Raw genomic sequence first — 144,179 nt, forward strand, 5'->3', positions numbered from 1 at the left:
ATGTCTTGAAACTAAGCAGTTGAACCCAAGAACTCAATCTTGGAATGGAATAGAAACCTACAATAGTGGTGGCAAGTGCCAATCTCTTCTTTGAGAAACTCAAGGTTGTTAAAGAACTATTCACTAGGTATAAGGATGTCTTTGTTTGGAACTATAATGATCATTGGGGAGCTCCTCCCAAGTTGTGTCAACATATAATAGCTCTAGTGCGAGGTGCTAAACCAATTTGGCAACAATGGTACAGGATGAATCCAAATTATACTAAGCAAGTACAAGTTGAGTTAGATGAAGTTCTTCATGCTGGATCATTTATGGTATTGACCCCAAGGATTGGTTATTCCCCACTATGGTGGTGCCAACCAAAAATGGTAAACTCTGAGTATGTGTGGACTACCAGAAGTTGATTGCACAAACTGTTCCTGATCAGAATTTTGGATCAAGTTATAGGACATGAGATGTATTCATTTATGGATGGTTAAGTGGCTACAATCAAATTATGTAGCAGCAAAAGAACAATTTAAAACTACCTTCGTTACAGAATGGGGTGCTTATACAACCCGAATAATGCCTTTTGGTTTGAGAAATGCACCATCAGCTTTTTGAAAGTTTATGGTAGAGACTTCTAGAGACAATCTAAATTCATTGCCATTTATCTAGATGATTTTGTGTGTATTCTATACACATCGATCATCTTGGCTTCCTTGAAAAAGTATTTTAGAGATGTAGGCAAGTTGGCATTTCCTTAGATCTCGCCAAGAGTGTGTTTTGTCTTTGAATTGGTATCTTGCTTGGGCATGCCATGTCACAAGATAGTATATGCACTGAGCCAATAAAGATTCATGCAATTTAGCAACTATCAGAGCCTAAGAATCCAACTCAATTGCGTTCTTTTGTGGGTTTCATTAATTTTTACAAGCATTTTATTAATGATTTTGCCAAGGTTGTAGCTCCATTATCTGAGCTAACTAAAAGGGATGCCAAGTTTGAGTGGACTACTTGGTAATCTATGGTCTTTCACAACTTGAAAAGCCGAGCTACAAATATACCCATTTTGAGGCAACTTAGATGGGATGTCATTTTCCATGTGCATCTTGATGCTTCTAGATATGCAGTAGGTGTTATATTGGCTCAACCAGATGGCCAGTTGGATAATCCAATGTACTATGCCAATCTCATATTGACTCCCACCGAGTCTAACTATAGTACCACTGAGTGAAAATCTTTGGACATGATATTCAATGTGCAAAAATTAAGGCATTATTTACTCAGTAACTCTTTTGTTTTCTATGTTGATCATCATGAGGCATTGCTTTATTTAATCAACAAAACTGTCATTCAAGGATGCCTTGTGCAATGGATGCTTCTTTTATACGACTTCAATTTTAAGATTATTCATAAGACTGGGAAGACTCATGTAGGAGCTGACTATTTTTCTCAACTACCTACCCTAAAAGATGCTCATGGAGTTGTTACTAAATGTCCAGATGTCGAGCTCTTTGCAGTTGATGACTATGAGCATGAGTATTCCAAGTTGATGGATTATTTATATAATGGCAAATTTCTTGATAGTATGTCGTGAGACAAGCATAGGCAATCAGCCTTGAAGGCTTGGAAATTACTTTAATTGGCGGACATCTCTACCAATAGTGTGCAAATGGTGTTCTTCATCTATGGGTTCTACCACATGAGCAAGCTATAGCTTTGCATGAAGCTCACTTAGGTCCACCTATGGACATTTTTAGGGAGAATTGATCACCAAGAAGGTCTTGCAATTAGGTTTATGGTGGGAAACTTTATTTAAGGATTCTTACACTAAGTGTATGCAGTTTGATATTGTGTGCCAACGTACTGTACATCTATTCAATCTATGCCATTATTCAAGCTTGCTAGATATACACATAATAATAAATATATTCTAGATACTACTGATTATGCTACTAAGTGGAAAAAAGCTAAGGCCTTCCGTGATAACTTGACTCCAAGCATTGCCAAGTTTGTCTTTGAAAATATCATTTGCAAATATGGATGCCCCATATAGCTTGTCAGTGATCAAGGTTCACATTTTTTGAATGAACTTATGCAGTTGCTAAAGATGAATTCAAGATTATGCATACAATTTCCACAACTCATTATGCTCATGGTAATGGTGAAGTTGAATCTACCAATAAAACATTAAAATTAATCTTGACTACTTTGTCACTTACTGTTACTCTCCCTTATTGCCTACTTGCCCTCTACATCTTCATTTCCAAGTGCTCTCTCATCAATTCCGTCTATTGCATCATGTAATGTGCCGATGATTATGGAGGAATGCAGGGTGTGCAATGATCAATAAAAAAGCACAGAGCACCTTCTCACTTCTCACCTCCACATCCCATCACGAACTTTGTAAACGAGATCATTATAGGAATTCTTAGGAGCAACAAGCTCCTGAAGTTTGCCAAGCTACCTTGGGAGCTATTTTGGAATGAAGCTTTGGTAGGAAAAATCATTGACTCTTACGATGTCAAAGATCATAATGTATGTGGTAATTCAAGATATTCATGTTCATTTGACCTCTGGTCTGTTGAAAGAGGTGTTTTGCATCAATACTTCAGCAGCTCCAGGTCCACTAGTAACCAATAAACATTGCGATGCCTACCTTAACAATGGCAACTACTTATCTTTGCAAGGGTACTTGATAAACAAAGCATTCTAAGGTCTCCGAGTGGTTTGTAGATTTCTCTTAGAGTTTGTGGGGCTAAAGAAGAGGGTTGGGTACGTGTAACTGCAATATGTGGCTTGGATGGTCACAACGGTGGAGGATAACTAGGAGGTAGACTAGTTCTCTACCTTTGAGAAGACTTTTGAGTCGTAGCTCAAAGCTATTAGCAAAGGCTAGATACATTGCAAGCTCATGCCACATTTGTATATGCTACACCATAGACTCACATCTCGTGAGGTATAGTGGCCCAATTCCATTCTCGAACCCATTGGAGGAGCAGGATATCGTCTAGAGCTAAGGAGCATAGCGGGCAGGTGTCTAACAAAGAATGGGGCTCCAAGGAGCAAAGTGACCATAGTGGCTAGAAGAACCTATAGGGGAATAAAGTCAAAGATAGACATTGGCAAGGAAACCATGGATGACATGGACACCTAGTAGCATGGGCAAGAGATGCTTGCAAGTGATAAGGCCACCACCAAGCAACCCCAAGAGATGCAACCAAGCAACAGAAGGAGCTAGAGTAGGTAGAGCAAAAAACTAGTGGAGTAGCTATGTTAACTTCAACAGCACAGCCACACTCCCTCTGCCTCCCACAACTCTTCGAAGACTACCCCCCTGTGAGCCATTTTTCAGGATGATCACTAGGATGACAAAAACGAAGAGGGGAGAGGAGAAGAGTGTGTTGGGATATCTCAAGGTGTATGCCTCAGGCACACCTTGTGTTTCTATGTGTGAGCGCTAGAGGCACAGTTAGGTGCCCACAAGCATAGTTAGGTGGTGGAGAGCCACATAGGATGATTGAGAGAATCTAGGAGCAGATTGAGGAGATGATTGTGGAGCTCTGAGGTCATCAGTGATGTCAATGAGCATGTATGAGGTGCCTACTTAAGGACCTCACTCTTCTTCATTCTACAACCAAGTAATGCAAGTATTCTGAGTTTGTGTCCATTCTTTGCTTTCCTTTCAGTTTCACCAACATGGTATCAGAGCCATTTGATCCCCCTTGAGCCCATTTCTGCCACATCATTTTCTTCTTCTTCATCTTCTTCTTCACCATCTCTCCCTCTTCTTCCCAAAATTTGCTTAAGCTTGTTCTCCTCCCTTTCTCTGCCATTCTCCACGCCCTTCTTGCTAGAGATCCACCTCAAAGGGGCGAACCCTTGGCTGAAAGGAATCAACGAATTGTCGCCTTTGCTTGTCACCATTTCATGCAGATCGTCGACCCTTCTTCCTGCGTTTTCTCTGAGAACACTCCATACTTCTCTAATTCCTTTCAAGGGGAGCTGGTCCATACCTAGAGCTATCCTGTGTAAAATCTGAGCAGCAATGGCTGCATATTCAAGGAGAAAACAAAGAAAAACTAGTCGACTTTGAAGAGGCAAGATAGGATGACCTGACACGTTTTTGCGCCTCTTCTTCCCAAAGGATCTTTTGTGGTATACCAGCTCTCTTTTGCCTCATAAACCCCTCTTTCCTTTGCTTTGAAGAGTGAGCTACAAGCCCTCCAAGTTCAGTCTTTAGTTTTGACAGTTTTGGACAAGTTTTTGAAGATGATGCTACATAAAATGCTACTCTAGCATTTCTTAGTTTTTGAAGTTTTCAATAGCATCAGTACAAGTGTGGCTTCAGTTTTGTTTTGAATTACTAGACCTGGTTTTGATTGGAAAGTATCTATTTCACCCACTTCTATGAAGCATGTAAGAAGAAGCATCATTGATTGAATATTGGTCACTAGTCTTTGCTACATCAAGTGCTCATATTTTGGAAGTCTTTCAGTTATTTTTGCCTTGTAAGAGAGATAGACACTGCCCAATATCTGGGTTAGACCCTCTCATGGCTACCCTATTTAATCTCGAGAAGTTCAATGGAAAGGTCTTCCACACATGGCAGATGAAGGTGAAATTTGCATTGATGAGGGAGAACTTATGGGGACTTGTCAAACCTACTCCTACCGCTACTTCTACGGCCTCCAATGCTGGAGAAACCTCAACTCTGACACGACCGGCAAGGGATCCAGCTAGAGAAGAAAAAGCATACGGTATCATTGCTCTTGCTTTGGGAGATGACTATATTCACCATATCTCTGACTTGGAGTCTCCTTCGGAAGCTTGGTAGAAGCTAGACATGATTTTTGGTGCTAGCTCTCACATCTCTAAACTATCACTTAAAATCTCTTTCTTTGAATTGAAGATGGCTAGTGGTACTACTTTAGCAGCTCATGTCAACTATATGCGGAGTCTTATGACTCAATTAACTTCTATCAACTCTCCTATTACTCCAGATGATGCTATGGCAGTGTTACTTAAGAGTATGCCTGAAGATTATGATCACATTGTTAGCACTTTGAAAAATCTTCCTAATCCTAATCTTGAAGGTATTATCTCTGCTCTCCAAGAAGAAGAAAGGCATATGGAGCTCAGGAAAGGTAATGACTCTGCTTATGCTGTAAAATTCCCGAAGAGCAAGTATACCCCTTGCAATCACTGTGGAAAGACAAATCACCTTTCAAAGGACTGCTTCAAAATTAATCCATGCAAGCATTGTGGCAAGAACAACCATAATGAGAAGTTTTGCAGAGCCAAAGAAAAGACAGAAAATGCACTTACAGTTAATGAGCCTCCACAAGATGAGGCATCCTTTGAAGATTATGCATTTTAAAACACATCTCTATGTATGCTCCAGATCTCTCTTTTTATGTCAAGGTACTCAGCCTGGATAGTCCTCCAAAATGAATGAAAATAAACTATTGTGTTTTGTGTGTTTTGTAAACACCTCTGGTCACCTTATGATGTAGGCCATGTGTATGTTTTGTTCCATGGTACCTCCTGCATACATTGTGTGCATGTACATGCACGGGAGATAACCATTGGAAGATCTTTTTGTCTCCCTTCTATTTACCTTACACCCAAGGGAACCCTTGCTAGCATGAGAACCTAGCCATAGATTTATCCTTGACCACCATGAGATGGCATGAGAAACTATGAGACTAGATGTATCCTTGGCATAGCCTGAGGCATTTCCTTGAGGGGGGGTTTGTTGGGATATCTCAAGGTGTATGCCTCAGGCACACCTTGTGTTTCTATGTGTGAGTGCTAGAGGCACAGTTAGGTGCCCACAAGCACAGTTAGGTGGTGGAGAGCCACATAGGATGATTGAGAGAATCTAGGAGCAGATTGAGGAGATGATTGTGGAGCTCTGAGGTCATCAGTGATGTCAATGAGCATGTATGAGGTGCCTACTTAAGGACCTCACTCTTCTTCATTCTACAACCAAGTAATGCAAGTATTCTGAGTTTCTGTCCATTCTTTGCTTTCCTTTCAGTTTCACCAACAGAGTGGAGATGAGGAGAGAGGGCATAAGGGTTTTGAATGGCTAAACAAATTCCAATGGTGGTGGGGCATTGAAGATACCACCATTTGTGTGTGACATTTATTATGGTGAAAAATAGTCCATGAGAAACTTCTTAGTTTACCCTCTTTGCTTAACCTACGGAAAACTTGAGGTAAATTGATAAAAATCACTTGGAAGCATAGGTAAATTCTTATTCTATATTGATGCTAATTTTTATATTTGGGGTTTTATATCAAGTAATATTGGCATTTAGGGTTTTTAATTTCAATTTTTTGGATGAAAACTATATTTTCTATGATAGATCATTATTGTTTTGCACATTTTACAATTAAGTTTTATGGGGGGAATCTGATGATAGTTGATATTATTGAGCACCTTGAATGTGGCATAGCAACACCAAAATCATTTCGATTGCCTACATGAGAAGATAGTATGTGAATGTGCATGATTTAAGGGTGCCACAATTAGACAACTTTGCATATCTAATAAGCATATTCGAGACTATGGGCATTTTGAATTGCAAGCATATGTGCAAAACAACGAGGAGGTATGAGCATGAGGATCCATCCTTGCCTAGATCATTAGCCTTGCATAAGATATGTGGATATTCTATTTCAAGTGGTGAAGGGGAACCTAATGAAAGGTGACATTTGTATTGCATTATCAAAATCAAAACTATGAACATTTTCTAAAAGAAGCACCGGGAAAGAGAGAAGAGACATGAGGGAATCCCAAGAGCATGAATATGTACCTAGAAAGAGCAATCATGAGAAAGATGATGCAATGCATGACATGAAACATGCATATTTTGATCTAGATCCAAGGAATGAGAATGAAAAATAGGATCTTTCAAGAGATGGAGAGTAGATTGCACTCCATCAATCTTGAGGAAGCTTGATTAAGAGATAAGGCAAATTTAATGTTGTACACTAGATCTAGTATATCTCGTCTCACATTGATTCTTCTCAAATTCAATCTATAGCAAAGTATGACATGAGTGCTACCTCTCTATTCTAGTAAGGGACCTTATTTTATTGCAATAAGAGATTTGTTTAAACATAGACCCAATTTGACATTTGCATTTTTGTGTAGGTTGCTTTGTACATTAGCATCCTAAGGTTAGCACAATCCCAAAGTCTAAGAAAAAGGCAAAGCAAGTCCTTATAGCATTGGCTATGGATGACAATTCCATCCATGCTTTCCAAATGATTTTATTCTTTACAAAATGCATACGAGCATGCCACAATTTGTCCAAAATGTGGATCACTATTTTTGGACAACTAGCCACAAGTTCCATGTACACCTCTCTTCTATGTTGCTAGCTCTTCTTCTTGTCTAATCAATCTTGTCTATCATTATCTCACTACATTTGCACATTTCCTTCCTCTTCCCTTTGGCCTGTCTTTTGGGTTTTATTCCCAAAGGTGAAGGATGACCTACAACTTAAGAGGGGGAAATGCACGTTATGTACAAGATCTCATAAGTTGTACTCATTGTACATGCTTCTGCTATGTAGTCACTGTGCTCACACATGCATATACTCTTTTGATTCCTTTTCAGTTTTATTTTTCAATTTTGGATGCTATCATATGCACCAAACAAAAATCCAAAAAGATCTTGTACATGCATCCTCTACTTACCCAGTGCAATTCAAGAGGGGGTGTTAAGGATGGTGTAAATTGCACCATACCTATAGGGCATCAAGGGAAAACCATAACCCCAAGGGATACTCATGTATGTATTAATGAACTTTATGTTCAATACAACACAGTGTACAAGTAGCTATATCATGCCCTCCCCTCTCTCTCTCTCTCTCTCTCTCTCTCTCTCTCTGTGACTCCCTAGTTTACATGCACACGCACGCACACACACACACGCACATGCACACGTGCATGCACACTCACCCCCTCCTCCCCCACATATATATATTTGTGCACTACAAGGAATACCTAAAAGGCATGCATTTAGGGACAACTCAGCCTATCATAGTAGCCAAAAAGGCTCCACCACAGCGAGCATGCCATCCTTGCTATGCAATGTTGGAGCCATTGACCTCCCTCTTCCTTTAATTCCTCACTGCGATTGTCATCCTCATCTCATAAGGATGAACATGGATCCTCCTCCAACTCATCCTCATTCTCGGCACTACCCCTTATAGTGTTGCACTCTGTGTCTTTGACCAATGTTGTTCACATATGTGAAGATCGACCTCAATTATGTATACATCAAAGACTTAAAAGGTATTTATTTAGAATATCTCCTATAACATGCATGCTTGCATAAATTATAGTTTGATAATTTCTTACATCAAAGAAGATATTCCAAAATCTCCATCTTACCCTCCAACCTTTAGGAGAGACCAATGGCACTATTATCATAGGCATATATATATATATATATATATATATATCACTTAGGGGTGCAATCTTAGCTTGTGGCATGCAAGTACACATGAAATATTAGATGGTATGACACATGACATAGATGCTTTTGTACCCCGTATTATAGCCTAGGGCTTATGAGTACCGCTAGTCCCTAGCCATTTAACAACACCATGACATAATACCATTAACTAATCAAGTCCGTTTAATGTCCCTTCATGCAAATACTATCTATCCCTCATGGCTTCTTGTGTTCTTAGTTTTATAATAGATATTATAGGATAAGATACCAAAGAAAGTTTTGCGACATATGCCTTCATACCTATGCTAAAAATAATGTTTCATTGTGCTTCATTGGCCCAACTTATAGATTGGCATGCTCACAAATCTCATGTTGAGAATCTTAGTTGATGGGAAAGCATGTCACCACATAAAAAGCGTGTGGCTAGATTTTGGATGCCAATCCACATCTATGTTTTCATGGCTACTGAAAGTTGTAAACTACAATATTCCTTCTTTTTTGGGGAATTTAAAAAAAACCGTGTCTTAAAGGACATAAGTAACCACTTGAAGTTTCATTTATAGCTAGTTCAACTAGTACATCGATTGTAGACTGAGGGTCTATTGGTTTTGCTTTGAAGTCCTTAGATCAATACCTTGCCATCTCAGTAGATAGCCCATTTTCCTTCTTTTTTTGTTGCTTTCGCCTGTGTAGTTGACTTTTAGTAAGTTCTACTACAATTTGAACTATAAGTCCTTTTTACTTGTTGGACTATGTAAGAATCTATGAGCTTTCCTCTCTTGTGTTAAAATTAAGAATTCTATTTACTCCTTCATGACCAATATCAAAATCAAAATCTTTTTGATCGATGCTTCATAAAGCTTTGCTAAGTTTTCCAAAGGTAATTTTTTGTTAGTCCTCCAATCCTTAGTGTTGAGCTACCTTTTATCTTATTCCTTCGCTTCCTTAAGGAATTTCCCACTTATGCAGTTGTTTTTGTTTTTATTGCTTATACTGATGTAGTGATGTTAGTAGTAGTTGGTTGCTATTACTTATGTTATTATAGTGCTAGTGCTAGTGCTTATGCTGGTGTTGCTAGGACTCCTATTGTGCTTATGTTGTGTTACTACTACTATTGCTTGTGCTAATGTTGCATTGCTACTACTATTAGTATTATTCCTTCTATTGACTCTTTTGTCCCATGTTCCTCCTTTATTAATCTATAAATATGTAAACATGTAAAAGGAAGGAACATCATGTGGGGCTAGCCTAAACTGATGTAGATATAAGCTTCTGGGCTTAGCCTTAAAAGGCTAGGTCATTATGGTAACTATGTCTATTGAGAGTTGTGTTGAGTCCTTTATATTGAATAGGTCCTCGAATTATGTGTTTTTAGAAGAACTTTAGGGATGTGTAGGAGTACAGATTGTTGGGATAAATGAAATCAACTATTTTTTAATCAATGAATAAATGACTTGTTACTTGGTTGATATTGTTGTTGTGGGATTAGGTGCTATGATGGACTTTGCTACTATTAGATGGTTATGTTGCACAATGTAATGTATTGGTTTTGTTGTTGCTAGTGCTATTGAATCAGTAAATGCCCTATTATTTCAATGATTCAACTGCTTGTACTCCTACTATGGTCTTGGTTGCTATTGGTTAGCACACTTGGTACATGCGATATTGTTGGTTTTACTATTTCCCGTCCTTGTCTTATTGTCACTGTTGCTAATAAGCAATGCCATTGGATTATCGGTGGATGTACCTACAATTGCATGCTACTATTGTCCCCTTTTCCAATAGTAGGTGTTTTAATTGTTTCTTGGTGCCTATTATATGTCCAGTACCCCATTGGTAGTAGGTATCTTTTGCTATCCCCTTTGCTAATAGCTGCTACCTTTGTTAAATTTAACTACTATATGTCTTAGTGGACGCCAGTGCAAGTGCTATAGCTATTGCCTCCACTACTACCTGGTACTAAATGTGTTGCTACTTCTTCCTCTACTATAAGTTGTAACAGCTGTTGATAGTTTTTCCTCCACTTTAAGGTGTTGTTATTTCTTACTCATTGAAAGGTAAGTGCTATAGCTATTGCCTTTACTGTTACCTACTACTATTTGTGTTGCAACTTACTTGATTGTGCTTGCTTGATGGATGCACTATTAGTTAACTGGCACTATGCAAGAGGTGAACATTGAGAAACAATGGGGACTACGTACTCTACACGTGAATTTTTTACACTCCTAGCTCTATAACATTGGATAGCTTACCAACATCGTGGTAAGGCTAATTGAGTTAAGATGAAGGGGTTGGAATTTTGATTGAAAACCATAGCAATACATGTCCACATTTAGAAGTGCCGTAGTATCCCATGAAGAGTTATGCCTTTCAAATTTATAACTTATTATGCAACTAGGTGAGAGTAGCCATTTGTGTGCGAAATCACATGTCTCCTCTATCCAAAATCCCTAGACACCCTTACCTTGGAACGAAGCCTTGAAGGAATCGATGACCATGTTGAACTAATTGATATGAAAGAAGGCTTTCTGGGGTTACCCACAACCAAGCTACCCCTCATAGCCATTTTCATATAGGCTATTAAAATTGGCGAGGGGGGGAGCTTGTTGGTAATGAGCTGCATGTCCATAAAGCAAACTTTGTAATGCCGTATCTCTCTTGTCATGTCTTGCATAATGTTGCATGACATGCTCCACACACTAGTGCTACTTATTTTTGCATATATGGCTTGAGGATAAATTCATATAGCCATATTTTGTATTTGTTAAATATGATTTATTTCTAAGACTAGGTGCCATTATCTAGCCCAAATTTGAAATTTCCAAGGTATAGTAGTGAGTAGTTTTCTTTATACGTGTTATTGAAGGAAGAACACATTCTTGTTAGATTTCTTCATGTTAAATGCTAGGATTGGACGTTCATGAGTATTAATTAAATAATCAAGCTGTAATGTTAAAGCTTGATCTCTACTAATATTTTTCAAGGCCTAGAAATCATCGTGCTCTAGGAGTTTATTTCCTAGAGCAATTTCTTTACAATACCAAGGGTGCAATTTAGAACACTAGATTTGTTGAATGATGTTCAACAAATTTTAAACCATATTTGATGTTTTGTACAAGAGGATGCATTTTTTATCGTTTGGAGTATTGCTTTCAATTTTGATGCAAAAGTATATTTAGATATGGGCCTATGCTAAATTCTATAGGTTGGTTAAAGTGGGATCTTACACATTGCATTTGTTAATCAATGGGTCTGCTTGAAATGGCAAGATCTTGGCAAGTTGCAAAGATTCAAAATGCCCATGCTTGAGAGATTCGACTTAGATTTTGAATCTTGAAAGTCAAAGAATGGCTTTGCTTAAAGGATATTTTTTATTGAAACCTTGGCATGACTTCAGAATTGTCTACCCCAATCAAATACATGTGAATATTTATGTCAAATGCTCTTTTTCATATTATTATAATTGTCACGGATTCTCTTGTAACATGTAAGATGTATTGACACTCTTTAAAGTTATACATAGGTAAAGCTTGCATGGAACTATAGCTCTAATCTAAACAAATAATATACATTATAGATATTTAATATGATATATTATCAATTAACAAAACTATCAACAATGTACTTTTGGTTGGTTAAACTAGAGGTAAGCATTGTATGTAAATGTTGGTCCTTTCATTATGTAGCCATTAGTTTATGGTGGTAAGATTATGATATGTAACTACAATGGCATCTTGTAAGTACATACCTTGGCAATTATGTGGCATCTTTAGGTAATATAATGTGAAATAGGCATATTATAAAGCTTGAGATATTACTTTCCATTTCAAATTTTCTATGGCACCATGGATAGCAATTAAATTATCATATTAGCGTCACTATGATATTTTAAGTTTTATCTTAGATGATCAAAGCATTACATAAGATTTGCTGAATCGGATAACCATGGAAGTAGTTGCTTTGGATATGTTGCTAGTCAAAATTCCTACTTAGGACATCTAAAATGCAATGTAACTCTTTCCTCCAATTTTACATGGCCAACATGAGATCTTTAGTACATATAGAATTATAAATAATAACATATTAGTTTTGAGAATGTACTAGATGGACACGATGGAAAGGATTGTGGATTTGATGATGCTGTTACAATAATGTTTACTCTTTTCTTTTGGCTAGTACATTGTTTATTATTTTCTTTCGAATAGTACATGGTTGTAGTAATTCTAAAATAAAAGTTAACTTATGAATCAGGTAAAATTATGTGTGTGTGTGTGTGTGTAAAACTCACACACACATTTTGAGTCGATCTTGGGGCACTTGCCCTAGCTCTAACCTACAAGCAAGAGGGCTTGAACGTTGGTCGCCACCCAGGTAGGCACGTAGCCCTACCACTGGGCTGCCTACTACTTTCGCTTAGATCCTCCAATATTAAGTTATATCATCTACACTAGCTACATACCTTCCTAAATTCATTGCTTCTCTTCACTTTAACCTCTAGTAGAATATGACTTTGTTGCCTAATTAAGTGGAGTTATTATTGAACAATATATGACATTTTATTTTGAAGGGTAAAAAATGAATGTGTGTGCGTGTGCGCGCGTGCACATATCTATGCATGTATTTGCTTTGAAACTTCTTCATGTCACAAGAGAAGACCTATACTTAACTTGATTTCATGTCACAAGAGAAGACCTACACTTAACCTTACTTCATGTCACACGAGAACTTTGCTAAATCTTATCTTTGAAATTGTTTGCACTACCTTACTTAGCAAATTTCAATTATGTGCAAACTGATGAAACATAATTGATGAAATCTACATAGTCATAATTGTTAAGATGGAATGCAATTAGGTTTTGTCTTTGATGATTTACAATTGGCTTCATTGTAGAGATAAATAAGAGGCATGGTGGGTTTGTTTTACATAGTGGTTAACTAAGGCCGCAAAGCTTCCACACACACATTGATGAGTAATACACCATTTCTTGGACATGCTCTCCCTGCCCTCTTTTGGTGCGCCATATAGATCATCCTCAATGGTGGTGTGTAAGCGATAGCAGATGTTGCTCATCTTCAGGCGTGCGCCGACAAGCTAGGTGGAGCTTGGGGGGGGGGAGGGGGGAAGGGGAGGAAGAGAGACGAGGCATTGATGGCGAGGAAAGGTCGTGAGGGAGAAGGGATGTAAGGAGGGGGAGATGAATGTAATGAATGTAATGAAGGGAGTACTAATGCATGAGCAATCACCATCACCACCACCACTCCGACTGCCACCACTACCACCATACACTCACTCGCTCACTCACTCACTGTAGCACTTCAACTTCCATGACCACGCCCCCTTCTTCTCTCATGCACGCCTGCATGCATACTGCACATTGCGCATTCAGCTCACCCCTGACCTCCCTCCCTCCCTGCTTTCAATCGCTTCTAATTCTTCCTCGCCACCTCGCATTTCCTGCTGCACTCCTCACTTACCTCCCTCTCTCTCTCTCTCTCTCTCTCTCTCTCTCTCGTCTCTCGTCTGCATCCTCTGGCTTCACCCTATGGAACCTCCTCCCCCTCCCCCCCCTCCCCGGCATCCCCCTCCTTCCCCTCTCCAACCTCCCACGTCCGCCGCTCCTTCCGCCCCCCCGGTCATTCCATCTGCGTCGTCAGCTGGCGAAGCGCACGGTAGAACATCCAAAGCAGCAGCTCCGGTTGTTCAAATGCGGAGACCTGGAATGGGGAGAAAGGGAAGGCCTATGGAGCTGCTTTGCAATCACTTCAGAGTTTCGTATTCGCCGTCGCAGGACGTTTACCAGTACAACGTAAGTCCTTTAAAATAACTTTTACGAAACTATAACCATCCAAACCTCTTCCCTTCAATATGGCTTTACCTGCGATGATGCAGGTGATTGTTACGCAACCTCAATCTCCAAGGAACGACGGCATTGCCAACAAAGGAATGTGTAGATTGATACTCGCAAAACTGCATCAAGTTTATGGATCGACGGAACTCCAGGGGAAACGATTCGCGTACGACGGGGAGAAGAATTTATTTACTGTTGGACCCTTACAAAGTCAATCCCAAGAGTTTTCAGTGATACTCGAGGACGAGAGGAGATCTCCTTCGAGGTAAGAAAAGGCGACGTAAAAGAAATATTAAAAAGATAAGTCTCGGACGATTGTGGAGGACTTTGCTAAATGTTCGTCGGTAAAAACGTCGTGAAGTACACCCCTAGAATCTCGTCTTGCCAATTGAATGAAGACTTTGGATCGCTTACGTTTAGTTTATGGCGTTTCCATGTGCAAGGTTGGAGCGGCAGATTGCCGGTGGTGGAGATGACGACTCAAGGAGAAAGAGGGGAGCATCCAGCGGTAGAGAGTTCAGTGTGAAAATAGAGTATGCCGCCAAAGTGAACATGAGAGCCATCGATGCGTTGCTGAAAGGGGAACGGTGCGAAGGAGCACAGGATGCAATACGAGTTCTTGATATAGTATTGCGTCAGCATGCAGCTGCAAGGTAACTCACCTCCGCCAGTGAAAGTGTAGGTAGGCAATGCGCTCCTCGGAATGAGTGGAAATGACGCTACGTTGCGGCAGCCGCCCAGCTTGACAGGTTTCCTACGTTTTTAGGAGTCGACATGTCGACATGAAAGCAGATAACTCGTCAGTCTCCTCGAAGGTCAATCTTTTATATAGGTAACCCGCAGACAGCCATACTCCCTTTAGTTGCAGCTAAGCTTCAACCACGTATATCTCATTCAAGTTCTCATTCAACCACGTATATCTCATCCAAAAGATTTTCAAATGTGCAACCGTAGTTTCAATCACAGCTAGCTCTAGCCATATTTATTTGCAGCCAAACCATGGCTAAGTCCACGTTTGCATTCAAATGATGCAGCCATTTTAGAGATGCGAAGCTACAGCTGTTTGATTCTAATAATCACATATCCTTTGTCTCCTTCCATAGTTGTACATACTCGTAACTCAAGTAAAAAGTATTGGAAATCCATCTGAAGTTTGTTCCATTTTCAAACATTTGAAGTTTGTTCTATTTGTTAAATCAGTTTATAGACTATCATGAAAGACAACTCACTTGAATCTTGGGAGTTCCAATTAGCAATGTGTCTGCTAGTATCTACATCTCGGGCCCCATGATCGCTTAGTCCAGTTTCTGCCCTCGAACTGCAGCTAAGCTTCAATCACCTATATCTCATCCAAGTTTTCTTCCAAAAGATTGTCAAATGTGCAACCATAGTTTCAATATCACAACTAGCTCTAGCGATATTATGTTGCATGACTAAGTCCACGTTGGAATTCAAATGATGCAGCCATGGTAGAGCTGCGAAGCTGCAGCTGTTTCGTTTACCTTCTATAGTTACTTGTGACTCAAGTACAAAGTCGGACATCCATCTGAAGTTTGTTCCATTTCAAACGTTTGAAATTTGTTCTATTTCAGACGTTTACGATTTGTCAAATGAATTTATACAAAACGAGAATTAGTGAAAGGTCTTAGGTGTATTCATATGTACATATGACCAGAGAACACATGAAGCTACATCAAATGCGAATCAACTCCTTCAAGACGAGCTGAATATGTTAGTATATAACAATAAGGTGATGATGTTGAGATTTGGCCCAACATATACATAATACAAAACAATGAGATGACTCATGTGCCAGTGCACACATGTTGGGAGATATGATAAGGATATAAGGACAAAAAAATATCACAGGCATGACCTTTAGAGTTTTAATACATAGAGGGCTTTGCTTGCGAGATATGAAGTTGCAGGCTTCTTAGCTGCTAGTCCAAAAGGAGAAACATCACTTCGGAATGGGAACAGTGCTTCATTTTACACATGCATATTGATATATCAACGCATGTAAAAGAAGTCAAATTTACAGCTCTAAGCTTTCAATTTCGGCTTTAGAATCGTGTAAATGATAGGAAACTATCTAGCAAGTTGACTCATCTCAAATTGAGGCTTGCAATGTTTTATGGCCATAATGGTTGTCATAAAATCCTTAAAGATTCTTGAAAGCATCATATTAACATACTTAGAGACAGACATAGTGAACCTACAAGTAAGAATACTAGTTTTTTGAGAGATATAAGTCAGCAAGTGTAAGCGGTCTCAATTCCATTCACTACTACAACCCAAAATCAACAAACTTGTAGCCTTCTCTCTCTTTTTGAATGCCATTCTCCTCTACCTCACCTTTGCTTGGTTGCATTGGCGATGACTTCTATCCTCATTGGTTCCCCTCTTATCTTCCTTAACACTAGTTTGGTAGCATAACAGGACATAAAAGTGTTCTTTTGAGGTTTTGGGAAAAAATTCACAACTTGTTGTAGATGTGTTTTTTTGGTGATTTTCTCTCTTGAGCTTAAGGTAGACTCATAGGACTATTATCTAAAAATATAAGGAGCACAAAAAACTATTACATGTGATTATAAAATGCTCACAAATGTATGGTAACATGGTCGTTCACCCAAACAGTATATAGATTTGAAACTTTATGTAGTAAGCCTAAAAATAAAATTGATTTCAAGGAGCTAGCATTTTTTACAAAGTGTTTATAAGTATATCAAACACCTAAGAGTAACAAAATTTTGTTTAAAAATCATTTTGGCAAGATTAATTTATTAATTAACAAGAGTGGTCAACCTAACAAGTTGCATTATATGTCGCATTTCATAAATAAACATCTTTTTACACTACACATAATAGCCACAAAGCGTCATATCTTAACTATAACAATATTATATCATAAGGTAAAGTTACCACATCACAATAAAGGCTAAAACTAAAAGAGATTAAGTGCTCCTAATATCAACTACCAAAACAGGTTTCACATCAAATCTCACTTTTATAGTTTTGAATTATCATGTATATAAGTTTTCTGCATATAACTTTTTTAAATTGGTATCACTCATTCATGATTAGAGGCACTCTATAAGTATAATTTTAAGCGTATTAAGGTTCTTTGATATCCTTTAACCCTTCTATCTTGAATTTAGTGTGAATTATAGCACAAGGAACAATCAATATACGATTTATATTTGGTGTTCTACATGACATTAGGTCCCTAAAAACTCACGCTACTCCATAATATCCTATTGAAGACATGTACTAAGTATGGTTGAGTTTGGAACTTGTTAGACATGTCAAAGAATTTGTAAAAGATCTAATTTTTCCTTGCCATCAGCATTCACTAAAATTACATTTAAGGCCATAGATAATAATGAATATGATTATCTAGCTCCGAGGAAATATAAACATATGTGTTATAATTATCCTTAGACTCTAGGACTTACAAACTCTAAGAAAACTCATTCTAAGTAAGAAGTATGGCTGTTTTATCTAAAACTTGAGAAAATAGCTTGAAACGTCGGTGTTAGGTTGACCTTAAAACTTTAGGTAGAACTCAAAGTAATAGGTGCAAGTTCTAATCCATAATAATTTTAAGTTTTTTTTAGCATATAAGCTATTATGAAAAATATTCAAAACCCCAAAATACCTTATCAATGCTTTTGAATAATTCTAGGAAGTTGCTAAATTGACAGGACATAAAAGTGTCCTCGGATATTTTTATGTCCTTCTACCAAACTAGTGTTAATCATTCGGTTGCTCAATCTCCTAAGAACTTTAAATATTCGATTGGATTGAAGCTCCATTATCCTCTATGGCATCATAACTCTTCCATGTGCACCTCTTGAGGTGGACCGTGGAGTGGCCTTCGGGTCAGATCACCTCAGTGATGAGATCAATCTGTTATGTCATGACTTGACTTCATTGACCTTCCATTCCTGTTGCATCATTGATGTGATGTCACTTTGGTCTAACAATTTCATGTCAATTAAACTTGTCTTGCTTCAATCTGTTAACCTCTCCAAGTGCAGTTGCCAATACTAGAAAATAATGCTATAAGGAGTAGCTATTAGAAGACCCTACGTTAAATGTACTTTAAAAAGCAAAGCTCAAGGAAGGTTCATTCGAACTTAACACAAGTCTCTTTTTTACCAAGAAATAAGTGCTTTAAAGAGATATTGAAAAAATCCACAGTTGTATATGAGCCTTAGCTTTCTTATTTATAGAGCTATTGATCTTAATAATGAGTGCATTAAGAAGTTCATTATGTATGTATTTTTGGTGAAATTTTATGCTTAGTTTGGATGCTAGGATTGAGTACATTACTCACTTGATTGCTTTACTTTTCCTTTCTTTAAATCTCATTCATGTTTTTTTTGGTTTTCAAAGGTGTTGAATGTGTTGTCTAAGCTCTTTGATTATTACCTAACCACTTGTTGCAAGAAATGTCTTTGATATGGGAGTATGACTTTTTTAAGAGCAAACTCTTCTTATTTTCAATCTAAAAATGATTGCAGGGGATATTTGCTCGTGAATGAAAACTACTTCAGCCCATCTTTTGGTGTGTCAGACATTGGAGAGGGAGTACAGACTTGTCAAGGGTTCCATGTCAGCTTTAGACCTTCATTACATGGACTCTCTCTAAACCTAGGTCTGTTTCAGTATTTTAATTAAACTTGGACGCCAATAGTAGTAATATTTATATGGAATGCTTATTAATACTTTTGATCAGCTACAATTCTGATATAATCGAAAGGGAAATGAGCTATAGCAGTGGATTTATGACACTTTGTTGCATGCATTTACATATTTGCCAAGGTTTGAATGTGCACTCGTGTACCTACTACCGTTTTGATCAGGATTTTTAAATTTATGTGGGCATGTAAGACTCTTCTCAAAAAGATGGTGCTTGAAGTAGACTCATCATTTCAGGAATTTTGGCAGAGATTACCATTTCAGGAATTTTAGCAGAGATCTAAATTCTATGTATTGTAGAATGATAAATCCTAAAAATGAAAATGAAATGAAAAACAGTCCATTAGGAGAACTGTGATGACCCTTTACTTTTTAGCCTCTCCACGAGCAAGTGAAGTTGTCATTGAGATGCTGATGATGATGTCGAACTGTCTACTCAATGACTATTGTTCTTTCGCTACTGTTCAACACAACGAAATGCGTGCCCTGTTTGCTCGTAGTGCTGGTGTTCTTGATACCTGGTTATATCCATGATCCGCGAAGCTGAACAGACCTTATTTCATGCATTTCTACTTCTGTTATGTAAGCAGTCCATTTAGTTTGCAGTCCGTCCTGTGAAACAGAGAACACAATGTTCCATCTGTTGTGGCGAGGTGCAACACAATGAACAATCTTCTATCTTCCTTACGTGGCGGCGGTGTCAACACAGCCTATCTTCGTCAGATTCAATGATCTTTGACGTTCAGCTGCTACTCGTAGCTCGTTTCCTGGCGTAGTGATTGCTGCGTGACTCTTCTGTTCGTTCGTGTTTGGTGCTTGGTGCGCTTGCAAGAAAACGGAAAGCTTCAACTCTCGGCGATTTCAAACTGGGAACTCACGCGGAAAGGATTGAGCAAGAGGGTATCAGACTTTGCTGTCTTCAATCTTACAACCACTTCTGAACTGCCTGTTGTGTGTGCAATCTTCTCTATTCTTCACAGCCTGTGATTCCCAAGTCTTCATCAGCTGCGGATGACCTCCAACATTGTAGTCTCTACTCTTAGTCACGACATCAGAGGTATCAGGCTTCCCCTCTCCTACTCGTGGGTCCTCCATTTTCGATGGCTCTCTCTTCTACCTCCTCTTTTCCATTCTCCATGACTGCATCGGAGAGATTCTCGGGGCCTGGTTTTCCAACTTGGCAAACCAAGATACAACTCATTCTGATGCAAGAAGGCCTATAGGATCTTGTTTCTGGTGATGAGGAGATACCTGATTCGGACTCATCAGATCTCAAAAGGTATACGCAATGCACTCAACGAGCAATTGCCATTATTGGCCTCGGTTTAGCTGATTCTTTCATTTATTATATTGATTTCACATCAACAGCTAAGCAAGTTTGGGGAACGCTCAAAAGCATCTTTGGTAGCAAGATTACCTACTCAAAGGTGTTTTTAAAACTTAGTTTTATGAGCTTAAGATGAATGACGGTGATAAACTAAGTGATCATTTGGCTGTCATGTATTCACTTATTAACCAGCTCATTGCCTCAAAAGTGTGCCAGATGATGAGGACAAAATGGCTGTCCTTATCAAAGTATGAAGGATGTCAATTGATTCCAGTCCTCTCCGGAAGTTCTTCGAGTTGCATCAACAACCTTCGAAGACATGGTAGCCCTGCTATTGGAGAAGGATCGTCGGAACCAGGAAGAACCCTCTATTCGAGAGGCATATAATGACACTGCCCTTGCATCTGCATTGAATTGGAAGGAAGGAACGAAGCTTCAATGCCGCTACTGCAAGCCTTTTGGCCACAAAGAAGCCTTTTGTTACAAGAAGGCAAAAGAGCAACGAGCACCATGCCAACCTTGTTGCAAAGGATAAAATAGAGGAGACCAACATCGACACATTTGAATCCAATGCTTGCATCCTTCAGGAACTTCATCTTCAAGATGAAGATTATGTTTTCTCAGTTATTGTGTGCTCTGTGAGAGTCAGTAAAGGTACTCTGCCTTGACTTGTCCCACTCACCACCTTCGCTCCGAGGGGGGGTTTGTTGGGGTATTTCGGAGCTTAGTTGTGGGAACTAGGCCTAGTGTGAGTATTTGAGTCATAGTATGCGTGTCCCTAAGTGTGTGGGTGTGCATGTGTCCTCAGGTGGTCACTTGCCCACTTGTGTGTAGACTAGAATAGATTCGATTGTCTGATATCACCCTTGTGACATCATGGAAGATAAGGCTGCCCAGCCTATAAATGAGGCACCCACGTACTTGCTTCTCATCAATCAAGTTCATCTTGCCTCCACACTGTCTTCGTCTCCTGCCTCTGCATTGTGTCCATCTTCCACCCACCTTCTCTCTCTCCACCATGTTCCAACAGAAACTGGCTACCATCTGTTGGCATGCATTCTCCCCACGGCGGAAGATACACTGACATAGAAATGCTAGTGCTACTCCAGAAACTACTGGGATGATGAGAAAACCATTGAAGCCAGGCAACCAAAACTAAAAACCTGGGAACTCCATGATACTCACATGCACTCCTGGAAAGCAGTGGAACTGCTGTCTGCATGACTGCATTGAGGGAAAGCTGGAATGAACCTGCCTCCTCTGCTGGCGTGATACCTACTGTGGGTAATAACTCTGCTACCCGCCTAGAATCTGGAACTGTGGATGGAAATGTCTCCCGAAGAACTTGCGTGATGCCGGGAGCTGTGGAAACTGTAGCTGTCTGTTGGAGAAAGTCCGAGAGAGATGGAACTGTGGCTGTCTCTCCAAGGAGCTGAGCGGCGACTGGCACTGCAGAGCACCCCTCCAAGGAGGAGACTGTATTGGATGCTCTCCAAAGGAACGGAGGATCTGCTGGGCACTCCTTTAATGACTCAGCTGAATAGGATGCTATCTGAAAGAACTTTGAGATGTCTAGAAATACTCGGGCTGCTCATAAAAGGGCATATTCTGCCCAAAGAGATGATCCTGCTCCCTAAACACGAGCTGCTCTACTGGACGGGTCCATGATGGAAGGCTGGAAGACCCATCAACTGCTGCAATAATGACTGCTAGAGGAAAAAAAAATCCCTCTTAGCCTTGCCCCGCAAGGTGTAAGCGCATATGGGTGAAGATGGGAGCCGATCCGATGCACGATAAAGGTTGGGAGGGAGAGGCTAATGGAGTATGGTGCTACCACTAGTCCTGGGTCGGGCCAAAATACAAAATTAGATATTATCCAAGACATGTTCCAGTTAGAATGTCCTGATTTGAGGGGACAAGGGGGCAGGAGACTATAGGGGGTTGGGGGGAAAACCAAAGGACCTCCCTGGCCTGGAACCCATGCACCAAGATGATATGGTGCAGCATTGGAGGCGCCTCCTGCAGCAGGCAATAGGCGGGGTATGCAGACTGCATTAGCAGCCCATGTGCTGGGCACATGGGGCTTTATATAGGCCTGGCCCAAGCTGGCCAGATCGGTCGGTGGTGGAGCCCTAGAGGTCGGTGCTGCAGCAGGGGGCTGACCCCTTGCTGGTCAGTTTTTTGAACCCAGCACTGGGCCTATAAATAGCCCCCCCATCCTCTTCATTTCTCATCACAAGCACTGAAGGCCTTGCACCCAGGCAAGCGTGCTAGGAGAGGAGAACACTCAGTCCTATTGTATCAGCATCTCTTTGCTGTTTTCTCTGCTCACCTTTTGAGCTTTTGTCAGCCCACAGATAGTGGAAGAGTACATTTGAGTTCTCTCTCTCTCTCTCTCTCTCTCTTTGAGAAAGGTTTTCTGTTGGAGTGTGATCATCTAGGTCAGTCCACTGAGTGTTGTATGAGCTGCAATCGGGAGAGAGAGGAGTGAGTGATTCTATCCTCTACTTTCCAACATGGTATCAGAGCAGGGTTTCCAGCTCTAGAACGGAGTTCCTTAGCAAGAAGGTGACAACAAGGGGAAGATACTCATTCCAATAGATGGAGAGGAGCTTGAAGGTTGGGAAGATAGAGATGCCCACTTCCTAGCATTAATCACACGGACCACGGCGGACTCTGTTCTTCCTCACATCCAGATGGCTGAGACGTCTGTAGAGGCGTTGGCCATTTTGAAGGATCTGTACGAAACATATAACACATCTCGAATCTTGCTTCTTCAACATCAACTATACAATGTGGATATGAATGCAGAGGTCAATGTTCATGACCATTTGACAAAAGTTAAGGTGGTAAGGGACCAGCTCGCATTAGTTGGTCAAAAGGTAGACTCAGGTCATCTTCGTTGCTGACGCTACACAAGCTACCTCGTAGTTTTCAGAGTTTCGTGACTACGGTCACTACAAGACAGAGGACCAAGCCTCTCACCTTTGAAGAGCTTGGCCCTTTACTATTGTAGGAAGAGGCTCGAGAAAAACTATTCACTCAATCGGACGAGAAGGCTCTCGTGGCAAGGGACAAGCTAGGCAAGGGCAAGTTCAAGGACTCCAAGAACAACAAGACTGAGGATGACGAGAAAAAGAGACAGATAAAATGCTTCTACTATGAAAATCTTGGTCATTCAGCTAAGGAATGCCACAAGAAGAAGGCGGACCTCAAGCGAAAGAAGGAGTACAAAGCCAAGGAGGAGCCAAAGACCGAATCAGCAAATGTCACTACCGGAGCTCTCTTTATCGTTATTGAGTACTGCTCAACCTACACAATTAGTGAAGGAGAGGAAGGCTGGTACGTGGACAGTGGAGCTTCAAAGCACATGTCCAACAAGAGTGGTTCAAATCCATGGAAGGTACACATCCCTATTCCAACGTCACTGTGGGGATAACCGGACATGCCCTGTGAACGGCGTTGGTAGTATTCCATTCATCACAACTGTAGGAAACGAGAAGCTGATTTTCGGTGTACTCTATGTACCGAATTTGTGCAAGAACCTTTTGTCAGTTAGTCAGATGGACAAGCACAACATGTTGGTCTTATTTCACAACGGTAAAGTCACTATCACATTCAAGGCAAATGGAAAGGTTGTGGCTCAAGGAGTCGAGGAGCATGGGCTATACGGCTCAACGCTCTATTGGTGCACAGGGACCATTGTAGATCCAAATTGTGGCATGAGAGGTTCGGTCACGTCAATTATGGCACTCTCGTCGAGTTGCAAAAGTCCAAGATGATGGATGGACTTCCGTTGATTGCAAGCAATGATCGTGTTTGCATGGCTTGCTTGGAGAGAAAGCAACATAGGGACAAGTTCCCATAGGAGGTCTCATCACATGCCAAGAAGCCGCTCGAGTTGGTTCATTGCGACATCTGTGGCCCGATGTCAACAAATTCATTCGCAGGTTCGCGATATCCTCTTTTATTTGTGGATGATTTCAATCGCATGACCTGGGTATTCTAGCTGGCCAAGAAGTCTCAGGCTTATGAGAAATTCAAAGACTAGAAAGCCCAGGTAGAGAAGGAGAGCGGGGAGGTGATCAAAGCCTTCCGCACAAACAGAGAAGGGGAATTCACTTCTACCGAGTTCAATGGATTTTGCAACAAGCACGGGATCAAGAGACAACTCTCTACAGTCGCACATCTCAGCAGCAGAATGGAGTTGTTGAGAGAAAGCACAGGACCATCACAAAACAAGTTTGACCATGTTGCGAGGGAGAAATATTACTGGGGTGAAGCCGTGAACACTGCCGTTCACATCCTCAATAGAACCAAGACCAAGGTTGTTGATGATAAGACTCCATATGAAGCTTACTATGGTAAGAAGCCAACAATATCTCATTTATGGATTTTCGATTCTAATGCATTTGTTCATGTGCATAAAGATGAGTAGACGAAGCTTAATTCCCATAGCCAAAGATGTATCTTTGTGGGATACAATGAAGAATCCAAGGCTTATCGCCTTTTCGATCCGGTAAAGAAGCATATTCTTATCAACAGGGACGTGATCTTTGAGGAGTCAGAGTCAGAGCTTTCTGAAGAGGTTCAAGAACTTCTGTCATTACTCCCACCCAAGGTAACCATCCAAGAGGTGGAGACGACTGAAGAACCCGAGGAGGAGGAGGATGAGGAGGAGCATGATGTTCCAGTACTGGTTCCAAAGGCACCTCTATCAGAGAAGAAGCTACCTCAGTGGTATTTGAAGAATTTAGTAGACTCACGGGTCACAGACATTCCTGATAGCAGTTCCGGAGTACGGCGGTCTCAACACAACCTGAAGACTCCCTCCGTGAACTATGCTGTGGTGGCTTAGCTTGAGGAGCCCCGTTCCTTCGATGAAGCGAAGGATATTCCAGAATGGTAGGAAGCCATGCAAGCAGAGATGGATGCTATTCTAAAAAATTACACCTGGGATTTGATAGCCAAGCCAACTGAGCGAAACGTAATTAGTACTAAATGGGTGTACAAGTTTAAGTTCAAGTTAGATGGGAGCTTGGACAAGTACAAAGCGAGATTGGTGGAGAAAGGCTATGCACAGTCAGAAGGACTTGACTTTGATGAGACCTTCGCCCCCACAGCCACGATGGTGACCATTCGGACAGTCATTGCCTTGGCTGCTCATCACAGTTGGCCTATTTTTCAGATGGACGTAAAGTCTGCATTTTTGAATGGAACCCTAGAGGAGGAGGTATATGTGGCACAGCCACCAGGATTTCAGATTCCAAGATCCCCATCAAAAGTATGCAAGCTGAAGAAAGGCCTTATATGGGCTGAAACAAGCCCCCAGAGCATGGTACTAGCGGATAGATGTTTTGTTTTAGAAAATCGGGCTTCAGCGGAGTTCATTATATGCAAATCTTTATCTCGACTCAGGGGGGGATTTGCGGCTGGTATTAAATGTATGTGGATGACCTCATCATTACAAGAGATCATACGAAGAAGATTGCTCAGGTCAAGAGACTTCTTATGGAGGAGTTTGAGATGACGGACTTGGGGATACTTCATTACTTTCTTGGGATTGAAGTGAAGCAGGGAAAGAGCTATATCTTTATCTCATAGGAGAAATATTGCAGGGAGCTACTGAAACGCTTTCAGATGGAAGATTGCAAAGCAGTAGTGACTCTCATGGAAGTTGGTCTGAAACTGAGTGTACATGATCCATCTCAGCCGGTTGATTCATCATTGTATTGACGCATGGTGGGGAGTTTACTTTACCTCACCAATACCAGACCGAATATTTCTCTCCCAGTTGGATTGCTCTTTCAATTCTCCGCCACACCCAAGAAGGCCCATTGGGATGTAGGTATGAGGGTGCTAAGGTACTTGAAAGGTACTTGCACCTATGGCATCACTTACACGAGAGACATTGAGTTAGGAGGTTTCTATGATAGTGATTGGGCAAATGATAGTGACACCCGGAGATGAACTTCTGGATACTGTTTCATACTCTCATAAGGAGAGTTGTCATTGCTGAGTAAGAAACAACCTATTGTTGCCCTTTCATCAACAGAGATAGAGTACAGGGCTGCTTGTACAGCGGCATGCGAGACATTGTGGCTCAGGTGGATCTTGGTGGACATGAACGTGGCCCAAGAAGATGTGACGGTGATCATGTGCGACAACCAGAGTTGCATACCAATCGCCAACAACCCCGTGTTTCATGCACGGACGAAGCACATCGAGGTCCACTACCACTTTGTTCGAGAACTCATCGACGAAGGTGTCAAGGAGTTGATGTACTGTCCGACCGACGACAGCATCTCAGATGTCTTCACGAAGGCGCTTCCTAGGGAGTAGATGGAATACCTCATTTGACGCATGGGGATCGTCCCACAGCAGTGTCATTGAGAGGGGGTGTTAGAATGTCACTGCCCCACCGGTGAGCCCCCGATTTGAGGGGACAAGGGGGCATGACAAAACCAGAGGACCTACCTGGCCTGGACCCATGCAGCAAGATGATATGGTGCAGCATTGGAGGCGCCTCCTGGAGCAGCATATAGGTGGGGTCTGCAGACAGCATCAGCAGCCCATGTGCTGGGCACATGGGCCTTTATATAGGCCTGGCCCAAGCCGGCCAGATCAGCCAGCAAGTGGCTGACCAGCCTGGTTGGTGGTGGAGTCCTAGAGGTTGGTGCTGCAGCAGGGGGCCGATCCCCTGCTGGTCAGTTTTCTGAGCCCAGCACTGGGTTTATAAAATAGTCCCCCCTATCCCCTTCATTTCTCATCAGAAGCACTGAAAACCTTGCACCCGGCCAAGCGTGCTAGGAGAGGAGAACACTCAGCCCTATTGTATCAGCATCTCTTTGCTGTTTTCTCTGCTCACCTTTTGAGCTTTTGTCAGCCCACAAATAGTGGAAGAATACATCTGAGTTTTCTCTCTCTCTCTCTCTCTCTCTCTCTCTCCCCCCTCACCGCTCAGCCCCCTCCCTCACCCGCTCAGCCTCCCCCTCCCTCACCCGCTCAGCCCCCCCTCTCCCCTCACCGCTCAGCCCCCTCTCCCCGCTCAGTCCCCCCTCCCTCACCCGCTCAGCCTCCCCCTCCCTCACCCGCTCAGCCTCAGCCCGCCCCTCATCCGCTCAGTCCCTCCCCCTCCGCCTCAGCCTCTCTCTCTCTCCGCCCCTCTGTCTCAGCCTTGTCCCCCCAGCCCGCACAGTCCACTCCCTCCCTGCGCAAGCCTCAGCCCCGCAAGCCCACTCCCTCCCTGCGCAAGCCTCTGTTGGAAGGGAAGGGGGTTTAAGGAAAGTCTTAAACTCCTCTCCCCCCCCCCCCCCCTTGTGAATAGACCTACAGCAAGTGTCCTTAAAGTGCAGGAAACAGAAAACAGAGTAAAAAGGGGCAAAAAGAGGCAGTTTTGAGAGCAGAGAATTCAGCAGCTCCACCATGGCCCTCAGAGGCAGTTTTGAGCAGAGAATTCAGCACTTTCAGGAGTAAGGAGATGCCGCAAACAAGGAGCTCCACCATGGCCCTCCAAGGAGCAAAAGTAGAGAAAGATAAAAGCATAGGCAGCAATACAAGAGCCGAAGAGGCAAGTTCTTCTTTACCCTTAACATCTCCTTCCCCACCACCTCCAACGACCTCCCTTGCCTCCACCCCAACCCTTTCCTACCCACCTACCTTACTCAATCCTCCTGTGGCTCCGACCCCATCTCCTTTACTTCCATCTCCCCCATCACTTCCGGTTACCTCCCTTGCCTCAATCCCAACCCTTTCCTACCCACCTCCTCTACTCAATCCTTCTTCTCCCCCTCCTTCAGTTTCACCTCCTCCTCTTGCTCCCGTTCATTCCTCCCTAGCCCTTTCCCTTGCTTATTCCTCCCCTCTCCTAGTCCCTACCCATCCTCTTCCTTCCTCTTCCTCCCCTCCCCTAGTCCCTACCCATCCTCTTCCTTCCTCTTCCTCCCCTCCCCTAGTCCCTACCCATCCTCTTTCTTCCTCTTCCTCCCCTTCCCTATTCCCTACCCAGCCTCTTCCCTTCTCTTCTTCCCCTCCCCTAGTCCCTACCCAGCTTCTTCCCACCTCTCCCCACCGACCCTCCCTTTCAGCCCCTTCCTCCCCTAGTGTAGGCTCTTCTTCGGTCCCTGACTCCCTACTTCCTTCTACCGGATCTCTCTCTTCAGGACCTCCATTTTCTGCACCCCTCCTTTACTCACCTTCTTACCCTCTTACCCCCTCATCCTTGTACCCCCTCTTCCCTTCACCCTCCACAGCGGAAGTAGTCTTGGCAGATAATCTGCGCTTGAGAGATTTAGTTATGCAGTGCATGGAGACTTGTAGACGTCAGGGCGCTGCGATTCAGTCTCTCACAGCACAGATACACACACTGACTGATCAGCTATCGACAGTTGAGAGTCATAGATCTGATCAGGACTCCCATATTCGCCAGCTTCATACCAGAGATATTGATCGGGACATCCAGTTACGGACACATGCTGAGCGCATAGTGCAGCTGGAGGCACGCATTCAGGAGCATGTTGTGGCATGCGATGATCGCCTCCAGCAGCTGCATGTAGCTCCTCCAGCTAGTGCAGCAGTTGAGGAGAGGTTGGCCACACTGCAGACAGAGGTACAGAAGACCTCAGAGTGGGTGGACGTTGTGCGTAGAGCCCCACAGGCCCAGCAGACCACAGTCTCTGAGACTATTGCCGAGAGTCAGCGGCGAGCTCAGAAGGCCCTCAACATCCGCATCCACGGAGTTGAGCGATCAGATACGAGATCAGCCATGGATCAGGCGACAGATTTCATATCTGGGACACTCGGAGTTCAGGATCATGGCATAGTAGCTGCATATCGAGTGGGCCGGGATCTAGCACGGCACCAGTCACTTATCATCAGATTCAGAGATACTGAGGCCCGTCTCGCAGTATTACGAAGGAGATCCAGATTGAGGGACCATCCACAGATTCACATGGATGAGGACCTTACAGCTCTTCAGTGGGAGGAGCATAGACGTCTCATTGCACAGAGGGATGTTGCCCGTCGTGAGGGCAAGTGGGCCGTGATCAGAGAGGGTAGACTTTTGATAGGAGCTATGAGATCTAGACCGGCTGGAGCCCACAGTTGACGACACGAGGCCTATGGGACACGTAGTCTGCCAGATAGCTTGAGTTTCGCAGTTTGGAACTGTAATGGTTCCCTCACAGCTCAGCCTGGCAACTTACGAGAGGCCTTTTTTGATCAGGACATTGTCTTCTTTACAGAGACCCATGAGAGCCCAGAGAGAGGCTTGCCGCAGGTGACAGGGTATGCCTGGGAGTCTGTCTTTCGACAGCAGACTAGACGATTAGGAGGAGTCAGAGGATCTAGCGGTGTGGCAGTTCTTTATAGAGAGCATCTCAGATCGATACTCATAGTCATGAGGAGAGACCATCGGGCCAGATATCTTTGGGTACGGATCAGGAGACCCCCCCTGAGAGACTTGTTTATTGCAGTATGCTACTTTCCCCCGAGACAGTCTCGTTATGCCTCAGATGGACCAGGACAGTCACCTTTTGAGGATTTGTCAGCCGATGTATTGGAGTACTCACGCCGTGGAGAGGTCATCCTTTTAGGAGAATTCAACGCGAGGACATCAGACAGACAGGCAGAGGTTTTGGACTTTGCTGAGGATCCAGTCTTAGTTCCAGCTGCCCCAGATGAGAGTTTTCCACGCTTATCTTCAAATAGAGGGGTAGAGGTGACAGATCAGGGACATCGCCTATTGGAGCTTCTCTCATCGCACGGCATGGTCATTTATAATGGACTTCGACAGTGGCCGCATTCATCCACAGCCACATGTTTTCCCTTCGCGGGTGGTGGTACGAGCGTCATTGATTACGTCTTGGGTCCCCTGACTTTAATCCCTTTTGTACATAACCTCACAGTCGACCCTTTTATGCCTTCAGCCGATCATGCACGTCTGCACTTTATTCTTACCCAGATTCCTCATGCCCCCCCTTCTAGACATCATGAGCGTCAGCCATACTATGAGGTTCATTTTGACCACCAGTTTGATGATATTTATAGCCAGCACCTGAGTGGTCTTCTCCGTCCGCACCTTCTCGATGCCCTATCCTCCACACAGGATCGGTGGGACCTTGTACATGCCTCCATCATCTCGGCAGCCCACAAGTCCTTCCCCGTCACTTGCCACACATCCAATCCTCCACCAGTCGGTCTTGTGCCTTGTAATGGATGGTATGATGAGGAGTGTAAAGAACTCCGCAGGAAGCTTTGCCTTGAGACACAGGAGAAGTCTCCCCTCCTCATTGAGACCAAGAAGAGTTACAAGCGTTTGGTGCGACGCAAAAAGTGCCAATTTCTAGCCCGGAATGAGGAGGAGCTGAGAAGTTTACTTTTCAGCTGTGATTCCAAGGAATTCTAGAAGAAATTCCTTAGCTTGAAATCTCAAACTCCTCTTACAGACCCGCAGGTTTGGCTTGCCTATACTTCCACTTTATATGATATTCTAGACCAGCCACAGATCGACTTATCCCATGTGCCTAGACCCACCTCCTCTGCCTTATTCTCATCCAATAGTGTCCGAGCAGCAGCTCATCGTTTGAAGACTGGGAGAGCTAAGGACCATGATGGATTGCAAGCGGAGTATGTAATCCATGGGATTGATGCCTTAGCTACAGGCCTCTCCCGTCTTTTTAACGAGTCCATTTGTACAGGTCTTCCACCTAGTTGGCTAGAAAATACTATAGTACCCATACACAATTCGGGGGATCCTTTGGAGGCGTCAAACTACAGGACCATTATGATTGGCCATGTCATGGCCAAGATTTATGCGACCATTCTAGAAGGACATATAAATGACCATGCCGAGGCGACAGGCATGAGAGCTAGAGGGCAGGCAGGATTTCGTGCAGAGCACTCGACTCTAGATCATATCTTCACACTCAGGGCTTTGATTGAGGAGGCGAAGTCACGTAAGCAACGGCTCTATTGTTGCTTCGTGGACTTCAGAAAGGCATTTGACACTGTGCCGCGTTTCAGACTCTTCCAGGGACTTCGTGACTTGGGATTCAATGGGGAGATTCAATGGGCGATCATGGCCTTGTATGAGAGAGTCACAGGTAGAGTCAGGACACGGGCGGGGATGTCGGGGGAAGTACGCAGTACGATAGGGGTGAAGCAGGGGTGTCCTTTGTCTCCAACACTCTTTGGTCTCTATATCGATGAGTTAGAGATGTACATACAGACGATGGGTGGTACAGGTTCTTTACTGGCAGGATCCACGATACCGATTCTCCTCTATGCAGATGACGTGGTTCTTATTTCTTCCTCCCAGCAGGGTTTACAGGCACAGCTTTTGTCAGGACAGAGGGTTGTCTGTAAACCTTGGGAAGACCAAAGTCATGGTCTTCAACACGTCATACCAGGTTTATAGGAGAGGCGAGCTCTCTTTCACATTTGATGGGAAGGAGGTGGAGCTAGTCAAGGAGTATACATATTTGGGTGCCACATTTAGAGGTCCAGTCTTCACCATGACGCATGTAGCACGAGATATGATCAGTAGAGGGTATGCCGCCTTGGCTCTTCTCGAGAGGCAGTGTGCACAGGCACATTTTCAGCATCCCGGCACGAAGTCCTTACTTTTCGATACGTTGGTGAGACCTGCAGTCATGTATGCTAGCCCCTTTTGGGCAGGAGATCTCAGTGTTGCAGATTGGAGACGAGTAGAGAGGTTACAGATCATCCTGTTCTCCAGATTGATTAGAGCGAAGCCCACGGTACCGCATCAGATTAGGTTCGCAGAGTTCGGAGCTACACCCCTAGCGCTAGATGCAACATTTCAGTCAGTTACATACTTGCATAGGATCAGGGCGCTCGGAGACTCAGCAGCAGGCAAAGCACGATTACCGTGGCTAGCACTGACATCCTCGCAGATGTTAGCGGAGAGAGGTCATACTTTTTGTTGGTACCACACACTCTCCACATGGCTCACCTCGCTGGGCTTGGATATGGATAGGTTGCCACCATTTCGATACAGCATAGATGCCCCTCGCCTCCCTCTCACTCGACATGAGCTCAGCCAGGTTATCAGGGCAGATTTGTTGCAGCTACACACGTTTCGCACTTGGGTTCATCCCACGGAGCTTCCTACGAAGATGGCCACATATCGTGACCATTTTCTCAGGATTTCAGAGGATGGCTTCATCATATCCCCAGGATATATCGGCGTTCATATGTTGCACTCACTCAGGATTGCCTTGGGCCAGCTCAGGGTATCTTCCCACAGATTAGACGTTGAGGCCGGCAGGATGCGTCGTACAGCTACCGGACATAGACCCAGGCGAGAGACTAGGATATGCCCTTGTTGCACTATGGGGGAGGTGGAGACTGAGGAGCACTTTGTTTGCAGATGCCCTTTATATTATGAGATCCGTGGCAGATTTCACTGTTTATTTGGGCACGGATTTGGACCTCTCTCTCGGATTATGGAGTATGAGGATCAGTATTGCTTAGTGTTGTTCATCAGGGAGATCACCAGATACAGAGAGAGATTCCTCAGAGAGCACCATCGCATCCCTGCCAGAGACCTGGTTATTCATGAGGAGCAGGACGAGGCGCAGGACCATGAGCACAGAGATAGCCCATCTTGCCAGAGAGCACCAATGGTTCCACCCCGAGGATGTACATATGACATGATCCGGCAGCACCGCAGGATGATCTTACACAGAGGTCGTACCCGTCGCTTTATTTCTAGACGACGGAGGATGATGGCAGATTTTCGGAGGAGATTGCTCCATGGAGACTTGGCACCGCCAGCAGCCCATTTGACACTTGCCCAGATCTTCACACTCATGGCAGGAGGCATGGTCGATGGCCATGACTTCCATCATTTCTTTGGATCACAGACCCCTTAGGGAAGACGATGTTCCTCATATTTCATATTTTACATTTTGTATCTAGGCATTTTTGGTACTTTATTTCATTTCATTTTGTATCTAGGATTTTTGTAGCCATTTTTGGCATCTTAGCGGTATTACGATGAGGCCACCTAGTTGGCGCATCGTTGATGATGTATTTTCCTTTCGGATGATTTTGTGTCCCATAGGCCATGTATGGCCTTCCGTGGACCTTTAATAAAATTTCTTTCTTTCTTTCTTTCTCTCTCTCTTTGAGAAAGCTTTTTTGTTCGAGTGTGATCATCTACGTCAGTCCACTGAGTGTGGTATGAGCTGCGATCCGGAGAGAGAGGAGTGAGTGATTCTATCCTCTACTTTCCAGCATCTCCTTCCTCTGCTAACTGAGTCCCCATAACTAAGCTTTGCTGCCAGGACTCCCTCCTACCTACCTCAGATCAGAAGGAACCATACTGCTCTGATACCAATGTAAAATGCGGAGACTTGCTGTGTGGAAAATAGATGAATATAAAAGGCTGAACTAAAGCATGAGAGACACGTGAGATTTACCTAACTATAGTACACTGCTTTATTTATACATGGTTGCCAAATTGGCATACAAAACTGTGCTGAGATCACTCCCCTAACTACGACATGTGGGAGATGAAACTATGCTGCAGAAATAGGACACCCAAACCTTGCACATATGCTGGCTGGAAGCACTGCTGGAGGCTGGGAGCTGAGTCCTGAACTGAGGAAGGCTGAGTGAGTGAAAAGGGGAGCTGAAGGTCCCTTATATAGGGATGGGAACCAGCCAACCTTGGGCCAGCACAACTGACTGGCTGGTCGGTTTTGGCAGACCAGGATGCTGGCCCTTGCCTATAAAACCAGGCCCTTTTGGACCATTTCAGGCAGGCTAGGCAGCCAGTTGTCACTGCCACTTGAGCTTGACCTTGGTGCATGTGACACCTAGAGGTGTCATTGAGGAGACCACGGCTTGGAGACATATGGCTTATTGTTGCTTCGTGGGATTTTCGAAAGCTTTCGACATAGTACCGAGAGTTCGCCTCATCCAAGCTTGTAATATATGGGGTATGGTCGAGATTTTTAGGCAGTCATGGCACTCTACGAGAGTCTCAAGTGTGGTTCGAATGGCTAGAGGGTGGACAAAGGAGATCAAGAGCATATCGAGACCAAGTAAAATTGTCCGGTATCGCCAACCGTGTTTGGCCTCTACATCAACAAGCTTGAGACCTTCATCGAGACGCGAGCGAGGACAAGCTGCTCTTTGGCCATCTTCTTGGTCCATATTCTCTTCTATGCAAGCGATGTGGTCTTGCTCTCCTCCTCAGCTGAGGGCCTCCAATGACACACTCCATAGCTTTTGCAAGACACGTGATCTTAAGGCTAATCTTGGTAAAACCTATGTGTATGTATGTATGTATGTGTGCATATATGTACATGTATGTGTATATATATACGTACGTACGTACGTACGTATGTATATATGTATATGTATGTACATATATTTATTTGTATGTATATGTATGTGTGTGTGTGTGTAGCCTTTGTTACCTCGATACACATTCCAACATAATGCTCTTTCTTCTTATCAGGCACGTCTGGATCGATGGTATAGTGTAGCTCCGCAACAAAATGGGGATTTTACATGCAAAATGTGGATTGACTATGCCTTTGTGCATTCAGATCATGCACCTCTATGGTTGCGGTTATCCTTTCATGATATGCCAGATGATAGATTGCCAAAGGCGCCATTTGATCGTGAACAATAGCTACTTGCAACATGCTGTGTTCAAGGCCATGGTTACTGAAGCATCTCACTCTCTGTCTTCTTGCAGCCATGTTCATATTGATGATGCCTGGGATTCTTTTGTTTCCAAAATGCAAGTTGTGATAAGAAGTTACGGCAAGTCTTACATGAAGACTCTGAGGGAAACTATTGCTCAGGCCAAACTGAAGCATCTCACTCTCTGTCTTCTTGCAGCCATGTTCATATTGCTGATGCCTGGGATTCTTTTGTTTCCAAAATGCAAGTTGTGATAAGAAGTTACGGCAAGTCTTACATGAAGACTCTGAGGGAAACTATTGCTCAGGCCAAACTTACTTGTCAGGACCTCACTGAACTCAGCCATCTTCGTTCGTTGTCCCTGCATGAGCAAACAACACTATGCCAGGCCAGACATTGTCTTCAACTCAATGATCACAGAAAACTAGTCAAATGGGAGACTAGAGCCAGACAAAGAGCCTTTACAGATAAAGTCTGCTCTTCCAAAGAATTTTTCAAAAGCTTGCATCAGAGAAGATTAAAAACAGAAATTTGCAGGGTGCTTATGCTTGATGGATCATGGACCACCTCAAGGTCACAGCTTGCTTCTATTTGTGTGCAACATTTTTCTTAGCAATTTGGTTCTGCAGTTCCTCGCTCACAGCAAGCTTTGGTTGCACGAAATTTGCTGTTACAACATGTTTCTCCTATTATTGCCACTACTCAAGCTTTGGAATTGGGGGAACCTTTTACTGAGAGGGAACTGTCAGATGCAATCAAATCCTGTGGAAGATGGAAGTCTCCAGGATGGGATGGTCTTTTGGTTGAGTTTTTTCTAGAATATTGGCCTCTTTTGAAGCATACATTGCTGCATATGGTGAATTTTGCATGGCAAAATCAGAAAATGCGAGACGCATGGAAGAGAGGTATTGTTAAACTTCTTCTAAAAAAAACAAATCTGTGAATCTTTGGCAGACTAGAGACCTATCACCCTTATGCAAAGTCACTACGAAAATGATTGTTGATCGGCTAAAGGGGTTTCTACATGATGGGTTGCATTCTGCCCAATATGGCTTTGTCCCGCGTAGGCATATCATAGATAACATTGCTAATGCCTATGTTGGAATTGAATATCCAAATACACGCAGCAAGATGTTTTATTATTGCAAGTTGATATTGCCAAAGCCTTTGACACGGTTAAATGGGATTTTATTTCATCAACTATGCACGCATTGGGATTTGGCACAAAAATACAGCAAGTTATCACTTGGCTATATCAAGATAGTAAAGCTGCCTGCATACTTTCAGGGGATATTTCTACATCCTGGACTCTTGGCTGTTCTGTTAGGCAAGGATGTCCCCTAAGTGCTTTACTTTTTGCAATAGCATATTCATACTTCTGCATATGGGCATTGGCAGCCCACTCCATGGGATTTCATATTTGGCTCTATCCAAGGCAAGATCAGAGGCTGCCCTTTTGTTTCTCGCCTGCTTCTTGATTGGAAACATATCTTATCCCACTTGGAATGGCATGGCCGAGACTCTTTGTCGGGAAACTCCTTGAGGGCTGAGAATATTTATTGGTCTAAAGTATCCCACCCTTCTTTGGCCATTCAAGAACCAAGACATTCTTACTTTCTCTCCTTCAAAGGCATCACTTTTGTGGCAGATGTACTTCAGGATGATGGCACACTTTTATCCTTTTCCATGGCTCCTAGCAAATACGGTTTGGGAGCTCATTATTGTCCTCTCTGGCATCGGATTTCAGCAATGCTTCAACCGTTTTTGCCAGTACCTCGCATGGAACTTCAGAACAGGCTTGAGGATTGGATTTTACGCTCTTCTTACTCTTCAGCCCGTCCCTTGAAGTTCTCACATATTACAGTGCCATCACTGTATAAAGTGTTATTACTTCCGCCTTGGATTTCTGACAGAGCAAATACTGTTTGTCATATGGATCGCCCACTAAAGTGGTGGAGCAAAAGGCTGCGTCTCCTTTGGCATTACAACGTCCCTCTTCGACAACAGCTTTTTCTTTGGCGAGTCCTGCTTGGGATTTTTCCATTTGGTTAGCTTCTTACATATAGACATATTGCTCCGGCTGTTTGTCACAGATGCTTACACCCCACTGAATATGTGTTATACATTTTTTGGTTCTGTCCACATACTTGCACTTTCATCGCTGTCATCCGACAGAGGCTTGGAGCGAGATTTCCTACTGCTACTTTTGGCAAGCTTTTCTGGTTATTTGGTTTTCATCCATCGAGACAGGGTTTTGATTTATTTTTTATATGGGTACGCTACTGGGCACTATGGACTTTATGGATGGATAGAAATCATAGAGTCTTTGGTGATCCCCTTTTTTCATCCTTTATCTTTTTCAAACGATCTCTGCAACAATCATTCTATGATTGTGTTCAGACTCGTTTGATTGATCAGGATGTGTATACAGCTTATACTGAGATCTTTAGTTGAGTAATAGTTACTTCAGTTTGGAAGTAACTATGAATGTAATTATTTTACAGCAATTAAATATTTCTTCACAAAAAAAAAGTGTGTGTGTGTGAATGTGCTTGCCCTTCTACTTCTAGGCCCATACCTCCTGCTCCTTCTTCAGCTGTCAAGGTTACTCTCCCTTCTCCTCCGGTTTCTGCTATGGCTTCTTTGTCGAAGCCCTCTACTGCTCTGAAGCACTACTGGAGGAAGATTGATAAATCACAGGAAAATCTTCCTCTTGCTGAAGAAGCTCAGGATTGCACCCTTGTTGAGCACCATTAGTTTTCTTCTACTCAGGATATGGATGTACCCCTTGCAGAGGCCAATTTACAGGATGACATGCATGCTCTCTCTCAGGATACCGTCCTTGCTCATATTCAGATTGATCCTCTGAATGAAACTCCGATGCTGCACCCTCCTTCATCAGATGCAGCTTTTTCATCGGAAGATATGGATGTTGATTTAGCTTCTCCGCCTTTGATGCCTGTGCTAGAGTCTTCTTCTGTCAGGGATGCAGAAGTATTCTTTTTATTGGAATCTTTTCATCCCATGTTACAACAGGTTTTTGACCCTCTGATTCAAAAATTTCGGGTACCAGCCTATATCAAGAAGAATCATAAGGGCAAAAAACAGCTGGTTTTTATTGATGGTGTGGTTTCATCACTGCATCAGTTTTTACAGCAGAACAATTTGAAGCTGGCGGATGCTGTGTTTGACCCTTCTCCAGCTTGATATGTAACATTTTATTTGGATACCTCATGACTTTTGCTCTGAGGTTTTACTTGTAAAACTTTTTTCTTGTACTTATTGGTGGGTTTTTACCTCTTTTGAGGTTTCCCACACAGAAATATAAAGATTTCACTTTAATAAAAATGTGTGTGTGTGTGCATATGCATATGCGTGTGTACATGTACATGTGTATATATATATGCATGCATGCAAGAGAGAGAGAGAGAGAGAGAGAGAGAGAGAGAGAGAGAGAGAGCACAAAGCTAGAAAGTGGACCCCATAGTCCCGCCATAGTATTCTTTTTCCCTCGTTAGCTAAAATACTTGCTAGTGCTAATCTCCTTGGTAAAGTACCTCAATTTCCCTCATGGTACAGCCATCCCATCTCAAATGTTTTCACACTAAGATATAGAAGTTGTGTATGGTCCTAGAAGAGGTCTTAAAACCATGGACAACAGAAGATGGGGTTACTCTCCCAAGTTGCAATCTAGTGTCTAAGTTTTTTATCTTTTGGTAGGCCCTTCCAATTGATTAGATACTCTCGAAGAACCCGATTTCTAAACTAAATGACCGATTTAGGGATATAGAGGAAGTGTCCTTCCTCATACATACATGGCAACTTAGAGAAACCTTGCAAGTCAAAACCAGAAAATAATATGTTCCATTCAAAACATAGTACCAGATTGCAATCATTACAACAAAGGTGGAGTGCTTTGCATCCCAAGCCTCCAAAGAAGACCCCAACAATAGAGGTGGAGAGAAAACTCAATTTGGATTATTGAGGTGGAGCTTCTATTTTAGTTGCAGTTTATAATTGAGCCTAGGGTGCTCGGAGGCTATTCACGTTAAGTAGAAAAGAGAGCATGGCTATATTGAGATTGATATTGGATTGAGGTGGAGCTTTTATTTTAGCTGTCGCTCATAATTCAAGCTAGGGTGCTAGGAGGCTATTCACATTAAGTAGAAAAGAGAGCATGGCCATTTAATATTGATATTGTATTGAGGTGGAGCTTCTATTATATGTGCTGCCCATATTTGGGCCTTCTTTGAGCTGCAACAGCAGCATGTCTATCTCACTCCCTTTGCTTGGCTAGAAAGAAGATGCATGAAGCCCAAACCAAAGAAAAGAAGCTTGGGAATGACCTCACATTTTAAAAAGATTGTTTGCGTTTGGGGCTCCAAAACGAACAAATATGGCTGCTCCTTGAAAGGTCCCCAAGTTGGGCCATTGGTATTATGGTCCCTACAAGTTTTATTTGGCAGTAGCATTTTAGTTGGAGCTACCACCTACCTCTAGAATGCACGATGTCTTCCATGTATCATTATAAGAATCATAACCAGATCAAAACCTACTAGCTTTCAATGTTTGCACTTTAACGAGTCCTTCGTCATGCCCTAGCCTTGCACCCTAACCTTGCCGCTCCTCACCATTCGAGATGTGGCAGTGTGGCGCCTCGTGCTCACAGCACCGCCCCCTCCCTTTTTTCCATGTTCTCATTTTGCCAAGCCCTACTCTCATGTTGTTTTGAAACAGCTCTTCTCGTCTCGCCAATCAGTCCCCTAGGCTACCTACAATGAAGGGTAGTTTCACTCGTGTCAATGCATTGAATCGGGGTCTTTTAGAGAGTGCTCCAATTGGAGCCAGCTCGCCTATAGCTCTCAGTGCCCGCCCAAACAAAAGGTTTCTCCCTCCAAGTGGTTTGAGCTTTCACTTCACAGTTTGGTTACTCGAATATAAACTCTGTGAAATTCTTATCAAGTAGGTTAGAGCATGCTCCTCCATCTCCACCTCCTATGTGTCGTCATGTGGTAGCAATCTCACGTTCCACCTCAAGCTGGAATCTACGGGGTGAAGCCACCATGGTGCGTGGATGAAGCGGTCCTCATTGAGATACATGAATGCTCTCTATAGAAGGCCATTTTTGTTGCATGTTGCGACATGGGAATATTTGTGTCCTATGGGTATATATACTTGTCATAGATGGTTTCTAATAACGTGATGAATCTCTTGTTGTGTCAAGGGCAGGAAGGGAGCATTAGTGAATATTGATATGGTGGTAAGTGGTCAATAGATATGTCTTGTAGTGTTTCTCACGTCCTCTGACAAACCCTGCTAATGCACATTGTACTTGTAACTCTCACATGTTAAGTGATGAATATCCATATATGATATAACATCATGTGCTATGTGCTATGCCCAAAGATCGGATTCGTGCGATGAGGCAAGCTTGTGGTATTGAATCAAAGGACTTTCGGAACTTCACCAGGGCTTTCTCTATGATGGCTCTGAGGTTGAAGATGTCCAATGTAGATTAGTCTCGCCTAAAACTTGCCCGCACGCTCACTTGCATGCCGGTGCTCTAAGTGTGTTCATTGATGTGTGTCTAAAGAGCTGACCCATACACCTCGGCCATCAAATGGAGAACCCTTATAGTCTGGTACTTACGTGTGTCCATGGGATCCTCTGTCTTGCAAATGGGTATGATATAGTGCTTGTAGTTGAGAATGTGGAAAAGCCTTTGCCTCATTGAACAGCTTGGCTAGAATTGGAGCAAGTACCTCCCACTCATGGATTTAGATTTTTTCTTCTTAGAGGCCCTCTGGATCCTTGGCTTTTTTGTTATGTAACTTTTGATCATGTCTTTCAGATGAGCTATGATAAGACAAATGACCTTGTTTGATACATGTGGATACGGCCCAAGATACCACAAACTTCATACATGCACATCGCAGCATGCTATGTTTCCCATAGACCTCTGACTATGCTATGACTACCGCCAGGAGGGCAGATCTCACAATTCTTGACATTGAATGAGAATATCAAAAGATATAGGCAATAGAGTGAGATTCTACTTATGAGGGGCTTCAATGCCAAGATTAATGATATGCAGATAGAGATCCTAGATTTCCAAGAGGATGGTATCGTACTCCCATGTACACTAGGAGAGCACTTTTCTTTCTCCCTATCTTTCCATGACCCTCTGTATGCGTATGTCTATCCTTCACGAGACAACACCCAGATCATGGAGCATGTTCTCCTTCATCTGAGGAACTCCTCCCATCGACCAAGGTCCTCCAGCCTCAATTGTAGAGATCCATCTCCACAAACCCGTCGCCCGTCACCTCGAGTTAGCCAAGAAACTTCTCCTACTGGTAGCTCGCCCCAGAGCTGCTTATACACAGTAGTGATGCCACATCCAAGAACCCGTCATCCTTCTACTTCACACCCAGGTTTAGCTTCCGACTCACACGCACTTCCCATCAATTGCAAACCTCACCTTCACGTGAGAATCTGAGCATCATGGCCTATTTTTTACACCGAGAGCTCAGGGAGTCTCTGTTGCCCAAGATACTTCTTGCTGCACAATCGCCTCCTCCCAATCTCTCAGTCCAGATCCTTTCCGAGAATTGCATCCACACTTCCTTCTCCCTCTCAGCTTGCGTGTCCATTCCCTATGTGCTCCTAAAAAACTTTCCCAATCCTCCTTCATGCCCAAGTTTCACGTACATGCTCCCTCTCTCTCCAGAAGCTCTCCTTCCTTCTTTACGTAGCATGCATGGCCTCCTTCTCTCAAAATTAGCCACGTCACCTTTCATAAGCCACCTCATGCTTACATTTTTACCACTCTCAAAAGTTCCCATAATACTTAGACCAAGGCACTTAAAGCACATATTCCAACCTTAGGCTCACATTTTCCCTTGCACATACACTTCCAGCAAAGCCTTTAAAGCTTGATTGCCACATATAACCACACATCCATGACGCCCACACTGAGTACATGAGTGCTCCCATGACTTCACCGCAATACGGAACATCACTCATGACCCTATGAACACTTGGCAAAGGACTACTATGATGGACATATGTCACCCACGATCAATACCGCCACTCTGGATACCATGAAGTACTCGAAAGCTGCTTACACAAAATCTGATTGAATGCCAACAAGCACACACACAAGTTGAACATCACACATGTACATATGTACAAGACGAGTTTGGGGTTTCCAAAAATCTTCACACACCGTTCAAGTGCACATATTTCAACAAGCTTGGTCACATGGAGGACAGGTGCTACCAGAAGCTTGCTCAACAACAATCGGAGGATCATGCCAGTTGGGTGGCATCCGCCACTAGTGATGATGGAGGCGAAGATGACCATCTGACACAGGATCATGCTCTCATTGTCTGTCTCCAACATCTAGACGATGATGGAGATGATGATTTTGCTTTCTGAGCATGATGTATTTGGGTACACTGCCCTAGGGGTGTTTCCAAAAAATGAATGCAATAAATCATGTGTGTTAAGTCAATAAAGGTACTCTGCCTTGGATAGTCCTCCTAAAATGATGTATTTCTTTTTTTTTTTTTTGTGTGTGGCTCCACGTTCCTCATTAACAGGTGGGGATGTATTGTGGGAGCCATATGTTTTGGCTTTGATAGGTCCATTTGTTGGTGTATAGGTCTCCTAGACCTTTGAGTTGATCATGCATCCATGCATGATGAGCCTCTGAGCCATGCTAGATGAGATTTCTATGTTATCCTCGCTAGCCTCTGATCCACGCTCACTTGCCTCTAAGATTGTGTGAGAACCATGTCTAGTTCTAGACCGGCATGCACAGTTTTTATGACTGTCATTATCATGACTTTGGTTCCATTCTTGTAGTCCCTCACCTTTCCTCCATGGGAGGGTGTTAGGAAATGGAGTTCATTTGAGTGACTTTTAGTGTGTTTCTATTGAGTTCTAGAGTAGTACTATACTACTTTATATCCTAGAGCGCCACGTATCACTATGGGACTTATCCCATATACACTTGACACTTGAGTGTGAGTGTGCCTGTCCTATTAAGGCATTGTACTTTCTCATGTCAAATTATGAAGCCTCAAGCCTTTCTTGATCATGTAAGTACTTTGCTTGGTTGTACATTTCTTTCTAGCATTCTTTCATTTTCCATTATGTTTGCCTAGTCTTGCTTTTCTACTTTCCTTTTCATTCCATGTCTTGCATCTTCAGTATGAATGCATTTGACTGCCTCATTCCATTTAGCCAATTTCGCCATCCTACTAGTGGAAAAGGAACACCCAGAAGTGCAAAAAGCAAGGGCAAAAACAAATCAAGTGTAACTCATACTTTTGTGTGAATCATGGTCAGATCAAGAAATTGAAATCAACACGAGAGTATGTTCCCATGGAGGGAGCTAGAAGTGCCAATTACCCCTCTAATAACTACTGGAAAAACAAAGAAACTCCGTGTCGGGAGTATTTCCTATTGTGTCATGTAGCATGTGTTGGTCACGAGTAGCCTTTGTTCTGCATGGGCCCATAGGGGTCCCATCAAGAATCTTGGTGCTTTTTTAACGTATCTGAGATCTACTGCAGCCATAACTACTCTTTGTACTGTTACTTATAGGCTGCGTGCGATCAAGAATCTCTCTGTTTTTGGAACATATCTGAGATCTACTGCCAGCCATAACCACTGTTTATAGGGTTACTTGTAGGCAGCATGAAATTGCCTATCGCCTAGATGTTGCAATGACAGTATCCGAAATGGGGCAAGTGCTTGCAAGGCTTGAGTCCAATCTCCTATTGGCCTGCTGTGTGAAAGTCAGGACTGCAATCCCGACCACTTCTCTTGTGAAGAAGCTTATGATCCTAGCTGTTTGGGGTCAGATCCCATGGTGGGTGACAGGTGTCATGAATGTGGACTTGAGTCAGGTAACCTCATGCACAAAGAGTGTGACGCATCTTGGGTCTGAGTAATCAATAACTCTTCTGCTCATACTTGTGCTTGAAAAGGCAATCATCTCTTGCCTGGATGTCATAGTATCTAGGGCATTGCATAATGACATGCTCCTCCTACCTCAATTTGGAATGTGTAGGATGCAGCTCTAAGTTGGCCCAAGGTGATCCCTACTATACGGGAAAGGTGTATCTGTAGGTATCCTGGTGGAGGAAATCATCTTTAGAGAAGGCCATATCATGTGGCTGTGGGGTGTGTCCTATGGATGTATACTTGCCATAAATCAGTTTGAATGATCTGATGAATCTTTTGTTGTGTCCAGCGCAATTCTGGGGCATCTATTGAATATTGATATGGCATAAGTGGTCGATAGACATGCCCTGCGATCGGATACCGTTTGGAGAACTAGTTATACCAGCACTACTTGTCTCCCCTGGCTGTAAGCTGTATAAATGATGAGAGGGCCTCCATGATAACCTTTTTTGATACACAGCTACCTTTCCTAACTGTCTGATTCGGTCTAGTTACGTAATGATCCTGGATGAGGCATCTATGTGCATGACTCTTGCTGCAAATTCTGCTCGGAGAATGTCGTGCTGTATATATATGTGTGTGTGTGTGTGTCTAAAGAGAGAATCTTATTGTTAATAATAGTTACTTGGAGCAAGATGCATACAAGGCAATGGTTTATGATGCTGTTCGGCCTCTTTCACATCAAAGCCATATACATGTTGATTATGCATGGGATGCTTTTGTTGTTAGAATGGAAGCAGTTATTCGTGACTATGACAAAAGTTACATGAAAAGCTTTGTTGCAGGCCAAAAACACTTGCCAAACATTGGCTGAGATTAGTCATTTTCGGCCTTTGTCTGTGGAAGAAAACACGTCCTTATGCCAAGCCAAATACTGTTTGCAATGCAATGATCGTAGAAAAATTACTAAATGGGACACGAGTAAGAGAGTTCTTCAAAAGCCTACACTACAAGAGGCAATCTGCAAGTATTTGTTGAGTTCTTATGCCTGGTGGTGTTCAGACTTCCTCTCGAGAACAATTTGCTGTAGTTTGTCACTCATTTTGCTCGACCGTTTGGACAGGCACTTCTCTCTTCGTAGGAAGCTCTCTGCTGGGCGACAGCTTTTGCAGCATGTCTTTCCTATTATTTCTCCTACACAGCCTTTGGAGCTAGAAGAACCTTTCACTAAAAGGGGATTATCTGATGCAGTGAAATCATGTGGCACATGGAAGCCTCCCAGATGGGATGGTCTCACTGTTGAATTTTTTATTGCATATTGGGATATCCTCAAGTCTCCTTTGCTGCATATGATTGATTGTGCTTGGTAACATCAACAAATGCCGGATTCTTGGAAGAAAGGGCTTGTAAATCTTCTTCCTGCAAGTTGACATTGTCGAGGCTTTGACACGGTACAATTGCAGACCATGCATGCTTTGGGATTTGGCCAAAAAATACAGGGGGTTATTTATTGGCTATACAGTGATAGTAAAGCTGCCTATATATTGTCTTGAGATATTTTTGATACTTGGACTCTACATTGTTTGGTTTGCCAAGGATATCCACTTAGTGCACTTTTGTATGTGATAGCTACGCATCCAATGCTTCAATACATGGATCATCTTGTAGCGACAGACATGTCGCATGCATTGGAGATTCATGGAAGTCGCACTATGGATGCTCAGGCATATGCCGATGATTCTTTTTTTACTCCACAAAATACGAAGGAAGATTTTTCTTCCCTTATGCATGCTCTATCCATATAGGGCCTTGCTGCTGGTCTTTATGTGAATTTTTAGAAGTCTAGGTTGTTGCCACTGCATTCTAAAGACTGGCATAGTTTTTTATGGCTGGGGGAAATTGTCCTGCCTAAGTTAATTCGCCATCTTGGTTATCCTTCGGGTTGGATGATTACTCATTGCCAACAAACTGACTGGGTACTTGCAAAACTGAAAAAAAATCTTGAATACTGGAAATTATTAACTTGGCCGTTGCATGTCCCGTTACAGATAGTCCAATATATTCTAGTGGCATACATTCAGTTTTATTTGCCTTTTATCATGTTTAGCAAGGGAGATCTGACATACTCTATGTTGACCATTATGGAAACTTTTTGGTGTTCAAAACATGGCTGAAAAAGTTTGAGATTGCTTTCAGTGCAACATCTTTGTTCGCCAAAGATGCACGGGGGTTTAAATATTCTCAACATTCATGTGCATATCCTTGCCCACAAGGGGAAAATGATGCTGCAATTTATGCAAGGAGATCAACCTTGGGCTGCTGTGATGCGCTACTTGCTTTTACAGATCACTACCCCTGCTTTTGGTCACTGGCAGCCCACTCGGTTGGATTTTCTTTTTGGTAGTATTGATGGTAGAATCAAAGGCTATCCTTTGGTCTCCAAAATGTTAATGGATTGGAAGCATATCCTCTCACATTTGGAATGGCATGGCCGTGACTCATTGCAAGGTAATTCCTTAAGAGCTGAAAGCATACATTGATCGAGAGGTTTTGACCCTCCTTTGGCTTTGCAAGAACCCATACGTTCATATTTCCTTAGTTTCAAAGGGATCCATTCAGTGGCTGATGTCATTCATGATGATGGTACCCCCATATCTTTTCCTTGGTCGGTAGACACTATGGATTAGGGATGCATTATTGGCCTCTATGGCAAAATATTCAAATGCTTCAGCCTTTTCTGCCGGTGCCACCACTGGAACTTGAGGATAGGCTTCAGGAGTGGACTCTCCATTCACGAGGGTCATCAGCCCATTCCTTGAGGCTGTCCCACATTGCAGTTCCTTCCTTGTATAAAGTTTTATTGCCCCCACCTTGGGCTTCAGATAAGGCAAATCAGCTCTGGCAAATGAAACACCCAGCAAAGTGGTGGCAGAAAATATGTAGCTTTGAAATTCCAAAGTTCCTCTTTGACAATAGTTTTTTTTTTTGTGGCGAGTGCTGCTACTTCCAGCACTCTACTTCCAGTGAAAGAAAATATTACAAACTTGGTATGTAGTGAGTACTTGACCATGTGCAGTGTTCCAAAACGTCTTTCAAGTAGCTTCCCATCTTTTTGTCTGGCTGCTCCAGCAGATTTTCCAGTTATTTCTGCTGTCCCCATAACCGTCAGTGATGTGTGGGTAGGCTCCACATTTTAGCAGTACATGCTTCTCGTTTTCTACCTCCCCTGTGGGGTAGATTTTGTAGGTCCTTTCATATTTGGGGATCTTGGGTGTTGCCTAGTGCCCCTTTCCACCTCAGATCATGTGAACTGGTTCTGATCTTGCAGATTAGATGCCCTTTAAATATTGATGTGTCTTCCCGGAGGTATTTCTGCATTCTATAGCTGTCTATTGAGTTAATTTGCTGTTTGTAGAACTGCATTTTGGTCCTTGGGTTTCACCATAGCTTCTGTAGCCATTTCGCATAACTATCCCCCTGATTTCACATGCATCTTCTGGTACATCAGCAGTTGTTATATCCCATGATTCCATCCGATTCATTCCCTACCTGTGCATCCCGTCAATTGCTTAGCTTCCACCACCTTATGTGGTATCCTACTAGTGTCCATCTTCTCAACTTTATTGATGGATGCCATGAATTGACATAATGCCTCTCCTTCTAGAGGAGTCATACCTGTTGCAGCCAGTAGGATGGGGTGCGATGTCTGTGCCTTAACTCCCTAACTCCCTAGTAGGAATAGTTTATGTAAAGTTTCTATTCTTTCCTAGTAGATTCTAGAGTGTCCGGGTGCCCAAGTTGGGCATTTGTAGAGGATTATTGTTTGCACAAGCTAGTGTACAGAAGCTTTCTCATTTCCCAATCCCACAGATGTGCCTTTCATCATTTATTTTGGAACCTATATAAAGCTTTCAAGCCTCCCATAATCCTCCTCTCCACAAATGCATTCCATTTGTAGTTCTTTGTGAATTGTAGTCTTGTATATTTATATGTGTTGACTATTTCCAAGGGCTCTCCTTCAAAGTTTAAATCAATCTGTTTACAATGTGTCCGAATAACGATTACTTTTGTCTTGTCTATATTGACCTGCATTCCAGGGTGTCTGTAGAGTTCTCTCAGTGCATCCAAATGTGCTTGCAAGTTCTCCTTGCTCTTTGCGAAGAATACCGCATCATCTGCGAGACAAGCGGTAGCAGAGCATATCTTGCAATTCGAACACCTTCTTGCTGTGTATTCTCATCCACTCTTCCAGATCATTGATAAAGAGGCAAAAAGAGTTGGTGAGAGGGGGCATCCTTGCTTAACCCCTATGTCACTGCTTATGATAACTTTCCCCTTGGATCATGATTCATCCACTAGGAGCTGTGCTAACTTTGCTAGAACTTCTCATAGAGTCTATATGTCGCCTCTTTGAGTTCTTGAGAGACTGAGGCTTTTCCAGTCTTTCCCAGTCTTTCCCACTGCCTCTTACATGGAACTGTATTAAAGGCTTTCTTGAAATCCACGAAGCAACAGTAGACAGCTTCTTTCCTATGCTTGCTCCCTCTGTTGCAGCCCTTATGGCAACCAAATGATTTGCTGTCGAGTGTTTGGGAGGAAACCCTGCTGGGAGGTGCCCTGACTCCCTATTCCTCCGCTCGTTTGCTGATTTTTTTCTCAAGGATAGTGCCCTATAGCTTTGCCGTTAGGCTCCTCACCATTATTGTACGATAATGCATTGCCATCTTGCTATCTCCTCCCTTGTCGATCGCTACAATCCTACTAAACTGCCATTCTGAGGGGAACCCTTCCTCTAGAGCCATATTCATAAGCCTGGTGAGCATTTTCTTTGTCTTCTCTCCTCCCACGTTAACATTTCCGCTACCAGCCCTTGTGTGTCTAGAGCCTTCCCATTAGCTAGCTTTCTCAGGCCTTTACCCAGGTCTTCCTCTGTTCTGATTCCATTTACTACCTTGACAGTATAGTCATCGTTGACTTTCTCTTCCCCGTCTCTTTTGTAAAGGATTTTGACGAACCGTATCATGTCTTCCTATTATGCTCTCCTCTCTTGAGGTTTGTTACCATGCGATTTCTGAATTTTTTTTTGGATTTTGTTTCAGCTCCTCAAAGCTCTCAGTCTGTTCGCTCTTGAGAAATATCCTTTTTTTGTTCCTTACCACCTGTTTATATGTTTGTGCTTTGTCCTCTCTCTCAGCTGTCTGCTATTTTCCAGGCTCTATTTGCATCCTTACAATCTTGGTCATTCCAGTGATTACATGGCATTCCCGCAATTCCCCCCTTGCTTTAGTGAAGCACTTTTGGGCTGTTGACAGAACCATATCTGTGATGTATTTGTTCATTTTGTGACGTGTAGAAGGCATCTGACCTTGTGCCATTGCCGCCTCTATTTCCCTCTCATAAATATGAACCTTTTTGTAGTCCATTCTCAACCTGGGAGGCATGGTAATTTTCTGTTTTTCACTGCATTACTTGTCCCCATTATGCCTAGACACATGCCTTGTGGTCAGACTGAAGCGACTCCTCAATCTTGATATATTCAATCATGCGCCTTGCATGCGGGCTTGTGATCACATAATCAACACAGAGAGAGAGAGAGAGAGAGAGAGAGAGAGAGAGAGAGAGAGAGTTCTGATGATATGTGCTTGACACAGATATAGCAACTACCACGGTAATCAAACCTTGCCCTCTGATGGAGTTCATACAAAGATATATGAACCCCAAAACTCAGAATGTTGATTGGGAAAAGGTAAGATCATGGGTGTTATTCAATGTATTTTTTCCCGTTACTTATTGCCCATTTTTCTCCTGTTTCTAATGCTTTCCAGATTTGAGACATTCCTGTAGACTGAGATTTGGAAAAATCAACAGGTTAAGAGGATTCTGAAGGGAATCAAGGTCCAAACTCCGCACACAAGTATGGTGCACAAAATTATTGGATTGAGCGAGTCTCCCTGCTCAGAGCAGAGGTGAAGCTTCAAAACATTCTCTTCCACTTTTATACATATTGGACATCATAACTCAAAGGCATGCAAAATCCTGACATATCATGTCTTAACACGTTTTCCCCCATGTGACAGATTCTTGAAAAAGAAAACTGATGATACAGGAAACATAATAGAGACGGAAATCACGGTTGAAGAGTACTATATGTTTCAGTACAATATCAGGCTGAATTCTCCCTACCTACCGTGCGTCACAGCAGGGAGACCCAAGAAGCCAACCTACTTGCCTTTCGAGGTTTGCTTAACTTTGTCAAGTTTTTTCTACAGCTGATAGATTTGCTTGAAATAAATTGCAGACTAACAACTCTTGTCCCTACAATTGGTGAAGATGTAGGTTGAGTGATGATTCTCTTTCAACCCTGATATATTCTGATTATAATGCGACAGCTTTGTCATATCGTCGAGGGACAAAGGTATAGGAGGGCCTTAAGTAGTACTCAACGGCAAATGATGATTGATCAGGCACGCCAGTCACCTGATCAACGGAAATCTGTGGTTCAAAAGGTACAAACAATAACATGTCTCCTTTGGGTAATGTACAGATTATATCTTCCTTCAAACAACTTCTATGTCTATGTCTCCTCAGGTTAATGTACATATTATATCCGCCTTCAAACAACTTCTATGTCTATTACCAGAATTAATTTATATTGGCAAAGTTATGCAAGTGGTTCAAGAAGGAATGAGCAGTGTATGTCGTTGGCTCTGGATATAACTTCCCATAACTGTAAATTTATGGAATTGACTTGGATCTTAAATTCAAAAGCCAACATGACACTCAACAGCTTATCACCGTACAATACTTTTGCACCTTCATTCGATTTGCAAGGTTGTGTAGTGATCACATGCTTGCATGCCTCTGTGTGTGTGTGTGAGAGAGAGAGAGAGAGAGAGAGAGAGAGAGAGAGAGAGTCTATTTATGTCTATGGGAGACCAACAGGTCTATGGGATAGCAAAAACAATTCAGGTAGTACACATCTGCGTAGAAATAGTTGAAACTCTTGCATGTTGACCTTTTCAGGCGGCATGATCAAATATGCTTCCACTTTCCATCTGCTGAACCATTGTCTTATGTCGGTTGCCCATCCTGTGCAGATGACCTTACTTTTGTAGTTCTTTTGAAGGTTTGTGCTGGCATTCCATGCTTTATGAGAGAGAGAGAGAGAGAGAGAGAGAGAGAGAGAGAGAGTATGGGTCAATTGAGACTGAAAATTTTGAAAAAACCAGATAAAATAGGAGCATTCACATCCAAGACCAATACAAACATAAACATAAACATTATATAGATACATATACATATACATATACATATGTATGTATGTATCTAGTATGTATGTATATATATTACATACATACATGCATACCTACATACCTACATACGACCTATTATTCGCGCTTATGGGAAGCATTATTTGCACGACTTGAGGAAACTAGTTCCATGTGCTAAAGTCAACTGTCAAAAGTTTACAGAACTCAACCATGTCAGGGATCTAACTCAGCCTGAGCTTGACTGTCTATGTCATGCTAAGCATTTACTACAGAGGAATGATCATAGGAAAATTGTCAAATGGAAAACCAGGGCCAAGCAAAAAGCTCTTTTGGATTAAGGTTGCACTTCTAAAGAGTTCTTCAAAAGATTAAATTATAAAAAGCAGGCTCAGAATAGTTGCAGGGTTTTGATTTCTGATGGTCTCTGGACTTCCTCACGGACACATTTGCTCGAGAGTACGTTGATCATTTTGTCCAACAATTTGGGAATCTGATGTCCTCTTCGGAAGAAGTTCTGTTGGCAAGACAAAGGTTATTGCAGCATGTTTCTCCCATTATTTCTTTTGCTTAGGCTCAGCAGCTTGAGTCACCTTTCACGGAAAGGGAGCTTCTTGATGCTCTAAAGTTGTGTAGTAAATGGAAGTCCCCGGTTGGGATGGTCTTACCGTGGAGTTCTTTCTGGCTTACTGGGATGCCCTTAAGCATGTTTTATTGCATATGATTAATAGTGCCTGGCAAAATCAGCAAAGGGCAGATGCTTGGAAGTTGATCCCCAAAAAGCATCTTTGTGAATCATTTGCTGATGGGAGGCCTATTACACTCATGCCAGGCATATATAAGATGGTTTCCAAAATGGTGGTTGATAGAATAAAAGGTTTTCTGCATGATGGTCTACATCCGACCCAATGTGGTTTTATCCCTCGCAGACACATCACTGATAATATTGCAAATGCCTATGTTGGGATAGAGTATGCAAAATATACTTAGCAGGATGTACTCTTGCTGCAAGTGGACAATGCCAAAGCTTTTGATACTGTGTAGTGTGATTTTATCTTGCAGACCATGCAACCCTTAGGATTTGGGCTTTGGATGCAACATCTTATCTACTGGCTCTACAGTGATAGTAAAGCTGCATGCATTTTATGAGATGTTTTTGATCAGGACTTTACATCGTTCAGTGAGACCAAGGATGTCCTCTTAGTGCTTTGCTTTATGCAATAGCTACTCATCTCATGCTTTGCTATATTTGATAATCTTGTGGCCACTGATGTCTTGCATGGTCTTGACTCTGGAGATACATGAAAGAAAGCCCATGATTGCGCAAGCTATGCTGATGATTCATCCTTCACTCCAATGAATACAAAAGCTGATCTTTCGCAAGTCATGCGTGCTTTATCTTTGCATGGAATAGCTGCTGGCTTGTAGGTAAAATTTCAAAAGTCAAAGCTTCTGCAGCCTGGGGAAATTGATTTACCCAATCAACTCATTCGTCACATCTAGGCTATCCATTGGGATGGAATATCACTTGTCGATAGAAGACAAATTGAGTACTTGCAAAGCTCAGGAAGAGCCTGGAATATTGGAAGTTAGCCAATTGGCCTCTTCATGTTCGACTCCGAATTGTGCAATCAATTTTAGTGGCTTATATTCAGTTTTTCTTGCCTTTGATGATGTTTGACAATCAAGACATTTCTTCTTTCATGTCCAGTATAATGGAGACTCTCTGGCTCTCAAAATATGGCCGTAAAGTATCAGATTACTCTCTATGGAGCATCTCTGTTCCCCGAAGATGCATGTTGGCTTAAGTATATTGAATATTCATCTCCATATTTTGGCTCACAAGGGAAAAATGATGCTGCAATTTATGGAGGATGATCAGCCTTGGGCTGCCATGATGTGTCATCTACTCTCACAGTTGACTACTGGTGCTTTTGGGCATTGGCATCCCACTCTGTGGGATTTCATTCTAGGTTATATTGATGGCACTATTAAAGGCTGTCCTTTTGTTTCCAAATGTTCTTGGCTTGGAAGGAGATTCTTTTCCATCTTAAATGGCATGGTCGTGATTCTCTGGATGGAAATTCCTTGCGAGCTAAGAACTTGCATTGGTCAAAGGCATTCGATCGACCCCTTGCCTTCCAAGACCCAAGCGCTTATATTTTATTTCATCAAAAGGAATTACCCTTGTTGATGATGTACTTTTTGATGACGGTACTTTATTGTCTTTTCCTTTGCCGGCTAGAACTTTTGGATTGGGGATGCATTATCGGCCCCTCTGACACCATCTTTCTAAGACTTTTTACTGGTACCGAGGTTGGAGCTTATGTATCGCCTTACTGACTGGACCTTACATCGCCAGGTTCTACTACTCACCCCTCGTGCCTGGTAGATATCTCGGTGGTTGGTTTGTATAGGGTTTTGATGCCCCCTCCTTGGATATTGCATCATGCGAATCAGCTTTGGTCTTTGCATCGTAGTGCCAAATGGTGGTGTCAAAGATTGCAGTAGCTCTGGTCTTGCAAACTTCCTCTTCATCAACAGGTTTTTCTAAGGCAAGTGATGCTTGGTGTTATTCCTTTTGGTCAACTCTTGGCATGCAGACATTTTGCTCCTTGCTTCATCATTTTTGGAATTGCCCTACCACTCATGACTTCCTGCTATTTCTTCGGCACCGCCTCCAGGCTCGCTTTCCCACTACTTGCTTTGGCAAGCTTTTCTGGATCTTTGGCATTCATCCACGGAGATCGTAATTTTATGTATTTTTCACTAGGGTTTGATACTAGGCACTTTGGTACACTGTAGTACTCATCCTCTTTATGAGCTCACATACCCAATACTGCATGTATACATGTGTGTGTGTGTGTCTCCTCTTTGGAGACTGCTTCTTGTAATATAAGCATATATGGATCTCACCAAAAAAAGAAGCATGCAGATGTATATGTATGCATGTACACACGCTTGCATGCACACACACCTACACACGCACATACCTACATACCTACATATATGTATGCATGCATGTATTCTCACATGCATGAGGGTCAAGCCTAGGTGGTAGTGACAATTGGCTGCCTAGTCAGCAAATTGCAGCATATCTAGCAAGCTTTGGGGGTTCCCAAGGGCAGCACACAGTGTGGAAAGAGGACAACAAGGGCACCTTGCATACACAGCCCCAAGGCCTTTTTGAAATGGCCCAAAAGCGCTTGGTTTTATAGGCAAGGGCCAGCAGCTTGATTGGCCAAAACCGACCAGCCAGTCGGTTGTGCTGCCCCAAGGTTGGCTGGCTCCCAGCTTACTCAGCCTTCCTCAGTTAAGGACTCAGCTCCCAGCCTCTAGCATGTAGGAACTAGAATGGAGATGGATTGTGAACACGAGAACAAGAAGTGAACACAAGTGAACTCCAATTGAAATGTTCAACCACATGAAGTACAAGTACTTGGTATATATAGTCCAAGTACTAGAACACACTAACTCTCGAAAATAGATCAAGTCCTAGTCTATCATTCACCACCATATCATTGTATATATTTCTACAAATCCTCCCTCAATGATATTGCTGAAGTACTTTGGAATGATCTAAGAAGTACCTAAAGTACCATGGTTGCACAAATTCATCCACATGTGGATATAGTAACCTATGGGAGTACAAAAGAAAACAATGTCATTTTACAACCCTCCTCGACATTGTTTGCCATGTCGATGTCGTGTGAAGAGAGGCGTTGACAGGCTTTTAGTGAAGATATCCGCCACATCGTCGTTAGTGGAACAATAAGTGAGATCAATGAATCTGTGATACAATCCCATACATAATGATAGTGGTTTTCAATGTGTTTCATGTGAGCATGAAAAACACGATTGTTCCCAATAGCAATGCAACTTTGGCTGTCATCATAGAAGATTGGAGTTGCGTTACCAACCATCCTGAGCATGATGCAAGTCATGCAGAAGCTTCCTTAACCACATACATTCCATAGTGGCTAAATTTGCAGCTTTGTATTCTGCTTCATTGGAGGAGAGAGACATGCAGTCTTCCTTCTTAATGAGCCACGAGATGCACCCTGAGCCCAATAAGAAGCAATAGCTGGAAGTGGACCTGCGATCATCGGTGTCCCATGAGTGCCCTGTACATATTTGAGAACCCTTTTCGCTGCATTCCAATGCGTGACTGTCGGACAATGCATGAACTGGCTAAGAAGCCCTGTGGCATAGGCAATGTCTGGCCATGTGGAGCATAAGTAGATCAAACTGCCAACCAACTGCCGGTACGATGTGCCATCAAACTTTTCAGCTGTATCATGCTTACTTAGCTTGATTGCCTTTCCCAATGAAGTGGCCACATGGTTACAGTTCTCCATCTTAAATTTCTGCAACAACCCCTTCGAATATGATGTTAGTGAGTATGATGTCATCGACATAAAGCTGAAGCATGACCAAATCTGATTTTTGTTGTAGAACATATAAATTTGGCTCTGTATGAGTGTTGACAAAGCCCCGGGGAGGCAAGAACGGATGTATCTTATGATATCATGCACGAGGTGCTTGCTTTAGCCCATACAAGGCTTTCCTGAGCTTGCATACCTTGTGCTCTTGTCCATGAACAACAAATACTTGGGGCTGATGCACATAGACCTCCTCCTTGAGATCCCATTAAGGAAGGCGGTCTTGACATCCATCTGGTACACAGACCAACCATAAAACACAGCAAGAGAGATGACAGAATGAATGGTAGTCATCTTGGCCACTAGAGCAAAGGTCTCCTCATAATCTATCCCCTCTTCTTGTGCATATCCCTTGGCAACTAATTGGTCTTCGTACTTCTCAACTCTACCATCTGCATAAAGCAGAAGCATGACCAAATCTGATTTTTGTTGTAGAACATATAAATTTGGCTCTGTATGAGTGTTGACAAAGCCCTGGGACAGCAAGAACTGATGTATCTTATGATACCATGCACGAGGTGCTTGCTTTAGCCCATACAAGGCTTTCCTGAGCTTGCATACCTTGTGCTCTTGTCCATGAACAACAAATACCTGGGGCTGATGCACATAGACCTCTTCCTTGAGATCCCATTAAGGAAGGCGGTCTTGACATTTATCTGGTACACACAGACCAACCATAAAATGCAGCAAGAGAGATGACAGAATGAATGGTAGTCATCTTGGCCACTAGAACAAAGGTCTCCTCATAATCTATCCCCTCTTCTTGTGCATATCCCTTGGCAACTAATCGGTCTTTGTACTTTTCAACTCTACCATCTGCATGATACTTTATCTTGTAGATCCATTTGGTGCCAACCACATTCTTGCCAATGAGTGCATCAAGTAAGTCCCATGTAGCATTCTTTTGAATGGATCTAATCTCAGCTTCCATGGCTTTTTGCCATGCCGGATGCCCTGAGCATCCTCAAAGCGCTCAGGCTCAGTTTCAGTTTCCATCACTTGGGTCATGAGAGCAAAATTTGTCTGCTTCTTAGCATTCTAAGTGCTGGCCCTGGTTCTCCCCAATATAGGCTAATCTTTAGCCTTCTGCAAGTGTCAATGTAGTCCATCTAGGAATTGAATTCTTAGCTGTCCCACTAGGAATAGTATTTGGAATTGCATCCTTTGCACGGCATTGGTACGCTTCCAAATATTGGGCTGTCCCTCCCCATGACCTGGCTGCAAATCTGAATTATTCGAGGGAAAAGAGCCCTCAACATGTGGCAACCCTGCTGGAGTTTGAGAGGTAGATGGAACATCAATTGGAGAACCCAAGTCAACTGACTGACGCAAATCAGCATCATCCTCAAATTGAATGATGTTTAGAGGTGTATCATCATATGGAGGCAACTCCTCACTGATGGTCTGCATGCTATCATGCTCTGCAAACAAAACATTCTTGCTTATGATTACTTTCCTTGTGGCTGGATTATAAAGCCTAAAGCCTCAGATTTTCGTTCTATACCCCTCAAAGATGCATTTAATGCTCTTATCATCAAGCTTGGATCGATTCTCAGCTAGTACCAAAGCATATGCAACAGACCCAACACTCTGAAATGATTCACCTTGGGCTTGTAGCCATAAAATGCCTCAAAAGGCATCCTGTCAACCAATGCTTGTGTAGGGCATCGATTTTGAATATATGTTGCTGTAACTATTGCTTCATCCCAAAATGCTTTTGATATTTTCTTAAATCTCAACATACACTATGTCATCTCCATGAGAGTCCTGTTCTTCCTCTCTGCAATCAGAGTATGTTGAGGCGTATATGGCACTGTTTTGTGATGCTTTATCCCATGCCCTTTCAAGTACCCCTCAAAAGCATGTGAAGTATACTCTCCCCCATCGTCAAAATTAAGTGTTTCAATTTTAGAATTGGTTTGGTTCTCGGTCAATTCTTTGAACTCGTTAAACCAATCGAACACTTCAGATTTGCTTTTCATGAGAAATAGCCAAGTGAACCTGGAGTAATCATCAATGAATGTGACAAAATATTGATACCCTCTATGAGTTGTGACATTCATTGGTCCGCAAACATCACTATGCACAATTTGCAAAACCCTTTGTGCTTTTATTGAACCTGGACAATCCTTTTGGAATGGTAGGCGATGCAACTTTCCAAGAGCACACGCTTCAGAGCGGGCTGTTGTAATTTTGGCAAACCCTCAACCATATTATGATTATGCAAATATGCCAAAGATCTGTGATGTGCATGACCAAACCTGGCATGCCATAAATCACCAGGAGTAGCATACGAGACAGCGGAAGCATGTTGACTATAGGGCTGAACATCAAGCTTGTAAAGACCCATGTTGGCCTCATAAGGGCTTGTGGTCACAATCTCATACCCTTTCTTTGGATCCTTGATTTTGCATTGATCATCATGAAATTCCACTAGTGTGTGCTGATTGTGAGGCGTGTGCATGTGCATGTGTGTGTGTGTGTGTGTGTGTGTGTGTATACACGAAGTCTGCCAAAAAGCCAAAAATGTTTCCCTGGTCCATTACTCTTTACTTTTGAACTGGGTCAGATATTGGGCTTTTTGGACCATATGGCAGGATCACAACATGCAATATTTTGGGAATCCGTTCTTGCAATCTTATGAATATTTCAGACTCTCCCTACGGCAATCTATCTATGATGCTTGCCATCAAGGAGATCTTCCTCAGTCATGCCTGGAAATAGTTTTTCTTTGCTTTTGATTTCCTGTTGAGGCTCTCTGCTTTTTTGAGACCCTCATGTAAATTTTGCTGATAATATAATCATGGATTTACCAAAAAAAAAAAAAAGTGTGTGTGTATACACATGCATGTTTCCTCTTGGGAGACTGCTTCTTGTAATATAAGCATATATGCATTTCACCAAAAACAAAGAAGTGTGCATGGAGATATATATGTATGCATGTACACACGCGCATGTAAACACACTTTTTTTCAAAAAGTGAAATCCATATAGCTTTATATTGCAAAAATATTGTCTCGAAAGCAAAGATCAGTCAATACAAAATCAAAAAATCTCAGTATAAGACAAGTAGACAGCATAGTCCAGACTCGTTGATTCTTGTATTTGCATATGGTCCAGAGTGCCCAATATCAGACCCATGCAAAGAAAAGTCGAACTTCGGTCGTTGCAGGTGAATCCCAAAGAGCCAAAAAAGCTTTCCAAATGTAGCAAAAGGAAAGTGTGCACGAAGTCATTGCTGAATCAACCAAAAGAAATCCTGAGTGACAGGACAAGTCGAGAAAAGATGAAGCAAAGATTCCCTGGGAGCCAAACATCTGTGGCATAATGCATGAGCAATGTGTCAACAAGCCAAGAGTGTGCCAAAGGGAAAGACACCAAGTAGCACTTGCCATTAAAAAACCTGTTGTCAAAGTGGTAGTTTGCAGGATCAGATTTGTTGCAATCTCTTACGCCACCGTTTGGCATTATGATTAAAAGACTACAGTTGGTTGGCATGCTGCGAAATCCAAGGAGAAGGTAGCAGAATATTGTATAAACCAGCCACTGAGATATCAGCTAGGCATAAAGGCTGTAAAGGAGAACCTTGGCGATGCTAAAACCAATCAGTAAGCCGATATGTGAGCTCCAATCTGGGAACCGGTAAGAAAGAAGCATCTGAGAGAGGGAACGCCAAAATGGCCTGTAATGCATTCCCAATCCATACTATCTGGCTGGCTGCCAATGGAAAAGGAAATAAAGTTCCATCGTCCTTAAGGACATCACCCAACAAGCAAAATACCTTTAAAAGAGAGGAAATAAGAAAGCTTGGGTTCTTGTAGAGCAAGTGGCGGATGAAATGCTTTCGACCAATGCGCGCGCACGCGCGCACACACACACACCTACATACCCACATATATGTATGTATGCATGCATGTATTATCAGATGCACGAGGGTCAAGCCCAGGTGGCAGTGACAACTGGCTGCCTAGTCAGCAAATTGTAGCGTATCTTGCAAGCTTTGGGGGTTCCCAAGGGCAGCACACAGTGTGGACGGAGGGCAATAGGGGCACCTTGCATATGCAGCCCCAAGGCCTTCTTGAAATGGCCCAAAAGGGCCTTGTTTTATAGGCAACAGCCATTAGCTTGGTCGGCCAAAACCGACTAGTCAGTCGGTTATGTTGGCGCAAGGTTGGTTGGTTCCCACCTCACTCAGCCTCCCTCAATTCAGGACCAGGTCCCAACCTCCAGGAGCGCTTCTAGCCTTCATCAGATCAAGGTTTGGGTGTCCTAGTTCCGCAGCATAGTTCCATCTCCCACATGTCATTAGTTAGGTGAGTGGTCTTAGCACAGTTTTGTTTGCCGATTTGGCAACCATGTATAAATAAAGCAGTGTACTATAGCTAGGTATATCTCTTGTATCTCTCATGCTTGAGTCCTCCTTGTATGTTCATCTATGTTTTCGCTCAACTAGTCCCTTCATGTTACATGTATACGTACATACGTACGTACATATGTATATGTATATGTACATACATACATGCATGCATGCATGTATGTATGTAAGTATGTGTATGCATGTATATATGTATGTATGTGTGTGTATGTATGTATGTATAGTGAGAGAGAGAGAGTGTGTCAAGAAGGAGCGATGGAGATCTTTGCTTCTGAGCAGCCAGCCCCGTCTTCATCCCTGCCTCTGTCCATATAGTTCCCGTTCGTACAATTCCCCGGTGTGCCCTTGTTGCCCGCCTCGTCTTCCGTATAGCTGCCGTCAGCTGTATGGACTTCCGTACCACCTTCCTTCACTCATTCTTTCATTTCGTCGCCCGTACAGTCTCCTTTGCAGCTTCCGTCCCTTCCAAACCCTTCTATACAGGCCTTCGTCAGTGCTGTACGGTCGTCCGTACAGCATGTACGGAAGACTGTACAGCCCATACAATCCCTTGCGCAGCCTCCTCCCTCTTTCATTTTCTCCGCTTCGGCACCTCCTTCTGCCCCTGCTCCTACTCGCGTGTTTCTTCGCCGAAAGCATGGTGGTCTGCCTACCTCTCCTCTCATCAAATCGGCAAAGCTGGATGGTTTTGATGGCCCTTCCTCTTCACTCCAGCTGGATCTTCTTCGCCAAGTGTGCTCCTCCTATGTCACAGAAGTTCCTTCATCGAGTTTCCCGCTTGTTTGCTCCTTGGATTCTGCCCTTCTGGTCTCTGGTCTTCGAAAGGCTCAACAATTTGGAGTCTGCCTCTACTTCATGGGCAGGGTTTTATCTTTAGTTCAGCTCCGTCTTTGGGCTGATGTCGTAGTGGGTCCGGATTCTATTTCTTCCTTTGTCTTTTTAGGCAAAGGATTTTACTATGCCCAGTGCTCTTCGACTGAGGTGGTAGAGTGCCTTATAAATGATGCTGGTGTTCGTGGAGCGGGTTTCTTTGCTTATGTTATGCCTTGGGATCCACTTTTTGATCCTTCTGCCACACTCCTGACTCACTATCCGGTTTGGATTACTCTCAAAGCGTTGCTTGTGCCTCTTCTTCAGCATCTTCCAACTCTTGTAGCTTTTTTGGGAAGGCCTCTCCATATTCCGAGTCAGGAGTCCTTGCAAGCCTCTCGTGATGTTCGTCTTTGCATTCTGTGGGACATGATGCAGCCCGTGCCATCTACTTTGGATCTTGATTTGAGATTTGCTCATTTAATGCGCATCAGGCTCCATTTTGCATCTTTTCCCACTGCATGTTATCGGTGCCGATAGGTTGGCCACTTTGCACGTGCTTGCCCTTCTATATCCAGGCCCATACCACCTGCTCCTTCTTCAGCTGTCAAGGATACTCTCCCTTCTCCTCCAGTTTCTGCTATGGCTTCTTTGGTGAAGTCATCTACTGCTCCGAAGCACTACTAGAGGAAGGTTGATAAATCATAGGCCAATCTTTTTCTTGCTGAAGAAGCTCAGGATTGCACTCTTGTTGAGCACCATCAGTTTCCTTCTCCTCACGATATGGATGTAACCCTTGTAGAGGGCAAATTACAGGATGCTATGCATGCTATCTCTCAGAATACTGCCCCTGCTCTTATTCAGATTGATCCTCCGAATGAAGCTCAAATGTAGAATCCTATTTCATCGGATATAGCTTCATCATCGGAAGATACGGATGTTGAGTGAGCTCCTACGCCTTTGATGCCTGTGCCAGAGTTTTCTTCTGTCAGGGATACAGAAGTACCTTTTTTACTGGAATCTTTCCATCCCATGTTACAACAGATTTTTGACCCTTTGATTCAAAAATTCCGGGTATCAGCCTATATCAAGAAGAATCATAAGGGCAAAAAATAGCTTGTTTTTATTGATGGTGTAGTTTCATCACTGCATCAGTTTTTACAGAGCAACAATCTGAAGCTGGAGGATGTTGTGTTTGATTCTGGCTACCTCATGACTTTTGCTATGAGGTTTTACTTGTAAAATTTTTTCCTTGTACTTATTGGTGGGTTTTTACCTCTTTTGAGGTTTTTACCTCTTTTGAGGTTTCTCACAAAGAAATATAAAGATTTCACTACACATACATATACATATACATATACATACGTATGTACGTACGTACCTACATACATATACACTTTGTTTTTGGGCGAAAAGGATTTTCTTTTATATTACAGAGTCACAATCCCAAAGCAAGATGTGCTCAAGTATATCAAGAGAAGATGTCAAGATATGACAAATATATATCATGATCAAAAGTCCCTGTTTGCAAGCAATCAAAAAAATATTGCTGCAAGGAGTGCCTGATGAAAGAGTATGGGGGAAAATGGGATCACCAAAGACTCTATGATTTCTATCTTTCTAGAGAGTCCATAGTGCCCAATACCGAACCCATAAGAAAACAAATCAAAACCCTATCTGTGTGGGTGAATCCCAAATAACCATAAAGATTTTCCAAAAGAAGCAATGGGAAATCTGGCGCAGCAATCCCAAAAAGTCATCGTGTGTAAGAGCAATGCCAAAGAAGATGAGGCACTGACTCTCGTGGAGCCAAGCATCTGTGACAAATAGATGGAGCAGCATGTCTGCGTGACAGAAACTGTCCAGATTGAAGAACTCCTGACAATATTCTTTAGAGAAAAACCTGTTGTTAAATTGGAGTTGTAGATTTTCAAATCCCTCGCAATCTTTGTTGCCACCATTGTGCGGGAAGATTCATATGTTAAAGGTTGTTTGACCGCTGCGAAACCCAAGGCAAGTGTTGAAGAACCTTATACAAAGAAGAAACTGTTATGTGAGACAGCTTCAAGGGACGACATGCGGATCCTGGCAAATGAAATGTCGAGTCTTGAAGCCGATCCTGAATTTCCAAAGGAGGTATTGGAATATAAGGCTGAAGCATATGAGTAATAAGATACCAAATAGGATGGTAATGCATGCCAAGACTGAATTTTGCAGTAGCGTGAGGAAAAGAAAGAGGGGTCCCATCATCATGAATCACATCTGCAACAGAATGGATCCCCTTAATACTCAGAAAATACGAACGTCGAGGCTCCTTAAAGCCAACGAAGGGGAAAATGCTCTTGAGCAATGTATGCTTTTAGAACGTAAAGAATTGCCCTGTAAAGAATCCGTGCCATTCCATTCCAAGTGAGATAGAATATGTTTCCAGTCCATCAACATGTTGGAGATCAGTGGGAAGCCTTTGATTTTCCTCAATAGAACCAGAGACATCAAGGTTCCAAGAGCCCTTTGTTGAACATGATCAAGGACAAATAAAACTGAATATATGCCATAAGAATGGATTGAACAATCCGTAGCCTGACATGCAAAGGCCATGTGGCAAGCTTCCAATATTCAAGTTTCTTCTTCAGTTTTGCCAAAACCCAATCAGATTGCTGTCAACGAGTAATCATCCAACCAAGACAATAATCGAAATGACGAACCGGTTGATTTGGTTGGACAATTTTACTAGACCATAAAAGAGAATGCCATTCCTTGGAATGCAAAGGTAACAATTTGGATTTCTGAAAATTAACATGAAGGCCAGTGGCCAAACCAAAAAGAGAGAGTATAAATCCTGTTGAGTAGTCCTTGGAGTAAAAAAGGAATCATCAGCATATGCTTGAGCAATCAGCATACCACTGCCAGGAATGTCCAAACCATGAAGCATATCTGTTGCTACCAGACGATCCATATACTGAAGCATGGGATGTGTAGCAATAGCATAAAGCAATTTACTAAGTGGACAGCCCTGTTGTTGGAATATGAAGCCAAATTGAGTAAAAAATGTGTGTTCTAGGTGGTGTTTTATAGTCTAGTGAGTCCTAGACGTGCCACGTGTCATATTGGAAGATGTCTATTACAACAGTCAACATCAAGCTATCAATACATTGTGAGTATTTTGGTTAATGCCTTGCAGTTGTACTTTCTTTCCTTTCCATTCTGCCTTTCATTATGCTTTCCATATTTCCATTCCGTTCCTAGCTAGCTTCCATGTCTCTTCATATGGTATCAGAGCTAGCTTTCCTCAAGGAATGAGGAGGCCTTGAAGCCCATCTCAGACCTATGGAGAGGCTAGCTCCTTCCACTCTAGTTCCACTCTCTTCTCCTCTCCTTCTTTGAAGCACTCCCTCTTCTTCATTTGCCTCTCCACCATGAGCTCCTCTTCTCCTACCCAAGCCTCATCATCGACTGCTCTTTAGCCTCAGCATCAGTGTACAACAGCCCATATCAGCCCGGACCTATGCCTCTCCGTTGACCAGCAAACAGGCCGTACAGCCGTATGGACTGTACGGACTGTTGCGTTGTACAAACACGCCTGCTGTCCGTACGCTTTTGTAGTACTGCCCATACAGCCAGCCTCGAAATGTGCGCCATCTTCTGCAAACAGTCTGTCTGAGATATTCTGCCCACTCTCCTGCTCACGCACCTCCTGCTCACGCTGCCCACGCTGATGCTCACGCACCTCTTGCTGCCCACGCACTTCACTTACTGCCCACGCAGCTGCGCCTGCTGCTCACACTTTTCCTGCTGCATATCTGCCCCAAAAGTATGCCACTTTCCTTCACTCTTCAGCAACCTGGTCACGATTGAGCAGCTCCTTTGTAGGATTCATGTGAAGCTGCCCTTACCCTTGGTCACTCTCTTCTACTTCGACACTTCTACTTCGACACTGGTGCATTACCTTGAGCTGGATGTAGACCACTCTCCATCAAAAAGTGATTTCTCCGACCTTGCTTCTCCGATTGGTGCCTGAGGTACTACACATTGATTGACTCCCGATAGCTCGTGGTACTTGAGGCCTCTACATCGATTTTTTGGTGACTCTCCATCTTCTATTTTGAGAGTCATGCCATGACTGCTCCATGTAGCTACCCCATGGACTTCACCGACACATATTTTGGGGCATCCATGCCTAGTGCTTCATTGACATCATCATCGACTCGCAGGGATGTGCACACATGTGCACTGGCTACTTGGAGGACATCTCTTACTCCTAAGAGATCTATTTTTATTATTCCTATAGCTTGATGTATTTTGGGATCCTCTGCCCTGGGTACTCCCCCTAAAATAATATGTAACTGAGTATTTGGTTGTCATTGAGTCTAAAGGTCCTCGGCCTTGGATAGTCCTTCTAAAAAGATGTATTGGTTTTCCTATTTTTCTTTTTTCCAGGAAAAAGACTTCCATTAAGTAAGAGAAAAAACCCGCGAGAGCAAGCTCAAAGCGGAATACATCATGAAATCATAAGAATAAATAAAAAAACCCCCTCAGAGTGAGGTGGAAAACAACCAAGGCTGAGGCTGAAAGTGCCACCTCAACCCTGTAGTAGTCTCAGAGAAGAAAGGAGAATCCTTCCATTCCCTGAAGAAAGAAGCCCTCCTAGCTGAGGTTGCACGGGAGTCTCCCTGCATACCCGTCCATACGGCCATCAAAGTATGTACGGTCTGTTCAGATACTAGCCAATGTGTGCGAGGGATGAACCTGAGTACCCTCCAAAGCCTTTGTGCATCTGGCTCTCCAGATATGCCAAGATGCTATGCTCGCTAGAATCTCCCAAGAAGTATCCACAGAGGCATGTACAGCTATAAAAGGAAGGTGTGGTACCACATCCAATGAATAGGACTTAGTCCGATGACATCGAACCGAAATGGCCCGAGAGGAGTTAACTCTCTCATAGAAAACCTGAGGTCCTGTAAGCGAAAGCCAAGCCACTGAGCCCCATGTCATAAAAAATGGGGAGTGGGCAAAGTGACTGAAAATCCTGGCTACCCCCATCCAAATCATCCTCGCTTGTCTGCAATCCCATAAGCAATGCTGAATAGTCTCCGAAGCAGAAAGGCATCGAGGGCAAGTAGGGTCGGCTCCGAACCTGGACCTCCAAAGGTTCATTGCAATCCCACCACGGATAGAAAGCCAAAAGAAGATAGTGATCTTTCTATTCTTGTGGGATTTCCAGAGTCTCCTCCAGAAGCACCTCTGCAGATCGGCAGTGATATCATAAGTCTCCCAATGAGGAACTTTGTAAGGTCTCCAACCTCTACTACTGAGCTGATATCTCCTGGCATTACTGACCGTGTAACAAAAGAAGGGAATGCTCTTCTCTCGATGCCCTGCGTCAATCCACTCCCACTCTCCGGGGTCCCACTGCAAATACCTGATGGAAACTTTCCCATAGAGCCAGAGCCTCCAAGACCCGGTGGAGAGTAGTCGGGGGTTTGGGTCTAGGAACCACTCTGAATCTGATCCCTGCACCAAAAGACCTACAACCCTGATAGGCTGAAAAGCAGACTCAAGCAAGATGTCCTCTGTAGACCTGAGTAATCTGCCACCATTCTGGACACTAAAAACCAAAGCATCCTCCTGTGCATCTCGAAAGGCCAAAACCTGAAGCGGAACACCGCCTCTCGAAAAAGTACCTGCCCAAGTGGAGGAAGTGAGTGGCATATTATCTGTGTCTACCCAAACCTTTGGAAGGGCTGCCTCAATTTGCAAGATCCTCCTTGCACTCCCTTTGAGATGTCCTGTCAACCTTGTTTTGGTCTCCTCTGGAAGCCCGCGGAAAGCTTTCCAAGACCCCCCAGAAGATGCAGGTCCCCTCTCCCACTTGGACCACTACATGTAGAGTGAGGCACCCAGTGGTCTGTCATGATCATCTAAAATAGTGTCATTCCACATGATGGGTTGCCTATCAATCCCTTCCCGAGAGGAAGGTTTCTGCAACCTCCTTTTGGGATAAGGTGGATGAGACCCTCTGTAAGTGACGTAGGCATCTCGCCAGAGTTCCAAATGGCCTGCAGGGCTGAAGTAATATAGTCTCCAATCATATCCCAAATGCAATGAAAAAAGACGGGGTGAGGCCATCCGAACCTGGGCACTTGCCACTATGAAGGGCTGAAAGTGCAGTCCTGAACTCTGTGTTGGTGAAAGGTGCATCGAGTAGAACATGCATGCCCGGATTCACTAACACAGGGATGCTCTGCCAAATAGCCTGTCTAGCATCCTCTCTATCATGTGTCTCAGGATCAGCAGTAAGAAGGGTGGCATAGAACTCTGAAGCTATGCGTAAGACATCATCAGGCTCTGTCTGTAAAACCCCATGTGAGTCAATAAGCTGGGATACACCCTCTCTACTATGTCTAGGGCCAAGAGTAGAGAAGAAGTGTTTATTGACTCTAGCACCCATCTGAATCCAGAAGTACTCCCGTGCATGAAAGGCATACTTTGCTCTCTGATCAAGCAATAACTGCTGATGAGCCCTTGCTGCAGCAAGGTGCTCCTGAATCCAAGCATCTGAAGGCCGTTTCTGCTCTTCCCTGTGCAAAGTTGCTAACTGTTGGCGAACACCAATCTCACGTCTGAGAATATCTCGTCTCCTGGTACAAGCAACTGAGCGGTAGAAGTCGCTAATACCAGAAAGGGCAGCGGCTACATGTGATGGATATGGCTGCCCACCCTGGACATGAGAAACCCATATCTGCAGGGCTGCCTCTGTAAGGTCCTCCTTTGTGTAAAAGGCATCTGGAATCCTGATGCTGGCAGACCGGCCTCTCAAGTGAGGCTCTGAGATAGCCAACACAACAGGAAAGTGGTCTGAAGTGGAAACCCCACCAGCACTGCATACCGATCCACCTCTGTCTAGTGCCCAGTCATCTACATAGAGTCTGTTAATTCGTGCATGGGGCATCTGCTGCCTCCTATTCGACCAAGAGAACAGGAGGGACTGTGGCTGAATAAGAAAGGCATAATCACACCAAGTATCTTTGCCACAGAAGTGAAAAAGAAAGGCATCCCAAGCTACTCTCTCCAAAGAGTGAAGTCCGCCTTCTCTACCCCCTTTTTTGTCTGACGGTAACTGGACCATGTTAAAGTCACCTCCAATCACCCATGAATCCACAATGGGGGCCCAGGAGAGCAAAGTCTTCCACATAAGGACACGTTCCCCTCTAACGTTGGAGGCATACAGGTTAAGGAAACCAACCTTAGGCCCTCCAATCAAAAGAATAATCCACTGAGCTCTAGAGGGAATAATGACTCCGTGTCCAACAACTAAGGGGAGAACCGACTGCGAAACTGAAATAGAAGTGCCCCCCTGGTGCCCAAGGCAGGCGACCAAAAAGTATGGCTAGAAAGCAACTTGCCTGACTTGGCACAATCTCTAGAATCCAGCTTGTGCTCTTGAATAAATAAGATATCAATGGAACCCCCAGTAACACCTGGATGAAGTTGATCTCGGATCAGCTGTCTACAGCGGCGATGTGGGACACCACCTAGGCCCTGTATGTTCCAACTAATAATCCTCATCGACGGGAGGATGTAGAGTGAAACACCTTACCCGACCTAGTGGCGGAAACAAACCCCTCAACAGGGGAAGACCTCCTGCTCGAGGAGGGAGGGATGGAACCAAGTGGCGGAAAATCAACAGGGGAAAGAACCCTGCCACCTGAAGAAGAAGCCCTGTCAACAGGAAACCCAATCACTGGCTCCCCAAAAGTAGTGGGCACAAACTCCTCCTCTGGGAAATCTGAACCATCTGCCAGGGCTGAAAACGAGTTCCTGTGAAGCAAGATAGACACCGGAGTGCGAAGGATCCCTTCTGAGGGAAGAGGATAAAAAGTGTAAACCATCCCCTTCCCCCTATCGAAGGGAGGAAGTGAGGACTGCTCTCTATCTTGTGTTTGCCCAGCTGTGGAGACCTCTCTTGCCTCAAGAAGAGCGCTTGGCACCGCTGGATCTAGGGAAGAAGCTGTAATCGGGGAGGAGGTCGAAGCTTCAGTGTCTCGGACTGTGTAAGGTTAGACTGGAGGGACAGCTCGAGGTGAAGCAGAGTCCACTAATATACCCTCGTGAATTGAAGGAGGGATCTGTACACGTGCCGGAACCCACTGGAGAGCGTCGCGTGTCCCTGATGGGGTCGAGGAGTAGGTGATGGACTTGTACCACCCCCCTGTCGAGGCCGAGGAGCAGGTGCTGGACTTGTACCACCACCATCCTGAGGAGGACCGCCATGCGAAGGTCGAGGAGCAGGTGCTAGACCTGTACCACCCCTCTGTCGAGGCCGAGGAGCAAGTGCTGGACCTATACCACCCCCCTGTCCCCCTTGTCGAGGCCATGGGGCGGTAGCTGTACCAGAGGGCTTCTTGGGACTTTTCTTCTTCCTGGGGCAATCCCTGGCAAAGTGTCCAATGGTCCTGCATATCCTGCACTGGTCCTGTCTGCCTGAAATCTCTACCCTCTGGCGAAAAAAGGAACCATCCGGGCGCTGGATCATAACATGATCCATCTTGAGGTTAGGATCCTTACAGAGGACCCTAACTCTAGGTACCCCATCAACCTTGGTTTCCTCTGCTGCAGTCAATGGCAAGCCAGGGAGGGGTGGGATCTCAGCAACTGCGCCAAAATGCTCCCCAATAACAGAAAGAAGTCGATGGTAAACCTGGGGAAGCTCGAGGAATCTGATGAAAAGCAAAAAGATTTCCTTATCTACCTCCACTGAGTTGAAACCAATATGAAAGGCTTCAAAGAAGATCTTCCTGTGTCCCAGGTGTAAAAACTCAGCCTTGAGCACAGTGCTCGCAGCCTCTGGAGTGTCAAAAACAACTTGGAAAAAACCTCTTCCCAGAAGACGAACATCAATCGTGGAGTGAGGTCTGGGAGGAGAGCCGCAAGCATCCAGTCTCTGGCTTGGGATCTGGAGGGGTGAGACCCGAAGATGCATGCTAGCAACCTGGTAGAGCATTCAATCTCTACATCCTTCTTGAGCTGCTGCAACTCATCTTTAGAAAAGGTAATAGTTTTCGCGGCCGGTGGAGGTGGAATAGGATTGGCTGACGGAGTATCCATCGCCAATCGAGGTGAGGAGGCCGACTCTAACAATTTGGAGGCTCCTTCCGCTCCAAAAAAAGCTGCAGGAGGAAGGGGGTAGAAAACAGGGAAAGGAGGCGAGGAGGGAGCGGGGGGAAGGGGAGAGGAGGGGAGGGGTAAAGGGGAGAGGCTGAAGGGGAGGGGGGCAGGCTGAGAGGGAGGGAGGGGGCAGGCTAGGAAGAGAAAAGGGAGAGGAAGGAGAGGCAGGGAGGGGGCGGGCTGAGAGGGAGAGGAAGGAGAGGGAGGGGCAGGGAGGAGGCGAGGAGCAAGCTGAGGGGGAGGAGAGGGAGCGGGGAGTGAAGGGAAGGGGTAGCAGAGGGGGAGGAGGGGGCGGGCTGAGAGGCAGAGAGGGGGCGGAGAGGCAGGGAGGGGTGGGGGAGCGGGAGGGGACGGAGAGGCAGGGAGGGGACGGGGGAGCAGGCAGGGAGGGGACAAAGAGGCAGGGAGGGGGCGGGGAGGCAGAGAGGAGGCGGGGGAGCAGGCAGGGAGGCGGAGGGGGCGCAGAGGCACGGAGGGGGAGAGGGAGCAGAGGGGGAGGAGAGGAAGCGGGATGGAAGGGGGCGGGCTGAAGGGGAGGAGGGGAAGGGAGGGAGAGGCTGAGGGAGAGGGAGGGGCCGAGGGCAAGGGAGAGAGGGAGGGACAGGCTGAGGGAGAGGGTGCAGCAAGGGAGCGGGGAGGAGCAGCAGCTCAAGCCTGATTCTTCGCTCTTTGATTTCAAGATTTTATGTCTCGCATTCTGGTTTTCCTATTTTGGTGTGTGGCTTCCTAACATATCTTGTTATGAATCCAAGGGGGGATGTACTGTGGGAGCCATGTATTGGCATTGATAGGTCTGTTTGTTTATTAGGATTGGCTTGAGAGTTCCAAGATGTTGGTGCATTGGTCTCCTAGACCTCTGAGTTGATCATGCATCCATGCATGATGAGCCTCTGAGCCATGCTAGATGAGCTTTCTATGTTATGCTCACTAGCCTCTGAGCCATGCTCACTTGCCTTTGAGATTGTGTAGGAGCCATGTCTAGTTCTAGATCGGCATGCACAAGTTTGATGACTGTCATTGTCATGTTCTGTTATTGGTTCCATTCTAGTAGTCTCTCACCTTGCCTTCATGGGAGGGTGTTGGAATATGAAGCCAAAGTGAGTAAAAAAATGTGTGTTCTAGGTTGTGTTTTATAGTCTAGTGAGTCTTAGACGTGCCACGTGTCATATTGGAAGATATCCCATAGACATTGTGACTTTCTAGAGTCTAGTGTCACACTATATAGTGTTGTACTTATCTATTGTCTATTACAATAGTCAACATCAAGCTATCAATACATTGTGAGTATTTTGGTTATTGCCTTGCACTTGCACTTTCTTTCCTTTCCATTCTGCCTTTCATTATGCTTTCCATATTTCCATTCCGTTCCTGGCTAGCTTCCATGTCTCTTCACCTGTCGAACTGAGCACCGGAGAGTCCATGGTTCATAAATATCTCTTGAGAGTATGCAAGCAGTCTTACTGTCACTATAATGCCAATAAATAATATTCTGCAAGTTTTGACGCCAGTCATTAATATTCTGTAATTTTTGACCAAAACCCAATACACGCATAGTATGTGAAATGAAATCCCATTGGATTGTGTCAAAAGCTTTAGCAATTGTATGAAGGAGGGAGGGGTTCTTAACCCTTCCGGAGTTGTTACCGGAGGCCAAAGGCCACTGGTGTAAGAAGCATGAGTGTTGTAAGCTCTAATGCAATGGATCGCGTGGAGTGGACCGTGTAGTGGTGTGTGGGCGTTAGAGGTTGTACTACAGTGAATCGCGCCGTATGAGTGCACTATGCTATATGACAGTCATATGAGAGCTCTACAACATGAGCACAAGAAGAGATAGTCATCATGCACTCGTGAATAATCTCCATATCCGAAAGAAACAGAAAGAATGAGAAAGTGACCAAGTTGGCCGAAGTACATATCACTGGAACAGCACCCACAAGTCACAAGTCACAAGAACACACAGGTCTATCCCCATAGTGGACAGAGAGGTATAACATGCGAGCTCATAGCTCAAGTCCCTATCTTCTCCACACTCTCCTCTCGGTGACCTCGTAGCTCCAGCCTCTCTCTCTCTCTCTCTCCCTAATGCAAAACGCCGAATGCTCAATGTTGAATGCTCCCTCCTCAATACTCTCCCTTCTCCTTCATTCTCATCCCTCTGTCTTGGAGGGTTTCCCCCTTCGCTAAGAATCTCCCTCCTTTCTCCGGATTGGTGATCCTGCTATCTCCTTAGCTGTTGAGGATAGCTGTTGTGCCGCTGGCTCTCTTGATGGCTCTGGCAACTTCCTGACTCGCCAGCCTCTTCGAGTTAGGGTGGTGTAAATACTCCGTGTGCATGTGAACTGGATCACCGCACCACTCACTAAACCACTGTACACGTCTTCACGATGTGCAACTTTAAATACTCCTAACTGCTCCATGTGTGAAGCTCACCCTCCATGTGTGTAGCTCTCAATGAGATCACCTTGGACATGGTACTCATAGTTGACCTGTGGTTGACATGTGTCGACGCATGGTCGCCTTGGGAATGGTACTCTTGGATGAACCTGTGATTGACACATGTCACGCATGATTGACATGTTGTCAACGCTTGATGTCATGTGATTGACATGTGTTGACACATGGTCAACATGTGGTCAATGCATGTCGACATGTGCTCAATGCCTATCGACATGTGGTCAATGCCTGATGACAGCAACTGCTTGGGGTGTCTCTGTTATAGTAGTTTCCCTTGCCACTATCATTCACCGTCCCGGCGAATAGAAAATGGAGAGGAGAACCTGTGACAAAGAAAAAGAAAATACAAGCCATTTATATGGCCATACAGTAGAAAAAAAAGGAAAATTACAAACCATGTGTCTGGCTGTGCAGGTAAGACCAGCAATTTTATAAAAATGAAGCTTTGTAAAATAAAATGCTTCGTACTTGAGTTACAGTAGTGAAAATTAAACAAAATAGAGGACATCATGAGGAGATCACACCGTGATATTTACAATGATAGCAAATCAGCTTGTCAAAGATCTAAAAGTGGTATGAAACCAAAAAAGACATATGTATTCATAGATCACTGAGGGAGGTCATGAGTAGCCTTCTCCTTTGCCACAGTCGTATCCATCTCAGGTTTGTTGTTTTTCTCCTCGGCCTCAATTGTATTTATCACATTTCTCAGATCTTGGTACTTTGTGTTATAATGGTGGTATCGCATGTAGTAATGATCATGTTGTGATTGCAAAGTGGAATGGGAAGTCTGAATGGTGGTAAGCTGTGTACGAAGCTCTGTAAACTCATCGTCCATGGCTGAAATCTTTGCTTTCAATTCAGCTATCCGAGAATCTGATTTTTCTTTGGTAGTCAGAGATTAAGTCCTACAACAACTGAGTGAGCTCCTATTGGAATTTGGATACGTCTGTTGCATGCTGGCTAGGCGAAGTTGCCATGTCTGCTTCCCACTCCTGCTTGTGAATGAGGTGGCGATCTTTGAGGGCAGCCTGCTCAATATTCCACGCGATGTCGCGCTCATGGATAGTTGATCCTTGCTGTTTTTTCTAGCCCTCTTCATGCTGCCGAAGTGTCATCTCTGAGGTGCGTCGTTGTGCTGCTTGGGCTTTCTCAAACTCTAGCTTCAAGTGTTGATGATGAAGGAAGTCGACCTACTACAATGGATGGGGGGTTAGCTTTTCACTGATACAACAAGAAAGTGAGGTGTGGCTCACAAGTACATGTATATGTCCCGACGCTTGCAGACGGTGTTGCAAAAAGCAGAGTAGAACAAAGAAGCGAAGTCGTATGGAGTGATGGAGAGAATGGAGTCGAGTGCAGAATGGATTGACTTAGTGATAAAGAAGTGTCCCGGGGCAGAGTAAAGTGGGTAAACAAGTATCGTGCTAAGACCGCCTCTGTGCTATTGTCCTCCAGAACTTTTTTACACTCATGTCAGTGGTGATGAGGCTTGCAATTCGATAAGAAGGACATGAATGTGCGTGACTTTGTGTGAGGTGGCAAAAAAGAGAGGGTGAGAAGACGGAGGTAAGTGGACACGAGACTGGGAGTGAACATATGACGGGAATTTAAGAAGCCAAAGGTGTTTGTAGCAAAGTCATAGGAGTGAATAAAAGCAATATACATTTGGATGTCCACAGGGGGAAGCGTCACTCCATCAAACTGTGTGTGGGACATGCGAGCTATCTCAACATAAGATAAAGTCGTAGATAGCTTGAGCTTAGGATCCAAGAAGACAACCCGAAGCATCGATGAAGATGAAGTAGGAGCAGGGAGGTCACTAGCTGTACTTTGTTGGGCCAGATCACCACCAGATTCTTTTGATGTTGCATTTAGAGTACCTGTGGGGGCCAGATAATCAGAGCCTTCATGATCCAAAGAATCAGAGGAACTAGAACTAGGGGATAGCTTCTCATCAGAAATGATTGTGATACTATTGGAGGGCGGTGAATCTGTAGCTGCTCTAGGTCATTTGGAAGGGCCTTATGATGTAGACCCAGCACCTTGGTCATCTGTTGTCCGTTTGCCTGGTGACGCCATTGATGGTGGTTCTTTGGCTGCCCTTGATGAATGAAAGTCCGTGAAGAGAGTGTCTCTAGGTAATTTGGGCTTGTACTTGTGGCGAGGGGCAAGCATGAATGATGGAGCCAAACAAGAGGATGAAGAGGCAAAGAGCAAGGAGGGGGTGTTGATGTCGAGGTTAACAAGAGGGGCACTAGCGTGCAAGAGTTGTACCACCCAGGAGCCACTAATGAAGGCCTAGTTGTCGGAAGGGGCACGAGCGAGGGGTGGGATGAAAAGGGCATGCGATCAAGAGATCCTGTAGTAGTGCGATGATGAACATGGCGATGAGGATTTGGAAGGGGGGTGATGAGGATGTCGGGAGAGTTGGGAGGGGGGCTACGTAGAGGTAGAGGGAGCGAGCCTGAGGATGCGCAGAGGGTAGGGAGGGAGGTGGGTAGTGGGAGGGGGATGCACTGTAGGTAGCAGGGGGAGAAGGCGTGTGAGGGGTTATGGACGTACGGGGGAGGGGGGGTGCGTAGAGGGTGGCACGGGTAGGCTGGTAGGAGGAGGGGGGTGCGCAGGTAGAAGGAGCGGAAAGGGTAGAGGGAGCAGGAGGAGGTAGAAGGTAGATGGAGCAGGAGGGAGCAGAAGGGGACGCGGGTAGAAGGAAAGCAGAGGGCGGGTAGAGGGAGGGGGAGAGGGAGGTGTGATGAGATGCGGGGGAAGCGTTGAGGGAGGAGGGAGAGGGAGGGAGGCTAGTGAGGGAGGAGGAGCTGCGTGGAGAGGACTGGCGCGGAGAAGCGACAAGGAGGGGGTAGCTGTCGGAAGGAGGCTTGGAGAAGCTCACCGTAAGGAGAGGATAGCTGTCGGGGAGAGGCGCCAGAAGGAAAAAGGGAGGTGCTAGGAGAGTGTTGCCAGAGAGGGAGGAGGCCGCACCTAGGGAGTCGTTCAGTGTGAACAAGATCTTTGACTGTAGAGACTAGTTGTGGGGTAGGGGGGGAATCCTTACAAGATTTTACACCCTCATCAATTACTGCCTGCTTACCAGGCCCTTTCAGAATGTGAAGTTGGGCCTTTACTTTTGCCAGGTCCAATCGTAGCTCTCTTACTGCCTGCTGCAGATAAAAAATCTGATCCTGTTGCTCGAGGATGGGTCGTTTTGAGCCTTCTTCTTGGTAACTCGGTGCATATGGAGAGGGTGTCATGGCTGCAACAACTATAGAGTACCGAGTCCTGATGGATGTTGAAGGAGTTGAGGGGGACTTGGAGGAGAGGGTAGGCCAGTCCATAATTGACTGTATGTTGAACCCCCTAGCTTAACCTAACCCCTGGGTTGGGTTGGGGGTTTAGGCCAACTCGGGGTCAGGGAGGTCTAGGACTAGGTATGGACGGGAGGTATGGAGAGGTGTTGACAGGGGGAGGTACGGAGGTATAACTCCGAGCTGTGGTACGGACGACGAAGGACGAAGGTACGGATGAAGTGTTGTGGTACGGAGGTACGGACGGGTTGTACGGTACAAACGGAGGAGGTACGGATGGATGGCTCTACGAAGGAGTTGTACGAGCAGAGAGCTACAGGAGAGATTGTGTGGACGGAGAGCTACAGAGGTACGGACGGGCTGTACGGTTCGGACGGGCGGCTACAGAGAAAGTGACAACCGTATGGAAAGAGAAGGTTCCATCAAGAGAGAGAAGGTGAGCTAGGAAAAAGAAAGTCCTCATCTAGAGAGAGAAGGTGACATCGGGGTGAAAAGGGGAGTCCTCACTTAGAGAGATAAAGTGACACCGGGGTGGAAAAGAGAGTCCTCAATTAGAGAGAGAAAGTGACATCCGGTGTCAAGAGGAGGTGGTATTTAGAGAGAGAAAGTGGCAACCGGGTAGAGAGAGAATATTACACCGGGTGGAAGGAGAAGGCAATAGTGTATATACAAGGGCAAGGAGGGTGTTTCCTCATTGAACATGGTACCTCGTGACTCGTGACCCATTCATTGGTGCAGGTAGGAGTCTCCCTTGCAAAGTGGCCAAGTAAACGCCTCCACTTGGGATAAGCTTGGCTATGAAAAATTGTCCTGTCTAACCACTTACAAACTTAGGCTTGTGTTTGAGAAACGTACTCAAACCAAATCACCACCTTTGAACTTCCTCTTCTCGAGGTTTTAGTCATGCCATGCTTTTTGGCATTTTTGCCAGACTTCTTGAGCGAAGATTGCTTTACGTCGATGCTCTGCCAATGCCTCTAGATCCCACAAGCGTTCCATTGTATAAGCTTCGAAGTTGTCATCCTTGTCTAGAAGCACCCGGTGGGTATCAAGATGAAATTCATAAGGCATGACGGCCTCTAGGCCATAGACAACTCAAAGGGCAAATACCCAGTACTCGCCTTGTACATTGTTCGGTAGGCAAATAAAGCAGCTAGAAGTATGTCATCCCAATCTGCTATACAACTGAGGCAACGACGATGCATGATCCTTCTTAGCTAGACCATTGGCACGTGGGTAGTAGGGAGATGAAAATTTGTGACCTATTTGTAACATGTTGACCAGGGCAGCAATGGTGTTGTTTAGGAAACGAGATTCTCGATCACTCATCAATTCGACAGGATAGCCAACCCTAGGGATGATCTGGTCATATAAAAATGTGGCTACAACTTGGGCTGTGCAGTTTTTGACTGCTTTGGCTTCTACCCATTTGGTTCCATGGTCAGTGGCAAGTAGAGCATACTGTTCCCTCGGTGTGTGGTAGGAGAGATGGGCCCTATGAAATTCAACCCCCAACGATAGAGGGGGACACTGGAGTGAATGATTTAAGAGAAAGGTACTCGCGCCTTGTAGGCTTGGGGCTTGCCCGCCATTGACATGAGTCACATTGGGTCACATCAGCATGGTAGTTGTGGAAGAGCTTGGGCCACTAGAACCCAGTACGCATGATCTTTCGAGTAGTAGCATCCGAGACCATATGCCCTCCACCTATGCTAGCCTGTGTCTCATTAAGAATGGATTGTCTCGTGAGGATGCACACTGTCTCAAGATGTGATCCTTCTCGAGTTTGTACAATTGAACTGCAATCAACTTGAAAGGAGCGGCTTGAAGGATCCTCTTCCGTTTCTCTAATGGAGTTAGATCTGGAGGGAAGCCACTTGTAGACAACAGTTGTACTATGTTGGCATACCATGGTGGAAAGCAGTCCACGGCAAACAAGCATCCATTAGGTAGTGCCATCACTCCAAAAAGGCCCACGTCGGGTAACTCATCTATAATATCAGTGGCTGGTTCCTCAGAACTCAACCTGGACAAGTGGCCTGCAGGTTGATGCAGTCTGCCAGCCCTCACCATAATGTTAAATTCAAATTCTTGAAAAAGAAGAATCCATTTCCTTAACCGGCCACTAAGAGTAGGATTATTCAGTAAATTATTTAAGAGCTTGATGATCAGTGATGATTGCAAACTTATTTCCCAAGAGGTAGTCACGATACCTGGTCATGGCATAAACCATGCCGAGACCCTCCCTTTCTGTGGTATTGTAATTGCATTTTGCTCCATTGAGTTGTCAGCTGGCGAAGTAGATTGGCAAATCAATCTTGTTATCTGGTTAGGTCGAGCCAGTATAGCACCTATTGCCCATCCCATTAGCATCCACATGAACATGAAAAATGACATCCCAATCTGGCTGCTTGAGAATTGGAGCCTTCACGAGGCGATCCTTCAGATTATCGAAGGCTAGTTGTTGCGGGGTGGCCCAAACAAAAGATCGGTCTTGATGTAGGATTTCTGTCAGTCCAACAACGATGTTGACATAGATATGTATGCATCTCTTGGAATATCCACATGCCCTAAGAAAGACTTCATCTGTTTGGGTGTACGAGGAATAGGGAGTGAGATGATCTGGTAGTCATCCCCTCAGCAGAAACAATATGACCAAGTAATCATGTTCCCAAACCCTAGTGGCTACCTTCAAATGCCGAGGTTGGTCCTCAATCCCAATATTGAGGTAGCGCCAGTTCTGTGCCTCATGGATGGGGGCAATGCATTAGGATGTGGAGGTACTTGGCTCACCCATGCCCAGTCGTGTATGTGTTGGAGTATTTTGAAGGGGAGAGTTCCCCTCCACTTCTCTCAACCAAGATAGGGGATAAGTAACTGATGCGTTCTCTTGCATTGGCTGAGATGTAGAATCGATAGGTGTTGTGTTTCTTCGACGCCTCGGTGTTTGTCTGGGCATGCCTCGGTAAGGTCAGCCTTCCATCTCATAAGTGGTCCCAGGAAGGTCTTCAATGGAGGGGTGGTCAGCTTTTGCTAAGTAAAGGTCAAGTAGAGTAAGGTCAGCCATGTCCTCATCTCCATATCTGGTGTGCATCCTGTGTCTCCCCAAGACATCAAGCTCTTGGTGTTGATTCCGCTCAAGTTCAGCAATGTCTCTGTCAGTGTCTTCTAAATCACCATCACCATCAATTTCTTCTCCACTAGTGCTACTGTCTTTTGTATGACCATCATTGTACTCCAAAGTACCATCATTGTACATTCGTCTATCTCCCCAAGACATCAAGTTGTAGGTGTTGTGTTCCTTTGACACCTCGGTGCTTGTATGAGCATTTCCCTATAAGGTAAGCCTTCCTCCTCATAAGTGGTTGCAGGAAGGTCTTCAATGGAGGGGTGGTCGGCTTCTGATAATTAAAGGTCAAGTAGAGTAAGGTCAACCATGTCCTCATCTCCCTATCTGGTGTGCATCCTGTGTTTGCCCAAGACATCAAGCTTTCGGTGTTGATCCCGCTCACGATCAGCAATGTCTGTGTCTGTGTCTTCTAAAGCACTATCACCTTGAAATTCCTCTCCACCAGTGCTATTGTCTTTTGAACTACCATTATTGGACTTTAGAGTACCATCATTGTACATTGGAGTACCATTAGTGTCCTGGCGGCATCGTATACAGTAGTACCATCATTGTATGAGAGTACCATAAGCATCAGCTTGACCAATGTCGTCAATATCGGGCACTGTATTATCATCAATGTTCATTGTAGTACCATCATTGGCCTCGGTACGATCATTGGTGTCCACTGTAGTACCCTTTGCCCCCGGTCTCAGAGACATATTCCGTCCCTCTTTACTACCTTGTGCCGTACCCCTAGTCACCATTCTCTGATACATGTGTGGACTATTGCAAAGAGCAAAAGGCATCCTTTCGTAAACTAGTTCAGCTAGACCATGTGCACATGCTTCTTGGTTGACTTCCGATACCCTACTTGAAGTGCTAAGGTGTTCCTCGGGATCTTATTGTTGGCATAGTTCCACCAAGTTGAGTGCTAAGGAGCCTAGGGCTCCCATCCAATCTAAAATGAGAGCTTCCTCCTTTTCTTGATCAGCTCGATCCAACAATTAGGTCAATCTTTCGAAGCCTTATGCCATTGTCTCCTCGCGGTTATCTTGCTCACCACCCATGGGCTAGTCCCCACAAGCCCAATGCTCCTCTTTGACTCCTGCTTGTTCTTCAAAATCCTCTTCTCCCAGTTCTATTGGGATATGCCGTGCTTGTCTGGTGACCATATCTATTTAGAGAGATGTGGAGTCCCAAGGGCAATTGTACTTCATCATTCGACTAATCTTGAATGGCCTTTGCGGACTGCAACCATGGTGTACCAAGAAGTAGAGCATAAGTTTGTTCATTTTCGGTCATATCGAGGACAATAAAATTGGATAGAAAATTTACTCCTCCCATCTTCATGTGAACATCACTTGTCAACTTCAAACCACTTTTTTGGAGTGCATCTTTCGGCATGATGTTCACGGCTGCCCCACCATCTAGAAGGTCGTCCTTCAGCTCCACTCCATGAATATCCACTGTGAGCTTGGGACTTTGTTCACAAGTAAGGACAGCGTAGGCAGCAATGTGCTGGTGTAGACCCATGCTGAGTTGGCAGTGTCTCTGGTGTAGGCACACTCTGAGTGGATCCCTTATGTCGACCTCTTGGCAGGCGGTTGAGCAATGTAACGGTCTGATGCTTGATTTGGGGGGACAACAAACCAAGTTGTCATAGAGTGATGTTGGGTATGAAATCCATAAGATCTTCAAACAAGGAGTAGTGCTGAACCCTAGTGGTAGCCTTGTGTGGCCTCATCCTCCTAGCTTCTGGCCGAGGGTCGAAGCTTACGCGAGAATGAGGGTGTACTTGTGAACTGTGAGTCATTGTCTCTTGTGGTGTCTCTTCTATCACCCCTTTCCCCTTTTCTTGGGCACGACTAGGTCTTACTCCCATCTCCTTTTATTTGTTGAGTGCGCTTGGGGAAAAAGTGGAAGGATCTACTCGTGCCTCATTTTCCTTGTGCTATCTGAGGGTTGTCACTTCCGTTGCAAACCTCATAGTTTTGGACTTGTGGGACGGAAAGTGAGGTGTGCTACCTTCATCCTCAGAATTGGATTGAAGATCTCTTGTGACACGCTTAACCACCTCTTGAAACCTTAAAGGCATAGAGTGATCATCCGAAGATGAGGCATTTTCGGAGTTAGTGGTAAGACCTTGATGTCTGTGTGCCCTTCGAGATTGTTTCTGAATCACTATCAGGAGCAAGCAAGGGTGGTTTATTCCTCAGCATACTGTGTACCTTGGAGGGAGAGAATGACCTTGGGGGAACACTTGTCGAACTGGTCGGTGATGAGGTCTCCGGTGTTGACTTTGAGTTTGTCCTTATGTTTGTCACCTTCTATTTGTGACCATGTCATAGGTCCCAACACTGCGCTGATTAAATGGGGGTTGTTGCCCTGTCCCGCCACTACTACATCAACCATATTCACTTGGAATGCGGGTTTCACTCTGCCATTGGGACAATCTCTGGTGTAGTGGTCGTTTGTGTTGCACTGTGTACAAAAGGGTCCCCCGAATGGCTATGTACAATCATCTTGGTAGTGGCCGTACTTGCCACATCTGTAACACATGATGAGTCTTCGAAAGTTGGTACCTCTGTCTGCACCTCCACATCCACCTCGGAAACCACCCCATCATAAGGGAGTCCATAGCCACCTCCTGACATAGGTGGTTGGTACCGTGCATAGTAAGGCTGAGGATAGAAATAAGAGGCACCAACCAGATTGGGTGCAGGAGCTTGGAGCAAAGGGGGAGTCGGAAGTAATGGAGGCGGAATTATAGGAGGAGAAGGTGGCTTAGATGCTTTTGCAAGAATAGGAGCAGGAGGTACGGGTGCCGGACTAGAAGCTATTGGTGCCGCTCTATTGACTGCAGGAACTAGAGGTTTCTCAGAAGTATAGCTCGAAAGAAGCTTCCTTAATCCTTTGAGGTACCTGTGAGAGTTGGGGAGAGAGAGCAAGAGAGTGAGTTGAGAGCTGGAAAGCTTGAGAGCTTAGTTGCAATAGAAGAGTGTGAAAGTGATTACAACTCAAAGAGTAAGATAAGGTTTTGTCCTAGTGACAAAACCTTAGTAGTCACTAACCATAGTTAGTGGACTAACTGCGGTTAGGGGGAAAAACCTCTTAAAGAGGGAAAAGTTTCCCTAACTAGCTTATTAAATTACATTGGTCACTGCTGAATTATATCTATAATTCTAACACCCCCCTACAGTGCCAATGTCATGTACAAGCATGATTAATCACCAAACGGATATAAGTTCAGGGCACTGCGAAATGCCTCAAACTTTTCACGTGGAAGTGCTTTGGTGAAAATATCTGCAACATTGTCATGTGTGGACACAAAGATCATACTGATCTCTCCTGCATGCAACTTCTCTCTGATGTAATGATAGTGAACCTCAATGTGCTTCGTGCGAGCATGAAACATTGGATTCTTTGCCAGTGCAATGGCACTCTGACTATCAGTGAGAATTGGAGAAGGACCCTCCAATGACAGAGGAAGATCAGCAAATAGACGATGCAGCCAGACACATTCAATTGTTGCTGTGAAAGCTGCCTTGTACTCAGCTTCACATAATGAGGTAGCCACTGTAGATTGTTTCTTGCTCAGCCAAGAAATGCAAGTTTTGCCCAAAAAGAAACGATTGCCACTAGTGGACTGCCTAGTGTCATAATCACCAGCCCAATCTGAATCACTGTAGGCATGCATCTGCAAGTCACCCCCCCGGGAAATAACAAGCCAAAAGACTTCGTGCCCTGCAAATAACGGAAGATGCGCTTAACTGCCTGCCAATGCATAGTTTTTGGGCTGTGCATATACCTGCTCACCTGAGATATTGTAAACTGAATATCAGGTCTAGTGTTGTAGAGATAAATGAGGCATCCAACAGCCTGACTGTAAAATGTGGCATCAGATTCTCCTGCATCATGCATTGTGAGTTTCAGCCCCGGCTCCATGGGAGTGGCTATGGGCTTACAATCATGCATGTTAAATCTGTCCAAGAGTTTCTGCACATACTTGGACTGAGACATAACAGTGCCTCTCTTGAGAGAACTGGATCCCCAAATAAAAGTGAAGCAGCCCCAAATTTGACATGTCAAAGTTGGTCTGCAAATCAGCTTTGAAATCTGCAATATTATCTTAATTGGACCCTGTGGGCAGTAAGTTATCGACATAAAGAATGATGACTAAAATTTCCCCCCCATCCTTCTTGATGTAGAGGGTGCTCTCAGTAGGACTATTGTGCAGCCCCTTGCTGGTCAAAAAGGCATGAATCTTGGCTACCATGCACGAGGGGCCTGTTTCAGCCCATACAAAGCTTTATTTAGCTTGCATACCTGAAGTGCATTTGCTGTAATTTCAAATCCTGGAGGTTGTTTGACATAAACCTCTTCCAACAAGTCTACATTTAGGAAGGCTGTTTTAATGTCCAACTGATGAACATTCCACTCAAAATGTGCAGCCATTGCAATAACAGATCGGATGGTGGTCATCCGGGATGTAGGAGCAAAAGTCTCCTCATAATCTATGCCCTTTTTCTGAGCATAGCCTTTGGCAACCAGCCTTGCCTTGTATATGTCAATGGAGCCATCTGGCTTCCGTTTCACCTTGAAAACCCGTCGTGTACCAATGGCATGTTTACCTGGTGGCAAGTCTACGACATCCCAAGTCTGATTTTTCTGAATGGACTGCAATTCATTGTGCATGGCATTCATCCAATGCACATTGTCCTTTGCTTCTTCGAATGTTGCAAGCTCCTCCTCATCGAGAAGAGTACCTGCATATGTTGATTCCATTGAATTAGCACCTTCCCTGTGCCTTACTGCACTGCGAGTCCTGCCAGGTAATGGAGCATCAATCTTACTCTCCCTAAGAGTCTGTAACAGCCAGTTTGGGACTGTTTTTGCTGCATGTATGTCTACAATTTCTTGCTGAACCACGTGTTCCACTGCCTGTGGAGGTGGCAAGACATCTTGTGGCTGAACTGGAGCATCGGGAGGTGGCTGTAAATTCTGATTTGCATCAGAAATATCAGCAGGGGAACCCAAGGCAATGGGTAGCAACCCCTCGAAAACATCCTCGGAAGAAGAAGGCATATGAAATTCAGCCTGAGTGTGAGCTGAATTTTCTGCAAAAATCACATCTCTATTGACAATGATCTTGCATGTAGCAAGATTGTAGAGATGGTACCCCTTGCTTTCTGTACTGTACCCAACAAATATGCACTTAATTGCCTTATCTGACAACTTATGCCGAAATTCAGCTGGCACATGAGCATATGCAAGGCATCCAAAGACACGGAAATGATCCACTGAAGGCTTTCTCCCATTCCAGACTTCATAGGGAGCTTTTGTTTTCAAAGCCTTAGTGGGAGACATATTGAAGATGTGGTTGGCACACATTAGACCTTCAAGCCAGAATTTGTGAGGCATGTGTTTGCTTTTCAGCATACATCTGTCCATCTCCATAAGAGTTCTATTTTTCCTCTCAGCTTTGCCATTTTGCTGAGGGGTTAGCCTCACTGTGAGCTGATGCACAATACCCTTGCCTTTCAGAAAAGCATCAAAATTTGTAGACAAGTATTCCCCACCTCTATCTGTGCGCAATGTCTATATCTTGAGTCTAGTTCCATTTTCAACCATGGCTGAAAAGTGTTTAAACACCATGAACACTTCTGATTTGCGCTTCAGCCCAAAGACCCAAGTGAAATTGGAGTAATCATCAATAAAAGTAACAAAGTAGAGATGACCACCCAATGATGGAGTCCTCATGGGACCACAGACATCACTGTGTATAAGTTGTAATTTGCGTACAGCTTTAACTGAACCATCCTTTTTGAAGGGGAATGTGTACATCTTGCCTAAAATGCACCCTTCACAGGCATGTGGAGGAGGTATTTCAAGAGGTGGCAATGCATCAACCATAGAGTGGTTATGAAGTGTCATCAAGCTGTTGTAATGCATGTGGCCATATCTGGCATGCCATAACTCTGCATTCTGCATGGCAGCAGTAGGAGTAGAAACTGCAAGAGCATGGGTCATATGAGCATGGCAGTTGTTGCAAAGAGCTTGGGCCACCAGAACCCAGCACGCATGATATTTTGAGCAGTAGCATTCGGAGTCATATGCCCTCCGCCTATGCCAGCGTGTGCCTCTTCAAGAATGGATTGTGTCTCGTGGGGAAGCAGACACCGTCTCAAGATGTGGTCCTTCCCGAGTTTGTACAATTGGCCTGCAATCAACTTGAAAGGAGCGGCTTGAAAGATCCTCTTCCGTTTCTCTATTGGAGTCAGACCTGGAGGGAAACCACTTGTAGACAACAACTGTACTATGTTGGCATACCATGGTGGAAAGCAGTCCATGACAAATATGCATTCATCAGGTAGTGCCGTCACCCAAAAACGCTCGCATCGGGTAATTCATCTATAATTCCATTGGCTGGTTCCTCGGAACTTAACCTGGACGAGTGGTTTGCAAGTTAATGCAGTTTGTTAGCCCTCACCACAATGTCAAGTTGAAATTCTTGGAAAAGAAGAATCCATCTGCTTAACCGGCCACCAAGAGTAGGCTTATTCTGTAAATATTTAAGAGCTTGATGATCAGTGATGATCACAAACTTGTTTCCCAAGAGGTAGTGAGACGATACTTGGTTATAGCATAAACCATGCCGAGACCCTCTCTTTCTGTGGTAGTGTAATTGCATTTTGCTACATTAAGTTGTCGGCTGGCGAAGTGGATTGGCAAATCGATCTTGTTATCTTGGTTAGGTTGGGCCAGTATAGCACCCACTAAACATCCACTAGCATCCACATGAACGTGAAAAATGACATTGCAATCTGGCTGCATGAGAATGGGGGCCTTCACGAGACGATCGTTCAGATCATCGAAGGCTAGTTGTTCCTAGGTGGCCCAAACAAAAGATCTGTCTTGATGTAGGAGTTCTATTAGTGCAACAGCAATGTCGGCATAGAAACATATGAACCGCCTGTAATATCCCACATGCCCTAGGAAAGACTTCACTCTTTGGGTGTACGAGGAATAGGCAATGAGATGATCCGATCTTGGCAAGATCGGTAGTCATCCCCTCAGCGAAAACAATATGACCAAGGAGAACACCTTGGAGTTCAAGAAAGAAGCATTTGTCAAGCTTCAATTACACATCTTAACTTGTCTAGATGATAATTTTGTATGTCCGGATCAAGATGGGAGGTGGCTTGTCGCTTTACCATTAAAAACATAGAAGTCATCTAGAAATACTTCAAGAAACTTGCCGATATTCTTGTGAAAAGAGTTTGGTGACAAGTTGGTGAAATGTTGCGGGGGCATCACATAATCCAAAGGGCATCATTCGGTAGGCGTGCATTCCCCACTGAGTGAAAAATGTAGCCTTGGGCTGATCTCTTGCTCTCACTCGAACTTGGTTGTACCTGCTATATCCGTCCAGATTATAAAGCATGACCTGCCACTATCTCCAATACACTATCTGTGAAGGAAGGGGAAACCTATCACGTCATGTCGCAGCATTCAAACTTCAATAGTCAACACATACTCTGAGTTTGCCAGTCTCTATTTTGGGTACAATGACAATTCTGCTGACCCAATCTAAGTAATCCACTGGGTAGATTAATCCCGCTTGCTCCATTTTTTGTATATCTGTATGGACTACCTTCCCGTAGTTGGGATTCATGCGGTATGGACCTTTAATCACAGGGTCTGCATCCGGGTATAAGTCGACGCGATGCTCCATGAAATCAGTTGGCACCCCCTTCAGATCCTTGTAGGACCAGGCAATGACATCCATAAATTCTTTAAAAGGATCTGTCATTGCTGCTAGAAGATAATCATGCTCCCAAACCCAAGTGGCTACCTTCAAATGCTTAGGTTGGTCCTCCATCCCAATGTTGAGGTAGAGCCAGTTCCGTGCCTTATCAATGGGGGCATTGCATTGGGATGTGAAGGTACTTGGCTCACCCGTGCTCAGTCTTGTATGTGCTGGAGTATCCTCAAGGGGAAAGTCCTCCTCCACTTCTCTTAACCAAGATGGGGGATAAGTAATTGGTGCGTTCTGTTGCACTTGGATAGGCTGAGATGTAGAGTCAGTAGGTGTTGTGTTCCTTAGATGCCTCGGTGCCTGTCTGGGCATGCCCCAATAAGGTAAGCCTTCCACCTCATAAGTGGTTCCGGGAAGGTCTTCAATGGAGGGGTGGTCAGCTTCTGCTAAGTAAAGGTCAAGTAGAGTAAGGTCAGCCATGTCCTAATCTCCATGTCTGGTGTTTATCTTGTGTGTCAACTAGCCTTATAGTAATGGTAGGGGTTAATGCTTTCAAAAACCACCCCTTCATGACAGCCTCATTAGGTGGCATAGACATCTTTGCCGCCAAGAGCCTCATCCTTGTGTACATCTCAGAGATGCTTTTCCTAGGCTTCATGGTGTTAGTGGACAACTCTACGACAATCATATGTTCATACTTCTCCAATTTGAAAGTTTGTAAAAACTCCTCCCTTAGAGCTGTCCAAGTTTGAAATAGTCAGTCGGAAATTGGCTATACCATACATCGGCTGCATCCTCCAATGACGAAGGAAAGATGTGTAGAAAGGCATGCTCATTCTCCACACCTTCGGCTTTGCATGCGGTGAGAGATTTCCTCACATGAGCTTTCGCATCGTCATGTAGATGACCTTTGAACTTTTGAGTCTTCACATGGACTTTGTTGAGTAATTCAAGAAGTCTGGCTTTTTCTCTAGCACTGAGAACCACCGTAGTCACCCTGGAAGCTGAAGCAGGAGTAAGAGCTGAAGCTCCTCCCGACGGAGTAGTACTCAATGTGGGTGTCATGGAGACATATGGTGGAGTGGCTGATGAGACAACACCTCGTGCATGAGACCACACTGGTGCAGTTACTAGTGATGTAGCTATAGTGAAGATAGATGGTACAGCATATGCTGCAGGCACTACGGTTGTGAAAGTAGATGGTGAAGACATAGGGAACGTGGGGGTCAATGAGGATGCAGAGGCAATTGGGAAGGAGAAGGAAGGGGTCGAAGCCATGTAGGATGGATAAGTAGTAGTAGGGAAGGGTAGAGATAATGGCAACGGTAGGGACATGACCGAAGCAAAAGGTGAACCCACGAGTGTCACGGATGTAGAAACTAGACTCGAAGGACCTGGGTTATGCATGGCAGACGAAATGGTAGCTTGACCACTGGATGTCAAGTCTGATGCTGAAGTGGGTATTACTCTCGTTGAAGTGGCTGCTAATGAAGACATCGTTGCAACAAGAGATAAGGGGCTGTCTTGACCTTGATGCGCATCTAAGGAGCCCTCGTCCTTAGTACTTTCCTCTTTCACTTTTGTACTACTTCTTCGGACTCGGGATCTGACTATCACCAATCTTGTTGGTCCAAATCGATGAGAGTCTCGATGAAGTTACTTGCTCTGCTACAGCTCCAATAGGTTCACTTTGTGCTCGCCCTGAGGACTTTGCGAACTTCCGTCTCACGTAATGCTTTTTGTATCGAGTTCGGTCGGCCGAAAGTCTCCTCTCCATTTTGCTTAAGTATCTCCTAGTTCTCTCACTAGCTCCTTCAAGGGTATCAGTACTGCTCGGCATAAGAACTCTCTCTTCTAGGAGGTCCTAGAGCCCCACTTCCCTCTTGCTACTCAACACCAGCAGTGTCCCACCGTGATTGCCATAAATTGTTTGTCGGGTGGAGGGATTCCTATCTCTTCCGGAGGTGATACCAGAGGCCAAAGGCCACTGGTGTGAATGTAGTGGATCACACGGAGTGCACCGTGCAGTGGTGTGCGGGTGTCGGAGGCTGTACAACAGTGAATCGCGCCATTGTATGAGTGCACTATGCTAAATGACGGTCATATGAGAACTTCACAACACGAGCACAAGAGAAGACAATCATCATGCACTACTGAACAATTCCCATATCGGAAAGAAACAGAAAGAATGAGAAAGTGACCAAGTTGGCCGAAGTACATACCAGTGGAACAGCACCCACAAGTCACAAGTCACAAGACACAAGAACACATAGGTCTATCCCCATAGTGGACAGAGAGGTACAACATGCGAGCTCATAGCTGAAGCCCCTGTCTTCTCCACACTCTCCGTCCGTATAGCCTTATCGTAGCCTCTCCCTCTGTCCATACAGCCTCTCCCGTAGCTCTCCGTCTGTACAACCTCTCCATACAGCTCCAGCCTCTCCTCTCTGTACAGCCTCTCCTCGTATAGCCCCTTCTCCCCGTACCGTACAGCCTGTACCTTCATCCGTCGTCGTCCGTACCACAGCTTGGAGTCGTACATCCGTATCTCCCCTGTTCACACCTCTCCATACCTCCCGTCCGCACCTAGTCCTAGTTCTCCCTAACCCGGAGTTGGGCTAAACCCCCAATCCAACCTGGGGGCTAGGTTAAGCTAGGGGGTTCAACATATAGTCAATTATGGACTGGCCTACCCTCTCCTCCAAGTCCCCCTCTAACTCCCTCAACTCCTTCAACATCCATAAGGACTCGGTACTCTACAGTTGCAGCCATGACACCCTCTCCATATGCACGGAATTACCAACAAGAAGGCTCAAAACGACCCATCCTCGGGCAACATGATCAGATTTTTTATCTGCAGTAGGCAGTGAGAGAGCTACAATTGGAGCTCTCAGAAGTAAAGGCCCGACTTCACATTCTCGAAGGGCCTGGTAAGCAGGTAGTAATTAATGAGGCTGTAAAATCTTATAAGGATTCCCCCCCTACCCCGTAGCCAGTCTCTACAGTCAAAGATCTTGTTCACATTGAAGTACAAACTGCTAAAAAGGAAGTGATTGTGGAAGTGGACAACAAAGCAAGTAAGTTTGATATTCAAGCAGAGATTAAGGAACACGAAGTTAGATGTGATAATGCACTGAAGATTAGAATAGGGGGACTCCCAGAAGATTGGTACAAAGAGGAGGACACATATAGTGAAATATTGACAAAGATCAAAGCAAGCTTGCCCAACATTGAATGGGTGAATGATGATGAGCAGGATGATGACTCCTCCAGGCCAGATTCTATTTTGCACTATAAACGTCATGCAATCCTTACACTGAAGTCAAAAGACATGCGGGTCAAGCTAATTCGACAATCTTACAAGCTGAAGGCAAGCTCAACCCAAGATTAAGGCAACTGAATTAGCTAAAGTTAGGGCTGCCAGAAAGGATGGAAAATGGTCAGTTTACCGTGAAGGCGGAGCACTTATCAGAGAGTTTAAATCAAAACCAAAAGACTCTCAATCTTAAACTGATGTATGGCTATTTACTCTTCTAGAATATCATGTAGGTACTTTAAAAGTAATATGGGTTGCTTTCTGCACTCCTTGGGAGCTGCCATGTGCCCTCCCTAAAGCAGATGTACTAGAGGCTTTCTTGCTGTCCCATAGACCTTTTGATCTCGAGTGGACGTTAATAGACTTTCTTTCTTTCTTTCTTCCCTCGGCGAGGTCATAGCTCCAGCTTCTATCTCTCCTCAGACTTTCCTCTCTCTCTCTCTCTCTCTCTCTCCCTCTCTCCAATGCAGAATGTTTAATGCTCAATGCTGAATGCCCCCTTACTCAATACTCTCCCTTCTCCTTCATCCTCATCCCTCTGCCTTGGAGGGTCCTTCCTTCGCTAAGAATCTCCCTCCTTTCTTTGGATTGGTGATCCTCCTATCTCCTTAGCTATTGAGGATAGCCGTTGCGCCGCTGGCTCTCTTGATGGCTCCAGCGACTTCCTGACTTGCTAGCCTCTTCGAGTCAGGGTGGTGTAAATACTCCATGTCCATGTGAGCTAGATCACTGCACCACTGAACCAGTGTACACGTCTTCATGATGTGCAACTATAAATACTCCAAACTGCTCCATGTGTGGAGCTCACCCTCCATGTACAGCTCTCGATGAGATCACCTTGGACATGGTACTTATGGTTGATTCGACCTGTGGTTGACATGTATCAATGCATGGTCGCCTTGGGTATGGTACTCCTAGATGAACCTTTGGTTGACACGTGTCACACATGATTGACATGTGGTCAATGCTTGATGTCATGTGGTTGACATGTGTTGACACATGGTCAACACACAGTCAATGCCTGACGACAACAACTATTTGGGGTGTTTCTATTGTAATAGCAATGTCAACGTGCAATAGTAAAACATCCCGCTGTTTATATTTGGCATATTCTATACCCACATATGCATTAGCAATATCATCAATAATATGCCGTCGAGGAACAAAACCATTTTGCACAGGATGAAGGCCATCATGCAGATACCCTTTAATGCGATCAACTACCATCTTGGTGATGATCTTGTAAACAATAGGCATAAGGGTAATTGGCCTCTAATCAGCCAGGGATTCACATATATTCTTTTTGGAATGAGCTTGACAAATAGATGCTGATTTTCCCAAGCAGATTTATGATGCATAAAAGAGGCAGGTTAACAATATCCCAGTATGCAAGAAAGAACTCAACTGTGAGACCATCCCATCCTGGAGATTTCCATCTGCCACAGGATTTTAAAGAATCAGTCAACTCTGTTTTAGTAAAAGACATTTCCAGCTCAGTAGCCTGCATATGAGAAACAATGGGAGAAACATACTTAAGGAAAGTATTCCTGGCTTGAAGAACATCTTGTGAAGGGAGATCTACCATCCCAAACTAGCGCGAAAAATGATCAACACATGCTGCAGCAAGTTGTGCTCTTGAAGAAGTCCAAACCCCATCATGCATAAGAGCACGACAAATATTTGAAGATTGTCTCTTGCAATGCAAACTTTAAAAAAATTGTTTAGACGAGCATCCTTTGTCCAAGAAGGCTTTTTGTCTTGATCTTGTCTCCCACTTAGAGATTTTCCTGTGATCACTACTTTGGAGACAATGTCGAGCCTGACATAAAGAAGTGCTTTCATTCATGGAGAGAGGCCGAAAATGGCTGAGCTTAGTTAAAGATTGGCAAGTCTGTTTTGCTTGAGCTACATTTTCCCAAAGAGTCTAAATGTAATTCTTATCATAGGTCCTGATGACAGATTGCATGCGAGCAACGAAAGCATCCCAAGCATAATCTATATTAACAAGACTTTGATGGAAAAGAGGCTGACATGTATCATAAACCATGTCTTTGTAGGCATTATGCTGCAAGTAACTGTTGTTAACAATGAGAAGCCTTCTATGAAATAATCGATCATCTGGTATATCATGCAAAGATATTCTCAGCTAGATAGGAGCATGATCCGAATGCACAAAGGTATAATCTACCCACTTTTTTGAAGTAAGATTGCCATAATTCTGTGGATTAACCCTGTACCAACAATCCAGGCGTGCCTGATAGGAGGAAATTGCAAGTGTGAGGAGGTAGAGGTCTCCAGGCTGCAACAGTTTTTAATAGAGTCTGCCAGACTTCTTGCAAAGTCTTCTCTTTTCCTTTTAATTGAGAAGTAGAGAGGAGTGAAGCAGTAGCATTTGCATTTGAAACAGCTGGTGCTTAAGCAACATATACCTGTCGAGTACCTTTGTTCTTAATTGTAGGAGTGCCAACAAAATCCTTATTTTGCATCTGAACATGCATAAAGTTCTATGGCATTGTGGGGCCGGAACAAGTCAAGTGAGGCGTAGCAGAAGAACTGAGATGAAAGGTGAAATATCGTCGCTGGGGAGGTGGAGCAGCGCAGAATTGAGGCAAAATAATGTCGCAGGTGTCGGAGACTATATCTTCTATATTTTTGGCCCTGAATCCCGGGCTAATGTTTGATGCATACAAACAGAAGCCACTCCCACCCTTACTTCATAGCTATCGTGTCTGCTCCCATCTTTACCTGTGGGGTTTACCTCCTTGAGAGGAGGAGTTGGGCTGAAGGTGAAGCTGAAGCATGAGGGGAGGCAAGTAGGAGCAAGAAATCCTGCTTTGATACCACTGTTGGGTGCGGGGTGCAATGGAATGTAGATGGAATGCAAGGGACAGACAACAAGCTGAACGAACCGGTAGTACTCGCAAATGGATAATGAAGAAAGTACAAGAGTGGCCAATATATGGCCCCAAATTCAATTGCTTCATCAAAGTCAATTGGCTGACTAGGACCGCTCAGGCTCATCAGCCTCGTAGCAGCCTCAATCAATAGCCAGCTTCAGCAGCCTCAACAGCACCAGGCTCCCCAGCAGCAACCTCAACAGCAGCAGCTCCAACAGCACTTTGTGACAGGTCCAGCAGCAACCAGCAGGAGGTAGGGTTGTGAAAGGAAGGAAGTTTGCAATGGGAGAGCTGCGGGGGGGGGGGGGGCGCTAGGGAGAGATGTGATGGGAGGGATGGTGAGAGGCACGATGGGAGGGATGGTGAGAGGTACGATGGGAGAGGGAGGGCTCAGGAGGGGGTTCCGAGGGGCTGGGGATAGACAGGACTGCAGTGGGAGGGGCTGCATGCCGGCAGGGGGGGGGGCTGGCAGGGAGACGGGGTGCAGGGGGTTGCTGCGAGTGGGTGGGGAGGGGCCCAGAGTGAGGGAGAGGGGGAGAGAGAAATGAATGAAAGGATTATTAATGTCTCTAAAAGGCCAAAAAAGCCTGCGAGACCAAAACGCTAAAGTCAGTGTGAAAGTGCACCTTCCCTCTCTAAAAGGCCAAAAAAGCCTGCGAGACCAAAATGCTAAAGTCAGCGTGAAAGTGCACCTTCATGGGAGAAACTGGAGGTGTCTTACCTACCTCCAGAAACAAACAATTGGGGAAGCTAGGGATGAAAGAAAAACTCTCCATGTTACTTTTGGTCATGTCGTAAGATGTATCGTGAATTAAGTGTTGGTTATGGGTGGTTTGAGCTCCATGTGGGCCTGGAGAGAGAGAGAGAGAGAGAGCTCTAAGAGATTTGAGCTTTCAGGCGATGGATATCAGCAACTACAATTCTGACGATCACATACGAGATTTCAATATAAAGATAGATGAGCGTATGACAAGGATTCCAGGCCGCCTTTTGGAAGCTCCAATGGTAAAACCTTAGCTCAAATAAAAATTCAAAGGTTCTATGGTGTTGTCAAATTAATTAAATAAATCAATGCTTGTGGGACACGTCCCGCTATAGGATTATATTTCTATTTAGAATAAAATTTAAGCAACAATGTGCCTTTTTGTAGCTGAAATTTTGTAACAATGAAGAGATACCCCAACGTGGAAAGTGGAATTTCAATAACAAGGTAAAGTTTTTCTCACCTGCAATAAGGTAAAGTAGACAGGGATTCTTTCATGTGAGTACTTATATGGGGATATTTTTGTGCATATGAATCTTGGTGGAGCATGATAGTCTTACTCGAATCATCCAGTCTTCCTGAGAACAGAAACACACCTTCTATTTGACATGGTCACTTATGTTTTATTTCCTCTGGCACAAAAAAAAACCAGATCATGGCAGTAGGTGCTCAAATACACTCGTGGGTGGTCCTAAACTTTGACTCCCGACTCCCGTACCAAAGCGTTGTACGCATTGCTCAAGATGTGCAGCGCGTTTGTCAGACCAAAGGAATGGTAAGACAACTTCAGTTTATGTTTATAATTATGAAGGTATCTTCCCCCAATCCTATAGCTTTAATGTTCAGGTTTTCGTTTTGAAAAAGTTCATGTAATTTAAAAAAAAGGCAATATGCTCATAAGGATTTCATGTGGCAGGCCATTGGTCCTACTTCCAATTTTTTTGCAGAACCTAACAGTCACCAAGGTCGGCCTGCTTTTGAAAGGGTTAATTTAATGATCGAAAAGGTTCAGCAAGAGCTGGAAAAAAAACCGGACTTTATGCTCTGCATACTTCCCATACGAAAGACTTGCGACTTATATGGTATATATGGTTCAAACCTCCGACTGCTCAAATCCACGTCTTTTACATTACAATTTAATTGTCTTCATGCCATTTCTTAAGGCCTGAACAACTAAGCCAACTGGTGCTTCTGCATTGGGCTTGATTTGTGTACAGGGCCACTAAAAAAACTGATGCAAACAAAGGTGGGTGTAATCACCCAATGCATTGCTCCACCAAGACCACCCCTTAAAGATCAATACTTGACAAATGTTGCTTTGAAGATAAATGTAAAGGTCAGTATGTAGTGTCATCCTCAAGGGGATTTTGGACTGATGGAGTAATCTCAGCGGACATTTGACAAATCGAGTTGTATTTTGGTGATAACTGTAGATAGAGGTTTATTGTGAGCAAAATGTTAATAAACAGAACTATTGAAAACTTGGAAGGATGCAGTGTATACCTTAAAGGATGACAATACTTCTTATTGTGTTTCAGACTGGAGGCTATAACTCGTGGTTGTCACAGGAGTATCAGGTGAAACTTCCAAAGGTGTCCCAAGTGCCAACTATTATTTTCGGCATGGATGTTTCACACGGGTCTCCTGGATATTCTGAATCACCCTCCATTGCTGCAGTATATCTCTCTCCTTCTCTCCCTCATGCCTTCCCCCCTTTTTATGTGTGTGTGCGCACATGCTTGAGTGTGTAGATGCTAGGTGCATTTTCTATATTTTAATCTTGCACAGGTTGGTTTTCTATCTGTAAGAAGATAGGGAGATTCTTTAGAAGGTCTTCACTAATTACTATCAAGCATTCGAAAGACTTGCCACTTCTGTGCCAGCACCCATGTTTCAATGTTTGCTGAATCAAAGACACCTCAATGTTTGCTGAATCAAAAACCACTTGAAAGTCTAAAAGCAGTTATTATAAAAAAATTCAAACTGGGCCTTAGAAAGGTCTCCAAAGAAATGAGCATCCTATAGAGATATTCGAACACCCCCCTATGAAGGCAAGGTGAGAGACTACTGGAATGGAACCAAGAACTGAACATGACAATGACAGTCATCAAACTGTGCACCCTATGTAACTCAGAGGCTAAATTCTGAGTGTGTTTAGAGGTTGATCCAAGCACTCTCATGGCTTGAGACTCAATATGCTCAGAGGCTCACGTTATAGCATGGCTACATGACCAACTCATAGGTCTAAAAATACACCAACATCCTGGAACTCGGCCAGGCTTGATAAACAAATAGACCTATCAAAGCCAATACATATGGCTCCCACAGTACATCCCCACTTGGCTTCATAACAGGACATGTTAAGAATCCACACACCAAAAAAGGAAAACCAATACATCTTTTTAGGAGGACTATCCAAGGCAGAGGACCTTTAGACTCAATGAAAACGAAATAGTCAATAAATATCATTTTAGGGGGACTACCTAGGGCAGAAGACCCCAAAATAACATCAAGCATGTAGTAATAAAAAATATATCTCTTATGATAAGAGACGTCCTCCAAATAGCCACTGCACATCCTTGCGAGACGATGACAATGTTGATGAAGCTCTAGGCAGGAATGCCCCAAAAAATGTGACGGTGAAGTCCATGGGGTAGCTACATGGAGCAATCACATGATGACTCTCAAAATGCCAGAAGGAGAGTCACCAATGTCGAAGTAGAAGCCTCAGGTACCACGATCAATCGGGAAGTCAATCAATGCGAAGTACCTCAGGCACCGATCGAATAAGGATGTTGAAGAAGTCACTTGTTGATGTAGAGTGGTCTACATCAAGCTTGAGGTAATGCACTAATCAGAGAGATCACTGTAGTGGAGTGTGTTGGAGTAGTATCAAAGAACTCACATCTAGCTCAAGAAGTCTTCACCAATGTTGGAGTAGTCACGTGAAGGAGTCACCGCAATGTAATGTCCAGAGCTCACATCAAGTTCGGAGCAGCTTCACATGAATACTGGACAGGAAAGTGGCGCATTTTTGGAGAGAAGATTGACGCAGCTCTTGGGCAAGTTATGTGAGGAAAGCTAATTCTGATACCATATGAAGAGACATGGAGGTGGGAGAATGCCAAGCTAACTAGGAACGGAATGGAAATATGGAAAGTATAATGGAAAGGCAAAATGGAAAGCAAATGAGAGAACAAGCGCTAGGAAATGATAACCAATATACTCACATGATATAAAGCTTGATGTTGATTGATGTAATAGACAATAGACAAGTACAACACTATATAGTGTGTCACTAGACTCTAGAAAGTCACAATGTCTATGGGATATCTCCCAATATGACTTGTGGCATGTCTAGGACTTACTAGACTATAAAACCACACCTAGACTACCTAGAACACTCATTTAGACTCACTTTGGCTTCGTATTCCAACAGAAATGATCATACTCCAGGATAGAAGTATATCTTCCAAACAATCAAAACTGCTTCCCAAAGGAGTGGATGGAAAACACACGCGCGTGTGCTCACACACACACATACACACACACACACACACACACATAGAGAGAGATGCACAAGCACGGCACACACCATTTCATATTTCAGACTTATGAGCTTGATCTCTCTCTTCCAATCATGTATTCACTCAATAGCTTAGACGAAAAAATGTGACAACCACTCATAAAGATCCTACACATGTCTTTTATCAAAAGACGAGTTGCAACAACTACAAAAGCTTTGCTTGTATTCATGAATCCCACCCTTCACAAAGTCGGGACGCTCTTTGCCTTACCTCCTGACCTCTCCAAGCACTTATCTGATGTCAAACCAAAAAAAATAAAAAGTGTGTATGGAAGGACTGCAACCATTGGGTCTTTGGTGATCCCCTCTGGCTCAATATCAGTTCTGCCATGCCTCTTTATGGCAATCATTTTATGATTGTCTGTGCAGGCAAATCTGTGCAGGCACGGGACATAGACTATCCTGCCATCTTGTCATATAATGATGTCTTCTTAGGTTTGTAGGTCTTAGTTCCTTTCTTTGGGACAATTTTTTGTAATATATTGACAGATGGATTTCACCCCCCAAAAAATGTGTGTGTGTGTGTGTGTGTGTGTGTACATTTCGAGATGGAGCCTACTACTCCTTTTTTTGTTTGTACAACTACTTCCTATGTTTCTTCTCCTCAGGCGTCCAAACTTTCGTTTGTTTAGCCTGGTGCTTCATCTCCCTAGGTGTCCAATGTTTTGTTGCAACCTCATGCCCCTTCTAAGTTTCACGTTGTTGGAGTAGCTTCTCTATCGTCGCTGCAGCCCTCCCTTGACTCACACGTTGCTTCTACTCTACGCTCGGTTTCTTCTTAGACTCTACAGGCATTGCAGTGTCTGTTGGACTCCAAGGCTCTTTCTCCTTCTTCACTATAGGTTTTGTTGGACTCTCTTGGAGCAGCTTCTCGTTCCTCGTTGCAGGCCTCCCTTGTTCAATCTAATCCCCATGTCCCTTTTACATTTCAGCCGGCGTCGGCTGCACCTTTGAAAGGTTATGGCAAAAGAAAAAGGGCAATTCACTACTCGACCTCCACTCAGCCTGATAAGACGACCAAATACGATTTTTTGAGTTCCTCTTCGTCTCAGCAGTTATGGCTTCTTCGACGTCTCTGTGAGGAATCTGTGTTGGAAGCTCAGGATTTAACTTTGTTGACATCTAGATTTCTTCCTCCTGAGCTCCTCCTTCATAGTATTTGCGAGGCACAACAACATAGAGTGTGCCTCTACTTCATGGGGAGAATAATGAGCATATCTATGTTGAGAGCTTGGTCAAGTGCAGCAGTTGTTAATGATAAAATTGAATCTTTTGTCTTTCTAGGCAAGGGTTTTTACTATGCTCATTGCACTGTTGTGGACACAGTGTATCAGTTGGTTAGTATGGCAGGGGTACATGGTGCTGGTTATTTTGCTTGTGCTATGCCTTGGGATTCGCTTTTCGACTTAGCCAAGAATCTCATGAGATTTTACCCTGTTTGTGTCACCTTGAAGGCTTTGCCGATACCTCTTCTCCCACATATTTCCTCCCTTGCAGTACTTTTAGAGAGTCTTTCATCTTCCCAAGTGGGATTTCTTGGTAATGAGTAGGGACATCCGAATCTGCATCCGAATGTGTGTGGCACTTTGCCTATTCCTCATGCTTCTACTCCTCTCCAGTCTAATAAAGTTAGAGAAGGTGTTGAAGCACCGGAGGAAGAAACATCAAGAGGAGTTGTCCTGGTCACCATTGGTTGAGGTTCAGGCACAATGGTTGAGGTTCAGGCATAAGATTATCTTGGAAAGAGAGAGCCTGGAACGGATTTGACAAAGGAACTAGATGTGATAATGTGTCTGAAGCTTTGCCATGAGATTGCACTCGTCTCCATACTTTTTTTATGCTTTTTGCCTCCTTGGATATTGCATCATGTGAATCAGCTTTGGTCTTTGCATTGTAATGCAAATTGTGACGTAAAAGATTGCAGCAACTCTAGTCCTGCAAACTTCTGCTTCGTTAACATGTCTTTTATGGCGAGTGATGCTTGGTGTTATTCCTTTTGGCCAACTCTTGGCACGTAGACATATTGCTCTTGCTCTATGTCACAAATGTTTGGCTCCGTTTTTTGGAATTGCTTTGTCGCCCGTGACTTCTTCGGTAGTGCCTCTAGGCCTGCTTTCCTTCTGCTTGCTTTGGCAAGCTTTTTGGATCTTTGGCATTCAACCCCGGAGAGCGGAACTTGATTTATTTTTCACATGGACTTGATACTGGGTACTTTTTTTTATATACAAAAAGATTACTTCATTAAGCATGAATGAAAACCGCAAACCGCAAGCGCAAGCTCTAATGCGGGAGGTTACATCATGCCATGCATGAGATGCATGAGAAAAAAACCAGCTCAAAAAGAGCTAACAAAAATCCAAGGTGGAGGCTGAAAGTGCCACCTCAACCCTGAAGGGCACTCAGAGAAGAAAGGAGATCCTCTCCATACTCTGAAAAAAGTACCTCTCTTGGCTGTAGCTGCTTTGGAGGATCCATGCATGCTCGCCCAAATGGCCACCAATGTGTGTATAGTATCAGTCATATACTAGCCATAGACTGGGAAGGGTTGGGAACCCTCCATTTTCTCCGTACATCTGGCCCTCCAAATATGCCAAGCTGCAATGCTAGCGAAAATCTCCCATGATGTGTCCACCGAGGCATGAGCAGCTTTGAAAGGAGTGAAGGGAACATCCTAGAGAGAACAAGACTCCACAGAGTAGATACTGGGCACTTTGGACGTTATGGAGAGATAAGAACCACCGAGTCTTTCAAGATCCTACTTCCATGTTCTACTATTTCCGGATGTCACTCATGCAATCCTTTTATGATTGCATGTTTGTTCCTCAGATAGATTATACTGTCTACTTGTCTTACAATGAAGTTTTCTGAGCTTGTATTTGCTGATCTCCACTTTGGGGACAGCTTCTTGTAATATAAATATACATGGATTTCACCAAAAAATTGTGCGCGTGTATTGCTCCTGCTTTATGTCACAGATGTGATGCTTCTAGGGAATCCGTGCTCTATCTTTTCCGGCTTTGCCCTATCACCCGTGACTTCCTATTATTTCTTCAATACCACCTCGAGGCCCGCTTTCCTACTGCTTGCTTTGGCAAGCTTTTTTGGGCTCTTCGGCATTTCTTTGCCTTTGCATGGGTTCGATATTGGACACTCTGGATTGTGTGGAAAGACAGGAACCATAGAGTCCTTGAAAAGCCTGCTTCTTCCATGTTGGACTATTTTCGCATGTCGCTCAGGAATCTTTTTATGATTGTCTATCTGTTTGTTAGATAGATTGCACTGTTTACTTGTCATACAATGAAATCTTTTGATATTCTAATTGCTGGTCTCCACTTTGGGACTACCTCTTGTAGTATTAAAAACATGGATTTCACCCCAAATAAAAGAAGTGTGTGGATTTTTCATGCAACGTATCTTGAAAATTCAGGTGGTTGCATCGAGGGAATGGCCGATGATATCTAAATATGGAGTAAGGATAAAGGCTCAACCCCGCAAGGTGGAAATGATCTCAGGACTTTTCGAAGAGACAAAAAGTGGAGGAATGGTTGGGTAACCTCCTGATCTTGCCTCTTCCTATGCACACAAACATAACATCTTTCATTATTCCAAAAGTACTCTTTCTGAAAGACAATACACTTCTATAGACAAACTACTGTATTCCTGAATGGAAATACATTCTAATTGCATGCTTGCTTGTCATGGCTAGCATTGTGAAATTTCTTTGTTCAATGTAACAGCACATCTTTATTTTTGCAGGGAGTTGCTTCGAGATTTCTATCAAACTTGCAAGCAGCAACCTGGAAACCCAGACCGCCGCCCAAAACAAATCATTATATTCAGGTTACATAGGGAATGAATTTATCCTATACATTCTGCAATGGAATGCTTCAAATCAGTGCTTCAACTGGGTTGATACAATTTACATTTTGCCTTGGTATTCTGTTTTATTAGGAAGTGTTTTAGAAGAGACTAATTGCTCTTGTTGAATCAGGGGAACTGCTTTTAATTGGCTATATAGAATATGACCGCTATTCTTTGAATGTGGAATCGCTCAATTCAGAAATCATCAACTTTGACTTAAATTAAGTCAACATTGTATTTCCAGTCATACCAAAACTGGAAGAAGATAATTACTTGCATCAGCAAGGGATATATACAAATCCTTCTGCTAACCATCTCGCTTTTAACCTAGCATTCTGTAGAATTGAATACTATGGTTTTGGCAGCTATGGCTGGATAATGTGAAATGCATAAAGGGTTCACAAAAAGTTTTGTCAGCAAAAACCTCATGTCCTGTAGTTGCAAGATTTAATCGCCTAAGTCTCTGCATTTGTTCACCCTGATAAAATAAGTATCACATGGTATATGACTTTTTAGATGGTCCTTAAAGAAGAATCCTGTGTTTGATGTTTTCAATGCTTATAACAAGGAATTTTGGTGTAGTTGTGTTTTAGGGATGGCGTCAGTGAGTCACAGTTTGAACAGGTTCTTACCGAGGAGTTTCAGGCTTTCAAAAAAGTTTGTATTGTTCTACTTTGAGACCGCATTTTTTAAAACAAAATAAACAACAAAATACACTTACTTCCCACAAATCTCATAGCTTATCATTTTGCAGGCAGTGTTGCATATAGATAAAAGCGGAAACTACCAGCCCAAAATCACATTTATTATAGTTCAAAAGCGACATCATACACGATTTTTCCCAGCAACGGGCTCTGGGAATGTTGCCGCTGGTAGAATTCTGCTGTGATATCCACCTTTATGCATTGCAGATAATGTGTCCTGTATAAGTTTTGATGATTTGAAGATTTCAGAAAAGAAGCCTGTACAGAATTTCAAAAGATATTTCTAATTTCAATTATCTCTGAAGCACAGTTGCATGTTGGAATTCAGGAACGATTGTAGATGGTGGTATTTGCCATCCTCGAGATTATGATTTTTATTTGTGTGCTCATGCGGGCTTAATCGTAAGTTAATCTTACCAACTTCTATGCTCAGGCTCACTACTTCAGCACATGTATTCTTTAATGTGATTGAGAGCTCACATAGGTTGCAAAGTGTTTCGACAGTCTGGGAGTGTGAATTCATGTGTCAATCTGGTCTTTTATTCCTGAAAAATAACCAAATGAACATTCCAAAGAAAACACACCGTAGTAGAAAAGAAGGAAAGATTTGATTTTCCTAATACTGGTTAAGGAAGGTCTGGCCCAGGAAACGAGTTCTTTGGGGATGATAATCAAAGTAAGTATGTGCTCGCTGCTGCTCCTGCCCACTCCATGCTGCTCCCTCCCCCTCTCTACGCCTCAGCCCTCCTCTCCCTCTCCCTCAGCCCCTCCCTTCCCCTCCCTCTCCGCCTACCCCCTCCCTCCCTGGAGATGGGGATGTGCCTATGGGAGAGGGGCTAGCATCACTACTTGGTAGATTTGGAGGGCTAGATGCATAGAGGCCTTAAGGCTTAGATACAAGAAAGGAGAACTCGTCGGCTCCTACAAAGCTAAAAATTATCATTAGTCACTAGTCCTATGGAACGGCCTACGGAGCATTCCCTAGGATCTTTCCCTGTCCATTTTATATACCTAATGTCTCCTAAGTATAGCTCAGCCATGCCTTGTCTTTAGTGGGCTTGCTCTATCCGCAGGATCTAGACCTCGCTTTTGTTGGCTCTGGTCTCAACCCTAGGTTATCCCTAACCCCAGGTTAGACCACATTCTAACCTTATATCTATTCCTAGATTCCAGGTTAGTCAGGCCTAGGCTGTGATAAGCCTATACCCTAGTTAGTCCAGTTGTGGACGTAACACTCTCCTTCCCTTAAAATAAGATTTATGGAACGAAGATATTTACCACGCATGGTAAAGGGAGGGGTATCAGTTCTAGAATCTTGTGAGTAAATTCATAAATTAATTCTGAATTTACTACTCAACTCTCACCGAGATTTGAGTATAGTTGAACGTATTGATTCTGACTTATTTCAGAACCTATTGTAGTACTGTAAATATGCAGAAAAGTACTCAACTTTGAAAAGTAATGAGTAAATTACATTCAATACTCAATTGAATGTTCAGATTCTAATTCTGCCCAGAATCAGAATTAGTGAAGAAATCATACACTGCCATGCACAAGTAAACCAATTCTTCTTTCGGATTTTGGATTCAATATAGTATCTGTTGGGTAGTATCTATTACTGTAATCCTACAGAATTCCTGCAGGAAATTTCAAAGAATTGAGTGTACTTGGCAAATGATGAAATCAGTTTACAGCAATATAAAAATTTCCTAACATAAGTTCGAATTTGACTCACTTACCAAAAATCATTCAGTAAGTTACCAGTCACCTTACCCAACATCATTTGGATAATAGCAGCTCATTGGGTATGAATTTTCAGTTACACTAGCCAATGAAGAAAGCAAGATACTACAATGTGTCAAGCTATATAAGCTCTCAGCTAGAACTTGTTAAATTGATCCGTTTTAGCAGTACCAACCATATTTTGAATCTTACACCAAATATTAAATCAAGGTGCCATTGGTAAAGATTCTGAATTCCCTGCCACCTAGGAATTCTGCATCCACAACAGTATCTGTAGTGTCCCATACCACTATAGAACACCCCTCAGGATGACCTGTCTGGATCAGCAACTGTAGATCTTTGTAGGATCCAAGTTCAAATCAAGGTCTACTGGAATCCTTTTCAGGATCTTTGAATCTACTGCTAGATTCTAGAAAATCATTACAGAATTTCTGTTCTCTCCCTCTCTTGAAGATAAACATAAGGGATCCTAGACTCATATCACAATACCATGGCCATGAGGGAAAGCTATTGGTGGAATTTGAGTGAAGTATGCAACTCGACTCTTTCATGTCCATTAGACATGAGTGATTTTGTCCCTAAGGTTTACTCTTGCTAGAGTTAATTTTTTGCTACCCAAAGGGATTCTTAGCCAAGCAATCCACTTCTTAACCTACCTCAACAATAGGAAAGTATACCATAATGTCACAGTAGACGGGTTACTTAATCCTTTGTGTAGCAGGAATTCCAGGTATCCTCCATCTTGAATCCTGGCAAAAGATACAAGAATTTATAATCAAATAGTACTCAGTGTTCTCGTCCTGTGCTTAGTCGAACACACTGGTCATGCTGAGGTTAAGAAGCTCCCTTTCCAATGCAGCTGTCCTTTGAGTGAGTCCTCACTCTAGGATAACTTAGCTGATTAAATGATGAAAACTTGAATGACATAGCCATGTCAACAGGTAGAGGTCACTAGTCTTCCTATACTCAACTGAATGATATCCCATGGATTTCATGAACAGAGGTTTAGCTAACCACGCATTGCTCGCATCACCATCGCTAAAGCGATGTGATAGGCCATTAACATGGCCGATTAGTCAAAGCATGATTAATCATTCACACTCTTATTCTTAAAAATTTTTTTTTTTGGGGCAAAAAAGAGACTTCTTATTCTTAATTTTTGCATCCCATACCATGGAAATCCACCCAACCGGTGATAGGACAAGATGCAAATACCAAGGGATATACCAACAATTGGGTAATCAAGACTTGTCCAAAAATAAAATGTTAATGTTTAAAACTCCTTAATTTCAGCATAGAACATAAATTACTTTTGAAAGTCTTTCCAAACATAAAAAAGAAAACATTATATGGTAGCATACAACATACAGGACAGCCAGCAGTAATAATCTTTAGAGTGGCACAAGTTGATAACTGCATGCACATCGCTCCACCCAAAAAGACAAAATGGTGGTACTATTACAATAAATACTCGTTGGCTTGGGTTTAACTAATTTCTTTGCCAGACGAAAGTCATGTAGTGGACTAGGAGGTTTTATGAAATACTGAGCCAAACACCATCTCCCCTATTTTCGTTAGTTAAACCTGTAATAGCTAGTGGAGCAACTATTCAAGCAATTCTCCAAACACACCATTGTTTTGACTGGCTATCCTAAACTCGTTGACCCTTTAAGGTGCTGCACATAGCTTCAGATGTCTAGGGGGTAACTATGCCAATTGATTGCAGTCCATTATGCGCAGACTTAAAAGCTTCTCAGCTGTCCCAAACATTCTGGGTTTGCAGCAGTCAATCAGCTCAATATAAGTGGCTCCACAACATGCTGCTGGGTGGAGACTACCCTATTGTTGTATGATGATATTTAAGGGTCGAAGGACAGCGACAAAATGCTAAAACCTTCACACAACAGTTTTCTATGACGTTTGCTCTCCTCAGGGCCGGCCATCAAGGTTCAAATGACAACCAAGGTAGGCAGGAGATGGTGGGTCATTAGGCAAAGTTTGCTGTAGATGGCAGTAGGAGAAAAGAGAGATGTAGATGATTTGCTTGAGATTGGCGAGGAGCAAGAAGGTAGAGCTGTAGCTGATTCAAGACAGAACTCCCTCTATTTGCTGTGATTTCTCTCCCTGCTTGTTTCTCAAGCTGTTGCAACCCTCACAACGGCTAACAACTTGCATGCACAGCTTCAGGGAGCAAAAACGAAATTTCAAACAGAAAAAATGAAATTTTAAACAGCTCGTATTCTATCTTACAGCCATATCTCAGCAAAGATTACACAAAAAATATGAATCTCAACCGCATGAATTCTCTTCTCCTTCCTCTACAAGGGACATGTGCATCCTTTACCACTCCCAAGGGAGTTTAAGCTTTCCCTCACAACATCAGGACTCTACAGAGCTCGAAGCTGGCTCTGATACCAAATGAAACAACTCCATCCAAGGCTGGTAAGCCCCAGACCATGGTAAGGTAGAACTTCAAGCTAGAGTCCTGATGTTGTGAGGGAAGAGCTCGAAGCTGGCTCTGATACCATGGTAAGGTAGAACTGCAAGCTAGAGTCCTATAAGGGTTGGAGCTAGCATCTCACCCCCCAGCCGTCGTAGGCTTTGTACATCGAGCCACCCCCGAGGTAGAGGTCTAGACCACCATAGAGAGCCAACCAGCCTCGAAGTCTAGACATGCATCCCATACCACATGCCCTTTCCTCTAGCTGCTGCTCCCAGGTCAGCAGGTCAATGTTCGAAGGAGAGCATTCCTCGGACTCTTGATAATGAGCCCCTTGCTTATACTTATAGATCAGGCCCCGACTATCTTTAGCTGTGAGCCTATATTTTAGCATGAATAAAGTAATTGCTTTACTTTGTGGCTATCCTTTGCCAAGTATAGCTTAGCCATGCCTTGCCTCTAGCAAGCTAGCTCTATCCACAGGATCTAGACTTGACTTTTGCTAGCTTTGGTCTTAACCCTAGGTTATTCCTACCCTTGGGTTAGACCACATTCTAACCTTAGACCTATTCCTAGATCCCAGGTTAGTCAGGCCTAGGCTTGATAAGCCTATACCCCAATTAGTCCAGTAGTGGACGTAACATTGTTGCCTAGTGTCTTGATGAATTTCTCAAGCACACCTATATAGAGACCGAACAGGGTTGGTGACAAAGGGAAACCTTGTTTAATCCTAATCGTGCTCCTAAACTCCTTAGTCATTGTCCAACCCTTGCATTATACCCTCTCATAAAGTGTCAAGATGGCCCAAAGTATCTCATGACCGTATCCTAGATTCTATAGGCGTCTGATGAGGTGGGTATGTGACACACTGTCAAAAGCCTTGCAAAAATCCTTAAAGCAGCAGTAAACCGTACCCTAGCCTCCTCAATGAGACCTCATAGTGTATGGATGTGACCCAAGGTCATGTGATCCGTATGAAAGTGTTCCTATCCAGCAGCTCTGAGTCCCTTATGCTCCACAAACTTGTCAAATATTGCAGTGTAACTCTTGGACAAATCATGATGGTCTTCTAGTTTTTTGTGGCCTACCTCCTACCTTGTTGATCAGGATGGTATTAAGGGTCTAGGTGTGGGGGAAAACGGTGAGGATCGCTTCTTTAAAAAGCTTTGCCAAGATTAGAGCTAGGGTACTTAGTCCATACGCAATGCATTCGGTACATACATTAATGTCTATGAGAGACCAACAAGTCTATGGGGCAGCAAAAAAACCAGCTAGCACATCCATTTAGGTAGGGCACAAGGCAGCTCCGAGGAAGTGCAAGAGGAACTCCGATATATTTAGAATACCTACATTGTAGTCTGAAAATGAAAAACAAATCGGCCATGCATTAGTTTAAGACTAAGAGTCTTTTGATTTGGATCTAGACTCCTTGATGAGGGCTGCGTCCTCATGGAATATTGCCCATTTCCCAACCTTTCTAGCAGCCTTCTTGAAAGATATCCTTAATTTTTGTTCAAATTCAATTGCCACTTTGCCCAATTTGGGCAAAGTGCCTATTTATAGATAGATGGATAGATAGACCCTCTCTCTCTCTCTCTCTAAGAGAGAGAGAGAGAGAGAAAGAAAGAAAGAAAGTGTACTATTGTCCACTAAAGGCCAAAATGGGCCCATGGGACATCAAGAACTCTGCATACAAGATAGCACAAAATCAACGTGCCACAAAGAAGAGGCATCGTCGAATATCATCTAAGTGCTACGCAATACAATGCAAGTGAAAGTACATAATGTCAAATCTGAGCCTAAATACAAAGTAAACTAGATGCAAGGAAACCGCCCCTGGGTGCAAAATGGGGGGATGAGTACAATATGCCAATGCAAAGATACAAGTCCAGGTGTCACGGAGTCTGAGAACCAAAATAATACTGGAAATCTTGTCCATCGACTCTGCCTCCTGCTATGAGAGTACAAATCTGAGCAAAGGTGAGGTGGGCGGTTGGTGGGGCGAGATCTCCATGAGTAAGTCTCCATGAGAGAGAGAGAGAGAGAGAGGGAGAGAGAGAGAGAGAGGGTTTATCAGTGTCTACGAAAGACCAAAGGGTCTATGAGACTGCAAAGAAAACAATACAATGAAACTAAGGGTGGGGGCCACTAAAATGGGCTCCCCTACCAAGGTTGACACTTGTGACGATACAACAATACATACATACATACATACATACATACATACATACATATACATATATAATACATACATACATACATACATACATACATACATATATACATACATATACATATATATATATATATATACATACATATACACACACACTTTTTTTTTAGTGAAATCTTTATATTTCTGTGTGGGAAACCTCAAAAGAGGTAAGAACCACCAATAAGTACAAGGAGAAAGTTTTACAAGTAAAACCTCAGAGCAAAAGTCATGAGGTAGCCAAGTAAAAAGTTACATATCAAGCTGGAGGAGAATCAAACACAGCATCCTCCAGCTTCAAATTGTTGCTTTGTAAAAACTGATGCAGTGATGAAACCACACCATCAATAAAAACAAGCTGTTTTTTGCCCTTGTGATTCTTCTTGATATAGGCTGGTACCCGAAATTTTTGAATCAGAGGGTCAAAAACCTGTTGTAACATGGGATGAAAAGATTCTAGTAAAAAAGGTACTTCTGCATCCCTAATAGAAGAAAACTCTAGCACAGACATCAAAGGTGGAGAAGCTAAATCAACATCCGTATCTTCCGAGGAAAAAGCTGCATTTGATGAAGTAGGATTCAGCATTTGAGCTTCATTCGGAGGATCAGTCTAAGTAAGAGCAGGGGCAGTATTCTGAGAGAGAGCATACATATCATCCTGTAAATTGCCCTCTGTAAGGAGTACATCCATATCTTGAGTAGAAGGAGACTGATGGTGCTCAACAAGGTTGCAATCCTGAGCTTCTTTAGCAAGAGGGGGATTTGTCTGTGATTTATCAACTTTCCTCCAGTAGTGCTTCGGAGCAGTAGAGGGCTTCGCCAAAGAAACCATAGTAGAAACCGGAGGAAAAGGGAGAGTAACCTTGACGGCTGAAGAAAGAGCATGTGGTATGGGCCTGGATAGAGAAGGGCAAGCACATGCAAAGTGACCAACCTGTCGACACCGATATCATGCAGTGGGAAAAGATGCAAAATGGAGCCTGATGCGCATCGGATGAGCAAATCCCAAATCAAGATCCAAAGTAGATGGCACGGGCTGCGTCAGATCCCACAGAATGCAAAGACGAACATCACGGGAGGCTTGCAAGAACTCTTGTTTCGGAACATGGAGAGGCCTTCCCAAAAAAGCTGCAAGGGTTGGAAGATGCTAAAGAAGAGGCACATGCAGCGCTTTGAGAGTAATCCAAACTGGACAATGACTTAGAAGTGTTGCAGAAGGATCGAAAAGTGGATCCCTGGGCATAACATATGCGAAGAAACCAGCTCTAGGAACACCAGCATCATTAACAAGGCGCTCTACCACCTCAGTCGAAGAGCAGTGGGCATAGTAAAATCCTTTACCTAAAAGGACAAAGGAAGAAATACAGTCCAGACGCACTGCAACATCAGCCCAATGATGGAGCTGAGGTGAAGATAAAATCCTGCCCATGAAATAGAGGCAGACTCCAAATTTCTGAGCCTGTCGAAGACCAGAAACCAAAAGGGCAGAATCCAAGGAACGAACAAGCGGGAAACTCGATGAAGGAACTTCTGTGCTAGAGGCAGAGCAAAATTGGTGAAGAAGATCCAGCTGGAGGGAAGTAGAAGGGCCATCAAAATCATCCAGCTTTGCCGATTTGATGAAAGGGGAAACAGGCAGACCACCATGCTTTCGCCGGAGAAAAACGCGAGTAGGAGCAGAGGCAGCAGGAGGTGCTGAGGCAGAGAAAACAAAGGGGGAAGGAGGCTGCTCAGGCTGTACGGTCGACCGTACAGGCTGTACGGAAGGCCGTACAGCAGGGACGAAGGGCTGTACAGGGAGCGTCACAGAGCATGGGAAACATACGGGAGGCTGCAGGGAAGGCTGTACGGGCTGTATGGGATGCAGTACGAGATGCTGTACAGGCTGTACGAAGGGCTGTACGGGAGGCTGCAGGGGAAGCTGTACGGGCGTCAGGAAACTGCACGGAAGGGGTATGGAGGGCCATACAGCTGACGACAGCTGTACGGAGGAACGGGTAGGCAGCAAGGTTGTGGAGGGGGGCTGTACGGACGGAAACAGAGAGGGAGACGAAGCTGGCTGCGCAGAGGAAGAGAGCTCCATCGCCGCTCCACACCTCACTCACTCGTGCGTGCACACACACACACACACACACACACACACACACAGATGATATGATATGATATGATCGTATTAAAGTCCACTATGAGACCTTGGGACTGGCGATCACTATCAATTAATAGTGGTCCCTTACAACTAGTGAAATAAAATATAACAAACTTGTCGGGCTAGCTTGTGTCCTAGACCTAGTACCTTGTTTCGATGTTCCAATACCTCTTTCAAGTAGCTTCCTAGCTTTTTGGCTGGCTGTACCAACAGATTTTTCGAATTGTCTCTGCTGCCCTCATATCTTTCTCTGATGTGAGCGTAAGCTCTACATCTTAGGAGTACGTGCTGCTCATTTTCTACCTCTACTGTGGGGCAGATTTTACAGGTCCTTTCCTCTTTGGGGATCTTGGGTCTTGCCCACCTACCCCTCTCCACCTTGAGATCGTGTGAACCAGTTCTAATTTTGCAGATTAAATGTATTTAAATATTGATGTCTTCCCCGAGGCATTTCTTAATTCCATAGGTGTCCATTGAGTTGATTTCCTGTTTGTAAAACTGCATTTCTGTCCCTGGGTCTTGGTATAGCTTTTGTATCATTGCCTGCATCACTATTTCCCCATCTTGTGGTATATCAGCAACTGTTATACCGCATGATTCCATCCACTTCATTCCCTCTTTGTACCACCCTGTGATTTGCGTAGCTTCCATCGCCTTGTGTGGTATCCTAGTGGCATCCCATCTTCTCAACTTTGCTGAGGTAAGCCATGAATTGACATAGTGCTTCCCCTTCTAGAGATATCATTTCTGTTTCAGCCAATAGGATGGGGTATGGTGTCTGTGCCTTTACCCCTAACTCCCCTATCAGGAAACGTTTGTGTATAGAGTTTCTATCCTTTCACAATACATCCTAGAGAGTCTGGGTACCCAAGCTGGGCATTCGTAAAGTATTACTGTGTGTACAAGCATGGTGTATAGAAACTTTCTCATCTCCCAATTCCGTAAATGAGTCTGACTGCATTTGTTTTGGAAGCTATATAAGGCTTTCAAGCCCCCCAGAATCCTCCTTTCCATGCATGCGTTCCACTTGTGTCGGTAAAATGTAGTCCTAGATATTTATAGGTGTTTATTGTTTCCAGGGGCTCCCCTTCAAAGGTGATCCAGGTGTGCGTGCAAATTCTCCTTGCTCCTTGCGAAGAATACCACATCGTCAGCATAGATAAGCATCAGTAAAGTGTATCTTGCAATCTGAACACCTTCCTTGTGTATTCTCGTCCACCCTTCCAAATCCTTGATAAAGAGACCAAAAAGCATTGGTGAGAGGGGGCAGCCTTGTTTAACCCCTATGCATTGCTTATTACAGCTTTTCTTGTGGAGCATGATCCATCTACTAGCGGTTGCGATAGTTTTGCTAAAGCCTTCTCATAGAGAGAGAGAGAGAGAGAGAGAGAGAGAGAGAGAGAGAGAGAGAGAAAGAAAGTGTATTATTGTCCACTAAAGACCAACCATGGGACATCAAGAACTCTGCATACAAGATAGGACAAAATCAACGTGCCACAAAGAAGAGGCATCATCGAATATCATCTAAGTGCTATGCAATACAATGCAAGTGAAAGTACATAATGTCAAATCTGAGCCTAAATACAAAGTAAACTAGATGCAAGGAAACCGCCCCTGGGTGCAAAATGGGGGGATGAGTACAATATGCCAATGCAAAGATACAAGTCCAGGTGTCACGGAGTTTGAGAACCAAAATAATACTGGAAATCCTGTCCATCGACTCTGCCTCCTGCTATGAGAGTACAAATCTGAGCAAAGGTGAGGTGAGCGGCTGGTGGGGCGAGATCTCCATGAGTAAGTCTCCTCCAAAAAGCTGCCATCATCCTGGATCGTCTGGAGATGAAGCGGCGAGTACGTCCTCTATGTAACAAGATCTTGTGGCGTCTACAAACCATCTCATATGTACATCCACAGGGTGGAGGCATGTGTCCTGTGTGAGCTCTAACCTCCTCGTGCTTCTCCTGGTCTCTGTCCTCTGGTATAGCGTGTGCCTGAGCTCTATCAAGCTGGGCTCTATCACGCTCCGGTCTGTGCTGATGGTCTTTGAGGTAGTCTCGTCGAAGCATAGTGGCCTCCTTGACATAAAAAGAGCTAGGCAATGCTGATCCTCGTAGTCCATCACTCGTGAGAGAGGTCCAAAGCCATCCGTGAAGAGACAGTGGAATCTACCTCTGAGCTCATAATATAGCGGGCATCTGCAAATGAAGTGCTCCTCTGGGTCCACCTCTCCCATGGTTGCAACAAGGGAAGATTCTGTTCTCTCGGCTTGGTCGCCGTCCATCCTCCATGCGTCGCATCCTACCAGTCTCTATCTCGAGCTGATGCGAAGAGACTCTAAGCTGGCCAAGGGCAATCCTCAGTGAGTGGGACATGTGGATACCTCATAGCCTGGTGGAATGACAAATCCATCCTCTGAGATCCGAAGGAAGTGGTCATGATATGTGGCCATCTTCATCAGAAGCTGCGTGGGATAAATCCAAGTGCGATACGTATGAAGCTGCAGCAAGTCTGCTCTCGTGACCTGGCTAAGCTCGTGGCGAGTCAACTCGAGATGAGGGGCATCTATGCTGTATCGGAAGGGAGGCAGTCTATCCATGTCTAGTCCAAGAGATGTGAGCCACTTAGTGAGTCTGAAGTACCAGCAGTATCGGGCCCCAGATCGTGCCAACTCCATAGAAGATGCAACATAGAAGATGCAAGTGCTAACCATGGCAACCGAGCTCTGCCTGTTGCTGAGTCTCCAAACTCCCTAACCCTGTGCAAATACATGACCGACTGAAACACTGCATCCAATGCAAGGGGAGTGGCTCCAAACTCTGCTAGTATGATCTCATGCGGAACTGTAGCCTTGGCCCTAATGAGCCGAGAGAACATGATGATCTGTAACCTCTCTACTCGTCTCTGATCTGCAGCGTCGAGGTCTCCTGCCCAGAAAGGAGCTGCATACATTGCAGCTGGTCTCACCAATGTATCAAAAAGCAAGGATTTCGTATCGGGATGCTGAAAGTGGGACTGAAAACACTGACGCTCAAGATGAGCCAACGAAGCATACCCTTTACTAATCCTATCTGGTGCTGCATATGTCATGGTGAAGACCGGTCCCCTGAAAACTGCCCCCAAATAAGTGTACTCTCTAACAAGCTCAATGGGCTGTCCGTCATAAGTGAAGCAAAACTCATCCGTGCTGTAAATACGATCAGAGGTGTTGAAAACCATAACCTTGGTCTTGGCAAGGTTTACGGTCAACCCCCTGTCCTTGCACAACCTGTGGAGTGCCTCAATATGTGCCTGGAGGCCCTGAGCAGTAGAGGAAATGAGAACCACATCGTCCACATACAGGAGGATAGGAATGGAGGATCCTGAGAGAGTAGAGCCCACACCGCCTGTCATCTATACAAACATCTCTAGCTCATCAATATATAATCCAAAGAGAGTAGGAGAGAGCGGGCAACCCTGCTTCACCCCAATCGTGCTGCATACCTCCTCTGAGAGCCCCTCACGTGTCCGAACCCGACCAGTGACCCTCTCATACAAAGCCATGATAGCCCACTGTATCTCTCCACTGAAGCCCATCTGACGAATCCTCTGAAACAATCTGAATCGCGGAACTGTGTCAAATGCCTTCCTGAAGTCCACGAAGCAACAATAAAGCCGTTGCCTTCGTGACTTGGCCTCCTCTACCAGTGCCCTGAGTGTGAGGATGTGGTCAAGTGTCGAATGATCCCTGCGAAATCCAGCCTGCCCTCTGGCTCTGAGTCCTGTCGTCTCGGCATGGTCATTTATACGGATTTCCAAAACTGATGCATAGATCTTGGCCATAACGTGGCCAATCATGATGGTCCTGTAATTCGACGGCTCCATAGGGTCCCCTGACTTGTGGATAGGTACTATGGTATTGCCTAACCAGGACTTTGGTAGGCCTGTACAAACAGACTCATTGAAGAGAGGGGAAAGAACAAAATCTAAGGCATCAATCCCGTGGATTACATACTCCGCTTGCAATCCATCATGATCCTTAGCTCTCCCGGTCTTCAATCGGTGGACTGCTGGACGGACACTCTCTGGTGTGAAGAGACTAGATGAAGTTGGCCTAGGGGAATGGGATAAATCGATGGCTGGCTGATCTGGAACATCATATAGAGCTGAAGTGTATGCAGACCAGACACGTGGATCTGTGAGGAGGCTCTGAGACTTCGAGCGGAGGAATTTTCTCCAGAATTCCTTGGAGTCATAGCTGAAAAGCAAGCTTCTCAGCTCCTCCTCATTCCGGGCTAGAAATTGGCGTTTCTTGCGCCTAACCAACCACTTGTAGTCTCTCTTGGTTTCAGCAAGGAGGGGAGACTTCTCCTTGGTCTCAAGGTGAAGTTTCCTGCAGAGTTCCTTACACTTGTCGTCATACCAACCGTTGCAAGGAACAAGACCAACCGGTGGGGGACTAGACGAATGACATGTGGCAGGGAACGACATGTGAGCGGCAGAAACGAGTGAAGTATGTACAAGATTCCACCGGTCCTGCGTGGATGGTAGAGCGTCTAATAGATGAGGACGGAGTAGGCGGCTGAGGTTCTGGCTATATACATCATCGAACTGGTGGCGAAATGAACCTCATAATAGGGTTGGCGGTCATGATAACGAGGGGGGGGTGGGTCGGCAGAGGGCATGAAGGGGCTAACAGTAAGGCTATGGATGGAAGGGACTAGAGTCGGGGGACCTATGATGTAGTCGATCACGCTAGTACCACGCCCAGAAGCAGAAGAGAATGTAGGCATGGAAGACTGTGGCCACCTGGACAAGCCGTTATAAATGACCATACTGTGCGAGGTGAGGAGCTCCAGTAACTGACGTCCCTGATCTGTGGGCTGTACTGTGCAGTCTGATGAAGTCCGACAGAGGCTATCATCGTGAAATGGTGGGAGTATGACCGGATCCTCCATGAAGTTATAAGTGAGGCCCTGTCTGTCTGAGGTCCTCGCGATGAAGTCTCCTAAAAGGATGACTTGTCCGCGATGTGAAAAATCTGCAATGTCCGCTGAGAGATCCTCAAATATGAACTGGCCTGGTCTAGTGGAAGAATAGATCGACTGCGCCGGGGGGAAGTAGCAAACTGCAACAAAAAGATCTCGCTGAGGGGCTCTGCGGCGGATGCGTATCCACAAGAATCGGGCATGTGAATCCGCTCTCTCCACTGTGATGATCCGATCGAGATGCTCTCTGTACAAAATGGCCACTCCTCCAGATCCTCACTCCAAATGTCCGAGTGTGCTGCCTGAAGGCAGATCTCCATGTATACCCTGTCACTTGTGGCAAAGGTCTCTCTGGACTCTCATGTGTCTCCGTGAAAAAGATGATATCTCTCCCAAAGAATGCCCCCCCCGTAGATTGCCTGGCTGTGCTGTAAAAGAACCATTGCAGTTCCATACAGCGATGCGTAGGGGCCCTGTCCCGTCAAGCGGTCGGAGCAGGAGGTGGAGGTGGGGCTATATCTGCTGGTCTGCCATCTCTAAGCACTGTGGGAGCATGCCTCAAGGTGCTTGTGATGAGTCTGCCATCCCTGATCACTGCCCACTTGCCCTGAGCTCGGGCTGCATCTCTCTGAGGCATTAGCGCCTTGCGCTCCTCAACCTGTATCTGAGTCAGATCCTCGTCCATGAAAATCTGTGGGTGGTCTCTGAGTGTCCCTCTCCTCCTGAGGGCAGCTAGACGTGCCTGGGCATCTCTGAATCTGATAATGAGGGGCTGCTCTCTAGTAGGATCCCTCCCGACTCTATATGCTCCTACTATGCCATGATCCTGTACTCCCAGTGTCTGAGAGACAAAGGTCACAGCCTGTGTCATCGTGGACTCTGTCGCCGAGGGCAAGATACCACGAATGCGAATGTTGAGGGCCTTTGTGGCCCTCTGCTGTGACTCGGCCAATGTAGCTGATACAGTCGATCTCTGAGGCTGTGATGGCTGACGGCGGACGACATCCACCCACTTTGTGGCTCTCTGGACCTCTGTCTGAAGGGAGGTCAAACGCTCCTCAACTGCTGCTACTGCTGTAGTGGGAGATGTGTCTATGTGCTGAACGCGAGTCTCGATCTGCTGCACTCGCTCTGTGTGTCCATGAATCTCTCCAGCAAGAGTCCTATGAGTCGGCTGTAAGACCTGAAGATCTGTCCTCATAGACAAGATCTCCCGATCCTGCTGTGTCACTCGATCCACAAGAGATGCAACCTGAGCTGTAAGTAGAGCAATGGTCTCGTCCTTCCTGTGAAGTATCTGAAGGGCAGCTCGGAGGTGGGTCTCAAAGTGCTGGAGCTCTGGTAGGATGTGGCGGCAAGGAAAAACAGTGCAAGGCATGGAAGGAGAGAGAGAGAGAGAGAGAGAGAGAGAGAGAGTATATTAACGTCTATGAAAGACCAAAGGTTCTATGAGACTGAAACTAAACCAACACAATGAAACCTAAGGGTGAGGACCACTAAAATGGGTACCCCTACCAACAAGGAGAAGTCCCTGGTTGTCTATCAATCGGTCACTTGGCCCTGAGTGGCTTGACTTGTGTATGCTGTCTGTGGGACCAGCACAATTACACGAGTGAGGGGAGACAAGAGGAGTTTATCTGACAATGGCTCAGGATCTGGCGAGGGTTGATAAAATCAGGGATGGTACATTGCTATCACTCAGCCTGTCTGGGTCCATCCCTCGTCTATAGTCTACGTGATGTGGCCTGCTGTCTGACAAGTGCTATCATCACTCCAGTGGTCTCTGTCCCCATGTTGGAGAGAGAGAGAGAGAGAGAGAGAGAGAGGTTGCTGAAAGTTGTGTTATTGCAATGCAGGGAACTACAAGGCCCACACATTATCATGTACTTGTGGATGAAAACAACTTTTCAGCTGATGACTTGCAACAACTAACGCATTGGCTATGCTACATGTAAGTGGTAACTCCAAAACTAATTTTTGCCACAACTCTGGGAGATTTCTGGATTTAAAGGTAGATTTGTGTTGTGCGAGCAAGAATAGGTTTTATCATATGTATCTGTATGCTTTCTGTGCTGTTGACCCACTCAAATCCTCCTGTATAAGTATGGCCGACTTATTATTAGCACATATGCGGATGTCAAATTCTCTGCTGTTGTGCCTTTTGTTTGGGCAGAAGCCTGTTGTTGTGCTGTCATTTTCTTAGCCCTCCATTTTCACTCTGCCTTGAATATCTCACATTCCATTCAGCATAGTGTAGTTTTTAGCAGTTGATCAAACATCTTATTTCGTTAGTCAGCTTTTTCAACAACATTTGGAAATTATCTAGGTGCATGGTTATTTATCAAGAAATTCAGTTGTATGAAGCTTTTCATATGAACTTGTACATATTTTCTTGACATGTATCTTTCTAAATGTTGATATTGTTATACTGTTGACATGGATGTGACGTTATACAGCTATGCAAGGAGCACAACAGCTGTATCTGTGGGTAAGATAATTCTAAGCTTGTATCTGTGGGTAAGATAATTCTAAGCTTGTAGATATCGTAACTTTTGCTTGACTCAGTGTTTGATATGATAAATGCTCCCTGATGCTGTACGGATAGCACTATAGCTGCAATACGCCTTTTAATCATGTGCTCGGCAATTATTAGTAAATCTTCTTCTGCAAAAGTACCTCAATGCTCTGACAAGAACTTTCTAAATCATAACTGATGAAAAAGCATCTTTTCACTAGGTCATCTTCTGCTACTTTCTACACTGCCTTCAATGTCTTCCTGACTGTTGCAAACCAAAAGTATTTGTTAATCGATTTCACGCAGAGTCCACAAAATAGAGAATTGTGACGAGTCTTTTCCCTGGATTTATGCAGTTGCTCCTGTTGCTTATGCTCACCTTGCAGCGACTCATGCAAGAAACTTTCTAGACAACGAGGGAGGGTCAGAAACTTCATCTCAGACTGGGAGATTCGAGAGATCAACCCCTATACAGTTCCCAGATTTGGTTGATGAGATGAAGTCAAAGATGTTCTTTTGCTAACTGGTCTCCATGTGAAGTGCACACTGGTTGCTTAAGTGAGTAGTTGTGATTCAGTCAAATATAATTGCTTTTTAAGATGAGCTATAAATCTTGTCCACTAGCTGCTTGAGTGCCTATTGTGGTGCAGTAAAATATAAGTGCTTTTTGAGATTAGCTATCGGACAAGCCAAAATGGTGGAGACCATAAGAAAACTTCACTTGAGCAGGCATCACTTAGCCACTGCCTCTTTTGAAGTTGTGTTTTCTAGCCAAGATCTTACAACCTTTTTGATGGCTTATTTGTGAGACCACATTTTCACTAAAATATCTAGACTTGTTGAATTGCTTGTTTGATCATAGTGTAATTGCTTGTGTATGTATGTAATGTTTTCATGATACACTCAAGCCCACAAACCATTTCTTTTCTTGCTTACAATGAGATAGTTTACTTAAAGTTTCTTATATAGAGGGCTTGTATTCTTAAAGTGAAAAAAGTAGGATCACCAAAGACTGATTTTGATCCTTCCATAGAGTAAGACTGATTTTGATCCTTCCATAGAGTCTAGAGTGCCCATTAACACACATTTTTTTTTAAATAGTGAAATCATATATTTCTGCATGTGAAACCTCAGAAGAGGTGAAAACCCAACATGAAGTACAAAAGTAAAAAGATTACAAATAGGCTCTTGGAAAAATCTAGGAGGTTAATTGAAAATTGAAAAAAATCACAAATCACCAGGGGAGGCATCTAACAGGATATCAGCTAAGGTGAGATTATTCGCTTGCAAAAACTGTTGTAAAAGAACCAATAACACACACACACATACACCTTTTTTTTTGGGTGAAATCTTATATTTCTGTGTGGGAAATCTCAAAAGAGGTAAAAATCCACCAATAAGTACAAAGAAAAAATTTGCAAGTAAAGCATCAGAGAAAAGGTCATGAGGTAGCCAAGAGAAGTTACATGTTAAGTTGGAGGAGGATCAAACACAACATCCTCCAGCTTCAGATTATTGCTTTGTAAAAACTGATGTAGTGTAGAAACTACACCATTAATAAAAACAAGCTGTTTTTTTGTCCTTGTGATTCTTCTTAATATAGCTTGGTATCCAAAATTTTTGAAACACAGGGTCAAAAAACTTGTAACATAGGATGAAAAGAATTCAGGGAAAAGAATACATGTGCATCTCGAATAGAAGAAGACTTTGGCATAGGCATCAGAGACAAAGGAGTTAGATCAACATCTGTATCCTCCGATGAAAGAGTTGCATCTGATAAAGCAGGACTCAACATTTCAGCTTCACTCCGAGGATCAGTTTGAGAAAAAGCACGTGCAACATCTTGTATGATCCCCTCTACAAGGGGCACATCCATATTCAGAGGAGGTTGATGATGCTCAATGATCTTGAACTTCTTCAGCAAGAGAAAGATTGATCTGTGATTTTTTAATCTTTTTTCGGTAATGCTTCGGAGCAGTAAAAGAAGGCTTATCCAGTAATAGCCTTAGTAGAAACTGGAGGAGAAGGAAGAGCAACGTTCATAGTTGAAGGAGCAAGAGGAGCGGTCATGGAAGCAGAAGAGCAAGCACGTGTAAAATAATCAATCTCTCGGCATCGATAATATGCTGTAGGAAAAGAGACAATGCATCTTGATGCGTATTGGATGGGCAAATCTCAAATTAAGAGCTAGAGTAGAGCGCGTAGGTTGCATCATCTCATAAAATAAAAAGGCGAACTTCTTGAGTAGCTTGCAAAAACTCTTGTCTCGGAACATGTGGAGGCCTTCCTAAAAAAGCTACAAGAGTAGGAAGATGTTGAAGAAGAGGCAGAGGCAACGCTTTGAGGGTAATCCAGATCGGACAGTGATTTCGAAGAGAGGTAGATGGATCAAATAGCGGATTCCAGTGCATCACATAAGCAAAGAAACCACTAACAAGTTGCTCCACCACATCAGTCGAAGAGCAGTGGGCATAATAAATACCTTTACTCAGGAAGACAAAGGAGGAAAGGCAACTGATCCACTGTAACTGCAGTCCAATGATGAAGTTGAGCTGTAGATAAAACTTCATCCATAAAGTAGAGACAGGGCCCAAACTGCTGAGCCTATCGAACACCGAAAACCAAAAAGTCAGTCCAAAGAATAAACACGCGGTGAACCCGATGAAGGAACATTTGTGACAAAAGCAAAACATAATTGGCGAAGGTCCAGTTGGAGAGAAGATGAAGGACGATCCGCGATATCCAGCTTTGTCGATTTAACCAAAGTGGAGGTAGACAAACCACCACTCTTTCATCGAAAGAAACGCGTGCAAGAGCGAAGGCAGGAGGGAGGGATGTAGTAGAGAAAATGAAAGAGCCATATGTTGGAAGAGCTAGAAGAGGGGAGGAAGAGACATCAGAAAGAGATTGTACAGAACTTGGCGTGAGAAGAGCAAAAGGTTGTACGAAGGGGGAGGCTTGTACGGATGTCCTTATAGCATGTACTGACGATCGTACAATAGGTATGGCTTGCGCAGGGACTAAGGAAGGAACAGAAGCAAACGAGAACATCGAGGGGATAGTGAAGAATGGTAGGGTGGGGGCGTGTGTAGAGGCTGTTGCGCAGAAGGTATGACAGCGGTGGGCCTTGTATAGATGCAGACAGAATGTGTATGGGGGTTAATAGAGGGTATGGATGCAGGCGGAGCAGCAACAGCAGGTTGTGGACAAGATACAGAGACGGGCCAGAGAGGCTGAGGTTGAGCTCGCCATCGTTTACCACACACTTCATCTCATCTTGCATCCCCCCCTCCCCCCTCCCCACACACCCAAATAAATAAATGCATAAAAATAAACATAAATGTATATGTATACCTTGCTCAATAAGGTAATCTTATGATAAAATCAACGATAAATAAATAAATAAATAAAAATAAACAAATAAATGTGAGTATGTATATACCATGGTGAGTAAGAACATCATATGATAAAATCAGTGTTTACCTTGGTATTGAGAGTGTGGAATAATGTTTCTTTGAACAATCTTCCCTTTGTATTGGCTTGTAAGACCAAAAGGATCAATGCCATTCAAACACCTATAGTTTCATAGGTGCACAATGATGTCCTTAAAAATCTATAAGTAAAAATTATAATCTTTTGAAAATGAATCAATTATTGAATGATAAGTAGAGAATGTTACAAAAGTAGCTCGCACAGAACAAATCTAGCCAAACGTCACAATCCCATGGGGAGGGAAATGCTGATTTAATTTATAATAGAACAGTAACATGGCTTCTTGAAACCCAAGTCTCTTGTGGGACACAAATTATCTCTTAGGCTTCAAAGATCAGGTGATGCAAACTTATTTGAACTTCATATTTCCAATATCCTTGTAGAAGTTGTCTTTGTAAAGACTTTATACTACGGTGCACACTTTCTCCTCCAAGTTTATGGCCATACTATTGCTCCTAACCTAGGACACATGGAAAGGACCTTCGGTAGATGAGAAGACGAGTCTATCTTGTTATTCTCATTTGCAACTTCAGGCTTTTAAAGAACACAATAATATATAATGGAAAAATTTTGCAAGGTAGTTAATAGACCTATACTTGGTGGCCTTTTGTTGGAGAACATGATATGCTATGATACCAACTAGCATGCCTCCAATGAAGCACGAAAGAAGCTTGTTGTCATGTCGAGGAATGTTACATCACCATAAAGAGAGCTCAACTTTGATTCTCCACCCAGCCACGATTCCAGAGTACTTCCTGTATCCATCCGTGAACTCCCCCTCAGAGTTCCTTGTCCTTCCTTCCTTTTGTGGAGCTTCTCTCTAGAATCTCCCTTGAACCCAGTGCATGCCATGTGGACCCCTTTTATGCCAAGTGTCCTTTCAAAGGACCTTACTCTTTTGACGCGTCTTGGCTCCTTTTATAATGCTAGGTCTATTTTGCCTAGGCATTAATTCGTGTGTCCATTGTTGCACTGTCAAGCTCTCTAATTTTTCGCTTCACTATAACCACGCTAGACTATTCTGGGATTATGGTTGAGGTAACATTTCCTTCCCCTTAAGAATGGTTTATGTCCTCAAAAACAAAATTAGGAAACCTCCTCTGGAGATTGCTTACCCTTTCCCATGTTGAACTCTCTTCAGATCTATCTTTTTACTTAACCAAATACTCTTGTCATATAGTATGTCGTGTTCTTTTTTCTTGTTTGTCTAAAATTCTTTCTGGTTGGTGTGGTAAAGATGCATGTTCAATGAGTTCAAGTAGGACTTCATTTCCAATGAGATTATCATCATCTTCTAATTTTCTTTTTTAGCCTATTGACATGAAAAACTGAATGTACTCTACATCCCTCGGGTAAGGCTAATTTGTAACAAGTTCTACAATCCTCTTAAGTATTGTGAATGGTCCATAATACCTAGGAGACAACTTCGGACATTTACCTGTCTTTAGAGATTCTGAAGGTTCAGGTACCTTAAGGTAGACTTTGTCATTTACTTCAAACTCCAACTTTCTATGGTGGGGGTTTGCATAACTTCGTACTCTATCCTGAGCTCTTCTTATGCTATCTTTAGCTAGCTTAGCGTTTCATTCATATCTTAAAGAAAGTCTTTGGCCGCTTGAACCTTCTCTTTTTCGAGTCCTACTATCATTGGGGCTCTTGATTGAAATCCATACATTATCATGAATGGACTAAAACCCGTAGCTGAATGTTTGGCACTGTTACATGCAAATTCTAATATGGGTAGATACTGTTCTCAATTAGTTTGTCGTTACTTACATATGCTCGAAGCAGATCATCAATGATTTGATTGACCCTTTCAGTTTGACCATCGCTCTGTGGATGATCTGCAGTGCTCATATTCAATGAAGTTTCTAATCTCTTAAACACAACCCTCTAGAAATGGCTGTTAAATTTGCTATCCCGGTCACTAACAATACTGGCTGGTAGTTCATATAATCTATAGATATGCTCCATAAATAGCCTAGCTAATTCTGGAGTTTTAACATCTTCACTGACATGAATAAAATGAGCCATCTTGGTCAACCGATCCACAATTACCCACACAGAGTTGTGCCCCCTCTGCGTCCTAGGTAATCTTATAATAAAATCCATGGAGATGCTTTCCCATTTGCTAGATGGAATCTCCAATGGGTGTAGGAGACTTCCTACCTTAAGGCATTCAGCCTTATTGACTTGGCATTTTTGGCACTTTAATACATAATCTTGGATGTCCTTACCTATTTCAGGCCAAAAGAATTGTCTTTTCAGAAGCACATATGTCTTCTGAATTCCCGGGTGTCCAGCACTCGGACTATCATGATATTCAAAAAGGATTTGGCACCTAATGTCATTATTATTCGGGACACATACTCTACCCTTGTAGAGCAGGTAGCCATCTTCAATAGTATATTTTTTCCACTTGAGTCCTTTATCACCAACTTGTGATGTGTTGCCATTTCCATGTGACTCCTTAATGAAAGCCTCTCGATTAGTTGGATCCCTATTTCTAATTGCTTTCCATATTTCAGAGAAGTGAGGATCAAACTCACATTTCCCCTTTAAGGACTCTAGGAAATCATTCTGAAATTGAGTGAAACTCAATTCATTAACAATTGGCATTCGGCTAAGAGAGTCTGCTATCACATTGAACTTCCCTTTCCTATATGTCAATTGTATATCAAACTCTTGCATTAACTCAGCCCATCTAGCTTTTCTGCCTTTAAGCTCTGGCTGATTACAAATCCACTTAATGCTCTCTTGATCAAAGATGATATAAAATTTTGCACCATATAAGTAGTGTCTCCACTTTTTTAAAGCATAGACTATAGGATATAGTTTCTTCTCATATGTCGAGTAATTTTGTTGGGCACAATCTAACTTTTTGCTTTCAAAAGCTATTGGTCGACCTTTTTGTATAAGTACCATCCCAACAGCAAAATCATCGGCATGTGTCTCGACCACGAATGGTTCATTGGGATCCACTACTTTTAAGACAGGAGCTATTTACTATAGCTACCTTAAATTTTTTAAAACTTCTCTTTTGAGGTTCATCCCATATGAAGGTGCTTCCCTTCCCCTTAAGCTGGTCTGTCATCGGACAGTAATCCTAGCGTAATCCTGGATGAATCTTCTATAGAATCCTGACAAACCTAAGAATATATGTAGTTCTTCTAGATTTGTAGGATGTGGCCATTCCAATATGGCTCTTACTTTGTCAAGGTCCATACGAACCCCTTCTTGGGATATTATATGTCCCAAGTAATTTACTTCTTTTGCAAAGAATTCACATTTGGATTCTTTAGCAAAGAGTGAATTATCTCTAAGCAGTTGGAGTACTTTTCGCAAATGTTATAAATGCTTTTTTCTAGTTTTACTATAAATAAGGATATCGTCTAAAAATACTACAGCAAATCTCCCTAGATATGGCCTTAAGTCACTATTTATAAGTATCATGAAAGTTGTTGGAGCATTTGTTAATCCAAATGGCATTACTTTAAATTGATAATGCCCATACCTAGTACGAAATGTCTTAGGGACATCCTCTTCCCTAGTTTGTACTTGGTGATATCCTGATCTTAAATCAATTTTAGTAAAGTATTTTGCTCTTGCAATTGATGAAAGAGCTCATCAATGCGAGGCATAGGATACTGAATTTTTATGGTGATTTTGTTTACTACTCGGTAATCTATGCATAAATGCATAGTACCATCCTTTTTCTTTACCAGTAAAGTTGGTGCAGACCAAGGTGAGCTACTTGGTTGGATTTGGCCCTTCCTAAGATATTCCGTTAGTTGTCTTTCGACCTCGCGTTCCTCCATTTGACTAAGCCTATATGGGGGTTTACAAACAAGGGTAGATCGAGGAATTAAATCTATTTTATGATCTACTTCTCTCTCAGGAGGTAAATCAGATAGAAAAACAACTTTAAATTCAAACATTAAATCATTGAAAGAAGATTTATATGTTTTAACATTTTAAAAAACAACATTACTTCTTTCCGATGCAGAAGACAAAATCACCAATAAAAGTAAGTTCATAGAGATATACCTCGCATTCTTTTTTGGTGTAGTAGTCATTCCAATTCCATCGAACAAATAAGAGAAGAGTTAGGCACATCATGTTCTCCTTGAATTTAGAAGACTCTACCCTCTTTTTCAAACATAATGGAGTTATTAAGATAACTCCTCTGTAAGCTCTGCCCAAGACTATATAGCCATTCTCGACCAAGCACTACATCTGTTTAGTCGAGATGCATGATTTGAAAATCCAAGGCATCCTGATAACCTTGAATATCCACCTCTATACCGTGTATCATGGTGTCCCAAACTATTTTATCACTGTCCTTTGCCAAAGAGACCACATATTTATGGGCACTAGGACTCTCATGCAATTTTAATTTCTTAACTAACAAGTAGTTTAAGAAATTATATGTTGCCCTATCATTGATCATCACTCTTACTCTTCACCCCTTAATTTTTCCATGCATCCTTATTAAATCATGAGGACCAAGGTGGGCTGTCATATTGTTGATGATAGACAACACATGTAGGTGCTATCCTCATGATAGACCTCTACCGTAGTGTACTTTTTAATACCATTAAGTGGCAATACTTGCACCGCATGTACTTGTCTTTGTGGAGGTCTATTTGGGGCTTTAGCTCCCGCTGGTTTATTTTTAGGACAACTCCAAGCAGCATGGTCTTTACCCAAACATTTGAAGCAAAGATTTTCTTGCCTAGCTCTTTTATAATCCTCTTTCTTAAAGAGAGGATAATTTTGTGTTTGAGGTTTCTTAGATGGTGCCTAAGGAACCTCCTTCTTAAAGTGCTCCTTCCTTTTCAAATTGAAAAATTTATTAAACTTTGGAACAAAACCTATTTGCTCCGACGTTCCAACTTTAAATTTCCCTGTCGTATCATCGTATATTTGGGCATACTTAATGGCTTCCTCCACCAATGCTCCTCCCTAGCTTTTGGCAAACATAGCCAGGACTATAAGGACCTATCTAAAGGCTAAGTTGAGTCTATCTAGGTGGCAGAGACATGGAGATCCAAAGATAAGGAAGATGAGGTAGCTAAAGCTCAATGGGAATCCATAGCATTGGAAAGGAGGAAAGGGCGGGAGGTCGATGTGGCTCACAAACTAAAAGAAGAGGCACATAGGGCAAGTCAAGAGCCATCACAACAATCTATCGACCCCCATGCCTCTATTGATGCTTCAAAAGGCCAAGACAAGGGTCAGTCTCACAGGATGACCAGGGTTAGAATAATCAGATGGATGAGAATGCTGATCAGACACCTATCAATGCTGAATAGCTTGCAACCACTCTCTTGTTGTTGATAAAGGGTAAAAGCATTCAGTGCCATCCCAAGCCACACTAGTAGGGTCAAATTGGATTGAGCACATGGAAGCCATTGCACATTTCTCCATCAATATTTATGCTAACCACATCGATTACCATCGACTACACATGGAGGACCTAACAAAAACCGATAATATGGAGGACAATTACATGCTAGCTATGGTACAATTGCAAAAGATAGCCCATGATATTTTCAAATAATGCAAGGAGGAAAATGTCTACAACTCTGCTAAATTAATAAGGGCACAAGTGGAAAAAAACAAAATCCAACAATAGCTCTAGGCCAAACAAGTCCGGCAAAAATCACTTCAAATAATTGATGATGAACGTTTGTAGGCAGTGAGTTGACTAATATTAGTTAGCTAAAAAAGCAATGCAAAGCAGCTTGAACAAGTTGAAGCAAAATTGGTTGCAGAGCGAGATAGAACTGTGGGGCTCAAAAATCAGTGCCAAGGAGCCCAAGCCCAAGTGAGGCATGAAATCTAGGCCTATAAAGACACAATAGAGGAAAATTACATGGCATCGATAGTAGATTTGGAGTAAAAAGCAAATACAAAGCAATTTGAAATCTACTCACCATGGTGCACCATTATCAAAGGAAAATTAAGGACTTATGAGCAGCAGCAAGACAAAGTTGGCACCAGAAGTAGACACTGAACAGGAGTTAGAATTTGATTGGCTTGTGTCTGCCTCCACAAATATGATTTGCATAGGCTCTCCACCCATGCACCATCTAGAGCACACTTCAATATCACTCTAACATGCTCACTGTTGCCTTTTTTTAGGATCATATAGATCTAACATACACACTGCCTCCACAATCACTACTAACGCTCTTGGACAAACATTCTAACTACACACATCCTAGCCATGTCCTTCTTTAGTGGGGGACCTTCTTTTTGAAAATGCTTATGCTATCTTCCATCTTCCCCTGCACCCTATCCTTTTGGTCTTTAGGGATTGGTGCCACTATATCCAAGAATAATCCTTATTCCCTCCAAAGGAACCAATTCTTGGAATTAACCAAGTTGGATGACCTGAGTTCTAGCCTTCAGTCAAGATTCCTTGGCTGAAGGTCATGTGGCTACAAGTGCGAGGATGAGAAGAATCGATCCACACTAGAGATTATTTACTCTATAATATAGTAACTCAATATCATCCATACAAAATTATAACACTGTATAATAGAGCATTCATTGCCATCATAAACATGGTCCGAACCGGCATGAGTGCTTTTGAACCCTCCATGTCACATACCCTGAATTCTTTTTAGAGGAGGAGGAGGCACTCCAAATATCCATTTTTGAATCTAACAAACCTCAAGAACCTGAACCATGTGACAGCCCCACCTATGCATTTACCTAGGCACAACCCTCAATTAGTCCACGCACAAACCCCATCCCAGTCCCTCACGACACTTCACACTCAACAACTACACCCACCTCATTTGCCACCACAACACACCTACACCTACCACAACACATGAGCCTGGGCAATCAAAACCCTTAAGAAGATCCATCAACTTCAACTCCTCCCACTATGGAAATCAAGGGCAAATTAATACAGCAAATCATTTGCCCTATCTTGTTCATTGTTAACCCCATCGAGATGCCACCAGCCAATCCTCTTGCTTAGGATAAAGATGCCGACTTTGTGGTGAACGAAGATGATCAAAATCATGGGGAACCACTCTGTGAAGATTTTTATTTGTATTTGATGATATAACTGATCTCAATCATTGCAAGGGAAAACTCTTAAGCTTCAACCTTCACATGGATGACATCATGGAGGTACGATTCCTCAGAGAATTCATTTAGCAAAGTTATCAGCCATGGTGAGAAGCTCACCCGCTTAGGACTAACCCCTATCTCTCAAGTGCCCATTAATGATGATAATGCCACTCTCCAACCAAAATGGTGGATACAGTTTCTTGAGAACCCCACCATCCAGATGATCTATTATTGCGTGCCGTAATGAGACCGCGTCCACTTGACCTATATGCTTATCCTTTGTTGATGGACTTGGGAAAATTTTTGCAAACTTTAGAAAGAGGACTCTAATTTTCGCTATAATTTTTTGCAATTTAATTTTTCAAAGTGTCTAACCACACTGGGGTTGGTCACACAAATGCAAAATTTCAATAACACATATGCCGAGGTCCTTGATCCAACAACCATGGCCTTTATGCATTTCTTTTAGCTCCTCATCATTTTGTTAATATTTGGAGAGATATGTACACACCTTGGTGGCCATTTAGGGGAGCATGCAAGGGTCTTCTTGGGCAGCCTCTACCAGAAGGAATGTTTTCCTTAGGGAGTGGAATGGCTCCTCGTTCTTCTCAAAGTCCTCTGCAAGGTTGAGATGGCACTTTCAACCTAAGCCTTGGATTTTTTTTAGCTCTCTGGTTTTGCTCATGGAGTTTCTTTCATACAAAATATAAGTATTTTCTTTGGGGGAAAAACCCCATTTGTGGTTCATTTCTAGCAAGTACAAACATTGACCTTTCGCTCCATGGATGTTCCAAACATTGACCTTTGGACCAATATTTAATCCAATGATCAATTTGCATGTATATGGGCATAGATGAAGGTAAATGGTCCAATGTAAAAATTAGGATGCATGTTGCTCATGTAGGAAAGGTAGAAGCTTTCGAAAATTACTAAATTTACAACACATATTGTAGAGACCTAATAAACAATAGATTTGACAAACAAACAAATTTGTGTGCAAAGACTGTGAGATGTAGATCCAATCCACCTCCCATGAATGCACTCAAGGGTAAATACATCCATACATCCATGACAATAGAACTAGAACCCCAGAACATTCTAAAAGGCAAGGCCACATCTACTAAACAATATTACTACGCAAGGGGCAAGAATATAATTTAGCGAACTATGGTGATCCTTTCTAACAAGTTTATACTTTTTGTGAGGCATCGCATGCTAACTCTTATTTTTGGGTAAAAAGATAGGTGTGCCTTCCACCCATTTACTTATTTTTAAAAAAAACATGTGTTGCCTACTCTGCTTTAAGTTCAACTCAACTCACTATTTGTGAGAGTTGCTTGTAGTTTTGATTATAATTGCTTTGCTAATGAGCAATGGCCCTATTTAAAAAAATATTGATAAATAAATGTTTGTATAGATATCCTTAATATTAATTTTAGCAATTTATTAGTTCATGTATTCAAAATCCTCTTTTTTTGGGCAAAGATGACATTATCTCTTAAGGTCTTACGAGAAGCTCCTGTGGAGTAGCTTTTAAAATCCTCATTTTTATTGGGCATTTCCTCCTAATATAGTGCAAGTGGGGGAGAAAACACATGATTTCTTTAATGCTTCGAGCTTTTAAGAGCCAATTCTAGCCTTTAAGGTCAAAGACGCAGAAGTGGATTAACCTTTCTCGCATGCCAAAGACAAAGTTTAATGCAGCTCTTTCCTGTAGGTCTCGGTTCATTCTGCAATGTCAAACAATTCTTTGAAGTACTTTTTTTGGATATCACAAAGCTTATGCTCCTACATTTCTATCTAATAAGGATGCCTTATTTTCTACTGTTTATTACGAAACTTGAGATCTTAACTGCCATGCGCTTTCTGACCGTGGAAAATCGTCGTTGAAGGTTTGCACGATGTAATCTTTCTCCTATATGCGTTGAGAAAGCGTTCAAGGTATTGAAGTTAAGTTTGTCCTCCTATCTTTGTTTGGAATATCGATCGATCCGTTATAGCATAGGCCTTTGTTCATTCTGAGCTGCCATAGACTCTTTGAAGTGCTTTCTTTCGAATGATGGAGCTTATACTTCTACATAATTGCGTTCCTATTTGATGAAGGATGCTATCACGAAACATGAGGTCAAGTGTAGTACGATTTTGGACTGAAGAAACTTTGTTGAAACTTTGCATGACGTAATCTTTCTTCATTTGAACTTCTTAGAATCTTTCTTGCAGTACCATCATATGCATTCTTTGCGTTTTGTTTCTTTTGATGTATGTGAATCGCGCCAAAGAAGTCCTTGTGTTTAGAAGTAAGTTAAAGAAGTCCTTGTTTAGAAGAAGAATTGTTTCTTTCGAAATAAGATCCTTTCTCGTTTATACTAATGTAAGGCCGCATATGCTTAGCTTATTATTCTTTCTGCTAGCATTCTTATCAAATGAATGGTTCTCTTATGGATTTTAATAATCTTACATAGCATTTCTTTAGAAAGGAAGATGGGTAGCAAACACTTTCTTGTGACATGTTCTTATGCAAATGAATGAATAATTATTTCAAAATGGAAAGTAAAATCACCACTCTCATCAGCTAAGGTTTGTATCCTTTCATAAACAAAGCCACGTATCCTTTCATAAACGAAGCCACGCTTATCATTTCATAAACGAAGGCTTCCATAATACTAGTTCATTTTTACTTTTCTTTGTTCGACAAAGTTTGACAAAGAAAAGAGATTGAATCAAAGTCTGCATCTTCTGATCTTCATGAATACCATCTCTTGAATCCATACAATGCTTGTATCAAGCAAGCACTTGCATTTTAATTTCGACACTAACTCCTACATTTGGCAGGGCTCCCCAACTGGCCATTTCCTTATTTGTATTTGTTTGAGGATGAGCAACGAGCGGTGTGGGTAGTTTTTCTCTCTTCCCATGATTTGGTCGGTCGTCGTCTGTCGGAAATGGATGATTAAAAACTTCGTCTGAATTTTGTCAAGGCAGAACATTTTGGCCTGAGAAGCGGAATGATGGAGGAGGTGCAGCAGCAGCAGGAGGAGGGGGAGGGGCAATCATCAGTACTGGTGTGCAGCCTCGGTCAATTATCAATTCATGGGGAGGAAGAAGATGGTTCATCGGGAGAGCAGGAGAAAGGGCAAGCATCAGTGGTGGAGTGCAGCATCGATCAAGCATCATCAATTCATGGCGAGGAAGAAGATGATGATGCATCAGGAGAGCAAGCCAGGTATAAGCATGCAAATCATCATTCTTCTTCTGTTGTCCTGCCCGACGAAGTTCTCCCTATCGTTCTCTCCAAATTGCCCCTTCTCCATCTCCTCCGCCTCCGCTGCGTCTGTAAATCCTGGAAAGATCTCATCTCTTTCCCTCTCTTTGCTTCCTTCTGTTCCTATTCTCCTCCCTCAAACTACCTCCTCGCTTATCACGATGAAAAGCTCCAATTCTTCGATCTTGAGTCTAACACTTGGCATACCCTCTCCCCTCCATTCCCCCTCCCTTCCTCCGCCCACATCTTGCCCGATCCAGAATTCCTGCTTGGATCCACTCCTACCAACATCCGCATCCTTCCATCCGCAGAAGGATTGCTCTGTTTGGAGCTGAATTTGACTGGGAGGTGGATTACACGGGTGTGGAACGTTCTCACGGATGCCTGGAGAGATCTTCCTCCCTTGCCCGATTGTAATATTGTGGCCGTTACGCATACGCTGCACGCTTATCTCAGTCCCGATCGAAAAACCTTTTTCATTTGGAAGTTCGTCTCTTGGACTTCTACTGCTAATGCACGAGTGTTCGTGTATGATTCGTCCAAGGACACATGGGCTGCAGTTCAAAGTGCGGAGGGATTGGATTGGTCTTTCTTATATCGCAACATGGGAAGGTCGATGCTTGTGATGAGATTAAAATGCCTGGCGATACTTCTCTCTGATTTTTCTCTTCTCCAGCGAGCCTCTCTGAATGATTCTGTTCCTTGGGAATGCGGCAGAATGTGGAGTGAATTTCCACTGAAGGTTCTTCCTCACTTTAAGGATGCCAATCTGGTGCATTGTGGTGGCCGTGCATTTATAACATCCTGGCTCCATAATGATGGTAACAGAACTCTGGAAATTCGGGAGTTTGATCGCCTGAAAATGAAATGGAGGCTAATTGACTGTATGCCACGTGATGCGGTCGAGGCATTGAACACAGACTACGTACAGTGCTTGGCAGGGAACGATAGTCTTTTCTTTATTGGCGGTGAGCCTGCAGTGTCTTTGATCTACGACATGTCCGACAAGCAGCCTGTGTGGAGATGGGTCCCGGAGGAGAGATGGCTGAGCACAGCTACTTTGAATCATGTTCACATCGGCATATTTCCTGCCTCTCTCAATGCCTGCAACCTGTGATCACTTGCAGAATCCTTTGAATGCATATGCAATTTGTGAACTCTTGAAAAATTATTATCGTGTGATCTGCCCAGATGCTTGTGCATTGTATCTCTTCATCTATGATTAGTTTGCAATTGCAGCCGTCTTGTTCTTATCTTGCCGTGATGTGTCCTCATTGTGAAAAACAATCTCTTGGTATCAATGTAAAGGTGACTGTATTGACTGCATGGTTGTATGAGGCTTCTTGAACTTTTACAGAACAAAGTGTAATGATAATGTGGAATCCGGATAGTGTGAGGTGTATGGTAATTGGTTGAGTTGCAGCAAAATGTAATGATTATGCGGATAGTGTGAGGGGTAACTGGTTGAGTTGCAGCAGGATGGGTAGGACTCCAAATTTATGTGCTTTGCGGGTCAAGCCTTGCTTTATCAATTTTAGGAGAACTTGTTGCACTGCTATATTCAAGAAGGAAATAGGGCTTTAGCAATTAAAATAACCTTTGCACTAAGTCCAAAAGGCTGAACTGGCGAGTATTTGCCTCTCAGGAGCCAGTTCAAGCTTGCACAGTGTCTTGACACATGTGCCCTTGGTTTCAAACCACTAGAAGATGGGCTCTAAATCACATATAATTTCCTTTGGGGGACTTTCTTGCTCTTCCATGTATATATCAATGTCAATTGTAGCATTGACGAGGGACATAAGTTACCTCCCTTTCCAAAGTCTTTCCTACAAACTGTTTGAAGTCTTTCCTTTCACCAATTTTCCCATAAGAAAACTTAAGAGGCATGATCTTTTACAATCCTCTTAGACTAGTCCAAAGTTTTTATTTCGATTTTTGATCTGCATCCAAAGACGGGGGACAACTTTTATATACTTTTGAGGAAGAGAGTGCTTTGAATACATTGATAGTAACCATCTGCTCTGACCATGTCTTAAACTCTTGTGTTGAGAAGTGACTCAATGTATCATGCCACAAAATTGTCAATAGGTTGTTTGGAAAATTATCTCTAATGTAGGAGCCTCCTCAATCATGGCATCCCAAGTTATGATGTGAGGACTTAAATATCTCTAGATCACACTCGTGGATGTGAACCTATCAGCTTGATGGAAGCTATATAGATCTTGTCTCTCTACGTACAACATGGAGACCTTGAGTATAGATGCAACTTCTTTTCCCTATGACTCAAAGACCATCAAAACTAGTGAGACCCAATGCTAAACTTTGGCCAAGTAATTACCTTTAAAAGGGGTTAGGAGGTCCTAAAGTTGAAGGAGGTTAACTAGTAGTAGTTCCGCGTGAAGACCATTGTTAGGTTAGGTGGCTTAATGATTCTCATTCTCATAGAGGTAAAACTAGTAGGTTGGCCACTTGTTTTTGGTGTTAATGTGTACAAAGAGGAAATAAGGGAGGTAAGGCATTAGAGATAAGACTCCGAATTGTTGTGTTATAAAAAAGTATCATCAAGTTTGACATTTGTTGCTATAGGGGAATGAATTCATCTACAAGATTTTGTTGCTCATATGTCTTGCCTCGGGCACATTAATCTTGATGTTGTGAAGTTTTTGACCTCTTTAAAACCCTTCTAAAGTTTGATTTCACCTTAGGGTCAAAGAAAATGAAAGGACATGAGAGGAGATACATTCGTTAACAACTGTTAAGAGGAATTGTCGATTACTCTACCTCTCAATGTCCTACACCCTTCCCACAATTAAAGATACGTTGTATTGAATCTTGGGAAATTCAATCTTAAATTGGTCTTACCTTAGACAAGGGGGGTTCCTTTGTCAAGCATGTATGTGTAAAATTTTTAAAGGGTCTATTATCTGAAGGGCACCCTCTATACGAGGGGTTTTGTAGAGGAGAATACTAATTGTTCCTTGCACCCTTTTCTCCATAAGAAAACTTAGAGGCATGGTCTTCTACAATCCTCTTTGATTGTCAGTTTTTATTTCTATTGTGTTTGCCATAAGGTAAGTTACATTGAAAGACTTGAGGGAAATCAGCTTTGCTCTTGAGGAAGAATGTGCTTCTACATATTTGATAATGGTCATCTTCTTTGTGTCTTGAACTCCTGTTTTGAGAAATCGTCAAGAAAATCTCAAGCCACAAAATTGGCAATAGTTTGTTTGAAAAACTATCCGTTATGAAGGAGATTATTTCTCTACACTACAGCCACTAATTTCTTCTCCATGGCCTCAATTATGCATCCCGAGTTGTGTCGTGAGGACTTAGATATCTCTAGTATCTTACTTGTGTGGATGTGAACCTAGTATAAATACAACTTCTTCTCCCATTATTTAAACTCCTATTTCATTTGATTGAAAGATTCATGAAAAGTAGGAGACCCAAAGCTTTCTCATACTTTGGCAAAGTGATTAGGAGATCCTCCTAAAATTACGAGATTGTCCTAAACTTGAAGGAGCTAGATCATTAATAGCTTCGTGGTGAAGATAATTCTGAGGTGGATTGAGGATTCTCATTGTCGTGGAAGAAAAACCATTGGGTAAGCTGCTTGTTGTTGGAATTAACTTGTACAAAGAAGAAACAAGGGAAGTCAAGATATGACTGTGGGGGATTGAATATATGGGGAGGTACAAGTTCCCCCCTCTTCTTCGACTCCACTCTGCTTTACCTATGAGCCAAGCTTGTATCTCCTACTGGGAACAGAGCTGAGCGCGTATCATATGCACAAAGCTCGAAAGGCCAGGAAAGTTTCTTCTACGTTTGGTTCTAGGTGCTATGCCCCAAAGGGATAAGGTTGGTTTCGGGTTGTATTAAGCAGCCCAGCATTGACGTGAAGCAGTCGGACACTTCTTGTAAATGAATTTCTTGCCAAACGTTTTGCTGATCCCTGGCAATCACACAGCGAGCCATCGAGGTCGTCACGGAGGATTTATATCATTGAACTACTTTTAGATGGAGGCATGGCTGAGACGTGCATGCTGCTTGCAGGTATCCGTTGTTATACTCGTATCTTTGCCATACTATTTCCTTGTCCAGACGGAAATAATCTTTCTTTTTCCTAGCAAGTTTGTGGCCCTAGATTTTGCACAGCACTAGCTCAAGCATTCTACTGGGAGCAACATTTAGTTCAGAGAAGTAGCTGTATTGTTGTAGTTTGCTGACTGACTCCGTGTTGCTGGCTTGAAAGGCGATAGATTATTTAGTAGACCAAACAATTGGGGATTGACCCTTTCTATCTATTTGTCATCTTTAGAGACATACTCTGTCGACGCAGAAAACTTATTAGGAGCTGCGTGCAACTCAGAAGACTTTGGATCCAAAAGGTTCTCACTAGAAATTCTCAGAGAATTCCTCTGTTTGTGGGTCATCTAGGTGAGCTTGTTCTCTTTGGGTCTTTATTACAAACTCTCTTGCTTATTTTACGGGCGTGTGCATAATGGTAAGCTCTTGCTCTCTTCACACTTCGTATACCAGCAACATGTCTGCGTATTTTTAAAAAAAATTTGAAAGTGTCTACTCATATACTACTCAAAATCCACCAAGAGACGTTTCATACAGGATGCTCTGCATCCGAGCTCTAACTGCCTCATCCGGCCAACTGGCCACTAGCCATCTAGTTTGGATAGCAACTTCCATAACTACTTGCTTACAGGACAGGGAGAAAACAGCATTCCTATTAACCGAAACCTCATAACGGACTACCCAGATCCTATGTAATGTCGCATATCTAACGATGTTCCGTAGTTCAGGTCTGTCCGAAGAGCCGAGATCCGCGCCAAACATAGCAGCCCCTTTGGATATGAACTCCAAGCCCAGCGCCTTAGCACATTGCGATCGAACAGTACTCCACACATTCCGTACCCATGGGCACCCCCAAAAAAGACATGTAATGGTTTCAGCAGAGGATCGACAGATCTTACATCTATCATCCACCTAAAGCCAGGGGACATGGCTGCCCACAGGGAAGTGACCATCAACAATTCTCCACATAAAGAAGTTAACCTTACTAAATGGGGTGGCTTTCCAGGCCCGTTCTACTCTTCCCCTCCATATGTGCTCCGGGTCCGTTCTTAACCGTCTGTCGTTGGACTTCTGGAACCAGTCCTCATTGTGTGCAAGGAGCCTGTCCGTCATCTTCGCATTCACTTTGTGGAGGGGTACTCCCGGTCCCCATTCCCACTCGTCCGCTATGGAACCAGTCGAAGGTTGAGGATTAGATGGCCAATCGTCTGGAATCTTACTCAGGATCTCCCTCACCAGCCAAAGTTCGTCCTGGGAAAGCATGTATTTTACCCCAACCTGTAGGGGAGACAGCCAGTCCTTTGCATAGGGGTCCCAGAGGTCCTCCCAAACTAGAACCCCTTTCGCTGCTATCCTCCCTGCTAGCGCTTCATTTCCCACCGCAAAACACCCTCCACCAGACCAGGCTACCTGCCACCATGGTGACAGCCTGAGGCAGAAATCCGAGATGCCTGCAGGTAGCCCTTTCCATCTGAGCAGCGTGATGCCCTCCTTCCACGCCGCAACCAATCTATTGTGGAAGCTTGACTTCAGGCAGAGTGGAGCACTAGAGAAGACTTTAGCCCACATGTCCATCGCCGGGAAGTGCCTGACAGAGGCAGAGCGGATTGCCTCCTCAAGGAAGCCTGCCCACGGCTCATTAGAGTACAGGAACTGCACCCATAGCTTCATCAGGAAGGAGATCGACCTTCTCCTCACGTCAGGGATTCCAAATCCACCCAGTTTCTTAGGAGAGCATAGAACGGACCATGATAACCACTTCCACTTCGTCTTCTTCCAAATGAAGGCTCTCAGTGCCCTTTCAATCTGCAGAAAATGTGTTTTGAAGAATGCACATACTGACAGTATGTAGAAAGAGGATGGGGCCAGGATGTGCTACCGTGCATGAACCCAGCAAGCTCAGGGGGGCCTTGGACCGTACCTCGATCTTCGCTTTGAACTTAGGCCACCACCACAAAAACCGTTGCCTAATGGAAATACCAATCCCAATGGGAACCCAAGGTGTCTGATCACCTGCCCTCTTGGAACCCATTGAATACCTGTGGCCCTCATCCACTCCAGTGGTTCTTTCCTGGAGACATACAAAGCTTTTGATTTCCCCCATTGAATCTTGGAGCCTGAGGCTTCACAGTGCATCTCAAAGAGCCCGAGCACCAAATTCAGCTGTTCGGGGTCCACCTTACAAATGGAGTTGAGTCATCTGCAAACAATTGTGCAAATAGAGGAGCATTGCTCCCAGGGATTCTCATGGCATCGAGGGATCCCCTCGCTATCAGCCTTCTAAACATGGCAAGAAGCGGTTCAGTCACAATGGCAAAGAGGAGAGGAGCCAAAGGGCATCCCTGCCTTATGGATCTCCTCAGAGCAAATGAGCCTACCTCCGAACCATTGATTAAAACAGCAGCTGAGGCGTTTGACAGCAGTGTTCTGATGATGGTGATGAATTTTTCTCCAAAACCCATAGCTTGCAACACAGTAATGACGTAGCCCCATTCTACACGATCGTATGCCTTGTCGAAGTCGATATTCAGCAGTATAATTTCCTCCTTTCTGCCCCAAGCGTGCTCCATGGCTGAAATCACATTTAGAACATTGTCTTGGATGTGTCTCCCTTTCACAAAGCCATACCTGGCTAGAAACCACCTTTGGAACGAGGTTGGTTATTCTTGCAGCTACCATCCTTGCTATTAGCTTGTATGAAACATTAAGCAGAGAGGGGTCTCCAGTCCCCAAACCTCTCGGAAGGAAAGCGTTTGGGTATGAGCCTGATGAGGCCCTTATTAGGAGACAAAGACTCCCTCTCCCATACAGCATTTGCTGTCCTGGCGAAAGTCTCTGACTGTGCCCCAAAGTGCCAGGTAGAACTCGACAGATAGGCCATCTGGGCCGGGGGCCTTATTTTTCTTCATGTGCAGCAGCACCTCATCAGCCTCCTCCACAGTGAATGGCTGCCCAAGTATCACCGACTCGTCAGCAGTAAGTTTCTGATCCACAGAGTCAAGAAGGAGCTGCCTCCTTCGAGTTTGCTATCTGAGATGACTTCGGGAGCTCCTAGGATCGCCTCTAGGGAGGACTTTGACGGGTGATGCCCTCCGGCTCAGTGATCCATTGATCATTCTGATCTCCGATTCTGCAGATGTTGTCTTTGGCTCTATCATCTTGAGTGTACCGAAGAAAAACGAGGAAGGGGCATCCCCAAGTGTCAGCCATCGGGCAGATGACCAGATCCTTGCTCCTTCAGCCCTCTGCAGCTCAGCTTGCCTAAGCACCGCTTTGCATTGCTGCATCTCGCGCACATCCTGCTCGTTGCTGCCTTCCTTAGCACGTAGTGCCCTTAGCCTTTCCCTGGCGTGAGAATCTGCCTGTCTCAGCCGCCATGCTCCAGCCTTGCCCAGCCGTCTTGCAACCTGGATCACTGCTTCCACTCCCTTGTCGAAGGCAACCACAGGGTCTGGCTCCCCTCCAGCGCCTTGTCTTCAGGCCGACGCTAGAAGCCTGCAGTTCTCCTCAGTAAGCAGCAAGTTATTTAGCTTATACACCTGTTTACCCTTACGGATCGGGTTATAGGCCGTCCGGGCCGGGGGTCTTATTTTTCATGTGCAGCAGCACCTCATCAGCCTCCTCCACAGTGAATGGCTGCCTAAGTAAGTATCACCGACTCGTCAGCAGTAAGTTTCTGATCCACAGTCAAGAAGGAGCTGCCTCGCTTCGAGCTTGCTATCTGAGATGACTTCGGGAGCTCCTAGGATTGCCTCTAGGGAGGACCTTTTTTTTTTTTTTTTTGGCGCAAAAAGTAGTGCTAATTATATTACTTGAAAGCGAGAGTACAAGAAGGCCTAAAGGCCAGCGGGCTGCAATCACAAAATGGATTCAGCCCGAGGAGTCAAAATGCTAACTACAAGCCTCTCAGGGCATAATCATCGGAGAGTGGACAAACAGCCACGGTGGAGGGGCATAATGCCACTGAAGACTCTGAGTAGAGTGCTGGAAGAACAACTCCCGGTGGTCCCAGTCGCGAAGGAAACGTCGTCTCTTTTCCTTCCCTGCCCGGGACTCTCCCTGAATCTGATCCCACTGACCCTTGAGCGTGTGAACGATCGTGCTCCAAATGTCTGCTAGGGTTTGGGTAGCAGAAGTCGTCTGAGCTCCTACAGTTTTCGTGCATCTGGAAGTCCAGATATGCCAGCCTACAATGCTCCCTATGATCTCCCAAATTGGGTGCCGAGGCATCGCTCCTGCATTTGTCTCTGTCAGATGCCAAGGGAAGCTGTCCATGTATGCCCAGGTGGCCTGCGTGATGAAAAAGATGGGATCCTGTCTAGAGAACTCATAGGCCAAGCGATGTCCCGTCTCAGTGCTGCACCAGCAAACGGCTCCCCAAGTGATCGGTCCTAGCTCGGGTGTAGCCCTCACTAAGATCCCCATGAATCCCTTCCAAACCGTCTGCGCATGCGAGCAGCTCCAAAGGCAGTGCTTCAGGGACGACTCCTCCTGAAAACACATCTGGCAATGCCCCTCCTGCCCCATCTGCCTTAGCCAGCTGCCAACTGGAAGCCCCTTGTGTGCCACCATCCAAAGGAAGTAGGAGATCTTCCTCGGTCGCCAGCTATCCCAACGAGTCTTCCAGAAAGTGCGAAGAAAGACCAAAGATATTCCTTGGGCATACCACCTATGTGCCTGTGTGGGTAGCCCGCACTGGAGAGCCCCAAGAGCACGCCGACCCGTGTGTGCACTGTAAGAAAAGAAGGGGGTAGGGTTCTCTGAGGTCTCCGATGGTGGCCAACGCCACTCTCCTGGGTCCCACTCCACCTTTGTCAAGGAACGGCCCTCCCATATCCAGAGTCTCCAATCGTGGTCCTGCATAATCAGGGGGTCTATATGCCACGTCTTCCCTTGTAGCCCTACAATGCGAAGGCGCTGCCAGGGAAGCTGGGGGTCGATCACGGCCTCTCTGCTTTGTAGGCGATTGTCATCAGTGACGGAGAAGTGTACCGAGGAGTCCGAGAAGAGACCTGCAACCACCAAAGGAATGCCTCGTGGAGTGAACTGTCCTAGCCACCTCTCATCTCCTGGGAAGAGCTGTCCGTTGACTATGGGAATCCTCCAACCTGCAGGAATGGCAGCATCAATCTCCGCTCGCCGATCCTGGAGCCCACGTGCCAAGTTCAGAGACCTGCTTGGTGTGCAGGAATTGGGATTGAGCCTGGGCTCAGCTGGTTGTAGACGTCCCTCCAAACCCGGAGCGAGCGCGCGGGCCCACGCGCCCAAGGGATATGGGATCGCTCTCCAAGCTGGTGACCTGTAACATCTGTCACTTGGCTGCTCCAGATCAGGGGCTGTCTGTCTATCTCCTCTCGGCAGCTAGGGGGAACCTGGGAAAGGCTGTGTCGCAACTTCCTCCAGACCGAGATGAGGATACGGAGGAAGGGGGAACGGGGCTGAGTCAAAGGAGCTGAAGTGAAGATCCATGGGATAGAAGGCTGCCAAACACCCCCTCTCTAGGGAGTACACGCGCTGAGACCATGCTGTAGCAAGAGTTTCCACGTCTGCCCTCCTGGGGTCAGACTGCGGATGACTAACTTGCCAAGAAGTGCCTGACTCTGCAGTTCTGGATCTATGATGCCGAGGCCGCCCTCTGTGTGGGGGAGAATGACCGTTTGCTAGGCGACCCTAGCTCTGGTGGTGCCGGAACCGTCTGAACCAGACCATAGGAAGTTCCGCACCAGTCTCCTCAGTCGGGCTACACATGATCTCGAGAAACACCAGCAAGAGGCCACATACTAAGCAGTGGCAAGGACCTGGTTGACCACAAGGGCCCTGCCTGCCAAGGAAAGCCGAGCCGTGCTCCAGAAAGCAAGCTTCCGTCGTATGGAGGCTAGGACCGGCAGGAACTGCTGAGCCGGTGTGATGTCCAGGCCTACCTGGAATCCCAGGTAACGTGTCGCCTGTCCTCTAGGGATCCAACGAAACCCCAGGAAAATACCCCACTGTGAGCTGGCTCCCGGATCCGTAAGAAAACCAATTGACTTATGCCAGTTGATTTTTGCCCCAGCCGCAAGGCAAAAAATCTCTAGGGACAGTCTCACTTGCTCCAGTGACTTGACATCATCCTACACATATAGGGCTGTGTCGTCTGCATACTCGGAGTCCAGAAGACTGCATCATCTCGAATAGGGAGACGCATCCCGCGAAGACCAGTGGTACGAGCTCGAAGGAAGTGGGTCATGGCCTCCGCAAAAAATAGGAAGAGGTAGGGCGCTAATGGACAGCCCTGACGCACCGAGCGCTCGAGTGTGAATCTCTCCCCCATCTTGCCGCTGATGATAACCCAACTGGAGGCCGATCTGTAAAGGCTAGCAATACCTCTGATCCACTCGTCTGGGAAACCAAACCGAGAGTGTACCTTCCAAGAAGGACCAGTCTACCCTGTCGTACGCCTTCTCAAAGTTGAGAAGGAGTATGGCAAGGTACTGGTCACTGTGCTGAGCCCATTCCGTCGCCTCTGAGAAAGTGAAGATGATGTCCAAAATGCTGCGATCTTGGACAAAACCAGTCTGGGTGTCATGAATCAAGTCGTGTAGCAGGGGGCGGATGCGGCTACTGATCATCTTGGCGAGGATTTTGTAGGCGGTTGGGAGGAGGGTGATAGGGTGCCACTGTCTGATCTCCTGACGGTCCCCCCCTTTGGGGATGAGGCAAATCAGGCCTGTCGCAAGGCTCTCTAGCATCTGCCCGTTGGAGAAGATATGCTGGAAGGCTGCGAGCAAGGGCCGGTGGATCGGCTCCCAAAAGGTGGTGAAGAAAGCTCTAGAGAGGCCATCCTCACTTGGGCATTTCTGCCCATCAATAGCGCTCACCGCATCCTGCATCTCCGCCACGGTGAAAGGGGCGAGAAGGGCGTCGCTCATGCTGGGCTGCACGAGCCGCGGTGTAGATCTCCACACCTCTGTGTAAATGCGGCCACGAGGGTCTGGGGGCTCCTGCTGGAACAATGATCTGTAGAAATCTGTTGCAAGTCCCGGACCTCGTTTGGATCTGTCCTGACACTACCATCCTGCGCCCTAAGAGAACGGAGCTGTTCCCCTGTTGACCTCTGTCCATGAGTCCTGAAGAACTCTCTGCACATCCTGTCGCCTTTCCTAGCCCAGAAGGACTTGGAAGCATGAAATGAGAACTCTGAGCGACGCTGGGTGATCTCCTCTGGGCCTGAACCTCCTACTGTCTGAGCTCCTCAAAGCCTGGAGAAAACTGTTGCATCCGCTGAATCGAAGCGAGATCAGGTCTGAGACCCCTCTCCCGCGCCCAACACTGCTGTCTGACCTGAATCGCCTCCTGCTGGCAGATGAGGCTAGACTCAACAAGCGCCTGAGCTACCTGTGCTGCCATATCCCTGGTGGGGTCCCAATCCTTCTCCCATAGGTCCACTATCCTGCTGTGAACCGCTGCTCTGGAGTAGATGGAGTCTGGGATCCGGCATGAACGTGGAGGTGAGGAATGAGAGGCTGAGTCCAGGACTAGGATGACTGGGGCATGGTCTGAGAGTGTCGTCCTTGGAACCACTCCTGACTCTCCTTCTCTGCCAAGCGCCCAATCGCTGACATAGAAACGGTCCAGCCGCTCTAGAAGTCTGCCTCCCTCCCTCCTGTAACCCCAAGAGAAGTCCAGACTCCCGGGCCATCTGTGAAAGGAAGGCTCCCTCCAACTGTCCCGACCTCCCACTGCGAAGAGGAAGGAGTCCCAATCTGCCTGCTCTGCCTGAGCTATACCGAGGAACTCTAGGCCCCGTCCCTGCTGATCCTCTAAGGTCTCAAGGTTGTTGAAGTCCCCTCCTACAATCCAAGAGTCCATCTCTGGCAACAAGTCTGTCAAGGATCTCCAAAAAACGGCTCTACGTCTGAGATCGGTCGGGGCATAGATATTGAGGATGCCGATACGGGATCCCCATTAGGAAAAAAGGGAGCTCATTTTGGGGCCTTTTAGAAGAGAGAGAAAATAGGGCTCTCAACCAATTAGGAGTGGGCCAACGTAACGTTGAAAATTCAACAAAAGAAGATGAAAATAAGAAAAAGAAATAGTACTATATGTTCGTAGAAGCATGTCACATTAATGAGGTGATCTGATTTGAATCTTTAAAAAATTTATTTTGGTCCGCATTTTGCTGCAAATCGCGTTTTTTGGCCTTTTTTGGCCGTTTCCGGGCCTCCGGATGTCTGATTCCAGCATTTCCAGTGCCGTTCTTGGGGTTTTGGGCTGTTCCGGACGCGTCCGCGGTGTCAGAATCACCAAATTCTGCACAGAAAAGTGTTGCTCTTATATGAACATTGAATGTAAAGCATGTGAAAGAATATATTTATTCCTTTTCACACTGACATTTCTCACGCAAGTATCCATATTTTCTTGCTTTTGTAGAGAGAGAAAAGAGAAAATAGTGAATTTCTTACAGGGCCCCAAAATGAGCTCCCTTTTTTCCTAATGTC

At 44.1% G+C, this 144,179-nt stretch overlaps 1 protein-coding gene across 1 annotated transcript; it reads left to right on the plus strand.

The window, feature by feature from the left end:
- Window positions 1-14,001: 14,001 nt before the first annotated feature.
- LOC147886125 (protein argonaute 16-like) lies at window positions 14,002-118,592 on the plus strand. Its single transcript, XM_087395059.1, has 22 exons — window positions 14,002-14,265; window positions 14,349-14,572; window positions 14,751-14,960; window positions 18,834-18,967; window positions 49,588-49,682; window positions 49,805-49,902; window positions 50,014-50,173; window positions 50,326-50,442; window positions 93,734-93,841; window positions 93,987-94,046; window positions 94,252-94,374; window positions 94,516-94,681; window positions 94,817-94,935; window positions 95,138-95,275; window positions 100,613-100,734; window positions 100,942-101,025; window positions 101,640-101,703; window positions 101,801-101,918; window positions 102,079-102,152; window positions 117,112-117,206; window positions 117,712-117,743; window positions 118,127-118,592. Exons 1-22 carry the CDS (start codon window positions 14,002-14,004, stop codon window positions 118,291-118,293), a joined length of 2,772 nt encoding a protein of 923 aa, XP_087251185.1. The 3' UTR covers window positions 118,294-118,592.
- The last annotated feature ends 25,587 nt before the right edge of the window (window positions 118,593-144,179 follow it).

This window comes from Dipteris shenzhenensis, chromosome 24 (assembly GCF_047967505.1).
Source record: "Dipteris shenzhenensis isolate YYH24624 ecotype China chromosome 24, Dip_SZ_1.0, whole genome shotgun sequence".
Lineage (NCBI taxonomy): Eukaryota > Viridiplantae > Streptophyta > Polypodiopsida > Gleicheniales > Dipteridaceae > Dipteris > Dipteris shenzhenensis.

Excerpts from the sequence above, each read along its gene's own strand:
- LOC147886125 (XM_087395059.1), top strand. The coding sequence starts at position 14,002 with ATGGAACCTCCTCCCCCTCCCCCCCCTCCCCGGCATCCCCCTCCTTCC. Across the intron at positions 14,266-14,348 it reads AGGACGTTTACCAGTACAAC|GTGATTGTTACGCAACCTCA; the intron begins GTAAGTCCTTTA and ends GCGATGATGCAG. Across the intron at positions 50,174-50,325 it reads CAACCTACTTGCCTTTCGAG|CTTTGTCATATCGTCGAGGG; the intron begins GTTTGCTTAACT and ends ATAATGCGACAG.